General features: G+C 41.8%; 2 protein-coding genes, 1 non-coding gene and 2 pseudogenes across 7 annotated transcripts; 3 read left to right on the plus strand and 2 right to left on the minus strand.

The window, feature by feature from the left end:
- Window positions 1-4,467: 4,467 nt before the first annotated feature.
- On the plus strand, window positions 4,468-23,796 carry LOC101010291 (annotated as a pseudogene).
- A 1,843-nt stretch (window positions 23,797-25,639) lies between these two features.
- Window positions 25,640-25,743, plus strand: LOC116272470. The gene has a single exon (XR_004181151.1). It is a non-coding gene; the product is annotated as a small nucleolar RNA U13 (small nucleolar RNA).
- Window positions 25,744-33,153: 7,410 nt separating this feature from the next.
- On the plus strand, window positions 33,154-120,192 carry LIN9 (lin-9 DREAM MuvB core complex component). Of its 4 annotated transcripts, none has more exons than XM_009186317.4 (15): window positions 33,154-33,540; window positions 41,381-41,413; window positions 44,755-44,849; window positions 46,641-46,745; window positions 54,940-55,073; window positions 56,275-56,400; window positions 62,803-62,960; window positions 72,639-72,772; window positions 74,341-74,460; window positions 75,037-75,138; window positions 89,020-89,100; window positions 113,071-113,196; window positions 118,545-118,724; window positions 118,875-118,972; window positions 119,461-120,192. In XM_009186317.4, exons 1-15 carry the CDS (start codon window positions 33,462-33,464, stop codon window positions 119,564-119,566), a joined length of 1,677 nt encoding a protein of 558 aa, XP_009184581.3. In that variant the 5' UTR covers window positions 33,154-33,461; the 3' UTR covers window positions 119,567-120,192. The 4 variants fall into 4 exon arrangements, with proteins under 4 accessions (XP_009184581.3, XP_021782304.2, XP_021782308.2 ...); XM_021926618.2 differs by lacking the exon at window positions 33,154-33,540 and adding an exon at window positions 33,927-33,930; XM_021926612.2 differs by lacking the exon at window positions 75,037-75,138 and having other exon boundaries at window positions 33,158-33,540.
- LOC116272577 lies at window positions 38,302-38,411 on the minus strand (annotated as a pseudogene).
- Window positions 120,193-125,780: 5,588 nt separating the features above from the next.
- MIXL1 (Mix paired-like homeobox) lies at window positions 125,781-129,239 on the minus strand. Of its 2 annotated transcripts, none has more exons than XM_003893033.2 (2): window positions 128,783-129,239; window positions 125,781-127,332 (listed from the first exon to the last, which is right to left on the minus strand). In XM_003893033.2, exons 1-2 carry the CDS (start codon window positions 129,173-129,175, stop codon window positions 127,027-127,029), a joined length of 699 nt encoding a protein of 232 aa, XP_003893082.1. In that variant the 5' UTR covers window positions 129,176-129,239; the 3' UTR covers window positions 125,781-127,026. The 2 variants fall into 2 exon arrangements, with proteins under 2 accessions (XP_003893082.1, XP_009184599.1); XM_009186335.1 differs by having other exon boundaries at window positions 125,781-127,356.
- Window positions 129,240-144,179: the final 14,940 nt, after the last annotated feature.

Raw genomic sequence — 144,179 nt, forward strand, 5'->3', positions numbered from 1 at the left:
GAAATTATGCTTTAGAAGTGGAATGAGAATGATACAGGAACAAATTAAGAGGAGGTCCTAAATAACTTTGAGAACTTAAGGACACTGATGGTTAATGGAGATGTAATATGGTTTCCTTAACACAGAGGCCCAGGGGAAGGATTAGAATTATAGAACTACGGTAGTAGGAAAAAGAGCAAGTTCCAGGACTAGGGGTGGGAGTCAGTGAATGCACAGATAGTTACTAAATACCTAGTCTGTGTTTGCTCATGCAGGTGACACAATAAATCTAAGAACACTTGCAACCAAAGTCAAGATTTGCTTTCAAAACAGAAAAAAAAAAAAAAAACCCACAAACAAACAAACAAACAAAAACAACCGGAGAGCACTTATCCTGCAAACAAGATGCATGCAATAAATATTTCTTGAATCAACCAGGGACAGAGGATTTATCTGGGCACAGGAAATGCAACGAGACTTAAAAACAACATGGTGGGTGAATTCTTAATTGTAGATCCCTGGCAGCCGTGGCAGGCCAAATAATTCCTAGTAGTATGCTCGTGAGACATGTGTATTAGTGATGCAGTAGAATTTGATGTGTGACTCATTGTTTTCTATTTCAAAAAATGCAAATTATTCCATTCAAACAGAAAAATGTATGAAAAAGCTCGAGAGTGACTAATACAATCCTTGTATCACTCATTTCAATGTTAGCGACTTTTACATTTTTTAATTAATAAATGGGCACCATGTAGAAGCTTCGCTGAAAGAGAGAGCCTTTGTAAAGCTTGGTGCCCACGTTGTAGAGACAGTGGAGCTGTCACAGCCATGCCATGGTGAGGAACATGAGCCACCTGACTGCTGCTTGCTGGCTGTGTGACCCTGGAAAGCTGTTTCAACTCTTGGTACATTTGTAAAATGGAGATAATAAGGCTGGCCCTCTCAAAAGTCTGTGAAGATAACTGAGAAACATGTAGGTAAAGTGTTAACTAGTGACTAGTGTGTGGTGGGTAGTCTGTAAATGTTAACTACTACTATTATCATCTTCATCCGTCTGGACTGCTATAACAGAATACCATCGACTTGGTAGCTGATAAACAACAGACATTTATTTCTCACAGTTGTGAAGCTGGGAAGACCAAGATCAAGATGCAGCGGGTTCAGTATCCAGTGAGCGCCTGTCTCCTGGTTCACAGACACCACCTTCTTGTTATGTCCTCAAATGGTGGAAGGGGATAGGAGTCTATCTCACATGGCTTAAGTGCATCTCTCTCTCTCTCTCTGGGCTCAAGTGATCTTCCCAGTTCAGCATCCCAAGTAGCTGGGACTACAGGTGCAAACCACCACCCCTGGCTAATTTTTGTAGAGACAAGATCTCACTTTGTTGCCGAGGCTGGTCTCAAACTCCTGGATGCAAGTGATCCTCTTGCCTCAGCCTCCTAAAGTGCTGGGATTACAGGCGTGAGCCATCACACCTGGCTAATCATTTTCCTGGCCCATCATTTTCCTATATCAATGAACAGAGGACCGTTCTGCTTACCTCTAATTTGAAATGCAAGTGTATCTGCCTTGGGTACAGCGAATAATGGATGTGGTCAGTATTTACCCAAGGATGAATGTGACTGCCCAAAAGCAAAATAGAGATCTGATACATTTTAGAAAAGGTGATCTCATAGAAAACAAAGTGGCATTTAATTGAAATGTCTTTCTTGGCCTATTCAGTAATTATGTGTTTAGAAAAGAAAAGTAGTAAAGAGTGATAGAAAGAAAGACCAACACCAACAGGGCATGTTAGTAGATGAAATGTTTAAAAATGTAATTATTGAGGGAGACTTCTGTTTCCAGCCCTGACAGAGTAACAAGTACCATACATGCCCTCCTGCTATAAGGAAACTGGGCAAAATATACGAAACAAATGTTCATACACATACTACAGGCAATTCAAGACTGTGAGAAGGAAAAGAAATGGAATGAGTCCAAAAATGACCTAGGCTGTCTGCCTGGAGATACCTCCCAGACTGCTGTGGTGCAAGAAGAGGGAACCTAAACAGAATATGGTCATTTCACCAAGTTGAAGGACAGAGATTGGCTTCAGGAGGCTAAGGTGGCTGGAATTTGCAAGGCAAAGTAACACAGAGAAAAGAGTCCAGAGAAAGAGCCTAGGAAATCTGCATAACAGTGCCCTGGAATCTTGTGCTAAATATTAAACTGTATCTCTAACAGGAAACTCCGCAAAGCCAAGCAAAAAATCACCATGGGGAAATGTAAGTTGGACAGTTCCCAGAGCCCACACACTACTGGGGTATGTTTGAGTTCCGACTCTGAGTGAAGAGACCTGATTAAACACTCAGGATATGTGGTAAAGATCTGTGAAGTGTTACACCTTAGGAGTAGAACTAAAATAGACCTGGAACAGCAATTCTCAACCAGGGGTGAGTTTACTCCCCAGAGGATATTTTGCTATATCTGGAGACAATTTATATTGTCATGACTGGGAAGATGCTACCATTGTCTAGAAGGTAGAGGCCAGGTGTCTTAGTCCATTTGTGCAGCTATAACAAAACACTGGGTAGTGTATAAATAACGGAAATTTGTTTCTCACAGTTTTGGAGGCCGGGAGGACCTAGATCAAAGCACTGGCAGATTTGGTGTCTGATGAGAGCCAGCTTCCTGGTTTAGAGAATGTGTCCTTGCTGCTTTCTCACATAGTGAAAGGGGACAAGGCAGCTCTCTGGGGCCTCTTTCATAAAGACACCAATCCCAAACACCCCACCTCCTCTGATACTACTAGTCTTAGACTTCAACATATTAATTTAGAAGAGACACAAACATTCAGACCATAGCACCAGGGATGCTGTTAAACATCCTAGAGTGCACAGGAAAGGCCTCCACAACAAAGAAATGTCAACAGTGCCAAGAATTTGTCAATCCAAATGTCAAAAGTTGTGACCTGAGTCTGTGAGTGTGAAGAAAAAAAAAAGACAAATATCAAAACTACCAATGTTGTGGCCAGGCACAGTGGCTCACACCTGTAATCCCAGTGCTTTGGGAGGCCAAGGTGGGCAGAATGCTTGAAGTCAGGGGTTCGAGATCAGCCTGGCCAACAATGGTGAAACCCCATCTCTACTAAAAATACAAAAATTAGCCAGGCGTGGTGGCATGCGCCTGTAATCCCAGCTACTGGGGAGGCTGAGGCAGGAGAATAGAATCACTTGAACCTGGGAGGCAGAGGTTGTGGTGAGTGCACCACTGCACTCCAGCCTGGACGACAGAGCAAGACTCCATCTCAAAAAAAAGAAAAGAAAGACCTTTTCAGATAAATAAAAGCTGTGAGGTCATTTCCAGAGAACTGCATTATAAGAAATATTTTTTTGGCTGGGCACGGTGGCTCATGCATATAATCCTAGCACTTTGGGCTTTTTGTTGTTGTTGTTTTTAAAATATTTTTTATATTAATAGAGATGGGGTTTCGCCATGTTGGCCAGGCTGATCTTGAACTCTGACCTCAAGTGATCTGCCCCCGTTGGCCTTCCAAAGTGTTGGGATTACAGGCATGAGCCACTGCGCCCAGCCAATCCCATCATTTTGGGAGACTGTAGGGAGAGGATTGCCTCAAGCCAGGAGTTCAAGACAAACCTGGGCAACTAGCGAGACACAATCTCTATCAAAAATAGAGAAAAATTAGCTGGGTATGGTGGCACACACCTTTAGTTCCAGCTACTCAGGAGGCTCAAGATAGAGGGACTGCTTGAGCCCAGGAGTTTGGGGTTTCAGTGAGCCATGATTGTGTCACTGCACTCCAGCCTGGGTGACAGATAGAAAAATGAGATCTACACAAATAAATAACCATATGTGGCCGGGCACAGTGGCTCACACCTGTAGTCCCAGAACTTTGGGAGGCCAAAGCGGGTGGATCACAAGGTCAGGAGATCAAGACCATCCTGGCTGACATGGTGAAATCCCGTCTCTACTAAAAATACAAAAAATTAGCCAGGCTTGGTGGCAGGTGCCTATAGTCCCAGCTACTCGGGAGGCTGAGGCAGGAGAATGGCGTGAACCCAGGAGGCGGAGCTTGCAATGAGCCGAGATCATGCCACTGCACTCCAGCCTGGACGACAGAGCGAGACTCCATCTTAAAAAAAAAAAAAGAAATACAGAGATGTAAATACATGGTAAATATAAAATACTTTTTTCATTTTAAAAATTTTCTCTAAAAAGATAACCATTTAAAGCAAATATAAAAATATATTTTAAATTTTCTAATGGAAATGGAAATGAAATGTCTTAAAACAAGAGCACAAAGGTTCCAAAGGGAAAATGTAGTTGAATTATTAAAAGGTTCTTACATGATATGTAAAGTAGCATAACAATATTTAAAGTTACGGGATACACTCCTGAAACAGGAGCCCAAGCATGCATGTGGACGCAGGGTCGTGGGAGATGAACGCGGTGGTGTCGTAGGTGAACTCTCTGCCACTTCTCAGCCTGATGGCGGCGCTCACATTTAGCTGCTTTCACCATCAGCACCGCCTTCAAAGACGGAAGCATCCCGGGTGTGGTGGCAATGACTCGCCGATCAAGCTGAAAAACTTAGATGACTTCAGCGGACCTAGAGAAAGAAGTGATTTGGGATTCGTTACATTCGATGTAACTGCTGATTAACTCAGCTCATTTCCCAGTGGTGGCACCAGTCTCATAGTTAATTGTGAGAATATGTTTTATTGGAATGTTAAGCAGTTGTTTATTTATCAGCAGAATATTCAACAAAAAATAATCTACAATTAGAGACCTAATGGCAATATATTTGCAATAAAATTTGAGACCTGTGATTAAAATTATCATTATGAAGATATGTAATCAAAAGCTGTAAAGATTATTAATAATTTTTGTATTTTCTGAGATTATTTTAAAATCCATCTCAGTACAACTTTTTTTTCTTTTCATAATTTTTTTCTGTTTTTAAGAGATGTATCTCACTGTGTCACCCAGGCTGGGTCAATCACAGCTCACTGCAGCCTCAATCTCCTTGCCTCAGGCATTTTTTTCTTTTTGTTTCAATATATAGCATGAGCTGTTTTAGTAATCTTAGTAAGCCATATATCTGCAATTAATTGTATCTCTGCCTATTGAGAATAATTTCCTTTGCTTTTGTGTTGTATGGGATTTATCAACCTAAGTACTTAAACTAGTCTTCTTAATTGTAAATTACATGCCAGGTGCAGTGGCTCATGCCTGTAATGCCAGCACTTTGGGAGGCTGACGGGGGAGGATCACTTGAGCCCAGAAGTTCAAGGCCAGCCTGGGCAACATAGTGAGACCTTGTCTTTGCTGAGCTAAAGAATCCAGATCCAAAAAAGTGTGTGTGTGTGTGTGTGTGTATGATACATATATAGAGAGAGTAAGATTTTTTTATGTCAAGTCCTAGAACAGGAAAAACTACTATATAGTGGCAAAAAGCAGACCAGTGTTTGCCTAGTACTGGGAGGGGTGGGATTGACTACAAAGGAGTATGAGGGAAATTTTGTTGGTGGTGGAAATGTTATATATCTTCATTATGATGATACATACATAGATGTCAAAGTTCATCAAACCATACGCTAAAAATAGGTACATTTTGTTATATATAATTCTTATCTCAATAATAGTTGATTTTAAAAAGAAACAAATTGTCAAGATGTAATACAGTAAAGATTTGTGCACTTTACTGAATGTATGGTTCCTTTTTTTTTTTTTTTTTGAGATGGAGTCTCACTCTGTCGCCCAGGCTGGAGTGCAGTGGCACGATCTCTGCTCACTGAAAGCTCCACCTCCTGGGTTCACGCCATTCTCCTACCTCAGCCTCCAGAGTAGCTGAGACTACAGGTGCCCGCCACCACGCCCTGCTAATTTTTTGTATTTTTTGTAGAGACGGGGTTTCACCGTGTTAGCCAGGGTGGTCTCGATCTCCTGACCTCGTGATCCGCCCATCTTGGCCTCCCAAAGTTCTGGGACTGCAGGCGTGAGCCACTGCGCCCAGCCTCAATTTTTAAAAATTAGGTTTTTTGTTTGTTTGTTTTTGTTTTTTGTTTTTTTTTTTTGAGACGGAATCTCACTCTGTCACCCAGGCTGGAGTGCAATGGCGGGGTCTCAGCTCACTGCAAACTCTGCTTTCTGGATTCAAGTGATTCTCCTGCCTCAGCCTCCTGAGTAGCTGAAATCATAGGCGCCCACCACTACACCTGGCTAATTTTTGTATTTTTAGTAGAGACCAGGTTTCACCATGTTAGTCAGGCTGGTCTTGAACTGCTGACCTCAGGTGATCCACCCACCTTGGCCTCCCAAAATGCTTGGATTACAGGCATGAGCCACCGCGCCAGGCCTAAAGATTAGTTTTAGTGCAAACTATTTTTAGGTATAAAAAGATTATCCAGCCAGGCACGGTGGCTCACACCTGTAATCCCAGCACTTTGGGAGGACGAGGTGGGCAGATCACAAGATCAAGAGATCGAGACCATCCTGGCCAACATGGTCAAGCCCCATCTCTACTAAAAATACAAAAATTAGCTGGGCGTGGTGGCACACACCTGTAGTCCCAGCTACTTGGGGGACTGAGGGAGGAAAATCGCTTGAACCCGGGAGGCGGAGGGTTGCAGTGAGCCAAGATCGCATCACTGCACTCCAGCCTGGTGACAGAGCAAGACTCTGTCTTTAAAAAAAAAGAATATTGCCATGGCCAGGCAAAGTGGCTCATGTCTGTAATCCTAGCACTTTTGGAGGCCAAGGTGGGTGGATCACCTGAAGTCAGGAGTTCTAAACCAGGCTGGCCAATATGGCAAAACCCTATCTCTACTAAAAATACAAAAATTAGCTGGGCATGGTGATGCCTGCCTGAATTCCCAGCTACTCAGAAGGCTGAGGCAGGAGAATCATTTGAACTCCGAGGCTGAGCTTGTAGTGAGCCAAGATTGTGCCACTGCCCTCCAGCCTGGGCGACAGAACAAAACTTAGTCTCAAAAAAAAAAGAATATGCCTCCCCTGCTAGGTGCATGCCTGTAATCTCGGCTACTCAGGAGGCTGGTGTGGGTGGATCCCTTGAACCTAAGGAGTTTGAGACTAGCCTGGGGAATATAGCAAGATCCTGTCTCTAAAAAACTAACAATAATAATAATAATAAAGACAAACATTCATCCATGATCACACCCTCTAAAGAAGTTAAGCTGTTTTCATTTTTCTACTTTGCTTGCCATCCTCTGCATATATGCATAGTTTAGTTTGATGTCAGCATAGAAATATAGGTTAGTGAGGCCTTGGGTTGCAAATAACCCCAGGGTGAGAGTGCAGCTGGGCTTAAGGAAGGAGAGATGGAACCAGGGCAGAGAGCACTGCTGCAGCTTTTCCCTCTTCGCTCTTGGAGGCTCCTGAGAGCTCACTACCTTTTCTTTGTGCACTGGCCTTTTCTGCTGCTTCTAGCCCTTGGTGAAAAGTATAGCCAAAGGAAAGGACAGGTTTGTGTGTTTTGGTATAGCCACTTGGAAAGTGATTAAATCCACTTTTCTGGATCCATTTCCCAGTCCCTATGGAACAGACTCCTTGATTTAGGTTCCTATCCTTGAATCAGCAAGTATGTCAAGGCATAGGAAAGAGGATCTTTGGTAGGAGTTGCTTGTGAACCATTCTACTGCAGGCCTGAAGGAGACACATTTAAGCCCTGAGGGATGTGTTTGGTTCTTGCTGTCTGACTCAGCCGTAGCTGGAGCTGGAGCAAGGATACTGAGGACAGAACACACATATTTCAATCATGCCTGAAATAAATATTGACAATTTTGATGAACAAAATTTTCCAATTCTGGAAGTCATGTGTATGTGTGTGTGTGTGTGTGTGTGTGTATACCCATATATATATGTGTGTGTGTGTGTGTGTGTGTATATATATGTGTGTGTGTATATATATATACAGAGTCTCACTCTGTTGCTCAGGCTGGAGTGCAGGGGCATGATCTCAGCTCACTGCAACCTCTGCCTCTCAAGTTCAAGCAATTCCTTCCTCAGCCTCCTGAGTAGCTGGGATTACAGGTACATGCCACCACAGCCAGCTAATGTTTGTAATTTTTAGTAGAAATGGGGTTTCACCATGTTGGCCAGGCTGGTTTCGAACTCCTGACATCAAATGATCCACCCGCCTTGGCCTCCCAAAGTGCTGGGATTACAGGCATGAGACACTGTACCCGGCCTAGTGATGTATATTTTGAGTGATTCCAATGACAATACAACTGGACATGGAACCAAAACAAATTGTTTCATTCACCTGAATGAAAACATTGAAAAAGGACTATTGCATTGCACCTTAAGTGACTTTTTTTTTTCATTTTTCTTTTCTTTTTCTTTCTTTTTTTTTTTTTTTTTTTTGAGACAGGGTCTCACTCTGTCACTCAGGCTGGAATCCAGTGTCTCAATCACGGCTCACTGCAGCCTCAGCCTACCTGGGCTCAGGTGATCCTCCTACCTCAGCCTTTGGAGTAGCTGGGACCACAGGTGTGAATTCTATGTAGAGATGGGTTTTTGCCATATTCCCCAGACTGCTCTCAAACTCCTGGGCTCAAGCAATCTTCCCACCTAAGCCTCCCAAAATGCTGGCATTACCACTGTGAACCATCTCACACTGCCAGTGTCATCTTATTAAACACAGAAAATCAGCTACTACTACAGCGAGATCATACACTAAAATGACCTTTCCAGGTTGTTTATCAATACTTGTAGTCATCCATCCAAGAGACCTTGAAAAAATGATGCAATCAGAGTAGAAAGGGCAGCACAGGGGCCTTTAAAAGCTGAATTAGGAATTCCAGTGGAACAAGTTTCCCCAGAAGATGTTAATTATTTAAGATAAATTCACAAGGCTCAATCTGATGATATTTGGGTGAACACAAAATTGATTACATTTTGTGAGGAAGAATGTGAGTTTGGATCCAGATCCTAGTGAGATTAAGAGCTATTGCTATCTCAATGATGAAATTAAAGTAACTACAAGGTTTAAAGTGATTGCACAGACTTTTCTCTTTAAGTGGTGGAATCACTTCATTTAAATCAGTTTGTTGAACATGGGAAAATATTTAGAACATTCAAGTGTGGCTGAATGATTTTACAAATGCTAAAAAAACTTATCTATATTAAATTTAGGGTGATTTTTTAAAAACATCAAACAACAGACCTGACATCCTTTAAATCTTTTTTGAGACAAGGTCTTGCTCTGTCACCCAGGCTAGAGTGCAATGGCACGCCACCATGCCTAGCTAATTGTTTTATTTTTTGTAGAGATGGAGTCTTGCTATGTTGTCCAGGCTGGTCCCAAACTCCTGGGCTCAAGTAATCCTCCCACCTCACCCTCCCAAAGTGCTGAGATTACAGGCATGAGCCACTGCACCCAGTCCCTTTAGATCTTTGATGGTGCATCTTGATCTTCACCATCCTCACCCCAGGATTTAATTCTTTTTTTGAGATGGAGTCTCACTCTGTTGCCCAGGATCTCGGCTCTCTGCAACCTCCACCTCCTGGGTTCAAGTGATTATCCTGCCTCAGCCTCTCGAGTACCTGGGATTACAGGCACATACCACCACACCCAGCTAATTTTTGTATTTTTAGTAGAGACAGGGTTTTACCACATTGGCCAGGCTGGTCTCAAACTCCAGAGCTCAAGTGATCCACCCACCTCAGCCTCTGAAAGTGCTGAGATTACAGGTGTGAGCCACCGTGCCCAGGCTTTTTTTTGAAACGGAGTCTTGCTCTGTCACCCAGGCTGGAGTGCAGTGGTGCAATCTCGACTCACTGCAATCTCTACCTCCCGGGTTCACGCCATTCTGCTGCCTCAGCCTCCCCAGCACCTGGAACTACAGGCGCACGCTGCCACGCCCAGCTAATATTTTTTTAGCTTTAGTAGAGATGGGGTTTCACTGTGTTAGCCAAGATGGTCTCGATCTCCTGACCTTGTGATCTGCCCGCCTCAGCCTCCCAAAGTGCTGGGATTACGGGCGTGAGCCACTGTGCCCAACCAATTTTTTTTTTCTTTTTTTTTTTTTTAATATCTTGTGGGGAAAGCAGGGAGAAGTTTCTAGGACTTTTACCTACCTTTTTAACCTTCCCTCACTATAGTAGCCAAGGACCTAATGAGAGGGGTTATTCCAACTGCCAAGTTCTCCCATCAGGGACTGGGGCAATGACCATCAAGTGTGTCCACAGACCTATTAGACATGCTGTAAGCTACACTGTAGTCAGGATTCTATTTAATACCTGCCTCCAACCTGAATTCCCCAACTCTAAAGACGGTTTATGATGACTTCCAGTGTAGACTATTAATATCAACTTAGACCCTGTTTCTAATGGCCCTTGAAATATCGGGGTATCCCTCTTTCCTCAGTGTGCAGTCACTTAAATAAGTGGTCCCATTGGGGAATGGCTGGGAATTATTACAGTACTAAACATGTGCCATCACCCTTCCTCTTAGGGTCCTGGCCATGTGTTCAATCAGTGAGTTCCAGATCTGAAAGTTGGTGCAGGTCTGAGGACTGGGCAAGGGATAGTGGCTTCTTGGGGTGATTGCTCTTGGCCTCCTGCCCCTCTAGTTTTGCCTTCTTTTAATTATAGATATTGAGTAGCACCCTTGTTGGCCATTTTGCCACTAGAGACACCATGTTCCATGAACCATTCCCATTTCCACATATCCCTGTGGATCAGCGTCCCTTGGCTGTTCGTCCAACCTTGCCAATTTTTACGGTCAATACGGCCCCCTGACTTCTGGTTAAGCATACCACCTGGTCTCTGTTACTCTCAGTGGGTACCCATTACCCAACCTGTGACTGCCTCTCCTATCACCCAGCATACAGAGTAGTCACCCCTGAATTTCTCTTCGATGCTGCTATCCTTCCCATCAGCACATTCCTGCTGGTCTTGGCAAATGATATGTCCTCTGGGCCTCCCGGAGTCACATAATTCTCTTAGTGCGGCTTCTAACCCCATATAATATATCCAGTCCAGTCTGCCCATCTCCCTGAGCCTTTTTTTTTTTTTTTTTTTTGAGACAGAGTCTCGCAGTGTCACCCAGGCTGGAGTGCAGTGGCGTGATTTCAGCTCACTGCAACCTCCACCTCCCAGGTTCAAGCGATTCTCCTGCCTCAGGCTCCTGAGTAGCTGGGATTACAGGCACCCGCCACCATGCCCGGCTAAATTTTGGTATTTTTGGTAGAGACGGAGTTTCGCTAGGTTGGCCAAGCTGGTCTTAAACACCTGACCTCATGATCCGCCTGCTTCAGCCTCCCAAAGTGCTGGGATTACAGGCATGAGGTACCGCCCCCAGCCCTCCCTGAGCCTTTTTATTCCTTCCTCTATCATCTGCCAGAGCAACTAAAGAATTTCCACTTTATTCTTTGTGGGCCATTGCTTTCTCCAGACTTCTCAGTTACACTCCAGCATCCCTTTAATGTCCTTGCCAGGGCATTAAATCCTGTGTCCCAAGAAGAGGTCCTCAAGTCTATGAATTCTCAATCATCCAGTTTTTGTTTTTTGTTTTTTTTGGGTTTTTTTGGTTTTTTTGTTTGTTTGTTTGTTCGTTTTTGAGACAGAGTCTCCCCCTGTCACCCAGGCTGTGTGCAGTTGCATGATCTCGGCTCACTGCAACCTCCCCCTTCCAGGTTCAAGTGATTCTTCTGCCTCAGCCTCAGTTTCCTAAGTAGCTGGGAGCACAGGTGTGCGCCACCATGTCCAGCTGATTTTCGTATTTATTATTAGAGATGGGTTTTACCATGTTGCCCAAGCTGATCTCGAACTCCTGACCTCAGGTGATCTGCCCGCCTCAGCCTCCCAAAGTGTTAGGACTACAGGCATGAGCCACCGCACCCAGCCACTCATCCAGTTTTATATTCTGGTCTTTCTAATTAACAACCCTGAAAATCTAATCCCAGGTATACTGTCCCGGTCCTGCCAATACATGCTAGGTAATTCCTGAAGCTCCACGAGGGTGTGATATCTCTTCTTCCTTATCAAGCCCAACATAGTCTCTGCCAGGTTATGCTATAATAGAATTTAATCCTGCTTATCAGCCTGGAAGCCAAGAGAGGAGGCGGGGGAAGCTCCTGAGGGGGAAATGTATTGTTTTGTCAGATAGAGAACTCCGCAGGTCTTCCTGCATGCAGGGAGATTTTATTTTATTTTATTTTATTTTATTTTATTTATTTTATTTTATTTCATTTATTTTTTGAGACGGAGTCTTGCTCTGTTGCCCAGGCTGGAGTGCAGTGGTGTGATCTCGGCTCCCTGCAAACTCCGCCTCCCGGTTTCACGCCATTCTCCTGCCTCAGCCTCCAGAGTAGCTGGGACTACAGGCGCCTGCCACCACGCCCAGCTAATTTTTTGTATTTTTAGTGGAGACGGGTTTCACCATGTTAGCCAGGATGGTCTTGATCTCCTGACCTTGTGATCCACTCGCCTCGGCCTCCCAAAGTGCTGGGAATACAGGCGTGAGCCACTGCGCATGGCCGGGGAGTGCTATCTTTTAATGGAGAAGGTTGGATACCTCTGTAACCTTTGAGTCTGCAAAGCCAAATCCTTTAGGACACATCCCCAGATGTCTCCTTCCTAAGTGTCAGGTTCCCAAGTTTTCTCAACTAGGGCTCTGAGGTTGTGTAAACAACTTGTCTTGGCTAAGCATTTATTTTTTATTCTTATTTACTTATTTTTTTGAGACGGAGTCTCACTCTGTTGCCCAGGCTGGAGTGCAGTGGTGTGATCTCAGCTCAGTGCAACTTCCGCCTCCCCGGTTTAAGTGATTCTCGTGCCTCAGCCTCCCGAGTAGCTAGGATTACAGGTGCGTGCCACCAGGCCCAGCTAATTTTTGTATTTTTTGTAGAGACTGGGTTTTACCATGTTGGCCAGGCTGGTCTTGAACTCCCGACCTCAAGTGATCTGCCTGCCTTGGTCTCCCAAAGTGCTGGGATTACAGGCATGAGCCACCGTGCCCAGCCTTGGCTGAGCATTTAAATGCCTCTGGAACTCAATGACTTTAACTATTAATGAGAGGGAGCAGGGACCACCCCTTTTTGAGGCCTTCAGGCACCCAAGCATGGAAATAAAGGAAAATCCTGAATTCCTTCAAGGGAAATTCCAGGCTCCTAGCTAGTCCTGAGAAGTAAATAAGCAACTTCATAAGAAGGTAATGGTAGTTTAAAACAGTAGTTAGAATCACAGGATGTTTGGTTCCCCTACAGAAACTAAAGATGACATCTTAACATATGTCTCTGAGTTATTTTTCAGGAACTCAAACCCCTACCAAATGGATCTGCTGGCACGTTAGACCTCAGAGAACAGGGAGCTGAGAACTGAACTCTGCCCACTATCTTTGTTCTCAATTTCTTCCTGAGGGGCCTGGAGGAGGTCACGCCCACAAGCCAGAGCTAACATTCTTTGCTACTGACCCCACATTTTAAAACAAAGCTTCTCTTCCTCAACCAATTTCAGATCAGAAAATCTTGAGTCTATCTGTGACCTGTAAGCCCCCACTTCAAGACATCCCACCCTTTTAGGCCAAACCAGTGTATAATCTCCATGTATTGATTTATGATTTTGCCTGTAACTTCTGCTTTCCTAAAATCTACCTCTACCTTTAAAAATTCTTTTTCAAGCCAGGCACAGTGGCTCACGTCTGTAATTCCAGCACTTTGGGAGGCTGAGGCAGGAGGATTTCTTGAGGCCAGGTGTTCAAGACCAGCCTGGGCAAAATAGCAAGAACCGCCCCCCCCCCCCAGCCCCACCCAAACACACACACCTGCCCCGGATCTCTACAAAAAAATTTAAAAACTAGCCAGGTATGGTGGCACATGCCTATAGCCTTAGCTGAGATGAGCGGATCGCTTGAGACCAGGAGTCTGAGGTTGCAGTGAACTATGATTGCACCACCACACTCCAGCGTGGGTGACAGAGCGAGATCCTGTCTCAAAGAACAAAACAAAACGTCCTTACTTTCAAGTCATCAGGGAGGTCAAGATTTAAGCAAGAGCTGCTTGATTCTCACTTGGCACTCTGCAAACAGACTCCCTCCTTTCTCCTGCTGCAAACCTCAGTGTGGTTGTTTTGGCCTTATTGCACCAGGCAAGTGGACCCCAATTCTGTTCAGTAACATTAAGACCTAGTTTGCTCCTCAGCTGTGTTCACTCTTGGTAAAGGCAATGATGACCTCTTTGTAAGCTACCAATAAGGGCTCTGGCTCTCCATTTAGCTGGTATGTGTTTAACTCTCGCTTTTCATTATTCCTATACAGGGCATTAACAACCAGCCAACTCCACTGTCTTTTAAAGCGGTGTCTTTCCCCTGTCTTTCAATGCCCGAATCATCTCACCAGCAAAGGCGTTCCCCTCCGCTTGGATATTTTGGGACACCTTGAATCAGGCATTATCCGTGCCCCACATTCCACTTGGGATGGGATACTCCTTGCCAGCCAGGTGAGAAATCAGTCAATCCTAAACTGTGTGCTTTTCCAGCCACTCTTGATACCCTGTTCCTGTTCAAGTTTTCTGAGAAGCAGAGGCTAGGACGCAATCAGATGTGCAGAAGATTGATTTATTTATTCGGGGAAATGCTTTTGAGGGATAAAGCAGAGAGACAGCAGGAGTATGCAGGGAGAGCCTCGGAACAGAGTGCAGCTCTGCGAAAATCTTGGCTAGGCCAATGGGGGACTGTGTCCATCATGCTCTGATTACCTTCCATGTTTGCTTGCTGAAAGGACTCACAGGACTCCAACAGTTTCTATACTCATACAGATCAGTTTTGCATTGTTTTGTTTTGTTTTTTGAGACACAGTCTCGCTCTGTCACCCAGGCTGGAGTGCAGTGGCGGATCTTGGCTTACCACAACCTCCACCTCCTTGGTTCAAGCGATTCTCCCACCTCAGCCTCTCGAGTAGCTGGGATTACAGGTGTGCACCACCATGCCCAGCTAATTTTTGTATTTTTATTAGAGACAGGGTTTCACCATGTTGGCTAGGCTGGTCTTGAACTCCAGACTTCACATGATCCACCTACCTCGGCCTCCCAAAGTGCTGGGATTACAGGCGTGAGCCACCCAACCCAGCCCTCACATATCAGTTTTTAACAGGCAAAGGATACAGTATGGTAACAGCAGGCAAAGTTATGCAAAGAAGGGGCTAGAGATCTCAGGCACAGGCTTCTTTGTCCTCCCTCTGCTGACTCCCACTGGATGTGCTACATGCTCAGGTCTTGAACCGTCATGTGTGTATATACCAGGAAGTCCAAAGTTCACTCATGGTGGGATCTCTTAGAGTGAACTGGTCACGTAGGCATGTTTTAGCTCCGTGACCAGCCTTAATATTGAAATCCTCCAGGCTCCATCAAAGAAACAATTATTAAACAATGCTGATAGGCCAGTATGTCCTGTTCCCCAAACAATCCACAGACTGATGGTTACAGAACATCATTTGATATATTCCATAGTGTTGGCCAAGGGTCACCATCAGGCTCCAGGCAGCTCCACAGGTAAGCGTGCAGCCTATTGTGACCAGACCACACAGGAGTCCCCACAACCAAGACAGCCCATTAGAGGAGGCATGGATATGGCCTGGTTTGAGCAGCTCGGCCATGCACAGGTATTGGCTAGGAGCAGCCTGGGGAGAGCATGGTGTTGATATGAATACTGTGGCAGATCTTAGGGGCAGCAGTTGGAGGCTGGAGATCTCAGTGGCTGTAATGGTTAAGGTTAGGTGTCAACTGGACTGGATTAAGGAACACCTAGAGAGATGGTAAAACATTCCTTCTCGGTGTGTCTGTCTGGGTTTCCAAAGCAGACTGGCTTGTGAGTCAGTGAACTAAGAGGGGAAGATCTTCCCTCAGTGTGGCTGGGCACCATCCAGTTGGCTCGGGGCCAAGATAGAACAAAAAAAGGAGAGAAAAGGATTTCCTCTCTCTCCTGGAGCTGGGACATACTCTTCTCCTCCTGTCCTTGGATATCAGGACCCCAGGCTCTCCAGCCTTGAGACTCTAGGGCTTTCATGAGCACCACCTCACCAGGTTCTCAGGCTTTGGGGCTTGGGCTGAGAGAATTACACCATTGGCATCCCTCGTTTTAAGACTTTTTGACTTGGATTGAGCCGCAATATCAGCATCCCAGGGTCTCCAGCTTGCAGATGGCCTGTCATGGGACTTCTCAGCTTCCAGAATCATGTGAGCCAATTCCCTAATAAATCCCTTCTCCTTTGTCTGTATATGTATCTATCTAGGTATCTATCTATCTATCTATCTATCTATCTATCTATCTATCTATCTAATCATCCCCTGTTGGTTCTCTCTCTCTAGAGAACCCTAACAGTGGTGCACCTCCATAGGTATCAAAACGCACTTCAGGAAAGGTTTCAAAAGCCCTCTATATTTGTGAGGCCCCTGTTTATCTCTTGAGTCTTACCTTTTGCCACATCTAATTTTAAACTCTCCAACCATCCTCAACTACGTAAAGTTCCTGGAATAAAAACTATGTTCTTTCTTTGCCCTGGGCCTTTACACATGACTTTCTGCCAATCATAGTACTTTCTTCTTCCACTTCCTCTCTCTAACTTCTACTCAGCCTTCAGGTCTCAGTTCAAAGACTGGAAAACATTTCTTACCTCAACCCCTACCAACCTCTGAATAAGTTTAGGACATCCTACCCACAAATACGGCACTTTGGTATTTGAGAAAACAGCAGAAGCAAGTAGGTCATTCTCATCTTCCTCTTAGCCTTCTCCCTTGAAGCAGGTCATGAGACCTCATTGGAGAGGTCCCTCCCTATACCTAGAGGAAAAGGACATCCTTATGTCTGAACACACAGAGACACAAAGAAAAATTGGAACAAATAGATCTTGCTAAGTGGTCCCCTCACAGTTTATTAACATTAGATCATACTTTTTATCCAATTGTATTTTTCCATGACCATCCACTTCTCCATCAAAATATACACAGATTTACCTGTTTCTTTGGGCTATTTCCTTTTTTTTGAGACGGAGGTTTGCTCTGTCACCTGGGCTGGAGTGCAGTGCCTTCATCTCGAATCCCTGCAAGCTCTGCCTCCTGGGTTCAAGCGATTCTCCTGTCTCAGCCTCCCAAGTAGCTGGGATTACAGGCGCACACCACCATGCCCGGCTAATTTTTGTATTTTTAGTAGAGACTGGGTTTTGCCATCTTGGCCAGGCTAGTCTCAAACTCCTGGCCTCAGGTGATCAGACCACCTCAGCCTCCCAAAGTGCTGGGATAACAGGCGTGAGCCACTGTGCCCAGCCCTGTTTCCTTTTAAAGTCTCCCATGTCACATGAAACTTAAATAAATAAATGTGTATACTTTTCTTGTTTATCTTTTGTTATAGGGGCTTCAGCCACAAACCCAGTGATTATCAAGGAAAAAAATAGTTCTTTTCCTACCCTACACCCCACACTCCACTATGCTCCTACAGTATCTTGACCTCAGCTCTAGGGTAGCTCTTGTCAAACTATTGCAATTGCTTATGGCATGTGTCTCTATCTTCTATTAGCCTGAAAGCTCTGTAAGAGTAAGGCACTATGTCACATTGAATTTTGCAACCTTAGTTCCTACCACATAGTAGGTGCTTAATAAGTATTTGCTGGCCAACTACTGGATAATTGTACCCTATTAAATTTTAAATTGCCTAGAATACTAGGGGTTAGGAAGAGAACGCAGAATTGATGACTATAAACCTCTTTTTTTTTTTTTTTTTTTTTGGAGACAGGGTCTTGCTCTGTTTCCCAGGCTGGACTGCAGTGGTGCAATCATAGCTCACTGCAGCTTCAACCTCCCCAGCCCATCTGATCCTCACACCTCAGCCTCCTGAGTAGCTGGGACTACAGGCGCACACCACCTTGCCCAGGTAATTTTTGTGGAGACAGAGTTTGACTATGTTGCCCAGGCTATTGAACTCTTAATGTTTCCTTGGACACATATGTGTCCTGAAGGGGTAATCTTTCTGGGTTAGAATTCACAAATCTGCACTGTGTTGAGTCATCCAATCTTTCTGGTTTGGGCAGTTCTGATAACAAGGTATTCCTCCTTGGGTAGCCTGGGCTGGTGGGCTCCTCTAGCTTATATTTGCTAATTCATTTAAGAAATTCTGGGCCGGGCGCGGTGGCTCATGCCTGTAATCCCAGCACTTTGGGAGGCCGAGGTGGGTGGATCACGAGGTCAGGAGATCGAGACCATCCTGGCTAACACAGTGAGACCCTGTCTCTACTAAAAACACAAAAAATTACCCGGGCGTGGTGGCGGGCGCCTGTAGTCCCAGCTACTCTGGAGGCTGAGGCAGGAGAATGGCATGAACCTGGGAGGCGGAGCTTGCAGTGAGCCGAGATCGCACCATTTGCACTCCAGCCTAGGCAACAGAGCGAGACTCCGTCTCACAAAAAATAAAAATAAAAAAGAAAGAAATTCTGAACAGGCCAAGTGCCTGTAATCCCATCACTTTGGGAGACAGGGCAGATTGCTTGAGCTCAGGAGTTCTAGACCAGCCTGGACAACATGGCAACACCCTGTCTCTACAAAAAATAGCAGCGTGCCCCTGTAGTAGCATACCCCTGTAGTTGCAGTTATTTGGGAGTCTGAGGTGGGAGGATGTGGCTTGAGTCTGGGAGGCTGAAGTTGCAGGAGCTGTGATTGTGCCACTGCTGTCCAGCCTGAGCAACACAGTGAGATCTCATCTCGAAAAATAAATAAAATTGCCCAGCAGTGTCTCTCTTTGACTTCACATCTTCATTAAGTACCTAGGAATGGGTCTAATACAAAATGACTACTAAAGATTTTAGATTGGGATAAAACCTAAAGTCTGAAAACAAGATTTTCCTTGTAACACCTTTATTGAGTTATACTTCACATACCACAATTCACCTATTTAAAATATACAATTCAATAGTTTTTAGTATATACTATTGTATATAGTTCACACTTAACCCTGGAGGATACATTCCAAGACCCCCATTGGATGCCTGAAACTGATGATAGTACTGAATCCTATATATACTGTTTTTTCTATACCTACATACCTATGATAAAGTTTAATTTGTAAATTAGCTAAGAGATTAACAATAACTAATAATAACATAGAACAGGCTGGGCACAGTGGCTCAGGCATGTAACCCCAGCACTTTGGGAGGCCAAGGCAGGCGGATTGCTTGAGCCTAGGAGTTCAAGACCAGCCTCGGCAACATGGCAAAACCCCAACTCTATAAAATATACAAAAATTGCCGGGTGTGGTGATGCATGCCTGTGGTCCCAGCTACTGTGGAGGCTGAGGTAGGAATATCACCTGAGCCTGGGGCGGTCCAGGCTACAGTAAGCCATGACTACACCCCTGCACTCCAGCCTGGATGACAGAAACCCGGTCTCAAAAAAAATAATAAAACAGAATGGAACAATCACAGCAATATACTGTAACAAATGTATACTGTAATAAAAGTTACTGTATATTGTAACTCTGTCTCTAAATATCTTACACTGTACTCATCTCTTTTCGGACCTCAGTGGTTCAGGGGTAACTGAAACCATGGCAAGAGAAACTCTGGAGAAGTGGGGACTACTGTAGGCACAGAGTTGTGCAATCACCATGGTTGATTTCAGGACGTTGTTTTTTTCTTTTATGAAACGGAGTCTTGCTCTGTTGTCCAGGCTGGAATGCAGTGGCATGATCTCGAACTCACTGAACCTCCACCTCCCGGGTTCAAGTGATTCTCCAGCCTCAGCCTCCCGAGTACCTGGGATTACAGCTGCCCACCACCACCCCTGGTTAATTTTTGTATTTTTAAGAGAGACAGGGTTTCACCGTATTGGTCAGGCTGGTCTTGAACTCCTCTCCCCAGGTGATCTACCCTCCTCAGCCTCCGAGAGTGCTGGGATCACAGGCGTGAGCCACCACACCTGGTCAATTTGAGGACATTTTCATCAACCCAAAATGAAACCCTGTACAGTGGACTGGATATGGTGGCTCTAGCACTTTGGGAGGCTAAGGCAGGAGGATCCTTTGAGGCCAGCGTGTCCAAAGTCGGTTCCTTCTGGTGGGTTTTTGGTCTCACTGACTTCAAAAATGAAGCTGTGGACCTTCGTGGTGAGTATTAAGAGCTCTTGAAGACGTTGTGTCCGGAGTTTGTTCCTTCAGATGTGTCCAAAGTTTCTTCCTTCTGGTGGGTTTGTGGTCTTGCTGACTTCAAGAACGAAGCCGCGGACCTCCGTGGTGAGTGTTACAGCTCTTAAAGGTGGTGTGACCCCAAAGAATAAGCAGCTGCAAGGGTTATTATAAAGAGTTAAACTACAAACCGGAAAGGAACCACAGCAGGTTGCTGCTATTGGCTTGGGTGGCCAGCTTTTATTTCCATATTTGGCCCCGCCCATGTCCTGTTTATTGGTCTATTTTACAGAGTACTGATTGGTCCATTTTACAGAGTGCTGATTGGTCAATTTTTACAGAATATTGATTGGTGCATTTACAATCCTCTAGCTAGACACAGAGTGCTGATTGGTGCATTTACAATCCTCTAGCTGGACAGAAAAGCTCTCCAAGTGCCCACCCGACCCAGAAGCCCAGCTGGCTTCACCTCTCACCAGGAGTTTAAGACCAGCATAAGCAACATGATGAGATCCCTGTCTCTGCAAAAAAAAAAAAAAAAAAAAAAATTTAGCCAGGCTTGGTGGCACACACTGTAGTCCCAGCCACCCCAGAGGCTGAGGCAGGAGGATTGCTTGAGCCCCAAGAGTTCTAGGTTGCAGTGAGCTATGATAAGGCCACTATACTTCAGCCTGGGCAACAGCAAGCAAGACCTTGTCTCTAAAAAAGAAAGAGAGAAAAGAGAAACCCTGTACTCATTAGTAGTCACTCCCCATCCCCCACCCCTGCCCCTATTCCCATCACCCCTAAGCAATCCCTAATCTGCCCTTTCTTTCCATGGATTTGCCTATTCTGGACATTTCACATGAGTGGAATCACACAATATGTGATCTTCTATGGCTGGCTTCTTTCACTTAGCATATGATGTTTTCAAAGTTCATTCATGTTGTAACATTTACCAGTACTTCATTCCTTTTTATGGATGAATAATACTTCATTTTATGACATACCACTTTTTTCTTTTTGTTTAACGTTTATTTTAGGTTCAGGGGCACATGTGCAGGTTGTTATATAGGTAAACTCATGTCATGGGGGTTTGTCATACAGATTATTTCATTACCCAGGTACTAAGCCTATTAGCCAACAGTTATTTTTCTGATCTGCTCCCTCCTCCCACTCTCCACCCTCAAGTGTCTATTGTTCCCCTCTTTTACCACATTTTTCAATGCCTGCTTTTATTACAAAAGTCATACAAGGCCAGGCATGGTGGCTCACGCCTGTGATCCCAGCACTTTGGGAGGCCAAGTTGGGCAGATCACCTGAGGTCAGGAGTTGGAGACCAGCCTGGCCAACATGGCAAAACCCTGTCTCTACCAAAAATACAGAAATTAGCTATTGTGGTGGCAGGTGCCTGTAATCCTAGCTACTCGGGAGGCTGAGGCAGAATGGCTTGAACCTGGGAGGCAGAGGTTGCAGTGAGCCAAGATCGTGCCATTGCAATACAGCCTGGGTGACAAGAGAGAAACTCTGTCTCAAAAAAAAAAGATAATACAAAATATTTCGGGCTTGCATTACCGGCAAAAGTAATAAAAAACATTTTACTGCTCATAATTTTATATAATTTACTACTTATAACTTCTCTGTTATAAATACAGATTCAGAGAAAATTAAAAGCACCCATAGCCCTATCACACAGAGATAACCACCATAAACATTGGATATCTTTTGTTCTGAGCTTTAAATATGCAAATATATTTAGTAATTGAAATCGTACTTGTAATGTTTGTGTAATATGAATTTTTTTCTTATGGTAAAATGCACATAATATTTACCATTTTAGCCATTTTAAAGTGTACAGTTCAGTGGCACTAAGTACATACACATTGTTGTGAAACTATCACCACCATCCACCTCCAGAACTTTTTTATCATCCAAAACTGAAACTCTGTACCCATTAAACAATAACTCCTCACTCCTCTACCCCTCAACCCCTGGCAAGCACCATTCTGCTTTTTCTCTATGAATTTAAGAACTCCAGGTTCCTCACATAAGTGGAATCCTACAGTATTTATCCTTATGTGTTATTTCACTGGCTTATTTGGCTGAGCATAAAGTCTTCAAGATTGATCTATGCTGTAGTACAAGAGGACTTCAAGAAGTTAGTGGAAAAATTGAATTAAGTGATTTTTTTTTTTAAGGCTGGGTGCAGTGACTTACACCTGTAATCCCTGCACTTTGGGAGGCCAAGGTAGGAGGTTCACTTGAGCCCAGGAGTTTGAGACCAGCCTAACCAACATGGTGAAACCCCGTCTCTACTAAAAATACAAAAATTAGCTGGGCGTGGTGACACGTGCCTGTAATTCCAGCTACTCAGGAGGCTAAGGCGGGAGAATCGCTTGAACCCAGGAAGCGGAGGTTGCAGTGAGCCGAAATTGCACCATTGCTCTCCAGCCTGGGCATCACAGCAAGACTCTGTCTCAAAAAATAAATAATTAGCTGGGTGGTGGTACGCATCTGTATTCCCAGCTACTCGGGAGGCTGAAGTGGAAGGATTCCTTGAGCCAGGGAGGTTGAGGCTGCAGTAAGCTACGACTGTACCACTGCAATTCAGCTTAAGCAATAGAGTGAGACCCTGTTTCAAAATATAAAAATAAAAAAATCAAGTTTGATCAGGAGCTGAGAGCATACCCCAGAAAGCCCTGAAAGTAGCCACACCTCTACCACCAGCCTTGGCTGCCCAGGGAGTACTGGCCTCGGCGGCCTCACATCCATGGTCCTCTGGGTAGGGACAAGAAGGTCATAGCAAAGATTTTGGGAAAAGGAAAATGATTCAATGTAAGAAACGCATCTGCCATTTAAAAAGAACCCCAGGAAGTACCTTGGCAGTGTAGGAGCTGGAGAGACTGTGGAGTCTGACGCTGAAGGAGAAAAGGGTGTGGAGGCAGCAGATATCACAGCCCTGGTGGAGTTCCACTGCAAGGCAGTAAATGTGGAGCAGGTCGTAACCATTATAGAAGCTATCCACATCCTGGGGGTCCTCCACACAATTACGAGTGGAATTACCAGAACAGTGAGCATGGGGAAAAGAAGGAAGGATGGGAGAGTGCTCCCAAAGGCCAGGCCCAACAAGACCGGCCCTTCCTCAGGAGAGGGTTCCTGCCCTACTACCTGAAGAGACCCTATGGGCGTGGACCACAGTGTTCCAGCCCTCCAGCGCAGGGAGCGGAGATGGGGGTTGTTGACAGCCAGGGTGCAGGAGCACCAGGTAGACCAATGAGGCAAGATATGTATGTGGCTATAGGCCACAATTCCGCTGGGGCCCTCCTAGCCAAAGACAGCCTTGAGAGGATGGTGATGAAGAGGATTAAAAAAAAAAATCAAGGAGATTAGACCCCAGGTCAGCAGCAATGTCGGTACCCAGATGGAGACCCAGAAAACCCTAAACCACAATATGGCAAAGAGACAAAAGCAGCTGAAAATTTGCCCATGTCCAAGGCTGAGCAGGGTAGGGCTGAGTAAATACCAACTTACCATCTCTACCATCATCCCCTTTAGTCATACAACAAGAAGAAATGAATGGGAAACTGCAGCAATAAGAAATGAACAAAAGATTGGAGCTGAAGACATTGTTTGCTTTTTGCTGCTGACCAGTTACTAGAACTATCTGCATTATCTATGCAGTTTGGGTTTTTTAAATCACTTTTTTCCTAGAGACAACTCTTTTCGGTAATAACAATTGTGGTTTTCTTTTTTTTTTTTTTTTTTTTGAGACGGAGTCTCGCTCTGTCGCCCAGGCTGGAGTGCAGTGGCCAGATCTCAGCTCACTGCAAGCTCCGGCCTCCCCGGTTCCCCGCCATTTCTCCTGCCTCTGCCTCCCCGAGTAGCTGGGACCACAGGGCCGCCACTCGGCCTGCTAATTTTTAGGCTTTTAGTAGAGACGGGTTTCACTGTTAGCCAGGATGGTCTTGATCTCCTGACTCCTGTGGATCTCGGCCTGCCTCGGCCTCCCAAAGTGCTGGGATTTAAAGGCTTGAGCTTCACCGCTACTCGACTTTTTTTTGAGACTTGAGCCCTGCCTTGTCACCCAGGCTGAGTGCAGTGGCCGGATCTCAGCTCACTGCAAGCTCCTCCTCTTGGCTTCACGCCATTCTCCTTGCCTCAGCCTCCCAGTGCTGGGACTACAGGCACCCGCCACTTCCGGCCTGGCTAGTTTTGTATTTTTAGTAGAGACGTGGGGTTTCCCACCGTATTAGCCAGGATGGTCTTGATCTCCCGATTCCATGATCCCACGTCAGCCTCCCAAAGTGCTGGAATTACAGGCTTGAGCCCCCGCTACCGGCCACAAATGTGGTTTTCTAAAAAAAAAAAAAAAAAAAAGTCTGGTTTTTCTCAATATGTCTCTAAAGATTTTTAAATTGTTTCATATCTGGTCAAGATGAGACAAGAACTTCATTTTAAATTTGTAATAAAAGTTTACAACTTGGTGTTTTTTCAAAATAGTCAATGAACTGCAAGCACTTGTCAATAAAGATCTTAAATAATTGTCAAAAAAGTTAAAATAAAAAATATAAACTGTATTTCTCAACATAGACTTCACCAAGTTCAGGACACTTTTGTAAGCAATACCAGCCATTTAGTCCATCCCTAAAGAACTGAGGGTCCTGGGAATGTAACCATGTCAGTGCAGTCTCTTTTACGATATTAACTGAAGAAAAATAGGTGTACTTTTATGGTTTTTTAAAAGATTAGGAAATGAAAAGAAGGCAAAAGGAGGCAAATCAGGACTGTAAGGTAGATGCCTAATGATTTCCTTTTGAAACTCTATTTGTTTGTTTGTTTGTTTGTTTGTTTGTTTTTTGAGGCAGGGCCTCACTCTGTAGTCCAGGCTGGAGTGCAATGGCACAATCACGGCTCACGACAATCTCTACCCCCTGGGCTCAAGCAATTCTCCCACCTCAGCCTTCTGAGCAGCTGGGACTACAGGCATGCGCCACCACGCCTGGCTAATATTTGTATTTTTTATAGAAATGGGGTTTCACCATGTTGCCCAGGCTGGTCTCTAATTCCTGGGCTCAAGCAATTCACCCACCTTGGCCTCCCAAAGTGCTGGACTATAGGCATGAGCCACCGCGTCCAGCCTGTTGAAAGTCTTGCTTGCACAGTTACCCATTTTGATGAGAGGAATGAACAGGAGCATTGTTGTGGCAGAGAAAGACTCCCTAGTGAAGGTTTCCCAGGCATCTTCTGCTACAGCTTTGACTAACTTTCTCAAAACACTCCCATAATAAGCAGATGTTATCATTCTTTGGCCCTCCAGAGAGTTAAAAAGTAAAATGCCTCAAGCATCCCAAAAAACTATTGCCATGACCTTTGCTCTTGACTGGTCCGCTTTTTCTGTGACTGCACCACCTCTTGGTTGCCATTGTTTTGATTGTGCCTTGTCTTCAGGATCCTATTGGTAAAGCCACGCCTCATCTCCTGTTATGATTTTTCAAGGAAGTGCTTCAGGATCCTGACCCCACTTGTTTAAAATTTCCATTGAAAGCTCTGCTCAATCCTTTTGTAGCTGCTGAGCACGATGACTGCGTGTTCATGCTCATTTGTGAGGTGTCCCACCCTTGAACCTTGTTACAACATCGGCACATTACCTGTCTGATATGGAAGGAAAAAAATATGCTCTGTTCTCTGCTCTTGTCTGCAACTGATCTGAATGCAACTGTTTTGGCATCCATCCAATGAAAAGTTTGCTCAACTTTAATTTTTCTGTTAGAATTGTGTAAACTGAGCCAATTGAGGTATCTATGGTGTTGGCTATTGTTTCTGCTGTTAATAATTGGTCTTCCTCAATTAGGGCACAAATAAGGTTAATTTTTTCCTTGAAAATTGATGTGGATGCTCTGTTGCTTCAGGTTTCATCTTCAATATCATCTTGTTCTCTCTTAAAATGAGTTATCTATTTGTAAACTGCTGAATTCTTTGGTGCATCATCCTCAAAAACTTTTTGCAAATCATTGTTAAAAGAAAAACTTCAGCCTAATTAAAGGAGTTTAATTGAGCAATGGACAATTCGTAAATTGGGCAGCCCCTAGAATTACAGCAGATTCAGAGAGACTCCAGGGGTGCCTCATGGTAAGAACAAATTTGTAGGCAAAAAAAGTAAAGTGACATACAGAAATCGGAAGTGAGGTACAGAAACAGCTGGATTGGTTACAGGTTGACATTTGCCTTATTTGAACACAGTTTGAACACTCAGCAGTCTATGAGTGATTGAAGTATGGCTGCTGGGATTGGCCAAGACTCAGCGATTGTTGCAGGCACATACTCCTAAGTTTTTAATCTTGTCTGCCTATTACAGTAGGTTATAGTTAGTCCACAAGGACTCAAATATAGAAGTATGGACTTCTTCTCAGGCCATATTTAGTTTGCTTTAAAAGCATCAATTTCATCATTCTTCCACCCAAGCTTCACTGTAAAGCTTCCATTTGTCCACCATCAAGCTTCACCACTGATGTTTGTTCTTGCTTCAATTTTAGCAGAATTTATGTTGCTCTGAAAGGGACTCTGTTCAAATTGATGTTTCAGACTAGATCCCATTCAGACATGTTATAATAAGTAAGTACAAGTTTATTTTTGTGCAAAAAAATTTTGAAATTCATGCATAGTTTTTCCCCCCTTTTTTTTTTTTTGAGATGGAATCTTGCTCTGTTGCCCAGGCTGGAGTGCAGTGATGCAATCTCAGCTCACTGCAACCTTCACCACCCGGGTTCAAGCAATTTTCCTGCCTCAGCCTCCTGAAAAGCTGGGATTACAGGCGCCTGCCACCATGCCCAGCTAATTTTTGTATTTTTAGTAGAGACGGGGTTTTGCCATTTTGGCCAGGCTGGTCTCGAACTCCCGACCCCAGGTGATCTGCTTGCCTCGGCCTCCCAAAGTGCTGGGATTACAGATATGAGCCACCATGCATGGCCAGTTTTTTCTTTTTTCTTTTTTTTTTTTTTTTTTTTGAGACGGAGTCTCGCTCTGTGGCCCAGGCTGGAATGCAGTGGCCAGATCTCAGCTCACTGCAAGCTCCGCCTCCCAGGTTTACGCCATTCTCCTGCCTCAGCCTCCTGAGTAGCTGGGACTACAGGCGCCCACCACCTCACCAGGCTAGTTTTTTGTATTTTTTTAGTAGAGACGGGGTCTCACCGTGTTAGCCAGGATGGTCTCGATTTCCTGACCTCGTGATCCACCCGTCTCGGCCTCCTAAAGTGCTGGGATTACAGGCTTGAGCCACCGCGCCCGGCCCAGTTTTTTCATAATATGCATTTTCCATGAACTTTCTTAAGACCCCTCATATATGACAGAATTTTCTTCCTTTTTTAGACTAAATAATTTTCCATTGTATTTATATACTACATTTTCTTTTTCCATTCATCCATCAATAAATACTTAAGTTGCTTCCAACTCTTGGCTATTGTGAAATAATACTGCTAAGAACATGGGTGTACAAATACTTGAGTCCTTGCTTTTAATTATTTTGGGTATTTATATTCAGCGTAGAATTGCTGGATCATAATAGTATAGTACTTTTGCATGTGTAAATCTTTGAAGAATCACCGTATTGTTTTCCATAGCAGCTGCACCATTTTACATTCCCAATAGCAGTACACGGTGTTCTGATTTCTTCACATCCTTGCCAACACTTGTTATTATCTGTCTTTTTTATCATAGCTATCTCAGTGGGTGTAAATTGGTATCTCATTGTGGTTTTGATTTGTAGCTCCCCAATAATAATGATCTTGAACGGCCTTTTGTGCGCTTATTGACTTATCTACTGTGGAGAAATGTCTATTCAGATCCTTCGCACATTTTTGAATAGGATTATTTGTCTTTTTATTATCAACTTATCAGAGTTTTAAATGTGTTTAAATGTTTTGAGGCCGGGTGTGGTGGCTCAAGCCTGTAATCCCAGCACTTTGGGAGGCCAAGACGGGCGGATCACGAGGTCAGGAGATCGAGACCAGCCTGGCTAACACGGTGAAACCCTGTCTCTACTAAAAAAAATACAAAAAACTAGCTGGGCGAGGTGGCGGGCGCCTGTAGTCCCAACTACTCGGGAGGCTGAGGCAGGAGGATGGCGTAGACCCGAGAGGCGGAGCTTGCAGTGAGCTGAGATCCGGCCACTGCACTCCAGCCTGGGCGACAGAGTGAGACTCCATCTCAAAAAAAAAAAAAAAAATGTTTTGGATACAAGTGCTTTATCAGATATAAAATTTGCAAATATTTTCTCCCATTCTAAGGGTTGTCTTTTTGCTTTCTTGATAGTGTCCTTTGAAGCACACAAATTTTTAATTTTGATGAGGTCCAATTTATACTTTCTTTGGTTGATTGTGCTTTTGTGTCATAGCTGAGAAACTATTGCTTAATCTAAGGTCATGAAGATTTACACCTATGTTTTCTTTTAGGAATTTTTATAGTTCAGCTTTTACATTTAGGTCTTTGGTTCATTATCAGTTTCACATTTGTATTGTATATGATTTTTTAAAAAGTTTTGTTATAGTTTTCATTAGAGTAGTGTAACATACTAAACTCCACTAAACTTGGATGTTATCCATAGTATCTAGCACATGTAGAGAATTTTATCTTTTATTATCTCAATTTTATGGACATGCATTCTCACATTGTGATCTAGATAGGGCAGCGTAGTTATATTCACTCCCCAAACGGGAAAGACAAAGGCAGAAAGGTTGAACGACTTGTCCAAGATCATGGTGCTCACAAGAGGTAAAGCAAGGCTTAGAACCCATGTCTTCTGCTCTCACTCCTCGTGCCTGTTTCCACTGCTCTGAACATGTTCAGGGAGAGGATTCTGAAGGGAATTACCAGGAGGGCCATTGGGCACATTTTTGAGAATATTTATGTTGTAAAAGAGGGGTTCTCATTAAGGAAAGATACCAACAGTCACTAGAGATCTTGATAGGCACTTAATTTATAATATATCATGTAATCTTCCTAATACCCTTCAAGAAAGGGAGAAGAAAGCTAAAAACTACTACGGAGTATAATTTGTTCAAGAACACACACAAGGGAAGTAGGTGAACAGCAATTTGAACCTAGATCCTGGGGCCATCAGTACTCCTGGTGCAATTGGATGCTGGAAGAGGAAGTGCTGAGTGTGGAGTCCCACCAGCAACATAACTTAAAAATATATATATGTATAGGCTGGAGAGCCTTTTTACCTCATTGTTGGCTGAGATACTCAAGCAAGGCAAGCTGAATTGTCTTTATTTGTTCATTACTAACTCAAATTCCAAAGTTTATCAATAGTATTTATAAAAACATTCACACACATATTATATACACACACACTATTTTTTTTTTTTTTGAGACGGAGTCTCACTCTTTCACCCAGGCTGGAGTGCAGTGGTGTGATCTCAGCTCACTGCAATCTCCACTGCTTGGGTTCAAGCAATTCTCCTGCCTCAGCCTTCCCAGTAGCTTGGATCACAGTCGCAAGCCACTACTCCTGGCTAATTTTGTATTTTTAGTAGAGACGGGGTTTCACCATGTTGGTCAGACTGGTCTCAAACCCCTGATCTCAGGTGCTCAGGTGATCCACCTGCCTCAGTCTCCCAAAGTGGTGGGATTACAGGTGTGAGCCACTGCACCAGGCCCCCGACACACACGTTTTATCTTTAGTCATTGCAACTGTTTTCACAAAAAGAATCCAACCCAATAATTGATAAATAGACCACAGGACTAGAAATGGTCAAACCGGATATTTCTAAAATGTGGCCATGTTTATTTTTCTTACGGTATTTTAAAAATTTTTTAGAATTTTTATGGGTACATAGTAGGTGGATATATTTATGAGATACATGAGATGTTTCTTATGGTGTATTTTTATTTAGGTTTTTCACGACTTGATGACCTTATCCATACCATGGTTTGTTTTTTTAAAAAAGCAAACACCACACACAGTCACATCATTTTAAATGGGAATAAGTGATTGCAGGAAATTTAATACCCGTGTCACATGTTGCTATGGTTTGAATGATAGTTTTCCCTCCCAAATTCAATTGTAACATAATCCCCAATGCAACAGTATTAAGTGGTGTGGCCTCTGGGAGGTGATTAAGTCATGAGGGTTCTGCTTTCGTGAATGGGGTTAATACCCTTATGAAAGGGCTCAAGGTTGATGGAAGTGCTCTCTTGCCTTTCTGTCCCTTCTACCATGTGAGGACACATCATGCATCCCCTCCAGAAGATGGAGCAATGAGGCACCATCTTGGAAACAGAGAGCTGCCATCACCAGACACCAACGTTGGCACTTTGATCTTGGACTTCCCCAGCGTTTGAAACGGTGATAAATAAATTATTGTTGTTGGCTGGGCACGCTGGCTCGTGCCTGTAATCCTAGCTCTTTGGGAGGCTGAGGCGGGTAGATCACTTGAGGTCAGGAGTTCAAGACCAGCCTGGCCAACCTGGTGAAATCCTGTCTCTCTAGTAAGAATACAAAAATTAGCCAGGAGTGGTGGCAGGCAGCTGTAATCCCAGCTACTCTGGAGGCAGAGGCAGGAGAATTGTTTAAACCCAGGAGGCAGAGGTTGCAGTGAGCTGAGATCACACCGTTGTACTCCAGCGTGGGTGACAAAAGCGAAACTCTGTCTCAAAAAAAAAAAAAAAAAAAAAAAAATTTCTCTATAAATTACCCAGTCTCAGATGTTTTGTTATAGCAGCACAAATGGACAAAAACATACGTGTAATCCTCCCATCACAGAGGGAGTCACTGAGGCACCGAAAAGTGGGCTAGATTCCTGCTTCTAGTACTTGCTTGCCATTGTCTTTGGACAAATTACCAGGTTGTTGGGAGAATCAAGTAAGCCAATCCTTGTAACATCTGTCATAAACATTCAATAACGAACCTTATTGAAGAGTTAGGTGTGCCTTGGCTTCGATCACACAGCTAAGTGCTAGGATACAGCTTCAGGCTTTGGATTTATGAGAAGAGTCACTTAGAGTTTTTGTTTAAAAGGCAGATTATCGGGGAAGGGTCTAAAAACATTGATTTAAACAGTAGTTGTGTTGTTGCGTGTACATGAAAACTGCCTCATAATAAAACCAGGTTTGCCTTGGTCTAATGACACCTTGACCATCATGACATTCACACAAGGCTTTTGCTTCTCCCACTCATAACCTCTCATTTTTTTTTTTTTTTCTAGACGGAGTCTCGCTCTGTCGCCCAGGCTGGAGTGCAGTGGCGCAATCTCGGCTCACTGCAAGCTCCCCCTCCCGAGTTCACGCCATTCTCCTGCCTCAGCCTCCCGAGTAGCTGGGACTACAGGCGCCCACTACCACGTCTGGCTAATTTTTTGTGTTTTTAGTAGAGACAGGGTTTCACCGTGTTAGCCAGGATGGTCTCAATCTCCTGACCTCGTGATACGCCCGTCTCGGCCTCCCAAAGTGCTGGAATTACAGGCGTGAGCCACCGCGCCCGGCCTCTCATGTTTAAATTTCTATTCTTTCATTCTTAAAGGGCTGACCTTTTCCTGATCTCCTCTCCAAATTCATAGTGAAGTGCAAGCTGCTGCAGCCCGCCCCCCAGGTGCTGACAACAAGGACCAGTGTTTTAATCTTCTTAGAGAGCAGATCAGAGTGTGTTTAGAAGGCAAAGGAGAGGTTAAGCTAGCTCTGAAGGATTACTTTGTAAAACTGAACTTTCACCCTCCCTGCTCTCCCTCCTACCTTAGCATAGCAGCACCCAGTTACCCAAGGCACAAAGCTGGCATCAGCAATGAGACTTCCTTCTCCTCACACCTAGTGACTCACCCAATCCTTTATTTTCCACGTCTTGAAAGGTGGAATGCATGCTGCCACCTCTCTCTAATACTGCCTATGCTGTGGTGATGGTGGTGGTAGTGGCTAACTGATGGGTGTTAGCAGCTATTATAAGGTCCTTACATCTATCAAATCATTTAGCCCTCAAAACAACTCTGTTACTTGCATTTTACAGATAAGAAACTGAGGCACAGAGAATTCGGTTAGGAAACCAACGTGCCGGAGATTATACAACTAGCAGCCCATCTGGATTCTTCCCATCGAGGCCCTGGGGCTCCAGAGCCCACCCTCTGCACCTCTCTAGCTACCAGTGCAGTCATCTCTCTTCTGTCCTTTGTATGCCCCAAATAAGCTTCTTCCTGACTGGTTCTAGGCTCTCATCTTGTCCCCCACCAATCCATTTCCCATATTTTTGTTCGAAAACACAAATAGAAACATACCCCCATCTTTAGGTAAAACCCGACTTTTCCACTGCTCCAGTGCACTAAGCAAGTTCAACTCCTTAGCCTGGGCGGGCCTCTGTGTCATCTTAGTAAACCGCCTTTTAACTTTGTAGTTCCTGGGATTCACCCATGTTTGCTTAGCGGTCCCATTCCTCCAAACCCATAAATTCCTGGAGAAAAGGACTGGAGCTCAATGACATTTGTTAAATGAATTTTTGAAAAGCAACAGTGCTTTATTACAGATATTGTGAATTTTTTTCCTAGGGCTTCTTTCAATTTCGTTGAATTCTCGTCCAATATCATCGTAACATTTGATCAGGTACTTTATCACCTTGTAGTGTCACTGTTCCTTTCTGTATCCTCTCGAAGCCTCCTGTTTTTCCTTTTCTAATTCTCTTCCAGCCCACTGCACGATCTAGTGTCGAATGGATGAAACAGCTGAGCAGAACAGTTCTTTAGCTGTCGGCCTAAATGACCAACTTCATGACCTCTCAAGGTCTCGCTCCCCCGCTGCACGCAGCTCAGCTTCCAACATTCGGGAAAGGCGTGCCCGGCCGGCGAGGGGCCGCTGGGGCCGAGTCCCGGACGTCGCCACGCGCAGCGGGCTGCTGCGGCCGGCGCTCTCGGGAAAAGCGAGGGGACGGAGGCGCCCGAGCAATGTGGGTTTCGGGAACCGTGAATATTTCACTTTGCGTAGAGCCCCCTCGGGCAATGCGTCCCAGAACAGAGGGCTTCTTTCCCCCTGCCAGGGCTTCCCTCCAGTTCTCCACTCGGAACAAACAGCCTGCAGTTCCCGCAGCTGCAGCGCGGGCCGCGGAACACGCGCCTGGAGCGGGGCCCGGGCGGGACTCTGGAGCTGGTGCTGCTCCCCCAGCGCTCCGGCGCCGGGCCTCGCCGCGCGGCCTCCTTTCTCCCTTCCTCCCGCCCTGCTCGGCCGGAGGCGGCGGCGGAGGGGCGAGGTGCGGCCCCCCTTCGGCGGCACCTCCTCCCCGGGCAGGCGCGGGCGGAGCCCGGCCCGCCTCAGCCAGCCGCGGCGGGAGCAGCGCGGCGCAGCGCCGCGGGCAGCGAGCTCCGCATTCGAACCTCCCTCGCAAAGACAGTCTCCGCCCCACAATGCACCGCGGCGGGCAGCCTTTGAAAAAGCGGCGCGGCTCGTTCAAGATGGCGGAGCTCGACCAGTTGCCTGACGAGAGTGAGTAGCACCTCAAAGCACCCCCGCCTTTTCCCGTCTGCTGCCTGCCCCACTGCTGCACCGGCCGGGACGGACGGCCGTGCCCTCCGCTGGGCAGGTGGGCTGACTGCCAGCCCCACTGTGGTCCCCTAGTCCTCCCACTCCGGTGTTGCCGCCGCGTCGCCGCCTTTGTTATGGTGTCTGTGTGTTGGTTTCTGGGGTTGTGTGAGCGCCAGGGCCGGAAACCGAGAGCCCGGGAGTCCAGCCTGTGCCAGGCGGAGGCGGTGGCTGCTCCCCTGGCCCGACTCCGGCCCCCAGCCGAGGTGGGGGGAAGAGCGGCCCCCGGGCGCGGGGGCTGTCCTCGCAGCCTGCACCACTCGCCCGGCGCCGAGAGACGCCCGCCGGGGTTATGTAACTCGCCTGTCCCGGGGCCGGGGGAGGGCTCGGGCTGGGCACGGTGTGGTCCACGGCCCCTTCTTCTTGCCCCAGCTTCTGATCTTGTCCTGTCACAGCTCCTGCCTCTACGGGCACTTGTGATCTTCACTGTCCTCCCCGCCCCCCCACCGGTGTGTCCACCCCTGGAAGTGTTTCCGTGTCAGAGGGTTGGCCCCTTCCCCTGGGACCACAGGTGGCTGTGGACCTTTCCTGAGATCATCCAGCCCGGATACTCAGTATTCAGGTAGCCCCCGTCCCGCAGAGTTTATTCTATGTGTGTCTTAAGAGCCATGAAGGTACCTTTATGTATGGATGTGACCAACACAGCGTACATGTGCAGTACCCTGCCTGACACCCACCCTAGGGCATTGCCTCACCTATCCGTGTTTACTCACCCTGACGTCTAAGACGTGTATACTCACTTGTGTTGAGTAAGTAAAAGCACCAATTCCATAGTTTAAGGGCAATGGAACTTTTGTAATTTACAGTATTGCATAAATTATATGAAAAGGCAAATATGTTAGTTAATTACAAAAAAGTCCTGAATCCACATTCACTATTCAGTTTATACATATTTGTGAAAGGCTCAATCACTATTGAATCTATCTATGCACAAGGCAAATGGACTTTGAAAAAGAGAACTCAACATACCGATTCCATTTTCTTTGTGAGGTCATGTATTCTTAATAAGTTATAAAGTTAAAATAAAAGTTCAAGTTACCAAGCTGGTGAAAAGTTGTATTAAAAGTGTTGTGTTTTAAATTTGATAGAGAGCAGCACTAAGTACCAAAGGAACTTTGTCCGTGATGGAACTGTTCTCTTTTGTGATGTCCAATAGGGTAGCCAAGCTACTAGCCATACGGGACATTTCAAATGTGGCTAGAGTGATGGAGGAACTGAATTTTGAATTTTATTTATATAGTCACATGTAGCTAGTAGCCACTGTATTGGATAGGGAACAGCTATTGACCAGTCATGAGTTGTATTGTTTATTTGTAGAATACAATTGATTGTGATTTATTTTATTTATTTATTTATTTATTTATTTATTTATTTATTTATTTATTTTGAGATGGAGTTTCACTGTTATTGCCCAGGCTGGGGTGCAATGGCGCTATCTCGGCTCACTGCAACCTCTACCTCCCGGGTTCAAGCGATTCTCCTACCTCAGCCTCCCGAGTAGCTGGGGTTACAGGCATGAGCCACCATGCCCGCCTGATTTTTTTGTATTTTTAGTAGAGACGGGGTTTCTACATGTTGGTCAGGCTGGTCTCGAACTCCTGACCTCAGGTGATCCGCCCGCCTCAGCCTCCTAAAGTGCTGGGGTTACAGGTATGAGCCACCGTGGCTGGCCTTGATTGTGACTTTGAATGCTCCCAAATGAGTGTGGACCTACTAAGCACAGTGTACTTGTCATCCAAAAATGTTTTTCGTCATCCTTGGTATCTTTATCATAAAGATGTCTTATCACCTCTTGCATGTCACAATCACTAGAGCTCCTATTTTGGTTACTGCAGTCATTCTGTTGTAATGAGAGGCGTTTTAAGTGGCTTTCTTACAACTGCCGTTGGGAATATTTGCTTCATATCATCCAACATTTATTGAGAATTTACTGTGGTTCTTTGTAGGGACTTGGGATTTATATTAGGGTTCAAATTCCAGCTCCACTTTCAAATTAATATAACCTAATCATTTATATTACTTTGTGACATCTCTGGTACATTGATGTGTATTTGTGTGTATGTCTTGTTTAACCAGACTTCAGCTTTGTTGAAACCAGGGATTTTCTTTCTTTGTTATACAGTGCCACAAATCAAGTATACATAAATACTTAATTTATATGGAATTAATGCAAAGTAACAGATATTATTAATGAAACTGGAGGAGGGTCTTGAAAAGGAAAAGCGATTTCAATTTGATACTGGAAATAACAGTATGTTTTTTGGCCACATTTAGTCAAGGAGTCTAGCTAATATATTATTCAGTAGTCAATATAACATTATCAATAATCAAAGCTACCATTTATTGAGTATTTACTATGAACCAGATGCCATGCAAAGGATATTATATGTATTTGCTCATTTAATCTTCATTTCAATTGACGTAAGTACTCACATTTTATATGAGGAAACTAAGGCTATCTTCAGCCCAGATCTTTCCTGAGCTCCCTTTCTTGATATCTCTTGCCTATTTCACATTTCTTCTTAGATGCTTCAAAGGCCCCTAGAACTGCACGAGTTTAAAATCCACCTCAGTCTTACCCCATGACAGATACTTGTAGTGATTCGAATGATTCCACTGTGCATTCAGCTGGCAGGGCAGAAACCTAGAGATTTTCTTTGGCACTTCCCTCTCTCTCTTTTCTTTTTTTTTTTCTTTTTTTCCTGAGACAGGGTCTTGCTCTGTCACCTAGGCTGGAGTGCAGTGGTGTGATCTCAACTCACTGCAGCCTTTGCCTCCCGGGTTCTATCAATTCTCCTGCCTCAGCCTCCTGGGTAGCTGAGTTTACAGGCGCCCACCACCACACCTGGCTAATTTTTGTATTATTAGTAGAGGCGGGGTTTCACCATGGCTAGGCTGGTCTCGAACGCCTGACTTCAGGTGATCCGCCCGCCTCAGCCTCCCAAAGTGCTGGGATTACAGGTGTGAGCCACCACGCCCCCGGCCACTTTCCTCTCTTTCACTTCCCCTATTTAAGCCTTTACTAAGTCTGTACATTTTACCTTCTAAATATCTATCAGTTCTACCCATTTCCTACCATCACCATAGCCCAAACTGTCACTATTTCTTCTCTTTACCAATTACCTCAGCCTCTCATTAATTCAGCCCCCTTCCCACAAACACAAAGCGAGTGGGATCCTTTCAAAATGAATATATGACATCCTCCTGTTAGAAACCCTTAGTAGCTGTAAGACCCTTTGTGGTCTGGCTGCTCCCTACCTCTCAGCTTTATGTCGTACCACTTGTCCCCTCATTCTATCCCTTTGGGTTAAATTGGACCTTTTTCATTCCCTATACTCACCAGTCTCCCCTTTTCTCCAGGGTCTTTGCACATGCTGTTCTCTCAACCTGGAATGCTAACCCCTCACACCCCCCTTACTTTCAGTTAACTTGTAATTATCTTTTAGATCCCCTTTTATGCTTCTTCAGAGAGCCATTTCCCATCCTCCCTGACTAAATTATGTCTTCTTTAAATCTGTTTTTTGTTTTTTAAAGAGACAGGGTCTCTGTCTGTTGTGTAGACTTGAGTGCAGAGGCATGATCATGGCTCACTGCAGCCTTGATCTTCTGGGCTCAGGAGATCCTCCGGCATCAGTCTCCCCAGTAGCTGGGACCACAGGCATGTACCACCATGCCCAACAAGGTTTTTGTTTTTGTTTTTCTATTTTTTATGGAGAGGAGGTCTCCCTATGTTGCTCAGACTGGTCTCAAACTCCTGGCCTCAAACTATCCTCCTGCCTTAGCCTTCCAAAGTGCTGGGATTACAGGCTTCAGCCACCGTGCAGGGCCTATCTTCTTTATTTTTTTTTTAAAGATGGAATCTTGCTCTGTCACCCAGGCTGGAGTGCAGCGGTGCAATCTTGGCTCACTGCAACCTCCACCTCCAGAGTTCAAGCGATTCTCCTGCCTCAGCCTCCTGAGTAGCTGTGATTACAGGTGTGTACCACCAAGCCCGGCTAATTTTTGTATTTTTAGTGGAACCTGACTGGTCTCGAACTCTTGACCTCAAGTCATTTGGCCCCCGCAAAGTGCTGGGATTACAGGTGTGAGCCACTGTGCCAGGCCAGGGCCCATTTTCTTTAAATCTTTTTGTATTGCTATGTAACTTCCTAGTGACAGCTATTAACAGTTGCAGTTTTGTATTTGTTTATGTGATTGGTTAGTAGCCCCATCAGAGCAGGTATTGTTTCTGTCTCCCTAATTGCAGTCCCAGTTCCATGCATAACACCTGGCTTACCTCTGACCTTTCATACTATTCTTCCCTATGCAAGCACAGTCACCCCTCCTCCCTTCTTAATACTTAACCTGTTTGTTCTGCCCAGACTCATAGCTTTGATTTCCTCCTCTGTCACAGCTAGTTTTTTAGATGTTACCTCCTCAGAGAAACCATTTGTACTCAAAAGTAAAGTAGTTCGTACTTAGAGTAATTCCCCCCTCCCCACCAATAACACCCTGTTTATTTCCTTTTTCATGAGCTATAATTATTATGTACTTGTTTATTATATATATGTCTTTCTACTAGAGTTTAAGCTTCCTGAGAGCAGAGGCTTTGTTTGTCTTGTTCTTTGGGGTAACCCTAGCCCCTAACAGTGCTTATGGTAGGCATTCAATAAAATGTTTTTTCCACATCAGATGGGTCATGTGCTGACTTTTCACAAAGTTTGAGAGACACATCTCACACATGAGTATGAAAACGAAGAATCTTTAGATTAATGAACACCTTGTTAGAGCAAGATTCTAATTTAATCAGATTCACCTGACTGAAAAATCCATGTTCTTAACCTATTTTTTGATTGCTTAAAATAAGACGGCATTATATCAAAATTAACTGTAATATATTAGTTGTTCTATGCACTTTTACGTGTATTAACTCATTTAATCTTCATTTTACACATGAAGAAACAATAGCACAGAGAGGCAAAGTAACTGGCTTAAGGTAACATGCAAGAAAGTGTCAGGACCAAGATTCAAACATAGCTAGTCTCAACCTAGAACCTGTTTTCTTTTTTTTTTTTTTTTGAGACGGAGTCTCGCTCTGCCGCCCAGGCTGGAGTGCAGTGGCGGGATCTCAGCTCACTGCAAGCTCCGCCTCCCGAGTTTACGCCATTCTCCTGCCTTAGCCTCCCAAGTAGCTGGGACTACAGGCGCCCGCCACGTCGCCCGGCTATTTTTTTTTTTTTTTTTTTGTATTTTTAGTAGAGACGGGGTTTCACCGTGTTAGCCAGGATGGTCTCGATCTCCTGACCTCGTGATCCGCCCGTCTCGGCCTCCCAAAGTGCTGGAATTACAGGCTTGAGCCACCGCGCCCGGCCAGAACCTGTTTTCTTAACCACTATGCTATCCTGCATCTAGAAAAAGGAAAAAAGGGCCGGTTGCGGTGGCTCACGCCTGTAATCCCAGCACTTTGGGAGGCCAAGCTTGGTGGATCACCTGAGGTCAGGAGTCGAGACCAGCCTGGCCAACATGGCGAAACCCTTTCTCTACTAAATATACAAAAATTAGCTGCATATGGTGGCATGCACCTGTAATCCTAGCTACCTGGAAGACTGAGGCAGGGAGAATTGCTTGAACCTGGGAGGTGGAGGTTGCAGTGAGCTGAGATTACGCCACCGCACTCCAACCTGGGTGACAGAGTGAGACTCCATCTCAAAAAAAAAAAAAAAAGGAAAAGGAAAAAAGGTTAAAGGTGATTGGTCAGAATCCCCAGGATACGGTTCCTGCCTTCATGGAGCAGGAATGGATATTCTTATGGCCTATACCCCTTCAGCTCTCTGCTTAAACATCACCTTTCATAGAAGCTAATCATGAACACCTTATATACAAATAGTTTTCCTTCCCCCCCATCCCAACCCTGCATATTCTTCTGCTTTATTTTTTCCAGAGTGCTTATCATGACTCGATAGCTGTTTTTGTTTGTCTCCCATCACTAGAATGTACATTCCATGAGAGCAGAGACTTTGACTGTTTTGCTTGCTGTTATATTCCCATTGCCTAGAGCAGGTAGGGACTGGCATGCCATCAGCACTCTACATATTCAGTGAGTGAATGGTTACTACTTTTTCTCAAATGCACTACATATCTGTTGGTAAACAGATGTGTGTATTATCTACTGTTGCTGCTTTACAGTTGTGTTGCGTTGTTTGAGACTTTTTAGCAAGATTTTGTGTCATTCACCCCCATGACTTTACTGCCTTTTGTCGTTAAGCTTGATTTGCCATATGGAAGCTGTTATGATGTCCTGTTAACTATTCTTCACATCTAGGCAAGAGAGTAGAGTGAAAATAAGTGTCTTTAATGCTGATAGGTGTCTGTTTTACAAGTCTCTTATACTGACCTGTGGAGGAACAAATCAGTTGAAGTTTAGTGATCAGAGATGCAGAGTGTTTAAGGATCTGAGATGAAGTGTTTCATAACTGCCATACTTTATCTGTTGCTTCTCATTTTAAGTCGGTTACCCATTTATAGGAGATGTAAATCACGGCTGCTTTTGTTTAATAGCAAAGAGGATTAATCTGTCCTCTCTGATTTTTGTTCCTAGTTCATGTTCTTTTTTATTTAATCCCCTGAGATCATCCTTAATTATTATTTTTCAGATGACTTGGACTTTGCAATGTATACATCCAGTTCTGAGATTTTTAAATTTAGTGCTTTCTCGCTCTCAAAAAGCTTCTTTCTCTATTGACTTTTCTACTTTCCCTACCCATAGATCCTATCATTCATTCACACCAGAACCTGTGGCCTGATGTTTCTCAAAGTGGGTTACCTGCAACAGAATCCCCTGTTGTTTATTAATAATATAGATTGAGTCTAGATTCTGTGTGTATGAGGAGCTTCCTTGTTATTCTAATTTCTTTTTTATTTTTTTAAGGCGGAGTCTTACTCTGTCTGTCAGGCTGAAGTGCAGTGGTGCGGTCACAGCTCACTGCAGCCTCAACCTCCCAGGCTCCAGCAAGCTTCTCACATCAGCCTCCTGAGTAGCTGAGACTGGAGGCACGTGCCACCATACCCAGTGAATTAAAATTTTTTTTTAGAGACAGGATCTCCCTATGTTGCCCAGGCTGGTCTCAGACTCCTGGCCTCAGGCGATCCTTCCCACCTTGGTCTTCCAAAGCACTGGGATGACAGTTGTTAGCCATCACACCTGGCCTCTAATGTACAGTAGAGTTTGTTTTATCCAGTGGACCCCTCCAACTTTAGCCCCTCTTGGCCGTTCTGTATTCCCTTTTCCAGCTTAAATCTTGAAGTATTGCATATACCTGCATTCTAGACTTTCGCTTGCTATGACAGTCCTTGAATCATTTCCATTGTCTGTTTTTCCCACTCCATTACCACGTCATTCTTTGCCTCAGTAGATGTCAGTTCCCTTTCTCTTTTCTTCCAGCACCACAGCACACCTGGATGAGGATCCAAAATTACCTCTGTCCCCACTCTTGCTCTTTCTTCTCTTTCTTCATTTTCTTCTCCTGGAATGGTCTCCAGTTCTCACAACTTCAGCAAGACTCTCATATGTCTCTCTCTAGTTCTTTCTTTATCTGAGTTCTGGTTTATAGTTTGAATGGTATGCTAGATATTTCTAATTGCACATTTCACCATCTCTTCAAACTCAGTATTACTAAAACTAAATGGATCACTTTTACCCCCAAACCAAAGTCTTTTTCTCTTTGGTTATGAAATAATTACTGATTTGTTTTATTTTTAATTTCAGGTTCTTCAGCAAAAGCCCTTGTCAGTTTAAAAGGTAAGAAGTATCGCATTTTTAGGTATACCATAGCTAAAAGTCTAATTCATTAAATTCATCTGGATATAGTGTTTCCCTTTTCCTTCTAAGTTATGATTCATTGTAGCTTTTCAGTATTGGTTTTCACTGATAACCTTAAATAAATATGCTTTTATAGGAGAATTGATCCTCAGTTGTTAGAAATTGTTTTTAAAAATTTCTAAAATTATTGATTAAAAACTTTTCTAATTAAACATTCCATAAATATTTAGATTAAAAACATTTGTTAAACAACTGTGCTGAGCTATATGTTAGCATAATTGTTTGTTTGTTTGTTTGTTTTTGAGACAGTCTCTCTGTTGCCCAGGCTGGAGTACAATGGTGCAATCTTGGCTCACTGCAACCTCTGCCTCCCAGGTTCAAGTGATTCTCGTGCCTCAGCCCCCTGAGTAGTTGGGATTACAGGCATGTGCCACCATGCCTGGCTAATTTTTATGTTTTTAGTAGAGATGAGATTTCACCATGTTGGCCAGATTGGCCTCAAACTCCTGGCCTCAAGTGATCTGCCCACCTTGGCCTCCCAAAGTGCTGGGATTACAGACGTGAGCCACTGTGCCCAGCAGATTTTTTGTTTATTTATTTTTTGAGACAGGGTCTCGCTCTGTCACACAGGCTAGAGTGCGGTGACGTGACTACAGTTCACTGCAGCCTTGACCTCCTGGGCTCAAGTGATTCTCTTGCCTCAGCCTCCTGTGTAGCTGGGACCACAGGCAAATGCCACCATGCCCAGCTAATTTCTTTATTTTTTGTAGAGAGGAGGCCTCACTTTGTTGCCCAGGCTGGTCTCGAACTCCTGGACTCAAGGGATCCTGCTGCCTCAGTTTTGCAAAGTGCTGGGATTATAGGCATGAGCCACCACATCTGGCCTGTAATAGCTTATTTTTAAGAGTCTTGCTTTCACTGGGCACGGTGGCTCATGCCTGTAGTCCCGGCACTTCGGGAGGCCTCATGAGGCAGGTGGACCACTTGAATTCAGGAGTTCGAAACCAGCCTGGCTAACATAGTGAAACGCCGTCTCTACTAAAAATACAAAATTAGCCAGGAGTGGTGGCAGACACCTGTAATCCCAGCTACTTGAGAAGCTGAGTCAGGAGAATTGCTTGAACCTGGGAGGCGGAGGTTGTCGTAAGCCGAGATTGCGCCATCGCACTCCAGTCTGGGTGACAGAGTGAGACTGTCTCAAATTAAAAAAAAAAAAAATCTTGCTTTCTAAGTAATAATGCCCTGAAATAAAAGAATGATAGTACTTTTCTCATTCTAAGAAAAAGTTTGACATGTTCCTTGGTCTCACTATTTCTTTTGGCAGGTACATTAGACTAACCCTTTTAACACAGTTCCTTTAAAATTTTACCTCTTGATTAAGATTCTAGTAGGTCAATAAATTTGGAACCAAGTTAAATATTCTCAAAGGTTCATTAGTACTTTTAGTTTTTAAAGCTACTGTATTGTTCTTTGGATTGGTGATTTACCAAATTAAATCCTTCTAGCTTGAGGAGACCACTTGTCTTCCAGAACACCCCAATTTCTTTGCCTAGCAGGATCAACTCCATCCCACTTCCGTTCCTATGCGATTCTTAAAAATTATTCCATTATTCTTTTTCTCCTAATATTAAACTCATTTCTCTCTCCCTTTTTTTTTTTTTTTTTTTTTTGAGACTGAGTCTTGCTTTGTTGCCCAGGCTGGAGTGCAGTGGCACGATATCTCAGCTCGGGTCAAGTGAGTCTTGTGCCTCAGCCTCCTAAGTAGCTGGGACTGCAAGCATGCATCACCACACCTGGCTAATTTTTGTATTTTTAGTAGAGATGGGGTTTCGTCATGTTGGCCAGCCTGGTCTTGAACTCCTGACCTCAGGTGATCCTCCCACTTTGGCCTCCCAACGTGCTGGGATTACAGGTGTGAGCCACCATACCCGGCACTCATTCATCTTTATAAAAACATTTATATAAGTATTATGTATTTCTTATGGAAAAAATGAGAAAATGCTGATGAGCCACTAGAAGAAAATAAAAATAACCATCTTGTATATTCATCCTAGTTTTCTATGCCTCTATATAAACATCTTTTTTACAAAAATTAAACTCACCCCTCTTTATTTTCACAATATGTCTAATCATTATAATGTGTGTAATCATAATGTCTATTTGATACAACTTTTTTTCTGGTTATGTACAGCTCTGAAGACATTTCTCTGAATTAAGGAAAACGAAATAACCACGCTGATTTACTTTTTCATTTTTTGTGAGGGGACAGAGACTCGCCGTGTTGCGCATACTGAAGTGCAGTGGTACTGTCTCAGCTTGCTTCGACCCTGGCTTGCTTCGACCTTCGCCTCCCAGGTTCCAGCGATTCTCTGCTTTAGCCTCCTGAATAGCTGGGACTACAGGGGTGCGCCACCATGCCCGGCTAATTTTTGTATTTTTTGTAGAGGTAGGGTTTCACCATGTTGGCCAGGTTGATCTCAAACTCATGGCCTCAAATGATCCACCCGCCTCGGCCTCCCAAAGTCCTGGAATTATAGGCATGAGCCATTGCACCTGGCCTAATTTCCTTTTTATATATCAAGTGATACACATATTAAATCAGAAAACATTTAGAAATATGCTCTAAATACAGTCTGGCGTGGTGGCTCATGCCTGTAATCTCAACACGTCGAGAGGCCGAAGCGGGTGGATCACCTAAAGTCAGGAGTTTGAGACCAGCCTGGCCAACATGGAGAAACCCTGTCTCTACTAAAAATACAAAAATTAGCTAGGTGTTTTGGCACACACCTGTAATCCCACTACTGGGGAGGCTGAGGCAAGAGAACCACTTGAACCCAGGAGGCAGAGGTTGCAGTCAGCCAAGATTGTGCCACTGCACCCCAGCCTGGGCGATGGAGCAAGTACTGTCTCATACACAAAGAAAAAATAAAAAAAGAAATGTGCTCTAAATTCAAGGTTAGAAAGGGCTTTTTCCATTTTTGATTCCCCGGCTTTCAGAATTGTACCAAAATTTATGATATAGTTCTTGGCAAGTTGGAATGGAGAAATTATTAAAAATCCAAAAAGAAAGAAAAAGAAGCACATGTTTCCGTATGGACATTTAATACTTTCAAGATGCATTGCTTTATCAAATTATTTAGAGAGTTTGACAGAAAAATACAGAAGAGCTTTTTCATTTATAATAAATTATTATAGTAAGTATATTTTTTCCATATTGGTAAATATTTTAGATATATGGCTGTTATGAAAAAGGCAGTATTCATGGTATGAAATCCTTTGAACTAAGCCAAAATTTTATTAGTATTAATTATTTATTACAGAGGGAAGCTTATCTAACACATGGAATGAAAAGTACAGTTCTTTACAGAAAACACCTGTTTGGAAAGGCAGGAATACAAGCCCTGCTGTGGAAATGGTAAGGAGTGAGTTTTTCTTACATTTTAGAATAATTATAGCTAAGTTGTCTGTATTATTGTCATGTGTAAATTCTTGCAGCACAGTAAAAAATTTACAAGTTTTTTTCCCAACCTCAAGTGTCATTAAGCACTGTTTGATCTTATTTAGATAAATTAATTTGTACCCAATGATGATCTGGTCATCATTAAGCATTTGTTCAGTAATTGTGTAATAGTTTCTTTAAATAGGAAAAACAAAAAACTACAACTTAAAATTTTATCAGATATGCAAAAAATTTTACATGGCTTCATTCAGTACCTGCAAAAATATGTACGTGTATATATATATATATAAGTGGTAAGGTATTAAAATCTTGTATAGCCAAAAAGAAAAAAAACATTGTGTAACTCAAAGGTAAGTGCATTTAGAGATGGGAAGTAGAGATGAGCATATAATTGACATGACTAACGATTTTAGGAACTCTGTTTCTCTCCTGCCCTGCCAGGTAGCCAGGAGGTTTTAAGGGTCTGTCTTGAAACAATCCTGGAGTTGGGATAGACAGCAGCAGTCGCAATAGCCTGGGCAGCTGGCCACAATGAATGTGAGGGGCTTTCCTCACATGTCAATTCCATCATCTTCATTCCCTTCCTCCTCTGCTTGTGGTCAGGGAAGGGGGGCAGTGTAGAATGGACTTCCTGTCAGGACTATAGAGTATCAAGACTCCGAGTGGGTTTAATTTCTTTTTGTTTTTCTTTTTTTGAGATGAGGTCTCGCTCTGTTGCCCAGGCTGGTCAGGAACTCCCAGGCCTAAGCGATGCTCCCCGCTCAGCCTCCCAAGTAGCTGGGACTACAGGTGTGTGCCACCATGCCCAGCTAATTAAAAAAAAAATTTTTTTTGTAGAGATGGGGTCTCCTTGTGTTGCCCAGGCTGGTTTCCAGCTCCTGGGCTCAAGTGATCCTACTGCCTCGGCCTTCCGAAGTGCTGGGATTATAGGCATGAACCACTGTGCCCAGCCAGAGTGGGTTTAATTTCAAGGGTTTGTAGACCTGAGTGGATGTTGCCCATATGTTGTTAGCCCTCTGCATATGTTTCTCTTCCAAATAGCCATGAGGAGTGGGAGAAGGCTTTGAAAAGGGTGTAGGTCTTATTGCAATATTATTTCTTTTTCTCTCTATTAATGAAACCTCTGAACCTAAGGTGAACTGTAAAATTTTTCCTATTACAGACTCTTAAGTGTATGATGTACTTTTGGTACTTAAACAATTTTTTTAGTTCTATGGGTAATTATCAGATATCTATCATGTGTATCTTGTATTCTTATTTACAAATGAAAATTTGGTTAACGATCTTTGACAGCAGATCTAGTATAATAGTATACACATTTAGGCTTACTCTTCTAGAGTGGTTTAGAATCTTTGGCCCGGCCCAGCCCTATGCAGCAGACATATGTCACACGCCTGATTGGTATTAACCCAAGCACCAACATAATTTGAACTGGAATTTCTGGAACTTATTTTCCTATCACCACTGTCCAAGGCTGCCAGTGTACTAAGGAGACTTGGGGTTCAAGTTTTACTTTATTCATCAGCTAGGTATTTCATTCATAAGCAACTTGCATAAATACATCTTACTGCTTTCTAAATCTGAGGTTATTTATATTTGGCTTTGTGTGCTTTGTGTTGCCCATACTTTATTCTTCCATACTGCTGATAATCCAGAGTTAGCTCAGTTTTCCAAGTATAGAATTGTATTTTGGAACAAAAATGGGAGGGTTCAGCTTTTTCATTAAATGAAACATTTCTATCATAGCCTTTCAGAAATTCAAAACGAAGTCGACTTTTTTCTGATGAAGATGATAGGCAAATAAATACAAGGTCACCTAAAAGAAACCAGAGGGTTGCAATGGTTCCACAGGTATGTGTGTGCTAAAATTTTGTTTCATTGGAAAGGAAGTAAGCAAATGCTCAACCTAATAAAGTTTATATTTCTGTTACATTTTTAGTAACAAGTTCTTTTCTTTAAATTCGTACTGCTACTCTGGTCCTGTTTTAGTTACCTAGAAAACGTTATTTTTTTGATCAACTTTGAAACAGGATAGAAAGCTGATCATTAGTCCTACAAATGCACAATTTTCTTTTAAGCATGGAGATAGTGGACGAATTTGGCAGCATGGAATCAATTTTTAGATTTGCACTGAAATAAGGGGGAAAAAATGTTTTACTTGATCACCAAGACAAGTATGTTGAAGACTTCCTTTATCCAAGAGATGGAGTCTCACTCTGTCGCCCAGGCTGGAGTACAGTGGCGTGATCTCAGCTTACTGCTACCTCTGCCTCCTGGGTTCAAGCGATTCTCCTGCCTCAGCCTCCCGAGTAGCTGGGATTACAGGCTCACACCACCATGCCCAGCTGATTTTTATGTTTTAGTAAAGACGGGGTTTCACCATGTTGGCCAGGCTGGTCTTGAACTCCCGACCTCAACTGATCAGCCCGCCTCAGCCTCCCAAAGTGCTGGGATTACAGTCATGAGCCACTGCACCCTGCCGAGAGGAAAATATTTAGCATGAAATCATATCTCCTTATTTATTTTTGGCATTTAAAAACTCATAGTGGACTGGGCACGGTGGCTCATGACTATAGTCACAGCACTTTGGGAAGCCAAGGTGAGCGCATCACTTGAGGCCAGGAGTTCGAGACCAGCCTGGCCACAATGAGAAAACCCTGTCTCTACTAAACATACAAAAGAACTAGCTGGCATGATGGCACACACCTGTAATCTCAGCTACTTGGGAGGCTGAGGCATGAGAACTGTTTGAACCCAGGAGGCGGAGGTTGCAGTGAGCTGAGATCATGCCACTGCACTCCAACCTGGTTAACAGAGCAAGACTCTGTCTCCAAAAAAAAAAAAATTAGACATGTAAAAATCAAAGGAATTAAAATTGGATAAGGAAATATTAACTTTAAGGGTAATGTAATTTTTGTCTTATCCATTTTATAACTTCTGATATAATCATTCCCTGTTTCTCTTTCATTATTTTCCAAAGTCTTATAAAACAAGATTTTCTAGTGTAATAGATGGTAGAGGTGATAGTCTCAACCAAGAATTTAGCATTAGGTTTCTTTTTGAAACTGAGTTTTGCTCTTCTTGCCCAGGTGGAGTGCAGTGGTGCGATCTCGGCTCACTGCAACCTCTGCCTTCTGGGTTCCTGCCTTAGCCTCCTGAGTAGCTGGGATTACAGGCATGCGCCACCATGCCCGGCTAATTTGGTATTTTTAGTAGAGACAGATTTCTCCATGTTGGTCAGGCTGATCTTGAACTCCCAACCTCAGGTGATCCGCCTGCCTCAGCCTCCTGAAGTGCTGAGATTACAGGCATGAGCCACTGCTCCCAGCCAGGTTTTTTTTTGGGGGGTGGGGGAGGGGACTGCATTGGCATGATCTTGGCTCACTGCAATCTCTGCCTCCCATACTGAAGTGATTCTTGTCCCTTAGCCTCCCGAGTAGCTGGGACTATAGGCACAAACCACCACACCTGGCTAATTTTTGTATTTTCAGTAGAGACAGGCTTTTGTCACGTTGGCCAGGCTGGTCTCGAACTCCTGACCTCAAGTAATCCACTCACCTCAGCCTCCCAAAGTGCTGGGATTACAGGTTTGAGCCACTGCACTCGACCCAAGGATTTAGCATTAAGTAAATTAAAAGCATGACCAGCAATCTACCCTACCAATAAAAACTCTTAAATGCCTTGTGATAATTTTAAACAGGAAAATATGTTCATGTTCTGTAGAATGAACAAAAATGTATCTTGAACTTCAAAAAAAATGCTGTCAAGGCCAAGTGCACATAAGCATCTAATAATTTGATCTTGTAATCCCAGCACTTTGGGAGGCCAAGGCAGGCAGATCACTTGATGTCAAGAGTTTGAGACCAGTCTGGCCAACATGGCAAAATGCCATCTCTACAGTAAATACAAAAATTAGTTGGGCATGGTGGCACACACCTATAATCCCAGCTCCTCACTTGAACCTGGGAGGCAGAGGTTGCAGTGAGCCGAGATCACAGCTGTACACTCCAGCATGGGTGACAGAACAAGAGTCTGTCTCAAAAAATAGATTAACTAAAATAAATTTTAAAATAATAGGAATTTGATCTTGTTGAAACTGAAATGCAATGTGCATTTCTTGGCTAAGTTAGCTGTTGTATACAAGGTTGAATGAACAAGAAATAGTTAAGTAACAATTTTGTTAGCTAGACTTTGGAATAGCTATGTTACTAAGATAATCTAGATGTTTCACAAGCATATAGAAAACTGATCTTTAAGACTGTGACACTGTCCTGTTGCAACTCTATCCACTGCCTTCCTTCCTGAGCACATCACTCTTTCTGGGACTATTTTACAGAGCCCTTTTTAGCAATGGAGAGAATTCTGAGCAATACAGAACAAATATAATGTAGGATAAACGTGATATGAGACTTCTTCAAATATGTGAAAAGTTTTTATATCCTCTGAGTTTTCTCTTTACTAGTTGTAGCATCTTTAGTTCTTTCCATCTTCCTTTACCTGACATGGCTTGTTCCCTTACCCTCCTTAGTCATATCTTCTAAATCTCTTGCATTTTGTCTATATGTTTATTTAAAGAACACCACCCAGAGCTGAAAAATTATGAAAACTAACTTTTACTAATTACTTATGTGTTGAGTCCTGTTTTAAGCACTTCATACATATTACTTTGATTTAATCTTCAACAACAACTATGAAATAGGTTACTGTTATATTATTTCCCATTTTGTAGATAAGAAAACAGACACAGATAAGTATCTTACTCAAGAACTCAAAGCTAGGAAGTAAAGACTGATAACAGTCAGGCAGCCTGTCTCCAGAGTCCTACTTTAAAAAGAAAAAACCCAGCTTTGTTAAGATAGACTTTACATATACAAATCATATATTTAAAGCATACAGTTTGGCTGGTCACAGTGGCTCATTTTGAGAGGCCAAGGTGGGAGGATTGCTTGAGCTCAGGAGTTTGAGACCAGCTTGGGCAACAAAGTGAGACCCTGTCTTTACAAAAAAAATCGAAAAAAAAAATTAGCCAGGCATGGTGGTAGCACACCTGTGGTACCAGCTATTTGGGAGGCCAAAGTGGGAGGATCACTTGAGCCCAGGAGATTGAGGCTGTAGTGAGCTATGTTCAGACCACTGCAGTCCAGCCTGGGCAATAGAACAGAGATCCTGTCTGTTTTAATAATTTATGTTTCTGGTCTGGTGCAGTGGTGCATGCCTGTAGCACTTTGGGAGGCTAAGGCAGGTGGATGGCTTAAGCTCAGGAGTTCCAGATCGGCCTGGGCAACATGGCGAAACCCTGTCTCTACCAAAAATACAAAAATTAGCTGGGTGTGGTGGCATACTCCTGTAGTCCCAGCTACTCAGGAGGCTGAGACAGGAGAATCGCTTGAATATGGGAGGTGGAAGCTACAGTGAGCTAAAATTGCGCCACTGTACTCCAGCCTGGGTGACAGAGTAGGACCCTGTCTCAATCAATCAATAAAAGATTCCCTTTAACAATGTGAATCTATTTTCCCATACCCAACAAGCAGGTCCTTAATATAGTTTTATATTCGATGAGCTACTAATACCCTGTATACCCTATTTAAAAATCTGGGTCAATAATGTAGTAGAAAGAAATAACACTTTTTGTGATAAGACTATAGTAATTTGGTTATTTATGCTAAACATCTCCTCACTTATAAAATTTTTCTTTTTTCTTTTTTTACATTAAAATTTTTTTTTTCGCCGGGCGCGGCGGCTCAAGCCTGTAATCCCAGCACTTTGGGAGGCCGAGACGGGTGGATCACGAGGTCAGGAGATCGAGACCATCCTGGCTAACACGGTGAAACCCCGTCTCTACTAAAAAATACAAAAAAAAAAACAACTAGCCGGGCGAGGTGGCGGGCGCCTGTAGTCCCAGCTACTCGGGAGGCTGAGGCAGGAGAATGGCGTGAACCTGGGAGGCGGAGCTTGCAGTGAGCTGAGATCCGGCCACTGCACTCCAGCCTGGGCGACAGAGCAAGACCCCGTCTCAAAAACAAAAACAAAAACAAAAAACAAGAAAAAACAAAAAAAAAAAATTTTTTTTTTCTCCTGAGAATGGTCACTGAGGGAAAACAAAGAAAAAGAAAAACAAAGTTATTTTTCTAAATGCAGCGTGATATCCTGAATTGGTTTCTAGAACAGAAACAGGACGTTAGTGAAAAAACTGGTAAAATCCAAATAAAGCCTGTAGTTAATAGTATTGCACCAGTTTTGACAAATATACCAAAGTTACTATAAGATATTAATGTTAGGGAAAGCTAGGTGAAGGGCATATGGGAATATGCACTATCTTTGCAACTTGCCTGTAAATCTACAACTTTTCCAAAATACAAAGTTTATAATAAAAATTTTTAAATTTTGACCCTAACTAACCATCCCAATATGTACTTCCCTCATACAGTGATAGCCACTATAATTAGTTTGATTATCCTTTTGAGACCTTTTAAATATACTTTTAATGTATTCATAGAAAATATATAATATTGTTAAATGTATATATATTTTTTCTTTTTCTAAATGTATGTATTCTAAAAATTACATTTGTAATATCATTTTCATGGTATTGTGCCATGTGTCATTCTGTAGTTTTTTTACCGTCTTTTTTTGAGATCTGGCCATGTTGATTGATTGAAATAGATAGATAGAATTCAGTGTTTCATTTCTTTTTACTGTTGAATAGTATCAATTTTATATCATTATTTATAAATTCACCCATTTGGGAGCATTTAAATTGTTTGTAAATTTTTACTTTGACAAATAATGCTGCAGTGAACGTCCTGAGCATGTTTACATAAATTTACACGTTTTTTTCTAGGACAGATGCCTAAAATGTGGAATTGCTGGGTCGTAGAATATGTACATTTAAAGTTTTTAAAGCGTACCAAATACTCTCCAAATAAATTGAATTGGGACGGTATACAGTGACTCACACCTGTAATACCAGCACTTTGGGAGCCCGAGGCGGGTGGATGACCTGAGGTTAGGAGTTCAAGACCAGCCTGGCCAATATGGCGAAACCCCATCTCTACTAAAAATAGAAAAATTAGCCAGGCGTGGTGGCACGTGCCTGTAGTCCCAGCTACTCGGGAGGCTGAGGCATGAGAATAGTTTGAACCTGGGAGGTGAAGGCTGCAGTGAGCTGCGATCGTGTCAGTACACTCCAGCTTAGGTGACAGAGCAAGACACTGTGTTAAAAAAAATTAAAAAATAAAAAGAAATTATACTGGTTATATATATTAGAGTTCCTATTTTCCAAATGCCTCCAACTCAGTACAGAAGCAAGCATCTAGATTTTTGCTACTCTGATATATAGAAATAGCCTATCACTTGTTTTAGTTGGCATTTTATCTAAGAGCAAATTTGAGACACTTTTCATATGTTTAAAAATGATTTCTTTCCTTTTCTGTAAACTGTTTATGCCTTTTCCCCATTTTTCTATTGAATTGTGGGTCATTTTGTTACTAGTTTATAAGAATTTTGTATATATTAAAAATATTGGCCCTTTGGACGTTTATAATGGCTGTAATTTTTTTGAGTTTATAGTTTGTCTTTTGACTCTTTCTGTCGTTTTTGACATATGGGATTTTAAAATATTTTAAGGGTCAAATATAACTTTCTTACCTTTTAATGGCTTCGAGTTTGTCATGCTCAGAAAGACCGTTTCTACACTAAAATTTATAGTTTTAGAATTCTCTCGTATTATTTCATTTTTTTGGTTTAAATCTTCAGTACATCTGGAATTTATTTTGGAATAAAGGATGAAGTAAGACTGCAACCTAGCTTTTTTTTTTCCCCCAGAGGGCTACTTAGTTATCCTAGTAACATTTATTAGGTAATCCATCTTTTAAACATTGATTTAAAATGCTGCCTTCATCAAAGCTAAATTCGCGTAAGTATTTGGGATTACTTCTAGGCTTTCTGTCTCTACGTCTAGCATATCTCTGTATTTGCTAGTATCAAATTATTTTGGCTGGACATGGCAGCTCATACCTGTAATCCTAGCTCTTTGGGAGGCTGAGGCAGGAAGATTGCTTGAGCCCAGAAGTTTGGGACCAACCTGGCAACATAGCGAGAGCCCGTCTCCACAAAAAATACATGAAACTAGCCGGGCAAGGTGGTGGGCGCCTGTAGTCCCAGCTACTCGGGAGGCTGAGGCAGGAGAATGGCTCAAACCCGGGAGGTGGAGCTTGCAGTGAGCTGAGATCCGGCCACTGCACTCCAGCCCGGGCGACAGCGCGAGACTCCGTCTCAAAAAAAAACAAAAAAAACATGAATTAGCCCAATGTGGTGACACATGCCTGCAGTCCCAGCTACTTGGGAGTTTCAGGTGGGAGGATGGCTTGAGCCCAGGAGGTCAAGGCTGTAGTGAGCAATGTTTGCACCACTGCACTTCAGCCTAAGTGACAGAGAGAGACCCTGTCTCAAAAGAACAAACAAAACCAAAAGACACACACACATGCACAAAATTGGTTTAACATGACTTTATACTATGTTTTAATGCCTGTTAAGATATTATCACATATTTTTTTTTAAGATTTTTTTCCTTTTTTTTTTTTTGACACGGAGTCTCACTCTGTCGCCCAGGCTGGAGTGCAGTGGTGTAATCTCTGCTTATTGCAACCTCCGCCTCCCAGGTTCAAGCTGTTCTTCTGCCTCAGCCTCCGGAGTAGCTGGGACTACAGGCACAGCCACCATGCCTGGCTAATTTTTGTATTTTTGGTAGAGATAGGGTTTCACTGTATTGGCCAGGCTGTCTCAAACTCCTGACCTTGTGATTCACCTGCCTTGGCCTCCCAAAGTACTGGGATTACAGGTGTGAGCCACCGCACCTGGCCTAAGATTTTTTCCTAAATATTTTTGTGCATTTATTTTTCCATGTAGACTTTAGAATCAACTTGACTAGGGAAAAAAATGGCCTGTTGGCATTTTGACTGGGGTTGGACTAATATTATAAATTAATTTATGAGAAATGACATATCTATAGGTAACATTGAGACTACCTAAGAACTGATTGTAGTTGCACTTAGTTCTTAGTATTCCACAGACTTTAACATTTTTTTCCATATCAGTCTTGCATGTTTCTTAAGTATGTTTCTACATATTTAATATTTTTTTGTTTATGTCAATTTTTTTCGCTATTATAAACAGGATATAAACTCTTATGACCTGTCCAGTTATTATTTATATATAGAAAAGATAGTGATTTTTTTGAATTGTGGTTTTTGTATATCAACTTTGTATTTACCCATTTCATTAAATTTTCTTACTGTTTTTAATTGTTACAGTGGATTTTCTTGTGTTTTCACCTACAAGAAAATGGTAGTTTTATCTTCTTTCTAAATTTTATTATTCTTACCTGATTGGCCAACTCCTTCAAAACAGTGTTATGAAATAGCAGTCGTAGTTGAAATCTTTGTCATACTAGGTTAGTGGTGGTAGTTGAAATATTTGTCATTCTGATTGTCTTTTAATATTATGATACTGGTTTTTGGGTTGGAGTGGAGAGAAATGTTTTACTAGATTAAAAAAGTATCCATCTAAGCCGGGCGCTGTGGCTCACACCTGTAATCCAGCACTTTGGGAAGCTGAGGCAGGCAGATTACCTGAGATCAGGAGTTCGAGACCAGCCTGGCCAACATGGTGAAATCCGGTCTCTACTAAAAATACAAAAATTAGCTGGGTATGGTGGTGCACGCCTGTAGTCCCAGCTACTCGGGAGACTGAGGCAGAATTGCATGAACCCGGGAGGCAGAGGTGCAGTGAGCCAAGATTATGCCACTGCACTACAGCCTGGGTGACAGAGCAAGACTCTGTCTAAAAAAAAAAAAAACCAGCAATAATCAAAAATAATCAGAGTGTTTAAAACAGCAACAAAAATTCCATGTTGAATATTGGTGAATCTTTTTGAGTACTTAAACATAATTTACCTTTTGCAAATTTATTCAGGGTTATAAATGTTCATTTTTACTTAATGGAGCTATAAATTAATCTCTCTCTCTCTTTTTTTTTTATTGTATAGAAATTTACAGCAACAATGTCAACACCAGATAAGAAAGCTTCACAGAAGATTGGTTTTCGATTACGTAATCTGCTCAAGCTTCCTAAAGCACATAAATGGTGTATATACGAGTGGTTCTATTCAAATATAGATAAGTATGTATCATGGCTTATATTATGAATATTACTTGAATCATAAATTTAAGTTTTTCAAGTGTTTTAAACTACAACATTTTCTATAGGTCTATTTTGATCTTATTTTTCCCTGAATTCATTTTTCTATTCCACATTCCAGTTAGATCTATTCTGTTTGTTATAGTTTTCTTCCCCATTATCCTTGTTGGGGAAGAAAACTATACATTTTTGTGAAGAATTGATTAGAGTATAATTTCTGTGTTATAATTTTTAAAGACTATGGAGTAGAGATACCTTAAAACACCATTATTTGCAATGAATGAGATTCATTTTATAATTGAGATGTTAAGTGTTGGTATAATCATAGAGAAACCATTACTAATGGTAAAAATGGCTTAAGATTTTTAGGAGGGTAGTCTTTCTAGTTTGGATATGGTACTTAAGCACGTTAGGTATACACATATGCTTAAGTATAACATAGTATGAGATTTGACTGAAATACAGTTATTCAACAATGGAATTTACTGAGGAAAAGTTCTTATTTATAATCCTTCCTCATATGCCAGTCATTGCTGCTTGCTCTGCTGGATATTTATGTTTACTTCCCTTCTCTGTTTTCTATACCAGTTGCCTACTATGGAGCTTGTGAATCTCATGAATGTTCATATGTGAGCCCAAGGCATTGATGTATCATTGCCAACACTGGTTCCTGGTTTCCCAGACTCATGAATAGAATTGTTTTATTTTTGTCCATAGGCTTAAGAGAGTTTTCAGGGTGTCTCAGTGTGATCTGAGTTCTTCTGGGATTCCCCCAAGCAAATCTAACCCTCTAGAGTCCTCCAGTGTCCCAAGACTGGTTTAATTCAAGAGAGGACTCCTTGGTGATGGTATTCCTTTGGGACAAAGATACTTTGTAGCTGCCTTGGTTTATCTTCACCTGATATAAGGCCAGGGCCAGGATAGCCTCCCAAAGGATATATCTGTATAAGAGATTGAACAAAAATCAGTGTCTTTTAGAATCACAACACAAATAATATTTCTTGAGCAACTTTTACACATTAGATGTTTCACAAATGCCAAGGATTTAGTTTTAGCACTTTGAGTTTGTGCCAGTTTTTATGTATATGGGGTAGAAATGAAAGTTTAGCATTTTGTGATTTTATGTGTTTTAAGGAAGTAACACATTTTATGTAACCATTAAAATACGATTTCTGTTTTACAGACCGCTTTTTGAAGGTGATAATGACTTCTGTGTATGTCTAAAGGAATCTTTTCCTAATTTGAAAACAAGAAAGTTAACAAGAGTAGAATGGGGAAAAATTAGGCGGCTTATGGGAAAACCACGGAGGTAAAAATAATGTTTTTGTTTTTGTTTAAAATAAAATCAAGCCAGGAGCAGTGCATGTACTTATAATCCCAGTTACTTGGAAGGCTAAGATGGGGTATTTGCTTAAGGCCAGGGGTTCAGGGCTGTAGTATGCTGTGATTACACCTGTGAATAGTCACTACACTCCAGCCTGGGCAACACAGTGAGAACCTTCCTCTAAAAAGAATTAAAAAATAAAATCAATAAATAATAGTTGTTAGTATCATTACTACATTGATTTTTTTTTAATCTTTGAAATGACTAGTACCAAAACATAACTTTTCAGAATAATTGATTATGTATTAAATATATGCTGTTAACCAACTTTAATGTAGGTGCTGTTTATGCTTATGTATCTTATAATTAAATGCACAATTTCATTTTTGTTAGGATCACAGGTTTTGAACATAATTTTTTTGTTTTACATTACCTATGTCCCTCTGTGTTCCAAAAAATACTTAAGAGTGTCCTAAAAAGTATTTAAGGATACTGTAAAGTTCTGTGTACATTTTTGTTATCTTTTGTGAAATCCTTTATCATCTCAGGAGCCTTCCCATAAATGCCTATTTTACTTTATATAAAAATAGAAGACAAATTTATCTAATATGTTAGTTCCTGAGAACTGCTCTTCATGCGAAATGATTTTTTCTTTTCCAGTGTTATCCTGGTAACACATTGGAAAACCCTATATTACTTTTGAGTGAAAATTGGAAATATGTTAGAAGAAGAGTTAGATCATTAGTTCTCACATTATGTCTATCTGCCTGGTAAAAAGTATGTGCAAGACTTTTTCATTTTAAATGGTGGGAAAGTTCAAGGAAGGTCTGTAAATATAAAGTGATTTGGTCAAATAGAAATGGAATTTAGATTTAATGATCTCTTTAGATGGTGATGAAATACAAAGAGAACTTTTAATTAAACTGCCAATTTGTATTAAAAGATGACCTTGATGGTGATGTTTTTAATATTTCTTATAATAACAAAATTAAAGTTTGGTATGTTATTTAGTGTGTTTCATACTCATAATTTATGGCCTTTGGTAATTACAGTAGGCCATTTGGTGGCTTTTTGCTGTCATTTTGTGTGTTTGAGCAAATTGAGTTACACTATTTCTAATTATTGTCCATCAGAGTGAGATATTGGTCACTATTTACTGTTTTGTCATAATTCTGTAGTTTGGGTGTCATAATATTTCTCTTGTTAATTTATCTTCTATTCTCTTACCATAACATTATTTAATCTTGTAGTCCTTTAATTCATCAAGGTTAATTAATAGTTGAAGTCTTTTCTCAATAAAATATATAGTTTTTCTTTCTTTGAGGAAAGCTAGGTATAATACAAATTATTGATACAGTAAACCTTAAAATATCTTAATTTGAAAAATCAATTGGTGAAACTCCATCCAGTTGGAAGGCAAAAAGGAAGAAACAAAGAGAGATAAACCACCAGGAAGGAACTTAAGAGGAAATGTGCAAGATACATATGAACAAATGTTAAGACATACAGGATCTTGGAAAAGAAGACTCAGCATCCTAAATTAGTCTATAAGTTAAAATCAGTCCCAATAAAAATATTAACAGGCCTTTTTTGTTTTTGTTGAGACGGAGTCTCGCTCTGTCACCCAGGCTGGAGTGCAGTGGCATGATCTCGGCTCACTGCAACCTCTGCCTTCTGGGTTCAAGTGATTCTCCTGCCTCAGCCTCCTGAGTAGCTGGGATTATAGGTGCTCACCACCACACCCAGCTAATTTTTGTGTTTTTAGTAGAGACAAGGTTTTGCCATGTTGGCCAGGCTGGTTTTGAACTCCTGAACTCAGGTGATCCACCCACCTCAGCCTCCCAAAGTGTTAGGATTACAGGTGTGAGCCACTATGCCTGGCCTCTTTTTTTTCTCTTTTTTTTTTTTTTTTTTTTTAAGTTAGATGAGTTAATTCTAAAATTCACATTTAAGAGGGGAGAAATCAAGCAGGAAAATTCTGAAAAAGCAAAGTAAGAGAGACTCCATTTTAAAGAGCATTTTAAAATAGATTATAAAGTGATCATAATTAAAGCAGAGTAGTAGTGGTGCATAAATAGAAAAAGAATGAAAAAGAAGAAAATCTAGATACAGTCACAGATGTCTATGGGAATTTAGTATAATAGTTGCAATGGTTACCTCTCAAGTACATGGTGAAGAAGAGGATGGATTGTTGGTTTAATGGAAATCGAGACTACTGTTTAGTAGTCTATAGAAAAAAACAAGTTGTTCTCAGGCCTTACAATATTTGAAAAGGATTGAAGATTTAAATTTTTTTTTAAATGAAAGAATAAAACCACAAGAGGAAAACATAGGAGAGTTTTACTTAATCCTGAATTGGAAAAGGCTTTTCTCTCTCTCCCTTTTTTTTTTTTTGATATGGGAATCTTGCTCTGTCACCCAGGCTGGTGTACAGTTGTGCAATCTTGGCTCACTGCAACCTGCGCCTCCTAAGCTCCTACCTCAGCCTCCTGAGTAGAGTAGCTGGGACTACAGGCACCCGCCACCGTGCCTGGCTAACTTTTGCATTTTTGGTAGAGACGGGGTTTCGCCATGTCGCTCAGGCTGGTCTCAAACATCAGACCTCAGGCAATCCGCCTGCCCCGGCCTCCCAAAGTGCTGGGATTATGGGTATGAGCCACCATGCCTGGCCTGAAAAAGCAGGCTTCAAACCTAGGAGCCATGAAAGAAAACATTAGTAAATTTGACTATACAAAAATAAGAACATTTTACATGGCCAAAAACAAAAGCCCATAAATAGTTGAAAGATAGTGACAGAAATATCCATCACATCTTATTACAGAGAGCTAATTCCCTACTATATAAAGAACTCCTATCAATAAGAAAATGTCAGGTAACCAATAATAAAAATGATTATAAATAGATGATTCAGGCTGAGTGTGGTGGCTCACACCTGTAATCCCAGTACTTTGGGAGGCTGAGGCAAGGAGGACTGCTTGAGCTCAGGAACTCAAGACCAGGCTGGGCACCATGGTGAGACCCCAACTCCACCAAAAAAAAAAGAAATTCAAAAATTACCCGGGCATGGTGGCATTCACCTGTAGTCTGAGCTACTTGGGAGGCTGAGCAGGGAGGATTGCTTGAGCTCTGGATGTTGAGGTTGCAGTGAGCCGTGATCATGCCACTGCACTCCAGCCGGGGCAGCAGAGCAAGACCCTGCCTCAAAAATAAGTAAATAAAATAAAAATAAAATTAGCCTGTTGGGTGACACTTGACTGTGGTCTTAGCTGCTCACTAGGCCAAGGTGGGAGGATCACTTGAACCCAGGACTTTGAGACTACAGTAAGTTATTATTGCCCCATTGCACTCCAGCCTGGGCAATAAAGGGAAACACTGACTGTTTAAAAAAACAACAGCAACAGATAATTCATAGGAAAGGAAAAAGAAATGGCTCTTGTAAATATGAAAAAAATTCCATTTTACTCATAATGGGAAATGCAAAATCAAAGTTTGCTGAGATACAGTTTTTGTTTTGTTTTGTTTTGCTTTGTTTTTTTGAGACAGAGTCTCACTCTGTTGTCCAGGCTGGAGTGCAGTAGCATGATCTTGGCTCACTGCAACCTCTGCCTCCCAGGTTCAAGCAATTCTCCTGCCTCAGCCTCCTGAGTAGCTGGGATTACAGGCACCCGCCACCACGCCTGGCTAATTTTTGTATTTTTAGTAGAGACAACGGTTTCACCCTGTTGGCCAGGTTGGTCTTGAACTCCTGACCTCAGGTGATCCGCACACCTCAGCCTCCCAAAGTGCTGGGATCACAGGCGTGAGCCACGGCACCCAGCCAAGATACTGCTTGTAACTATCAGATGGACAGAGTTCATAAAGGTTTTAATGTGTTGGGTTAGTAATGGCATGGTTAGTCATACGTATTACTAGTGAGAGATTAATTTTATATAATCTCTCTGGAGGACAATTTGGTAATATCTATAAAATTTACAAATTTCCATTCCCTTGACATAGCACTTAGAATGTGTAACACAGAACTACTTGCACACAGATGAAATTACATGTACAAAGGTATTTATTGCAGTATTGTTTGTAGTAGCAAAAGATTGGTAACAGCCTAAAAGTCCATAAATGGGGGAATGATTATAGTATGGTACTCCATATAATAGAAAACTGTGAAACCATTTAACGTAAAACAAAAACAGAAGACCGTTTCTATGTACTAATATGGAAACATTGCTATGCTGTGTCAAGAAAGCAAAATACACAACAGTGCATATTGTGGCTATTTGAGAAAAATAGAGGAACATATGCATTTTTTTATTGTATATGTCTAAGGTGTCAACGAAGGATCTATAAGAAAAGTATAATGGCTGGGCACCGGTGGCTAACACCTGTAATCCCAGCACTTTGGGAGGCCAAGGCAGGCGAATCATGAGGTCAGGAGTTCAAGAGCGGCCTGGCCAATATGATGAAACCTCATCTCTACTAAAAATACAAAAATTAGCTGGGTATGGTGGTGTGTACCTGTAGTCCCAGCTACTCAAGAAGCTGAGGCAGGAGAATTGCTTGAGCCCAGGTGGTGGAGGTTGCAGTGAGCTGAGATCACACCACTGCGCTCCAGCCTGGGCAAAGAGCGAGACTCCGTCTCCAAAAAAAAAAAAAAAAATTGTCAACTATAGGGAAATAGTATGGGTCCTGGGTTCTAATGTCAAGAAGAGTTTTTTGGTATATTTTTAAAATTGATATATAATAGTTATACATATTTTGGCAGTACATGTATACAATATGTAATGATCAAATCAAGGTAATTGGGATATCCATTACCTCAAACATTTTTCTTTGTGTTGGGAACATTATAATTTTTCTCTTCTAACTATGTGGAAATAGTCAACAAAAAACAAAGTAAAAGAAAAATAAAAACAAGAAATAATCAATTATTAACTATAATTTTCCTACTATACTGTCAAATACTAGAACTTATTCCTTCTATCTCACTGTATTTTTTTTTTATATCTGAGTCTCAGCTTCCTGTTGCTGTGGCTAGAGTACAGTGGCATGATTTTGGCTCACCGCAACCTCCATCTTCTGAGTTCAAGCCATTCTCCTGCCTCACCCTGAGTAGCTGAGGACAGGCACACACCTGCCACGCCCCAGCTAATTTGTTTTTGCAGAAATGGTTTCTACCCATATTGGCCAGGATGGTCTCAATCTCCTGACCTCATGATCCGCCCACCTCGGCTTCCCAAAGTGCTGGGATTACAGTTGTGAGCCACCGCACCAGGCCACAAGTCTGTTTTTATGATGCTACTTAGCTTACTAGTAACCTATTATCCTTTGCTTTATCTTCTCATATTCTTCCCATATATACAGCTTGAATCAATATTCAGCAAGTTCAGAAATCATACAAAAAGTCATATTATCAGCTAAGATCTATGTGTATTCCAGTCCTTATTCATCATTGCTTACAACAATTTACTTTATACATTGCTTGTCTTTATATCCTTTTTTCTCATCGTGTTTGTTTAGTTTTTGAGACAACTTAAATGACAATAGAGCTCATAATGTACCTTTGAAAGTGAAAGCCATAACATGGCATGAACATGATGTTTAAATACTTTGCTTCATCCTGGGATTTGAAAATGGAAGCAAGATAGGCTCTAGAAATAAAAGGGAATTCAGCATTTATACTTTTAAGGCAGAAAGCATGATTAAAAGTTTACATAGTAGCAGGTCTCATCTGTAACTCCTGCATTGGTGTGTTTACTGGGTCACAGAGAAAATGTCATGTTCTTTTGGGTAGAATATTGAAATTGAACTTGGTCCCTATGAGATCTAGATTCCAGGCACAACTTCGTCACAGGATGGTGAAAAAATTATTTTGCTTTGTAGGAAGGAATAACCTGCTTTATGTTTTGTTTTTTGAGACCCAGGCTGGAGTGCAGTGCCGCAATCTCAGCTCACTGCAACCTCTGCCTCCGGGTTCAAGCAATTGTCCTGCCTCAGCCCCTTGAGTAGCTGGGATTACAGGCGCATGCCACCACGTCTGGCTAATTTTTGTACTTTAGTAGAGACGGGGTTTCACCATGTTGGCCAGGCTGGTCTCAAACTCCTTACCTCAGTTGATCTGCCCACCTCGGCCTCCCAAAGTGCTGGGATTACAGGTGTGAGCCACTGCATCCAGCTGATTTTAAGTTTTTAATCCCAGCACTTGAGCCAAGGAGGTGGAGCCCAGAATCGCTTGAGCCGGAGGTGGAGGTTGCAGTGAGCCAAGATCTTGCCACTGCACTCCAGCCTGGGTGACAGCCAGACCCTATCTCAAAAAAAAAGAAGAAAAAAAAAAAAGATTTTAAGTTTTTATATGGGGTAGTTATCAGTTTGTATGTTTTTTATAATTTATTCTAGATGTTCTTCTGCATTTTTTGAGGAAGAGAGATCAGCATTAAAACAGAAACGGCAGAAAATAAGGCTCTTACAACAAAGGAAAGTTGCAGATGTTTCACAATTCAAAGATCTCCCAGATGAAATTCCTTTGCCTCTGGTTATTGGAACGAAAGTTACAGGTAAATGAAAACAAGCTAATTACTCTTTTGACTTGTAATTTTTAATCAAGGTAATCTTTTTTGTTTCTTTGGTTCTTATTTCATTTTTAATTACCAAGAAATATTTACAATAGACATCGTTAACCCTCACCCTATCCCTATCCCTCACCTCTCTCTGAGCCTGATTGATGCTCAGGGATGGAGTAGGAGTTCTGTAGTACACATCACTTGGTCTTTTTTTTCCTTAGTGACTTTGATTTTTCACTAGGATATGTTTACACGTACACATGGGACAAAATTCTGAAGGTGTAAGTAACCCAGATAATCTCCATTTGAGAAATGGCTTTTAAATTTAGAAAGCTTAAACTATAGCTCTGTGCAGTTTACAATAGAAGTTATTCTTTCTTCATGCATGAAATCTATTTTTTAAAATAATTGGGAAAAAGTGTATTGGTTCAAAGTAACATCTACTACAATGTAAACTAAAGCCAACTGCCACAAAGATGAAATTTAATAATCTATTGGAGTAAGTATAGCTATGTATTATTTTAAAGTTTGTTTTTGTTTTTTTTTTCTTTTTGAGACCGAGTCTCCCTCTGTCACCTAGGCTGGAGTGCAGTGGCGTGATCTTGGCTCACTGTGGCCTCGACCTCCCGGGCTCAAGCAATCCTCCTGCCTCAGTCTCCCAAAGTGCTGGGATTACAGGCATGAATCACCACACCTGGCCATAAATTTTTTAAATTTTAAATTATTCTATATTTTCCTTCTACATTATTTGTTTTCCTTTCCTAACAAGCCTTGTCTGGTTAGTTCACAAACACCATTGTTCTCCTGGACTTTGGGTCTAGAAGTAGTCCATTTCTAATGATCAAATAAAACTGAATTATTCACTAGTCTGCTCAACATTTTTAGGGGTGTAAATTTTGTCCATTTTATAGATGTGATTCTGTGTACTCATAATATGGAGAGAAAGTGCAAAATCTCAGGTTTAAGTTAATCCTTAATTACTTGGTGAAGGCAAATTACAATATATGTAATACAAGAAATAAGGTATTAAGTGGATAGAATAGGCTAGTAATTGTACTGAGTAATTGTAAGTGGACTTCAACCATTGAAAAATGGTCGGAGTAATTCGAGAATAGTTTTTGGAGGGAAGGGAACCTGGAGTTACATATTTATGTCATTTTTCCTGACTATAAAAGTGGTACATGTTTCTATTATATTGTAAAAATGATTAAGAGGAAATGTAGAAAATAGAGAAGAGACCAAATTATGCATATGAAATCCTAACACAGTTTATCTAGGAGAGACTAGATTTGGTAATAAATGAGTGTATATTGACAACTTACTGTGTAATCAACAGATTATAGATGATATGATCCCTGTCTTAAAACTAGTCAGGAAATAGAGGTGGAAATGGGATGAGATGGGTAGACAGCATATTTGAAAAGTATATTAGTTCTAAAAACTCCATATAAATAACTACAGCAATAAAGTCTAGTATAAGTACTAATGCTGACATACTGATTTATGCCAGAGAAATGCTGACGTGAGTCGAATGACTCTCAGACTTATTAGGAAATCCTTAAAAATTCATTGTTTCAGAATTTTAAGGACTGGTGATATTATTTGACAAGACTGAAAATCTTAGATAGTGTTTTTATGTAAGTACTCTTGTTACAGTGGTGAATAGGTTAGACAGGCTGTAGCAAAATGTGAGAAAACTACTAGAGCTGTTTTGTGTGTTGTGTTTTTTATTTTTGTTTTTGTTTTTTGAGACAAAGTCTTGCTCTGTTGCCCAGGCTGGAGTGCAATGGTGCGATCTTGGCCTACTACAACCTCCGCCTCCAGGGTTCAAGCAATTCTCCTGCCTCAGCTTCCTGAGTAACTGGGATTACAGGCATCCACCACCACGCCTGGCTAATTTTTGTAATTTTTTTAGTGGAGATGAGATTTCACCAAGTTGGCCAGGCTGGTTGGTCTCAAACTCCCAACCTCAAGTGATCTTCTGTCCGCCTTGGCCTCCCAAAGTGTTAGGATTACAGGCATGAGCCACTGCACCCAGCCTAGAGCTTTTTTTTCTTTTTCTTCCTTTTTTTTCTTTTCTTTTCTTTTTTTTTTTTTTTTTTTTTGAGACAGAGTCTTGCTCTGTCGCCGGGCTAGAGAGCAGTGGCTCAATCTCGGTTCATTGCAACCTCCGCCTCCCACGTTCAAGTGACTCTCCTGCCTCAGCCTCCCGAGTAACTGGGACTGCAGGCACACGGCACCATGCCCAACATATTTTGTATTTTCGCCCGACGTATTTTGTATTTTTAGTAGAGACGGGGTTTCACCATGTTGGCCAGGCTGGTCTCGAACTCCTGACCTCGTAATCCACCCACCTTGGCCTCCCAAAGTGCTGGGATTACAGGTGTGAGCCACCGCCCCTGGCCTAGCCTAGGGCTTTTTTAAAGCAATGTTTTACATTTTCTCTTTGGGCTAGTGCAGAGGTCAGTAAACTTATGGCCTGTCGGCCAAATCTAGGCTGCCACCCATTTATGTATAGTTTGTGAGCCTAGAATACTTTTTTTATTTGTAAATGGTTGAAAAAAATCAAAAGAATAATGATATGTTGTGACTTATGGAAATTGTATCAAGTTCACAGGGCCTCCTTAAGGAGTAAACATGCTCTAAATAAGTTCATAACTGAAACAGACCAACCCACACAAAAAGCAAGTGTGACAGGATCAAAAGGATCTGCCAATAATTTTTTTTGCCTACAAGAAAAAAATTCAATACCCTATGCAGCATACAATAAAAAATTGCTATACTTGTGGGGAAAAAAAAGACAATTCCATAGTCAATAAAAATGCCATCAATAGAGATAGACTCTGAGATGACTCAGATGTTGGGATTAGCAGACAATGACTTCAAAATAGCTATCATAAGACATGTTCATGAACTTAAATGTAAATATAAATATAATGAACACAGGAAATCTGAGTGAATAAATGGACATTTTTCAGATAAAGAAAATGAATTTAGAACTGAAAAGTATAATATTTGAAAAGAAAAACTTCTGAATGAGCTTAAAAGCAAATTGGAAACAGTAAAAGAATGGGTTGGTGAACTTGAGAATGTATCAGTAGAAATTATCCAAGTATGAAAACAGGTAGGAAAAAAATGAAAAAAAAAAAAAAAAATAGACTCTCAGATCCCCCTGAGACAGTATTAAGCAAGATAACATATGTGTAATTGTGGTCCCCATAAAGACAGAGAAGCATTGGCACATAAAAAATATTAGACAAAACAAAAGCTGAAATTTTTCCAGAAGTATAGATCTAAGGTACTCTGAACCCCAAGCAGGATACCCACGTATACACAAAACCCATCATTAGACACAACACAGAAAATCTTCAGAGAAACTCTTAAAAGTAGTCACAGAAAAACAGCATATTATGTAAGAGGAGCACTGATATGGATGGCAGCCAACTTCATATCAGAAAAAATGCTAGGAGTAATGCCAAAAAAGTTCTTCAGACTGAAAGGAACTTTTTTTACATTACATGATATCGTATATAAACTAGAATCTACAGAAAGGACCATAGAACACCAGAAATGAATAAATATATGAATAAAATGAAATTATTGTATTGCCAAGTTCTTAAATTTTATGTATGAACACACAGTATTAATTTAGTAGAAAGTAAAGGCCAGGCGTAGTGGCTCACGCCTGTAATCCCAGCATTTTGGGAGGCCAAGGCAAGTGGATCACTTGTCTCTACTAAAAATACAAAAATTAGCTGGGAATAGTGATGCACGCCTGTAATCCTAGCTACTCAGGAGGCTGAGGCATGAGAATCACTTGAACCCAGGAGGCGGAGGTTGCAGTGAACTGAGATTGCACCACTGCACTCCAGCCTGGGTGACAGAGTGAGACTCTGTCTCAGAAAAAAAAAAAAGAAAGTAATGTTGAGAGTGAGCATTATAGTTCCTAGCCCATTGTGGCTGAAAAACTTTAGTATGCATCAGAATCGAATCACCTGAAGGGTTTGATAAAACATATTGCTGGGCTCTACCTCTGAGTTTCTGATTCAGAAGGTCTGGGATAGGGCCTGGGAATTTGCGTGTCTGACAAGTTTCAAAGTAATGCTGCAGGTTTGGGAACTGCCTTTTTTTAAAAAACAAAAACAAAAACAAAAACAAAACAAATGCAGAGAAGTATAGCTAAAAAGTCAAAAGAGAATTTGATTTTTTAAATACTGAATTTGGCCAGGTGCAGTGGCTCATGCCTATAATTCCAGCACTTTGGGAGGCCGAGGCAAGCCAATCACTTGAGCCCAGGAGTTTGAGGCCAGCCTGGCAACATGGTGAAACCCTGTCTCTACAAAAAATACAAAAATTGGTCAGGTGTGGTGATGTACTTCTGTAGTTCCAGTTCCTTGGAAGGCTGAGGTGGGAGAATTACCTGAGTCTCAACTGCAGGGAGAAGTGATTATACCACAGCACTCTCGCCTGGACAGAGTGAGACCTTGTCTCAAAAAAAAAAAAAATTATCTGATTTTTAAAAAAGATGGCAGGAAAGAAGGGACAAGGAACAACAACAAAAAACCCAAATGGGATAAATAGAAAATAGCAAGGTGGTAGACTTAAGTCTAGCTATCCTATTGTTATATTAAATGCCAGTGAACTATAAACACTTCTGCCAAGCACACTGGCTCACACCTGTAATCCCAGTACTTTGGGGAGGCCAAGGCAGGAGGATCACTTAAGCCCAGGAGTTTGGGACTAGCCTTGGCTACATAGTGTGTTGCGGTGATAAGACCCAACACCAGGTCGTGGGGACGATGAAGTCCGGCTGAATCAAAGGTTTGAGAAAAAAGACAGTTTGAGAAAGAAAGTGGGACCAGGGGCCGATCGCAATTGTGGAGGCTGTGAAGGCCCCAAGCTCTGGGAGCCCTTGCTGTTTATTGGTAATCCAACAAAGAAACAGGTGGTGAGAATGTGGGGGTCAAAAAGGCAGGCACATGATCTACAGCTGTGACGGCTTAGCATTTATATAGAACATGTTCTGCTACTTGAGATAACAAGAATACAATCTAGGAGCCTAGGAGGGTTAGAAGAAAGCCAGCAAGTCTAGACACATTCTAGGGGACATTATGTCAGACATGCAAGCCCTGCCTCAGCTTTTTTCCTAACACTTAGCTTTTTCCCAACATAGTGAGACCCTGTCTCTACAAAAATTAAAAAAAAGGTCAAGCATGGTAGTGGGCACCTGTAGTCCCAGCTACTCAGGAGGCTGAGATGAGAGGATCACTTGAGCACAGGAGTTCTAGGCTACAGTGAGCTATGATCATGCCACTGCACTCCAGTTTGGGTAATAGAGCTAGACTTTGTCTCTTTAGGAAAAAAAAAAAAAGAAAACCACTTCAATTAAAAAGTAAGGATTGACCAGGCATGGTGGCTCACGCCTGTAATCCCAGCACTTTGGGAGGCCAAGGCAGGCAGATCACTTGAGGTCAGGAGTTTGAGACCAGCCTGGCCAACATGGTAAAACCCCGTCTACACTAAAAATACAAAACTAGCTGGGTGTGGTGGCGTACGCCTGTAATCCCAGCTACTCAGGAGGCTGAAGCAGGAGAATCACTTGAACCTGGGAGGCAGAAGTTGCAGCAAGCCAAGATCACACCCATTGCACTCTGCACTCTTGCCTGGGCAACAGTGAGACTCTGTCTCAAAGAAAAAAAAAGTAAAGATTATGAGACTGGATTTTAAAAAAAGTAAGACTCATCTATATGCTGTCTTCAAGAGTTATACTTAAAATATAAAATCATAGACAGGTTGAAAGCAAAAAGATGAAAAAGATATGCAGTGCAAATAGTAACTGGAAGAAAGCTAAAGTGGCTATTTTAACATTAGAGAAAAATAGGTATCAAGACAGTATTGTCAGAGAGAAGTACTTCATAATGATAAAAATGGCCCATTCATCAGAAAGATATACCAATCCTAATATTATGTATGTATATACTATATACCTAACAATAGAGCTTCAAAATACATGAAAGCAATAGTTGAGATAACTAAAGAAAGAAATAGACAAATCCACAATGTAGTTGTGTTAACACCTCACTTCGAATAATTAATAGGTAGAAGAAGCCAAAACATGTATGTACACATATAGAGGATCTCAACAACACTATCAATTATCTTGATCTAAATAATATTTTTAGAATACTACACTCAACAACTGCAGAATATATATGCAAATAACTTGTTTATCAACATATACCATATACTGGCCCATTAAAAAATGTCAATAAATTTTGAAAGATTGAAATCATATAGAGAATTTCTCTGACCACAACAGAATTTAATTAAGCATATTCCTTCTTTAGAAAATATTTTAGTAAACAAAGAGTAGTAGATTATTCCTCAAAAACGAGCAAAAAGAATAAAAAAGTCACTCTATTAGGGATTTTGCTGTAGGAACAAAGAATCTGGCAGGTAAAAAGTGACTGGACTTTGTGATTGTCATATACAGAGTTAGAAGCACAAGAGTTTGACAGATGCACTGGGTATTCAAAGTAATGGAAAATTTGAATAGTAGAGAAGTTTGGAAAAATGTCTAGACATGATACTTTAGCTACAGTATATAGGAAGTTGTTTGAGACGTGATACTTAAGCCACAGTTGTTCACCCCTGGAGAAATGAGAGTGTTAAAAAAGATATTAAAATCATTGATTTGTTAAGAAATTATAAGAATCTGAACTGTCCTGAAAGTAATCTTCATAAAATGAACAATAATTCCAGGTTATCTGGGATTTTCTGTAGGTTATCTAAAGGAGTAAATGGAAAATAAATAAAAATTTTATTTATCAAATAAATTTTTCAAAAAATAGAAATGAATAGGAAAAAAGTGCATACATACACAAACTTTTTTTTTGTTTTTTGTTTTTTGTTTGTTTTTTGTTTTTGAGAGTCTTGCTCTGTCTTCCAGGCTGGGGTGCAGTGGTATGGTATGACCTTGGCTCACTGCAATCTCTACCTCGTGGGCTCAAGCATTCCTCCCACCTCAGCCTCCAGGGACTACAGGCACATGCCACCACATCTGGCTAATGTTTTTGTAGAGATGGGGTTTTACCATGTTGCACAGGCTAGTCTTGAACTCCTGAGCTCCAGTGATCCACCTACTTGGGCCTCCCAAAGTGCTGGGATTACAGGCATGAGCCACTGCGCCCAGCTTCCTTTAATTCTTTGAATATATTTATAACAGCTGCTTTTTAAGTCTTTGCTAAATATATTATCTCTATCAATTTATTACTGTACTTTTCTTGATTAAGAGCCATACTTTCCTACTTCTTTACATGTCTAGTAATTTTTGGTGGAAAACTTGATATTTCAGATAATATATTATAGCAACTATGTATTCTGATTTTTTGGAGAGTTGGATTTGCTTTAATAACTTGGCTATGCAAATACTGATGTCTTGCTTCATGTTTTTATTCTTATATTTATTATTAAACTTGGTTTCCAAAGAGTTGTGCCTGTGTCTGCATATAATTTAGTGGTCAGGGCTGGGTGCGGTGGCTCATGCCTGTAATCCCAACACTTTGGGAGTCTGAGGCGAGTGGATCACCTGATGTCAGGAGTTTGTGACCAGCCTAGCCAGCATAGTGAAACCCTGTCTCTGCTAGAAATACAAAAAAAAAAAAAAAATTAGCCGAGTGTGGTGGCGGGCACTTGTAATCCCAGCTACTCAGGAGGCTGAGGCAGGAGAATCGCTTGAACCCAGGAGGCGGAGGTTGCAGTGAGCTGAGATCATGCCACTGCATTCCATCCTGGGCAACAGAACGAGACTCCCATCTCAAAATAATAATAATAACTTAATGGTCACCTAATGATTTGAACAGAGGTTATGCTCAAACATCTTGATTGGGAAAAGCCTCACATTGATTTATATGTGAGTTGGAGAACGTATATACAAAGTTGCTGCTAGTTTTCAAGTCATCTTTAGCTTTGACTTTTTGCCAGACTATTAGATCTTCCCCATCCATTTGCGTAGTAACCCAGTTAGCCAGGGATGGTAGAGAGAGCTTATTTCCACCCTTTTATAGCTCTCTAGTTTCCAGGACCTCCCTGTTAAATTTCTGACTGTCTTTCATGACCAACCAAAATTCTGGCTGGTTTTTGTGACCAACCCTGAACTAATAAAACCATTCTCATCAACCACGTTGATGGTAGTAGTGGGTATGTGAATAACCTCATACAAAAAGGCCACTGAGTCCCCCGCCCTAACTTGAAGCTCTAGCACTTTTTCAACAATAAACATTTCTTATTTTCTACATTTGATCCATTTCCAGTACCCTGGAATGGTTTTTGACAATCTCATGACAATCTCATTCGTACTTGTTTTCTGTGGAGAGGAATTACCAGCCTCTTCATGCCACCATAACTAGTAGTCCTTTTCTATGTTTATATTTGTTTATTCAGCTTCATTATTCACATCTTCTGTATCCATGTTTACTTTTCCCTTAAAGGATCTGTCAGAAACTGAGAGGGATTTTCATCCTCTACAGTTGTGTTTTTATCAATTGATCCTTTTATTTTAAACAGTTTTGCATTGTGTATTTCTGTGTTCTATTAAAATGTTGTGTATTATACTATTTGGTTAGTCTAAAATATATTAGTTTGCCCAGTTTAAAGCCATCGATGCTGCTGTTCTTAAATTTTTTACTCATGTTGGATGTTTGTTTGGATTTCTCTGATGTTATTTTAGGCTGGACTTAAATAATAGTGACAGAGTTCATCTGTGTCATCAGTTCCAAGACTACTAGTTTTAGTGATTCACTAGAAAGACTCAGAGTACTCAGTACATGTACTCATGGGTAACATTTGTTACAGTGAAGGATACAAAACAAAATTGGCAAAAGAGTAAGGTGCCTGGGGCAAAGTCCAGAGGAAACCATGGGCAAGTTTTCAAAAGTCCTCTCCCAATAGAGTCATGCAAGACTTTTTAAATTCCCCCAGAGACAAGTTGTCACAACGCTTATAAGTGTTGTCTACCAGGGAAGCTCATTAGACTCAGTGACCAGAGTTTCTACTGGGGGCTGAGTATGTAGGCAACTTTTGCCTAGTACATACTAAAATTCCAGTCTTCTAGAGGGAAAGCAGGTATCCAGCATTAACCACATCGTCTGCACAATCTAGACACAGTAAACCACCATTATTAATTAGGGAACAGTGGGAACACTTCTGAAATCAAAGTTCCCAGATACCAGACAAAGGCCAACCTTGCAAGGAGGTGTTCCTAAGTATAGCAGTCTCAGGCCTGCTGTATTAAATTCTTTAATTCTTTTCTACACAAAATCTTTGTCTTTTTTTTTTAAATTGAACTACTCCTGGTGCTTCACTCATGAGTTTAATGACCAAAGTTCTTTTATTGTTTTTTTTGCAGTTAAATTATTTAAAATATTTTTCTCTTAATTTGGGAGTAATATAATTTTATTCATATGTGAAATTAGGGATCATCATATATAGTTTTGGTTTTTGTTTCAAAAAATCTTTGCTGTTTCTCTAAGCCAAAAATAAAGTGCATGCTTGTTTTGAAACTCTAATAGACAAAATACTGTACTATGATTTAAATTTCATGCTTGGAACAGTTTTATATTTGACTCTTCTTTGTATCTCCCACACATCATAATGCCTTTGTTCTTTTCTCAGCACGATTACGTGGTGTTCATGATGGTTTGTTCACTGGACAAATAGATGCTGTGGATACTCTTAATGCTACTTATAGAGTAACTTTTGATAGGACAGGGCTTGGAACCCATACCATCCCTGACTATGAAGTTCTCGTAAGTAGTATTTCATAATACATTTGTGTTTTATGCCTGTTAAATGTGTTATATAGAGTTTTCTTAGAAATCGTGTTTTATGATAGAATCAAGACTTTAGCTCACAGAGGAAGAGATCCTTAGGGGCCCCCAGCCCTATCTGCTAGACCCCTGGTTCGGAACTATACTTAAGTCTTCCATTTTCCAGGAACTAGAATTTCTCTGTTGGACCTTAACGACACGGCACTTTAGTATAACCAAACTGATGAGTCCTGACTAAATAACCTTGGAGAAGAAGCTACATAACATTTTCATTGCAGCTGTTAGGTTAAAGTATAGTCCTTTTGCAAAATTATTTTTAAAGTATGAAGTAACATTTGTACTTATTTGTTCTCCTGTTTTATTTTCAGAGGTATGCAGGATGGGTGTTAATTACCTTCGCTTTTGCATGATGAAACTCAGACATAAGTACAGTTGCGTAGTTTATTCAAGGCTCTAGATCTGGTTTACTATTAGGCTGAGACTAGAATCGAGATCTTTTTTTTTTTTTGAGACGGAGTCTTGCTCTGTCGCCCAGGCTGGAGCTCAGTGGCGTGAACTCGGCTCGCTGCAACCTCTGCCTAGAATGTATTTTTATATATGTATGTCTGTCTTTGTAAATATATTTCCTAAAAGATATATATATGTATATATATATCCTTAGTGCAGAAATACAATATTGCTTGATATCTCTCCACAATAGGAGAGAAAGAAAGTTGGAACTAAATGTAGAACAGAGTACACTACTCAAGTTTTTACATTAAAGGATTAAATCTTTAAACTCTCCTTTCAAAAAAAGTAAATTGGCTGGGCACGGTGGCTCATGCCTATAATCCCAGCACTTTGGCAGGCCGAGGTGGGTGGATCACCTGAGGTCAGGAGTTCGAGACCAGCCTGGCTAACATGGTGAAACCCCATTTCTACTAAAAATACAAAAAGTTAGCCAGGCGTGGTGGTGTGCGCCTGTAATCCCAGCTACTTGGGAGGCTGAGGCAGAAGAATTGCTTGAACCCAGGAGGTGGAGGTTGCAGTGAGCCCAAATCGCGCCATTGTACTCCAATTTGGTCAACAAGAGTGAAGCTTGGTCTCAAAAAAAAAGTAAATTGCTTCTCTGTTTAATTAATTTAACTGTTTTTATGAGGTCACCCAAATATTTCTCCCTGGCTAAATAAGAATTGATTTTTAATTATTGTAGGATATATTCAGAAAGTCTAAATGCAGATAACCAAAGGTGGCCATAGAAAACTTTAATAATAATCTTTGATTCTCTGAACTATTTTGACCCCCCCCCTTTTTTTTAATTTCTTTTTGTCTTCTGGAGGTTCATCCTTTTGGCAGCAAAGTAGTGTTTTCATACTCTGTTTTAAGTTCTAGCCTTTGATCTGTATAGACTAATATGCTACTCTATAAATAATTAAATATATAAGTAATAAATTCTATATGAATCATAGAATATGCGCGAATATATATCTCAAGCTGAAATACAATAATTATAAAGCTTAAATGATGGTAAATTTCTTTAAGTTTTGTGGATTAATCTGTTTTCTCAGAGTAATGAGCCTCATGAGACAATGCCAATTGCTGCCTTTGGACAAAAACAGCGGCCTTCTCGATTTTTTATGACCCCACCACGGTTACATTATACTCCTCCTCTCCAGTCACCAATTATGGTAAGTATATTTTAGAAATATTATCAATAATTTAATTGATTATTACGAAGGTGAACTATATTCTTAAGAAATACACATCTATTACAACTTCAAAAGATACGCACACTGTTTTGAATTGAAAATATTAAATAACATAAATAGTTGCTTCACCTCCAGAAATATTTTCCTTTTTATTGGATTTTAATATAATATTAATTATAACAGAATTTTCTGTTTTTCTAAAAGTAAGATACTTCCTGGCTGGGCGCAGTGGCTCACGCCTGTAATCCCAGCACTTTGGGAGGCCGAGGCAGGCAGATCATGAGGTCAGGAGTTTGAGACCAGCTGACCAACATGGTGAAATGCTATCTCTGCTAAAAATACAAAAATTAGCTGGGTATGGTGGTGCGCACCTGTAATCCCAGCTGCTTGGGAGGCTGAGGCAGGAGAATCACTTGAACCTAGGAGTCGGAGGTTGCAGTGAGCTGAGATCACATTTGGCAACAGAGCGAGACTCTGTTTAAAAATAAAAAATAAAAAAATAAGTTTCTTCCTCTGAATAGTCAATGATTAAATAATTCCCTTTTATTCTCACAGGATAATGATCCTTTATTGGGACAGTCGCCATGGAGAAGTAAAATTTCTGGCTCTGACACTGAAACATTAGGTGGTTTTCCAGTAGAATTTCTTATCCAAGTGGTAAGAATTGTTCTGAGTATCTTGGCTCTTTGTTTAAAAACTCAATGTATTTTATGTTATTAAGGTTGAAAATTTTTCTAGGGCCGTGTAGGTTTATCACCGTGTAGGTTTTAAGAGGTACTATTTCCAACAAAGCCTAAAAATAAAAGTTATAAAAAAAAGAAAAGACTTAACAGATCTTTTTCTTGAGCTTTGTCTTGTGTCTGAGTTCTTATTATTCTGCTATTTTAAGAGCTCAAACATTCTTGCATATGTTCTGTGAAATTCTGAATGTTTGGCTGTTAATAACTTGGGTAACTATGAAGGCTTTTATTTAGTAACCTCAGCATATTCTGCTATCATTAGTCAGTTCAACAGTTATGATGTCCTGGCTAGCTTATATGGTTAGAACAAATTTTATTTCTTTTCAGAGACTAGAAACAGGTATTCACTTGCTAAGTACTTAGTGATTAGACACTGAGAAATCTAAGCCTAAACTGAAATAAGTGTAAGTATTATATTGGAAAATTTTCCTTATAGCTGAACTCTTAAAAATGTAATGAGTTTGAAAATTAGATTAAATAAATTTTTTAGTTTGAATCATAGTCTAATAATGTATTGTTTCATTTCCTTTTTGGAAAATGAAAACTATTTTGGCTTGGGATAGATAGGATCTTTATTTTCATTTATTTATTTAGAGACTGAGTCTCGCTCTGTTGCCCAGGCTGGAGTGCAGTGGGTCGATCTCGGCTCACTGCAACCTCCACCTTCCGGATTCAAGCTTTTCTCCTGCTTCAGCCTCCTGAGTAGCTGGGATTACAGGCATGCACCACTACGCCCAGCTAATTTTTTTTGTAATTTTAATAGAGATGGGGTTTCACTGGGCTGACCAGGCTGGTCTCCAACTCCTAACTTCACCTTGGCCTCCCAAAGTGCTGGGATTACAGGCGTGAGCCACCACACCCGGCCGATACCATCTTTATAAATAAAAATGTTTATAACATAATCTGTGAAAATATTCACAGTGTTCTTTTGCAGTTGATGTTATTTTGAGGAAAAGTCTTGTCAGTTGTGTGTCTGTGTATAGCATTCTGTGTTCCTCAATCACATTTTTTATTTAATATTTATTTATTTATTTATTTATTTATTTATTTATTTATTTATGTTATTTGAGACAGAGTCTCACTTTGTCATCCAGGCTGGAGTGCAGTGGCACGATCTCAGCTCACTGTAGCCTCTACCTCCCGGGTTCCAGTGATTCCACCTCAGCCTCCCAAGTAGCTGGGATTACAGGCGCATGCCACCACACCCAGCTAATTTTTTGTATTTTTGGTAGAGACGGGGATTCACCATGTTGGCCAGACTGGTCTCAAACTCCTGACCTCAAGTGATCTGCCCTCGGCCTCCCAAAGTGCTGGGATTACAGGCATGAGCCACTGCGCCTGGCCTATTTATTTTTTTGAGAAAAAGTATCACTCTGTTGTCCAGGCTGGAGTATAATGGTGCCATTATGGCTCACTGCAGCCTTAACCTCCCAATCTCAGGCAGTGCTCCCACCTCAGTCTCCCAAGTAGCTGAGACTATAGGCATGTACCACCACTCCCAGCTAATATATTTTTTATTGGTTTTATAGAGATGGAGTCTCACTGTGTTACCTAGGCTGGTCTCGAACTCCTGGGCTCAAATGATCCTCCCACCTTGGCCTTCCAAAGTGCTAAGATTACAGACTTGAGTCACCATGCCCAGCCAATGATATATTGTTAGTTATCCTTGCAGTATAAAATTTCTCACACCTTTGGCTTCTTGAGGCAGATGAATATTTTTATATGAAAGACTGAAAATGTGATAAGAGCAAAGACTTATTCTTTTCACAAAGAAGACACTTGTTTTTAATTCTTTCTTTTAAATAGTAGAAGTAAAAACAAAGCTAATATGTTATATTTGAACAGGTGTTGTGTGTGTGAGTTTGAGAGAGATCCATAAGCAAAGGGAGCCAGAAGCTAAGTACTACTACGCTATGTCTACATAGTGATATTTTTATCGATCCTTGTTATATTTGATTTTTGATTCAGTACACTTTTTTCTTTAGAGAGGTTTTAGGTTCATAGCAAAATTGAGAAGAAGATACAGATATTTCCCATATACTTCCTGACCCCACACCTGTGTAGTCTCCCCCTATTATCTCCCACCAGAGTGGTATATTTGTTACAGTCATTACCTTCATTAACACATCATTTCACCTAAAGACCATAGTTCACATTAATGTGTTTAAGGGTGTGGAACGTTTTAAGAGTTTTGACAAATGTATAATATCATGTATCTACCATTATGTATCATATAGAGTAGTTTCGCTGCCCTAAAAATCTTCTGTGTTTCACCTTTTTATCCCTTCCCCTGAGCCCCTGGAAATCACTGATCTTTTTACTGTTTTCATAGTTTTGTCTTTTGCAGACTGTCATATATTTGAAGTCATACAGTATATAACCTTTTTATGTTGGTTTCTTTCACTTACTAGTATACATTTAAGTTTCTTTCATGTCTTTTCATGGCTTGATAGCTCATTTCTTTTTAGCATTGGATAATATTACATTGTTGGGATGTACCACAGTTTATTTACTCATTGACAAACTGAAAGGCATCTTGGTTGCTTTCGAATTTTGGCAATTACGAATAAAGGTGCCATAAACATCTGTGTGCAGGTTTTTGTGTAGCCATAAGTTTTCAGCTCCTTTGGGTAAATACCAAGGAGTATAATTGCTGGATCATATGGTAAGAGTATGCTTAGTTATATAAGAAACTGACAAGCTGTGTTCTAAAGTGGCTGTACCATTTTGCATTCCATCAGCAGTGAATGGGATTTCCTGTTGCACTACATCCTCATCAGCATTTGGTATTGTCAGTGTTCTGGATTTTGGCAATTCTAATAGGTTTGTTGTGGTATCTTATTATTTAAATTTGCATTTCCCTGATGACATATACATTTCCTCATTGAGCATCTTTTCATATGCTTATCTGCCATCTGTATATCTTCTTTGGTGAGGTGTCTGTTAAGATCCTTGGCTCATTTTTTAATCCAATTGTTTGTTTTCGTATTGTTGGGTTTTAAGAGTTCTTTGTATATTTTGGAAAGCAGTTCCTTATCAGATGTATATTTTACAAATATTTTCTCCCAGTCTGTGGTTTGTCTTTTCATTCTCTTTACATCTTTAACCAAACAGAAGTCTTTAATTTTAATGAAGTTCAGCTCATCATTTCATTCTTTCATGGATCATGCCTTTGGTGTCATATTTAAAGTGTTGTCGTAAAACCAAAGTCATCTAGATTTTTTTTCCTGTGTTACTTTCTAGGAGTTTTATAGTTTTGGATTTTACATCTATGTTTGTGATTCTCTCTGTGAAAGGTGTAAAGTTTTTCTCTAGATTCTTTTTTTGTTTTGTTTTGTATGTGAGTGTCCAGTTGTTGCAGCACCATTCATTGAAAAGACTGACTTTTCTCCACTGTTGCCCATTTGTTGAAGATAATTGATTATGTGGATTTATTTCTGGGCTCTCTATTCTGTTCCATTGATCTATTTTATTTTATTCTTTGCCACTACCACGCTGTCTTGGTTACTATAGCTTTATAGTATGTTTCAAAGTTGAATAGCATCAGCCATTCAACTTTGTTCTTCTACTTCAATATTGTGTTGGCTATAGTAGGTCTTTTGCCTTTCAATATAGACTTTAGAATCATTTTGTCAATATCCATAAAACAACTTGCCAGGATTTTGACTTGTATCGCATTGAATTTATAGATCAAGTTGAGAAGAACTAGTATCTTGACAGTGTTGTGTCTTCTTATCCATGAACATGAAATATCTCTTATTTAGTTCTTTGATTTCTTTCATCAGAGTTTTGCTCATATAGATCTTGTACATATTTGTTAGATTTATACTTAAGTATTTCATTTTGGGAGTATTAAGGTAAATGATACTGTGCTATATTTTTAATTTCACATCATACTTGTTTATTGTTGGTATATGACAAAGCAGTTGACTTTTGTATGTTAACTTTGTATCCTGCAACTTTGCTGTAGTCACTTATTAGTTCCAGGGATTTTTTTTTTTTTTTTTTTTGTCAGTTCTTTCAGATTGTCTACATAGGCAGTCGTGTCACCCGCCTAAAACAGACATTTTTTTTTTTTATTCCCAATTCTACCTTTTATTCCTCTTTCATGTCTTATTGCATTAGCTAGGACTTCCAGTATGATGTTGAAAAGAGTGATAAGAGAGGACATCGTTGCCTTATTCCTGATCTTAGTGGGAAAACTTCTAGTTTCTCACCATTAAATATGATATTTGACATGGGGTTTTTTTGTAGATTTTTTTTGGTTTATCAGGTTGGGAAAGTTGTCTATTCCTAGTTTACTGAGAGTTTTTATCATGAATGAGTGTTGAATTTTGTCAAATACTTTGCCTCTATCAATCTGATCATATGATTTTTCTTCTTTAGCCTACCGATGTGATGGATTATATTAATTAATTTTCTTTTTTTTTTTCCTTTTTTTTTTTTTTTAGATGGAGTCTTGCCCTGTTGTCCAGGCTGGAATGCAGTGGCACAATTTCGGCTCACTGCAACCTCCACCTCCCAGGTTCAAGCATTCTCCTGCCTCGGCCTCCTGGGTAGCTGGGACTACAGGCACATGCCACCATGCCTGGATAACTTTTTAGTAGAGACAGGGTTTCACTGTGTTGGCCAGGCTGGTCTTGAACTCCTGACCTCAAATCATCTACCCACCTCAGCCTCCCAAAATGCTGGGATTACAGGCGTGAGCCACCACGCCTGACTTATATTAATTAATTTTCAAATGTTGAATCAGCCTTGCATACTTCAGATAAATCTCACTTGGGGCCAGGTGCGGTGGCTCACACCTGTAGTCCCAGCACTTTGGGAGGCCAAGGCAGGTGGATCACGAGGTCAGGAGATCGAGACCATCCTGGCTAACATGGTGAAATCCCGTCTCTACTAAAAATACAAAAAAATTAGCTGGGTGTGGTGGTGCGGGCACCTGTGGTCCCAGTTACTTGGGAGGCTGAGATGGGAGACTGGCGTGAACCCAGGAGGCAGAGCTTGCAGTGAGCCGAGTTCACGCCACTGCACTCCAGCCTGGGCGACAGAGCAAGACTCTGTCTCAAAAAAAAAAAAAAAAAAAAAGTCTCACTTGGCTCTGATCTTAAATCCTTGTATACATCATTGGATTCAATTTGCTAATATTTTATTGAGGATTTTTGCTTCTGTGTTTATGAGAGATACTGATCTATAGTTTTTTTCTTTTCATGTTTGGACAGGGGATCTATGTTGCCCAGGCTGGGCTAAGACTCCCGGGTTTAAGTGATTCTCCCACTTTAGCCTCCCAGTAGCTAGGACTATGAGTACATTCCATTATGCGTGGCTTGTTGTTGTCTTTCACAGTGTCTTTGTCAGATTTTGGTATTAAGGTAATGCTGACCTTGGAGAATGAGTTAGGAAGTATTTTCTCTGCTTCTATCCTCTAAAACATTACAGAGGTTGGGTATAATTTCTTCCTCAAATGTTTAGTAGAATTCCTCAGTGAACCCATCTGGGCCTAGTGCTTTCTGTTTTGGAAGGTTATTAATTATTGACTCAATTTATTTAATAGATATAAACCTATTCAGAGCCTTCCACTTTTTTCTTGTGCGAGTTTTAGAAATTTCAAGGAGTTTGTTCATTTTTTTTTTTAGGTTATAAAATATATATATATATATATATATATATATGGGCATATAGTTGTTTATAGTATTCTTTTATTATCTTTTTAAAGTCCATAGGATCTGTAATGAGGCCCCTTTTTCATTTCTGAAATTAATAATTTGTGTCCTCTCTCTTTTTTCTTAGCCTAGCTAGAGGCTTATCAATATCATTGATCTTTTTAAAGAACCAACTTTTGGTTTTGTTGATTTTTTTTCTCTTAATTTCCTATTTTTAATTATTGATTTCTGCTCTAATTTATAATATTCTGCTTACTTTGTATTTAATTTGCTTTTTTTTTTTTTTTAAGTTTCCTAAGGTGGAAGCTTAAATTACTGATTTTAGATCTTCTTTACTAATAAATGCATTCGATACTACAAATTTCCCACTAAGTGCTGCTTTGACTGCATCACACAAATTTTGACAATTTGTCTCTTTATTTTTATCTAGTTCAGAATATTTTTCCATTTCTTCTTTTAGATTGCTTTTTTGACTCATGTATTATTTAGACATATCTTCAGATTTTACAGCTTGCTTTGTTATTGATTTCTGGTAGAAGTTCATTGTGGTGTAAGAGCATACATTGTATGATTTCTATTCTTTTAATTTTGTTAAGGTATGTTTCATGGCCCAGAATGAGATCTTCATGAATTTTCTGTACAACCCTGAGTAGAAAGTATATTCTGCGGTTGTTGGATGAAGTAGTCTATAGATACCAATTATATCCAGTTAATTGATGATATTGTTGAGTTTATGTCCTTGCTGATTTTCTGCCCATTGGATCTGTTCATTTCTGATAGGGGGGTATCCAAATCTCCAACTGGTGGATTGATCTATTTGTCAGTAGTTAATGTATTTTGCCTCATGTTTTGATGTTCTGTTATTAGGCACATAAATATTAAGTATTGTTGGCCGGGTGCAGTGGCTCACGCTTGTAATCCCAGCCCTTTGGGAAGCTTAGGCGGGCAGATCGCTTGAGGTCAGGAGTTCGAGACCAGCCTGGCCAACATGGTGAAACCCCATCTTTACTAAAAATACAAAATTAACCAGGTGTAGTGGCAGATACCTGTAATCCCAGCTACTCGGGAGACTGAGACAGAATTGCTTGAACCTGGGAGGCAGAGGTTGCAGTGAGCTGATGTTGCACCACTGCACTCCGGCCTGGGTGACAGAGCAAGAATCTGTCTCAAAAAAAAAAAAAAAAAACAGAAAAAATATTATGTCTTCTTGGAACATTGACCCCTTTTTCATTATGTAATGCCCCTTTTTATTCCTGATGCCTTTTCTTGCTCTGGAGTCTACTTTGTCTGAAATTAATATAACTGCTCCTCCTTTCTTTTGATTAGTGTTAGCATGGCATATTCTTTATCCATTTACTTTTTTTTTTTTTTTTTTTTGAGACGAAGTCTTGCTCTGTCGCCCAGGCAACCTCTGCCTCCTAGGTTCAAGCGAGTCTCATGCCTCAACCTCCCGAGTAGCTAGGATTACGTGTCCACCACACCTGGCTAATATTTGTATTTTTAGTAGAGACAGGTTTTTTTCACCATCTTGGCCAGGCTGGTCCAGAACTTCTGACCATGAGAAATGTGCCTGCCTCAGCCTCCCAAAGTGCTGGGATTACAGGTGTCAGCCACTGAGCCTAGCCCTGTTTTTTTGTTTGTTTGTTTGTTTGTTGTTTTTGAGAACAGGGTCTCCTTCTGTAGCCTAGGCTGGAGTGCAGTGGCTCACTACAGCCTCAACCTCCTGGGCTTAAGAAATCCTCCCACCTCAGCCTCCCAAGTAGCTGGGACTACAGGCATAAGCCACCACACCTGCTAATTTTTGTATTTTTTGTATGGACATGGGGTGTCAGTGTACCCTAGGCTGGTCTTGAACTCCTTGGCTCGAGCAATGGGACCCACCTCGGCCTCCCAAAGTACTGGGATTATAGGGGTGAGCCACCACACCTGGCCTTCATCCATTTACTTTTAATCTATCTGTGTCTTTATGTTTAAAGTAGATTTCAAAGTGATTATTGATATAATTGGATTATCATACAGTAATATCTGTCATATTTATTACTATTTTCTATTCGTTGCTCATATTCTTTATTTCTATTTTTATATTCCACTCTTTTTTTTTTTGTCTTTTATGGTTTAATTTATGTAATTCCTTTTTTTTCTGCTTTTTTAGCATATAGGTTATACTTTTTTCTTTTAACTTTCTTTAATGATTGCTCTAGAGTTTACATTATAAACTTTTACAACTAATCCACATCCACTTTCAAATAACACTGTACAGCTTCATGGGTAGTATTAGTACCTAATAATAACAAAATAATCCTAATTAATCCCTCCTTTCCTTTGTATCATTGCTGTCATTATTTTATTTATACCTAAGCATGCATAAGCATATATACACATAATCATATATAATCAAATATGCTGTTGCTGTTATTATTTTGAGCAAATTGTTATCTGTTGGAACAATTAGGAATAAGGAAAATAAAAGTTTGTATTTTACCTTCAATGTATTCTTTCTTTGATACACTTCCTTTATTTATATATGAATTTCTGACATGTATCATTTTCTTTTTCTCTAAAGAACATCATTTAACATTTCTGGCCGGGCATGGTGGTTCACGCCTGTTGTCCTAGCACTTTGGGAGGCTGAGGTGGGTAGATCACTTGAGGTCAGGAGTTCAAGACCAGCCTGGCCAACATGGTGAAACCCCATCTCTGCTAAAAATACAAAAATTAGCCGGGCATGGTGGCGCTTATAGTCCCAGCTGCTTGGGAGGCTGAGGCATGAGAATCGCTTGGACCTGGGAGGTGGAGGTTTTAGGGAGCCAAGATCACTCCATTGCACTCCAGCCTGAGCAAGAGAGCAAGATTCCATCTCAAAAAAAAAAAAAAAGAAAAAAAAAACATTTCTTACAAGGCAGTCCTACTAGTGACAGATTTTCTCAAGTTTCTTTCTCTGAGAAAGTCTTTATTTTTCTTTCACTTAAAAAATTTTTGTTTTATTGGCCGGGCATGGTGGCTAACGCCTGTAATCCGAGCACTTTGGGAGGTTGAGGCAGGTGAATCATGAGGTCAGGAGATCGAGACCATCCTGGCTAACACGGTGAAGCCCCGTCTCTACTAAAATTACAAAAAATAAGCTGGGCATGGTGGCAGGCGCCTGTAGTCCCAGCTACTCGGGAGGCTGAGGCAGGAGAATGTCGTGAACCTGGGAGGTAGGGCTTGCAATGAGCCAAGATTGTGCCACTGCACTCCCACCTGGGCAACAGAGCAAGACTCCGTCTCAAAAAAATAAAAAAATAAAAAAATTATTTTATTTTATTTATTATTGTAGAGATGAGGTCTAGCTGTGTTTCTCAGGCTGCTCCAGAACTCCTGGGCTTAAGCAGTCCTCCCTCTTGGCCTTCCAAAGTGCTGAGATTATAGGCGTGAGCTATGATGCCCAGTCCTGTTTTACTTTTGAATGATAATTTCATAGGGTGCAGGGGTTTAGATTGCCAGTTTTTTTTTCTCAACACAAGACATTTCACTCCAGTCTCCTCTTGCTTGCCTGGTTTCTAAGAAGTCAGATGAAATTCTTATCTTTGCTCCTCTATCGGCAAAGTGTTTTCTTTCAGGGTTTTTTTTTTCCTTTTTTTTAGTATGTAGAGATGGGGTTTTGCCATGTTGCCCAGACTGGTCTCGAACTGCTGGGCTCAAGCAATCTGCCCGCCTCAGCCTCCCAAAGTGCTGGGATTACAGGTGTGAGCCACCATAGCTGAACCAGAATTTTTCTTCGTCTTGGATTTTCTGTGGTTTGAATATGATAGGTGTAAATCTAGAGGTTTTTGTGGCATTTTCTCTGCTTGGTATACTCTGAGCTTCTTAGATCTTTGGTTTGGTATTTGACATTAAATTAGGGAAACTCTCATTCATTATATTTCAGATAGTTCTTCCTTTTTTTCTCTCTTTCCTCTCCTTCTTGTATTTCCATTAATGCATAAAGTTACACCTTTTGTAGCTGTCCCACAATCCTTGGACATTCTGTGCTGACTTTTTCAGTCTTTGTTCTCTTTGTTTTTTAGTTTTGGAAGTTCCTATTAATATATCCTCTTCTGAGATAACTGTTGTGGAAGGAAAAAAAAAGAAAAATAAATAATATATCCTCAAGCTCAAGAAATTTTCATCTCTCTGCTTGCATTGCCCATCTGTTCTTGCATGCTATTTTATCCATTAGAGGCCTTAGCTTATTACTCATAGTTCTTTAAAATTTCAACATCCCTGCCATATCTAAGGCTGGTTTTTATGCTTGCTTTGTCTCTTCAACTATGTTTTTTGCCTCTTTTCGCACCTTGTAATTTTTTCTTAATTGCCAAACAAGATGTACTATGTAAAAGGAACTGTGTCAGCCTGAGCTTCTAGACTGTGAACTTCACAAATGCACCTCAGTTTTTCCTCCTGTTAGGTGGTACGGGGTGGCTAGAGTGGGCTGGGATTGGGTTTTTCTCTTGCCCCAGGTCAGCTAGCCTCTGATAAAACCCTAGCATGTTAGCTTCTGGTTAAATACTTTTTCCTGAGGTCAGGCCTTGCTAAGAAGAACAGAATGCTCCATTTTAATTCAAAATTGTTAGTTTTCTCTTCCCCTTGCAGGAAACAAGAGGGTGTACTTCTGCAGTATTCACTAAGAAACAGATTAAGCCCCTGGAAGTAAAACTCACAAAAGTATGCTTTTCAAAAAACCCTCATAACTGGGTCCCATTGAGTAAATGCTTAATGGTCAGACTTGCCCGCACCTACCACATAAATTACAGTTCCGTTTTTCCTACCCCAGCACTGGTTCCTAGAGGTTTTTGCTCACATGTTTCTGCTCCAGTAAATTGTGATTCTACATATTTGCCTTTCATTCTTTCTAATTTTGTGGACAGTTTGCCTTGGCGCTCAATTCTCTTAGAGATCTAAGAAGTGTCGTTGATTTTTTAAGTATGTTCAGTTTTTTACCTGGTGTTAGGATGGAGTAGCATCTTCCAAGCTTCTTATATCCCAGACTGTAAACTGAAAGTCTATGTATTTGATTTTAGTACTTAATTTAAAATGTATAATCTATATGTAAAGCCTAGTTAAAACACTACTTCCACTATTATTTTAAGATATTTAAGAGGTAAAAATAAAAATTATTTTATGTCCTTACCTTTTATAGTATGTGAGGTTTTATAAAACTCAGTTTTGCTCTTAAGTGTTGAAGTTGATATTTTCATTTTTTGCTGTTCCAAATATATTTTTTCTTATGACAAAAGACACGTTAAAAATGTTTCGCTGCCAGGCACAGTGGCTCACACCTGCAATCCCAGCACTTTGGGCGGCCAAGCTGGAAGGATTGGGAGTCTAGGAGTTCAAGACAGGCCTGGGCAACATAGACAAGGATTGAGTCTAGGAGTTGACAACAAGCCTGGGCAACATAGTGAGACCCCCATCTCTGTAAAAAATACAAAAATTAGCCAGGTGTGGTGGCATGCCCCTGTAGTCCCAGCTACTCGGGAGTCTGAGGTGGGAAGATCACTTGAGCCCAGGAGGTTGAGGCTGCAGTGAGCCATGATCACACTACTGCACTCAGCCTGGATAGCTATAAGCTACCACGCCCGACCTTATTCTTTCTTTCTTTTTTTTTTTTTTTTTTTTCTTTTTTGAGACAGAGTCTTGCTCTGTTGCCCAGGCTAGAACGCAGCAGTCATGTGATCTCGGCTTCACCTCCCAGGTTCAAGCAACCCTCATGCCTCAGGCTCCCGAGTATCTGGGACTACAGGCTCGAGCCACCACGCCTGGCTAATTTTTGTATTTTTAGTAGAGATGAGGTTTTACCATCTTGGCCAGGCTGGTCTTGAACTCCTGACCTGAGGTGATCCATCAGCCTCAGCCTCCCAAAGTGCTGGGATTACATACAGGCATAAGCCACCATGCCTGGCCAAAAAAGGGTTATCTCTTAGAAATAAATAATAAGGGCTGGGCATGGTGGCTCATGCCTGTAATCCCAGCACTTTGGGAGGCCAAGGCAGGTGGATCACCTGAGGTCAGGAGTTTGAGACCAATCTGGCCAACATGGTGAAACCCCATTACAGGCGGATTTCTTTTTTTTAAGAAACATAACTACACTATCTATTACATCTATAAAAACTTAAATGTCAATATCAAATATCCAGTTGGTATTCAGATTTTTCAGTTGTTTTTTAAATGTTGAGTGCCTTTTTTCTCCATTCAGCTTATTGAAGAAACTGGATCCATACAGTCTCCCATAGTCTCAATTTTTCTGACTAAATCCTTGTGGGATTATTTAACTTGTTCTTTGTATTTTATGTAAGTTGAAAATTATGTCTAGAGGTTTGATTGGATTTAGGTTTTTTGATTGGCTGTTTGTTTTCATGTGACTACTTTTACAGGTGGTTTTGTGTTCTTTTGATAGGAGGCATTTATTTATTTATTTATTTATTTATTTATTTATTAATTATGAGATGGGGTCTTGCTCTGTTGCCCAGGCTGGAGTCCAGTGGCATGATTTCAGCTCACTGCATCCTCCACCTCCCAGGCTCAAGAAGTTTTCCCACCTCAGCCTCCTGAGTAACTGGGACTACAGATGCAAACCACTAAACCCGGCTAATTTTGTTTATTTTTTGTGGAGATAAGATCTCAAACTCCTGGACTCACGATCCCAGCTACTTGGGAAGCTGAGGCTGGTCACAAACTCTTGGGCTCAAGTGGTCTTCCCGCCTTGGCCTCCCAATGTACTGGGATTACAGGTGTGAGCCACTGTATCTCTGACCTATTTATTTTTTTAACATTAGCTGCCATTGATTATCAATGCTTAGATCCATTCATTCAATAAGATTTCAAAATGGCTCTCACTCTGTCATTTATTCTTCCTAAGTATCATTGTAAACTCATGGATTTTAACATTTGGCTTTAGTTTGTTACTGTTATTATTCTTACTGGTCTACAAATTTCCCTATTTTGGACCAGTGAAAAAGCTTGTTCAAATTGACTCCTTAGTCCTTTTGACACGTCCTCATTACAATCGATTTTTAAAAAAATATTTGCTTGTCAGTTTAATCAGATATATAAAATACAGTGCTGGCCGGGCGCAGTGGCTCACGCCTGTAATCCCAGCACTTTGGGAGGCTGAGACGGGCGGATCATGAGGTCAGGAGATCGAGACCATCCTGGCTAACACGGTGAAACCCCGTCTCTACTAAAAAATACAAAAAACTAGCCGGGCGAGGTGGCAGGCGCCTATATAGTCCCAGCTACTCGGGAGGCTGAGGCAGGAGAATGGCATGAACCTGGGAGGCGGAGCTTGCAGTGAGCTGAGATCCGGCCACTGCACTCCAGCCTGGGTGACAGAGCGAGACTCTGTCTCAAAAAAAAAAAAAAAAAAATACAGTGCTATGAGGCTGAGTGTGGTGACTCATGTCTGTAATCCCAGCACTTTGGGAAGCCAAGGTGGGCAGATCACTGGAGGTCAGGAGTTCGAGACCAGCCTGGCCAACATGGTGAAACCCCATCTCTACTAAAAATACAAAAATGGCCGGGTGCCCTGGTTCACACCTGTAATCCCAGCACTTTGAGAGGCCAAGGTGAGTGGATCATCTGAGGTCAGGAGTTCAAGACCAGCCTGGCCAACATGGCAAAACCTTGTCTCTATTAAAAATACAAAAATTCGTCAGGCATGTTGGTGGGTGTCTGTAATCCCAGCTACTCGGGAGGCTGAGGCAGGAGAATTGCTTGAGCCTGGGAGGCGGAGGTTGCAGTGAGCTGAGATCGCGCCATTGCACTCCAGCCTGGGCAATAGAGCAAGAGTCCATCTCAAAAAAAAAATACAAAAATTAGCCAGGTGTGGTTGTGTGTGCCTGTAATCCCTGCTGCTCGGGAGGCTGAGGCGAGAATTGCTTGAACTGGGAGGCAGAGGTTGCAGTGAGCCAAGACTGTGCCACTGCACTCCAGCCTGGGTTACAGAGTGAGACTCTATCTCAGAAAAAAAAAATGCTATGCTATATATATATGTATGTATGTATGTGTTGAAACACTAAAACCTATTGCTACAATATCTTACTAAAAAATTGGAAATTTAATGTCTAACCAATATACCTAAATGCCTCTGTTTATTCTAAAATATTCTTTTTTTGCAGACCCGATTATCAAAAATTCTCATGATTAAAAAGGAACATATCAAGAAATTAAGGGAAATGAACACAGACGCAGAAAAACTGGTAAGAATTTGTTTCTCTTTTTTTTCCTTCATTTGCTTGTCTAATTTTAAAATGGTGAGACCATCTATATCTATTGATTTAAAAATATCTGTGGGAGGAAACATTCAGATAAATATTATTTTTAAATCCTCATTTGCATGAGGTTGTTCACACCTGTAGTCCACCTTCTTGGGAGGCTGAAGCAAAGGGATTGCTTGAGTCTAGAGTCAGAGACTGCAGTGAGCTATGATTCTACCCCTGCACTCTAGCCTGGGTGATAACAAGACCCTATCTCAGTAAATGAATGAATACAGGAATAAATACATACATACATACATACATACATAAAAAAGTAAATATTCATTGCTATCACTATCTCTTGTTATACTGAACATATGCTAAGTAAACTGGCAATGCATTGCCCCAGACCTCATTATGCCATTGACTGTACAGTCGAATAGGATTAATGAGTATATTAGGTTCTTTGAACAGTTTACATGAGTCTGGAATTGCTCAGACAGATACCTATGACCAAGGAAGTTGTAATGACAGGTTATAAAAAATGTTTCAGAATAAGTAAGTCAGGAAATATCTGTGTTGTCATCTTTAGGTTATCTTGACAACATTTATATCCTAATAATCTAATGAGTTCAAAAAATGAGAGCCAATTTTATTTATAAGATAATTACCAGAAGTCTTTTTTTTTTTCTGAGATGGAGTTTTGCTCTTGTCTCCCAGGCTGGAGTACAGTGGCACAATCTCGGCTCACTGCAGCCTCCACCACCTGGGTTCAAGTGATTCTCCTGCCTCAGCCTCCCAAGTAGCTAGGATTACAGGCACACACCATCACAACCAGCTAATTTTTGTATTTTTAGTAGAGACAAGGTTTTGCCATGTTGGCCAGGCTGGTCTCGAACTCCTGACCTCAGGTGGTCCACCCACCTCGGCCTCCCAAGTGCTGGGATTACAGGTGTGAGCCACAGCGCCCAGCCAGCCACAGCACCCGGCCCAGAGTTTTTTTAAAAAGCTGTTTATGTAGACACTATTCACTAGGAAAGTCTTTGAATTGTAGTGAAATTCACATCTTGCTTAAGGGTATGTAGGATGGCAAATAGGTTTTATCTCATGTACCATTTCCAGTTTATTGAAAATGACTGTATAGAAGTCTGAAAGGGAGGGCTCAGTGACTGTGCTCAGGGGGCAAAGTGCTGTGACTAATTATCAGTGTCTGTTGTAAGTGCAAGAATGGGAGTAGTAGCACTGGGAATCTCTGGAATGAAATGTTGTAAGGGTATAGGTGTGGATACAGTTAGGTATCTACAGCTGCAAAAGTAGATACCTAAGTGAATAAGGAACAGTTCTCTTTTAGGATTATAGAATTTTTTTATTTGAAAAGTACTGAATTTTTAAGACCACAAATGTCGGGTGATTTCAGCGTAAGATCATCTGCTCTCTTTAGCAGTACAGATATTAAAACTTGGGCTTATTTCCGAGTTTAACTCGTTTAAGCATAATATGAAATTAGTATTCTCAGATACACAAGACATCCAGAAGTGAAAAAGATTAGCTATAGCGTATTGCCATTACATATCTTAAACATAGAAATGTATGTGCATGCTTCTTTACTACTGGACTCATTCTTATCTTGGTTTCCATCAGTTCTACTTCTGCCCTTTATATTCTATGCCTTTTCAGTGCTCCTCCACCCCACTTCTATTTTTCTCTGGTCGCTTTATCATCTTTTCTATGTTTATGTATAAATTAAGTATTTCCCTTTAATATCACTAGTTAGGACTGTTTTCTTCCAAGTTCCATGCTTTAAAGCACTGGTCTTGCCTTTGCCCAGTTAATCTTATCTACTTTCAAATAGAGACCTATTTCGGGTTGTTTTGCAAACCAAGAAGATGCAGCCTTCAGTGTAAAATGAATTTGTATTCACAGAGACCGTTTTGATGTTGGCTTGACTTCTTAGCATATGAGAACTCTGTAGAAGTAATCTAATTGGCTTGATATGTTTTATTATTTGTTTTATTTATGTAAAAATAGTTTCCATATAAAAATTCAAATATTATGAAATGATTTAATCAAACTGTAGTTCTTTATAATGCCTTCTCCATAAATAGTATTAAGTTAGCATATGTTATAAATATGTTTGTTTATGTGTTTACCATATGGATTTCTTTTTCTGTGCATATACTAAAAATTATTTTCATGCAGAATGGAATTAAATTATGATATATATGACTGTATTGTGCCATAGTTTAAACAACTTCCTATTAACAGATATTTGAGTTATTTCCATCACTTTATTAATATAGTGTGAATATTTTTGTGCATTTGTTTGTGTCTATCTGTAGGATAAATTTTAGAAAGTAAAATGAAAGATTTAATGAAACTTAGTTTAAGAGGTAGGCTGAACATATTTTTTTCATATCCTTTATAATTGCACATAGAATATGAAGTACAAAAAGAAGTAAACAAAAAAAATGAAGCAGTCTGCTTAACAATGTCTATGAGATTTCAAAATTTTTTCTGGCATGTTTTTAGATGAAACAGAAACCATGGCTACAAGAGGCCCTAGATCCAGAGTTGGCAAATATGATGAAGTGCAGAAGTGAGATTAGTATTTTAAAAGGCAATTAATTCAAGGTCTTTCTCCTTGTTCCCCTTCATCTCAGTGACAGAACTCAAACGTGGCATTTACTCAAGTTAAAAGGAGAGAAAGAAGCACTTCTCTAAATAATTTGAATGTACTATTTGGGGAAAGTTAAGGTTTTTTTCTGCTTTTGGTAAGGGTAGACTAGGTAATTTGGATTAACCTTCCTGCTGTGAATAGCTGTTTCCTCTGGAATAAAATATTAAAATAACCTGCTTGAAGACACTGGAGCATTAACAAGGCATTGAGGAGGCCGGGTCCAGTGGCTCATACCTGTAATCCCAGCACTTTGGGAAGCCGAGGCAAGTGGATCACTTGAGGTCACGAGTTCAAGACAAGCCTGGCCAACACGACAAAACCCTGTCTCTACTGAAAATAAAAAAATTAGCTGGGTGTGATAGCATGCATCCCCAGCTACTTGGGAGGCTGAGGCAGGAGAGTCGCTTGAACCCAGGAAGCAGAGGTTGCACTGAGTCAAGACCGTGCCACTGTACTCCAGCCTGGGCAGCAGGCCAAGACTCTGTCTCAAAAAAAAAAAAAGAAAGAGAAAGAAAGAAAGGAAGGAAGGAAGGAAGGAAGGAAGGAAGGAAGGAGGGAAGGAGGAAGGAAGGAAGGAAGGAAGGAAACAACAAGGCATTAAGGAATTATAGGATCTGGGAAAAGAAGGAAAGAAGTAAGGGGGAACCTGATGTTCAGGGTTGCTTTTTCCTTGGGGGCTTCTGCAAGTTCCAGAAAAGGTAGCTGAGAAGCTAAGTGGCATTCTTGAAAGGCTTATAGGGGTTGGAGGCCAAAATTAGAGTCCAGAGACCCACCGAGGGTTGGGCGAAGTTGGCAAACTTTTAAGTCCTCTTTGGAGGAATATAGCATTTTTATAGGCCTCAAATTATTTCTATAAATTTGTATATGTAGTATCTAACACTCTATTTAAATTCAAGACACAATAGGAGACACAGTAATCCTAAGGAAAAAAGAAAATAAACTGTAGACAATAGGCAGACTCCAGACAATGGAGTTTTTAGAAATATATTTTAAATGCTTAATTTGTTAAAAGAGATGAGACAAAATTGAGAATTTTAGAAGAGAACTGGAAACAACAATAAAAAAGACCAAATGAAAACTATAAACTCTAGCAATCAGAATTAACCCAGTTGGTGGATACAACCACAGCAGATTAGAAACAACTAAAGAGAGAGCTAATAATTTAAAATAGATCAGAAGAAAATATCTCGAATGAAACATGAAAATAAAAATGAGTGGAAAATATAGAAGAGAAGAGACGATAAATAGGGGATACAGTGAGGAAGGTCTAATGTGTAATGAAATAGCAGAAGGAAAAAGAAAGAATGGAACAAAAGCAGTATTTTAAAAGATAATGACTAAAGGCATTATAAAACTGTCAAAAAACAACAAACCACAGATAGATTCCTATCAACCCCAATGAGATAAATAAAAAGATAGTGACTTTTAGACACATTATCTTTTTTTTTTTTTTTTTTGGAGACAGAGCCTCACTCTGTCGCCCAGGCTGCAGTGCAGTGGCGCGATCTCGGCTCACTACAAGCTCCGCTTCCTGGGTTCACACCATTCTCCTGCCTCAGCCTCCCGAGTAGCTGGGACTACAGGCACCCGTCACCTCCCCCGGCTAATTTTTTGTTTGTTTTTTGTTTTGTTTTGTTTTGTTTTGTTTTAGTAGAAACGGGGTTTCACCGTATTGGCCAGGATGGTCTCAATCTCCTGACCTCATGATCCGCCCTCCTCAGCTCCCAAAGTGCTGGGATTACAGGTGTGAGCCACCACACCCGGCCTAGACACATTATCTTTTTTTTTTTTTTTTTGAGACAGAGTCTGGCTCTGTGGCCCAGGCTGGAGTGCAGTGGCCGGATCTCAGCTCACTGCAAGCTCCGCCTCCCGGGTTCACGCCATTCTCCTGCCTCAGCCTCCCGAGTAGCTGGGACTACAGGCGCCCGCCACCTCGCCCGGCTAGTTTTTTTGTATTTTTTTAGTAGAGACGGGGTCTCACCTTGTTATCCAGGATGGTCTCGATCTCCTGACCTCGTGATCCACCCGTCTCGGCCTCCCAAAGTGCTGGGATTACAGGCTTGAGCCACCGCGTCCAGCCTAGACACATTATCTTAAAACTGCTGAAACTAAACACAAAGTGAAAAAATGTTAGAGTACCCAGGGCAGGATGGGAGTGAGAAGTATGTACAAACGAGCAACCAACAATTTGTCTGAGAGCTCCCATCTCCACAAAAACAACAGGAGACAGAAGATAATGGAATGACATCTTCACAGGGCTGAAACGAAATAACTGCCAACCTAAATTTCCATAACCAGTGAAAATGCCTTCAAGGATAAAGTTAATACAAGGACAGTTGTAGACAAATTTATGGACTTTCTTACCAGAATATCTACATTAAAGGAAATACTAAAGTTTTTGTTTAAATAGAAGAAAAAACTTGAAGTTTGTAAAAGAAACATGAAGATTCAGGGAATGAAGAAACAAAAAGGGTAAATATGTGGATTAATCTAAGTGACACATTAAATAATTCTTGTGGCACTTAAAGTATAGAGAGAATTAAAATACACTATAATTGCCTGTTGGTCAGGGTAGGGGTGTATATACATATAGGCCTAGATAAATCAAAGATGGATGACATTTTAATCTCTAAGGAACCTATTAAAAGAATAGTAAAAGATGAATATCAAGCTAGTTAGGGGGAAGTAGATGGGAAATGGAACAATAAAAATGTTTAATTGGGGCTGGGTATAATGGTTCATGCCATTGGATTGCTTGAGGCCAGGAGTTTGAGACTAGCCTGGCCAACATGGCCAAACCCTGTTTCTACTAAAAATACAAAAATTAGCCGGGCATGGTGGCACATGCCTGTAATCCCAGCTATGCAGGAGGCTGAGGCAAGAGAATCACTTTAACCCAGGAAGCAGAGGTTGCCACTGCACTCCATGCCACTGCACTCCAGCCTGGGCAACAGAGCAAGACTGTCTCAAAAAAAAAAAAAAAAAAAATATTTTTTAGAAAAATTAGCCAGGCATGGTATAGTCCCAGCTACTCAGGAGACTGATGGAGGAGGATTGCTTCAGCCCAGAAGTTTGAGGCTGTGGTGAGCTAGAATGATATCACTGAACTCCATTCTGGGTGACAGAATGCGACCCTGTTTCTTGAAAAAAAAAAAAAAAAAAAGTATGCGACTGGCAGAACTAAGAAACTTTAACAGAACACTGTATTGGTGAGGATGTGGACAAGTAGGCATTCTTACACATAAATTAGTACATTTTTTATGAAGGGTGTACAGGGTCTCAGAAAATGATACCCCGAAATGAAGGCCTCGGGAGCAGCTCTCTCTGACCTTTTTTTGCCCACCTATCTTTGATCTCTCATTTTCTTCTGAGGCTAACTGTAGAAACCAGAATCCCTCTTCCCCAAAGCAGGTCATAGAAACAAGAACTCCTTTTCCCAGAAGCCAGCCTTATATAAAATCTGAGAATATTACTCCAGCTTGCCCGTCACCTTTGTGTGTAAAAATTGGTCATAAAGAAATTATTTGATCTACTTTGACTATAGGTCATAAGACCCCCATTCCAGACAGGATTCTGCCTCATACCCATAGGAAGGATTGCTGCAGAGAGAGGCCAAGAGAAATCTAGACAGGCCTTACTTGGATTTCCCTACTTTGTTAGCATTAGATCATACCCTGTTTGTCCAATCATATTTCTTTTTTTGTTCTTTTCTTTTCTTTTTTTGGAGACAGAGTCTTGCTCTGTTGCCTAGGCTGGAGTGCAGTGGTGCAACCTCAGCTCACTGCAGCCTCCAACTCCTGGGCTCAAGCAATTCTTGTGCCTTAGCCTCCTGTGTCCAATCATATTTCCATACCACTGTCCATATGCTTTGTGAACCTAAGCACAAAAATTGACAGTGTATTTTGTATTTTTCATTCTGAAGACTCTGGCGTCACATAAAGTTATAACCAAATAAATGTGTATGCCTTTTTTCCTATTAGTCTCTCTTTTGTCAGTGATTTTCAGTGAGCCTTCAGAAGGTGAAGGGGAAGTCCCTCTGGCCCCTACAGGTGCTTCGGCAATATCTGTCAAGATTTAAAATGCTCAAGTCTTTTGATTTAGCAGTAGCACTCCTGGAAACTTCCACACATATGTTTGCCTTTGTCCAAAATGACTACACGTTCATTGCAGCATGTTTGCAAGATCTGAAGGTTAAAAACAATCTGAATGTTCATCGAGAAGGAGCTAATTTGGGAGATTAAGGTAGGAAGATTGCCTGAGGCCAGGAGTTCAAGACCAGCCTGGGCAACATAGTGAGACCCTGTCTCTACAAAAATGTTTAGGAAATTAGCCAAGCACGGTTGCGGATGCTTGTAGTCTCAGCTACTCAGGAGACCGAAGCAGGAGGATTGCTTGAGCCCAGGAGTTTGAGGTTGCAGTGAGCTGTGATCGTACCACCGTACTCTAGCTTGGGCAATAGAGCAATATCCTATCTCTAAAAATAATAATAATAATAGTTTTTTGGCTTGGCACGGTGGCTTATGCGTGTAATCCTGGCACTTTGGGAGGCTGAGGTGGGTGGATCACGAGGTCAGGCCAACATGGTGAAACCCCATCTCTACTAAAAATACAAAAATTAGCCAGGCGTGGTGGCGTGCACCTGTAATCCCAGCTACCCAGAAGGCTGAGGCAGGAGAATTGCTTGAATCCGGGAGGCAGAGGTTGCAGTAAGCTGTGATCATGCCACTGCACTTCAGCTTGGGTGACAGAGCAAGACTCCATCTCAAAAAAAAAAAAAAGGTTTTAAAATAAATTTTAAAAATAAAACATAATAAGGAACTGGTTACATGTGTAATATATTTATATAGTGTAACACCCTGTAACAGGGAAGCTCACTTGAACAAACCTGAAGATTTCAAGTGAGAAGATGAAAGTGCTGAGCATGTTTATGATACATTCCCATTCATTTGGAAAAGGAAGGGTGGATTCAGGAGGAAATATGTGCCTTTTTTGTTGTGTGTAAATAGACTATCTCTGGAAAGATGCTTAAGAAACTGGTAACACTGATTACTTCTTTTTTTTTTTTTTTTTTTTTTTAATACTGATTACTTCTAAAGAGAAGAGAATAAGTAAGTGGCATTAGGGGGAGACCTAATTTTTGAATTTTAAACCATGCAAATGTATTTTCTGTTCCAAAAAAAATTAAAATTATCTTCAAGAGAAGATTAAGAAGAAAAGGTTGAGCTCTCTCAGAACATACTATTGAAAGCCAGAGATGGAAAATCTGAGAGAAAAATTAAGAAACAGAGAGTACCAATTCCATTGTCCAACATTCAGCCAATAGGGTACCCACAAATGGAGCAGAGAAAATAGAGGGGAGGGGAGTTATCAAAACAACGATAGAAGAAAATTTCCCAAAGCTAAAGAAGAAAGTGACCTAACTCACTGTTTACTCTTAATGTTGACTCAGTAGCTTTCCTTCATTGATCCTAGTTTTACTTTCTGAAACAGTTTTAATAAGTCTGCTACATCTTCTATGTGGTAACTATTAAGATATTTGGAGAATATGATGGGAGGCTTCAAGATGACTGACTATAGGCATTTTTGTACTCAACTCCTCCACTAAGAAGCAAAATAGTAAGTAGATAATCACACTTCAAATAGATCATCCAAAAGAGAATACTGGAATTCAGCAGAAAAGTGACAGGAAATATTTAAAGCAAGGAAGAAGAAAGTGAGACAGCCTGCTAGGCTGGGATCAGATGAGAGCCAAGAGAGACTCCCCAATACAGGGAAAGTGTAAACAAGAGATCCTCAGAAGTCCTCATTCCCACTGTCAGCTCCTGCAATCCTAGCCACAGGAGAGCCCTTGACTCTCATGGGTCCTGAAACTAACACACAGAGCTTTCGGGATCTTGTGCAACAGCACTGCTCCAGAGAGGAAGCTTGCACTGCATCTCACATGCTCCCTAAGACCTAAGCAGCTACAACAAGGTGCCATTTTAGAGCCCAGCCCCAACAGACTGTGCACTATCCCAGAACCTAGTGGCACCACAGCTGAGATGCAAGAGAAGAATGGCTGCTACCCCTAGGGTTTACGTGCATTTGACCATGGGCTACTGCACCAGGGACTGAAGCACCAGGGACTGAAGCACCAGGGACTGGCTACGGCAGCAGGGGCTGAAGTACAAGCGGCATGCGTGTTCTGCACCCACTGGCCTAGGCTGCCCACCATTGAAGGCAATGCCTCCCTCCCCAGTGTGGCAGGGCAGCTCCCCACCCAAGCATTCCACTGGTGGCCTGGGGGATTGCCCCACCCCTGCCTGCCACTGGTTGCACCTGCCCTTACCATCAGGGAGCCTGAGAACAAGACTGCTCAGCCCAGCTTCGGTCCCCCTGCCCCTTGTGCCAGAGTACACAGTCCAACAGCCAGGCTGTTGCCCAGCCCAGTATACCACCACTTGTACCTGAACACTCCTCCCAGGGGCCTGAGTTTGGGCCTACCCCCCAGCCACTACCACCACAGCTGGCACCTACCTGCACATGCCACCTGCACACCTGGAGACTGGCCCACCCAGCCCATCACAGCCACTGCCAACACCAGTATTACTGGGTCCTTGGGGACCTAGAAGGTCATCTTGCCACTGTCATTGTCATTGTTCATGTGACACTGGCTGCCTCAGGGCCCAAAATTCTGCCCACCCACCCAGCCTACTGCTGCCACTACCCTACCAGCATCCAGTAAGCCACCTGGAACCACAAGAATTGGCGTGCCTGGACCTCTTAACATCAGTGCCAGCATACACCACCTTGGAATCCAAGGACAGGCATGCTTAGCCCACCACTGCCACCATTGGGGCCCAAAGACCGACCTACGTGGCATCCCAGTCCTCTGCAAAACTTCACCAGAGCATCCACAAATAACTCTACCCTGAACTACTGAGGAAGCCATAGATACCATTAATGCTGTTTACAGTCAAAGAAATAGACTACACTGCTGCATGCATCCAAAATCAAGCCAAAGTATCCCACCCAACCAATACCATAGATACATATTCAGGAAAAAGTCCTCCCCTACAAAAGCAATTTCAGCCAGGTGCAGTGACTCATGCCTGTAATCCCAACAGTTTGGGAGGCCAAGGCAGGAGGATTGCCTGAGACCAAGAGTTTAATAGCAGCCTAAGTAACACAGTGACACCCCATCTCTATAAAAATGATTTTTTTTTTCTTTTGAGCCAGAGTTTCACTCTTGTTGCCTAGGCTGGAGTGCAATGGTGCAATCTTGGCTCACTGCAATGTCCGCCTCCCGGGTTCAAGCGATTCTCCTGCCTCAGCCTCCCAAGTAGCTGGGGTTACAGGCATGCACCACCATGCCTGGCTAATTTTGTATTTTTTTAGTGGAGACAGGGTTTCTCCATGTTGGTGAGGCAGGTCCTAAACTCCCAACTTCAGGCAATTAGCCCACCTCAGCCTCCCAAAGTGCTGGGATTACAGTTGTAAGCCACCGCACCTGGCCCATAAAAATGATTTTTTAAAAAATTAGCTGGCGGGGCGCGGTGTCTCAAGCCTGTAATCCCAGCACTTTGGGAGGCCGAGATGGGCGGATCACGAGTCAGGAGATCAAGACCATCCTGGCTAACACGGTGAAACCCCGTCTCTACTAAAAAAAATTACAAAACATTAGCCGGGCATGGTGGTGGGTGCCTGTAGTCCCAGCTACTCTGGAGGCTGAGGCAGGAGAATGGCGTGAACCTGGGAGGCGGAGCTTGCAGTGAGCCGAGATCGCACCACTGCACTCCAGCCTGGGTGACAGAGCAAGACTCCTTCTCAAAAAAACCATTAGCCAAGCATGGTGGTTCATGCCTATAGTCCTAGCTACTTGGGAGGCTGAGGTGGGAGGATCACTCAAGCCCAAGAGTTTGGGCTGCAGTGAGCTGTAATTGTGCCCCTGCACTCCAGCCTGGGTGATAGAGGAAGATTTCAACTCTAAAAGAAGGAAAAAAAAGAAAACAAATTCAAAAAACTTGGAAGAAGCAACTGTTATACCCAGATGCACAGATATCAACTTAAGGACAAGAAATATTTAAAAACAAGGAAATATGACACCTCCAAAGGAACACAATAATTCTCCAGCAACAGATTCCAATCAAAAAGACATTCTTGAAATCCTGGAAAAAAATCAAATTACTGATTCTAAAGAAGCTCAGTGAGAGAGAAGAGAATTCTGAAAAACAATACAAAGGAACTAGAAAAGCAGTTCAGGATGTGAATGATAAATTCACCATAAAGATATACTTTTTAAGAACCAAACAAACAAATTCTGGAACTGAAGTATTCATTAAATGAAATACAAAATGTATTAGAAAGCTTCGCCGGGCGTGGTGGCTCACGCCTGTAATCCCAGCACTTTGGGAGGCCGAGGTGGGTAGATCATGAGGTCAAAAAATTGAGACCATCCTGGTCAATGTGGTGAAACCCCATCTCTACTTAGAAAATACAAAAATTAGCTGGGCATGGTGGCATGAGTCTGTAGTTCCAGCTGCTCAGGAGGCTGAGGCAGGAGAATCACTTGAACCCGGGAGGCAGAGGTTGCAGTGAGCAGAGATTGCACCACTGCACTTCAGCCTGGTGACAGAGCGAAACTCCATCTCAAAAAAAAAGAAGAAAGAACGCTTCAACAATAGACTAGATCCAGCAGAAGAAAGAATCTTGGAACTTGAAGACAAGTCTTTCGAAATAACCTATTCAGGCTAACGGAAAAAAAAACCAAAAAGGTGAACAAAACCTTCATGACATATGGGACACCATAACGTGACCAAATATTCAAATTATTAGGGTCCCAGAGGGTGAAGAGAGAACAAGAGGATTAGGAAACCTATTTAATGAAATAATAGAGGAAAACGTCCCAAGTCTAGCAATAGATTTACACATCCAGATACAGAAAGCTCTGAGATCCCCAAATAGATACAATCAAAAAGGACTTCTTCACATCACGTTATAGTCACACTGTCTAAAGTCAAAGACGAGGGAATTCCAAAAATAGCAAGATAAAAGCATCTAGTTACCTGTAAAGAATCCCCATCAGACTAAGAGTAGATCACTCAGCAGAAACCTTACAGGCCTGGAGAGAATGGGATAATATATCTAGAGTGCTGAAAGAAACTAATGCTTCTTAAATGAAGAAGTAAAGGCTTTCCCAAACAAGCAAAAGCTGAGGGAATTCATCTCCACTAGACTGACCATACAAGAAATGCTCAAGAGCATCCTAAACCTGAAAGTGTTTACCATCATGAAAACACATGGAAGTATAAAACACTGGTAAAGCAAGCACACAGGACTCAAATGGTACCACTACAGAAAACAACCAGACCAAAATGACAAACATTAAGAGAAGAAATAAAGAATATATAGAACAACCAGCAAATAACAATATGATAGGAACAAAAACACCCAAATCAATAACCTGAAATGTAAATGGATTAAATTCTCTCCTTGTATAGACTGGCTGAATGTATTCAAAACAAATATGACCCAAGTATATGCTGCTTATAAGAAATGCACTTTGTGGTGGCTCACGCCTGTAATCCCAGCACTTTGGGAGACCGAGGCGGGTGGATCACGAGGTCAGGAGATCAAGACCATCCTGGCTAACACAGTGAAATCCCGTCTCTACTAAAAATACAAAAAATTAGCTGAGTGTGGCAGTGTGCGCCTGTAGTCCCAGCTACTGGGGAGGCTGAGGCAGGAGAATAGCATGAATCCGGGAGGCAGAGCTTGCAGTGAGCCGAGATCACACCACTGCACTCCAGCCTGGGCGACAGAGCGAGATTCCATCTCAAAAAAAAAAAAAGAAATGCACTTTATCTGTATAGACACATATAGATTGAAAGTAAAGGAATGAAAAAAGATATTCCATGTAAATGGAAATCAGAAGTGGCTACACTTTATACCAGATAAAACAAACTTTAAGTCAGTAAGTTTTTTTTAAATACAAGGTCATTATATAATGTAGTGATAAAGGAATCAATCCAGCCAGAGTATATAGCAATTCTAAATATATGTGCACCCAACATTGTAGCACCCAGATTCATGGAGCACATATTACTAGATCTAAAGAGAGAGCTATTTCATGATGGGGAAAGAGAAAATAATAATAATAATAATAATAATAATAATAATAATAATAATAAACTCCAATGCAATAATAGTGAGAAACTTCAACACCCCACTCAGCATTAAACAGATCATCTAGACAGAAAATTAATGAGAAATACTGGATTTTGGCCAGGCGCAGTGGCTCACGCCTGTAATCCCAGCACTTTGGGAGGCCAAGGCGGGTGGATCACGAGGTCAGGAGTTCAAGACCAGGCTGGCCAATATGGTGAAACCCCGTCTCTACTAAAAATACCAAAAAAAAAAAAATTAGCTGGGCGTGGTGACGCATGCCTGTAGTCCCACCTGCTCGGAAGGCTGAGGCAGAAGAATCACTTGAATCCAGGAGACAGAGATTGCAGGGAGCCGAGATTGCACCACTGCACTCCAGCCTGGGTGACAGAGCAAGACTCTTGTCTCAGAAATATATATATGTATATATTGAATTTAAACAACTTTAGACCATATGGATCTAACAGTCATTTACAGAACATTTTATCCAACAACTACAGAATGTACATTCTTATCAGCACATGGAATATTCTCCAGGATAGACCCTATGTTAAGGCACAAAACAAGTCTCAACAAATTTTTTAAAAATCAAAATCATATCCAGTATCTTCTGAGACCACAATAGAATAAAACTAGAAAACAATACTGAGAGGAACTTTGGAAACTATACAAATACATGGAAGTTAAGCAACATGCTCCTGGACAACCATTAAGTCATGAAGAAATTATGATGGAAAATTTTTTAAAAATCTTAAAATGGTAATACAACATACCAATACCTGTGGAATAAAACAAAATCAATACTCAGAGGGAAGTTTATAGCAATAAATGCCTATATCCAAAAAGTCAAAATTTCCAGTAGACAATCCAATAATGCACCTCAGGGAACCAGAAAAGCAAGAACAAGCCAAACCCAGAATTACCAGAGGGAAAAACATAACAAAGATCAGAGCAGAACTAAACAAAATAGAGACTAAACAAAATAAAACAGAGGATCAATGAAAAGTTGGTTCTTTGAAAAAATAAACAAAATGTATAAACTGCTAGCTATACTAGCCAAGAAAAGAACTAAAATCAGAAATGAAAAAAAGACATTACAACCGGTACCACTGAAAGACCGAATATCATCAGAGACTGTTATGAATAACTATATGCTAACAAACTGGAAAACCTAGAGAGAGTGGATGAAGTCCTGGACACAAACAGCCTATCAAGATTAAATCAGAAGGAAACAGAAAACCTGAACAGACCATTAACAATTTGTGAGATTGAGGCAGTAATAAAAATAGCCCCCCAACAAAGAAAAGCCCAGGACCACATGAATACAGGCCAAATTCTACCAGATATGTAAAAAACTAATACCAGTCATCCTTAAGCTATTCCAAAATATTGAAGAGGAGAGAATTCTCCCCAACTCATTCTGCAAGGCCAGCATTACCCTGATACCAATCCAGATACGGACACAACTAAAAAAACTAGTCCAATGTCACTCATGAACATAGACACAAAAATCCTTAATAAAACACTAGCAAACTGAATTCAACATATCATAACAAAGATAGTACACCATTATCAAGAGGGATCTATACTAGGGATCCAAGGATGATTTAACATAAGTAAATCAATAAACATGTACATCACATCAACAGAATGAAGGACAACAACCACATGATTATCCCAATAGATGCAGAAAAAGCATTTGATAAAATCCAACATTCCTTTGTGATTAAAAAAAAAAAAAAAGCAACTGTCAGCAAACTAGGCATAGAAGGAACACACCCCAAAATAATAAAAGCCATAGATAACAAACCCACAGCTAACATACCGAATGGGGAAAAGTTGAAAGCCTTTCCTCTAAGAACTGGAACCTGCTTTGACCACTCTTATTCAACAAAGTAATGGAAGTCATAGCCAGAGCAATCAGGCAAGGGAAAGAAAGAAAAGCCATCGAAATTGGAAAAGAGGAAGTCAAATTGTCCCTCTTTGCAGATGACGTGATCTTACATTTAGTAAAACCATAAGACTGCACCAAAAAACTCTTAGAGCTGATAAGCAAATTCAGTAAAGTTGCTGGATACAAAAATCAACATACAAAAATCAGTAGCATTTCTACACACCAGTAATGAAGTAGCCAAAAAATCAAGAAGGCAATTTCATTTACAGTAGCTACAAAGAAATTTTTTTTTTTTTTTTTTGAGACGGAGTTTCGCTTTTGTTGCCCAGGCTGCTGGAGTGCAGTGGCGTGATCTCGGCTCACTGCAACCTCCGTCTCCTGGGTTCAAGCGATTCTCCTGCCTCAGCCTCCCGAGTAGCTGGGATTACAGGTATGCGCCACCATGCCTGGCTAATTTTTGTATTTTTAGTAGAGATGGGGTTTCTCCATGTTGGTCAGGCAGGTCTCAAACTCCTGACCTCAGGTGATCCACCCACCTCAGCCTCCCAAAGTGCTAGGATTACAGGTGTGAGGCACCACCCCTGGCCAGAAAATTAAATACCTGGGAATCAATTTAACCAAGGAGGTGAAAGATCTCTACAAGGAAACGCACTGATGAAATAAATTGAAGAGGACACAAACAAATGGAAAGACATCTCATGGTCACGGATTAGAAGAATTAATATCATTAAAATGACCATAACACAAATAAATGGAAAGACATCTCATGCTCATGGATTGGAAGACTATCGTTAAAATGACCATAGTGCCCAAAGCAATATACAGATTCCATTAAATCCCTATCAAAATACCAATGTTATTTTTACAGAAATAGAAAAAACAATCCTAAAATTCATTTTGAAACAAAAAAGAGCCAGAATAGCCAAATCAATTCTGAGCAAAAAGAACAAATCTGGAAACATCACACTATCTGACTTCAAATTATATTACAAAGTTATAGTAACCAAAACAGCATGATACTGGTATGAAAATAGACACATAGACCAACAGAAGAGAGTAGAGAACATAGAAATACATCTACTTATGTTTAGCCAACTGATTTTTGACAGAGGTGCCAAGAACATACATGTGCTGAGGAAGATACCCTCTTCAATAAATGGTGCTGGGAAAATCAGAAATCCATATGAAGAAGAATGAAACTGGATCCCTATCTCATATGCAAAACTCAAGAGGGATTAAAGGCTTAAACAAAAAATCTGAAGCTACAACCATAATAGAATAGAACATAAGGAAAACCCTTCAGGACATTGGTTCAGGCAAAGATTTTAAGACTAAGACCTCAAAAGCACTGTCAACTAAAACAAAAATAGACAAATGGTCCTATTTTAAACTTAAAAATCTGCACATTAAAGAAAACAACAGAGTGAAGAGACAGCCAGTTGAATGGGAGAAAGTATAAACTATTCATGCAACAAGGGACTGATATCCAGAATATACAAGTAAAATAACAATAAAAGTAATAGTAAATCCATTAAAAAGTGAGCAAGGACACGAATAGACAGTTCTCAAAAGAAGACATACAGATGGCCAACAAGTGTGTGAAAAAATGCTCAACATCACTCATCATCAGGAAAATGCAAATCAAAGCCACAATGAGATATCATCTTACCCCAGTTAGGATGGCTGTTATTAAAAAGGCAAAAAATAACTGATGCTGGCAAGGATGTGGAGAAAAGGGACCTCTTACATACTGTTGGTGGGAATACAAATTAGTACAATCACTATGTACAACATATGGAGATTTCTCAACTAAGAACCACCATACGATCCAGCAGTCCCAGTACTGGGTGTCTATCCAAAGGAAAAGAAAATCAGTATATCAAAGGGATGCCTGTATTCACATGTTTATAATAGCACTATTTACAATAGCAAAGAAGTGCAGTCAGCCTAAGTGTCCATCAATGGATAAATGGATCAAGAAATAGAATACTATTCCGCCATAAGAAATAATGAAATCCTGTCATTTGCAGCAACCTGGATGAAACTGGAGATCGTTATTTTAAGTGCAATAACCCAGGCAAAGAAAAACAAATACCTCATATTCTTACTCATGTGAGAACTAAAAAAAAACTTGAAGTCATGGAGATGGAGAGTAGAGTGATAGAAACCAGAAGGTATGAGGAGGAAATGAAGAGAGGTTGTTGAATAGTTTCAAACAGAATAAGTAAGTTCTAATGTTTGATAGCAGACTAGAGTGACTATAGTTAGCAAAAATGTATATTTCAAAATAGGATTTTAAATATTTTAGTCACATAGAGATAATGGTATTACCTTGAGTATTTACATACATAGATTGTGTAATGATCAAGTCAGAGTATTTTGGGTAATACTCTCCCTCCCACCCTCTGTTATCTATCATTCTACTCTCTATCTCCATGAATTCATGTTTTTTTAGCTCCCACATGAGTAAGAATATGAGGTATTTGTCTTTCAGATTGGGATTATCTTTTCAAATGGGAATTGGGGGTTACCGACGACATAGGGTAACATAAATCATAACTAAGCATTTGATCAAGCCTCTTCTTGGGGATACATGTATACTTTTGCAGACTCAACTAGTTAATCAAAATTATTAAATACTCAGTATCTCCTACAGAGAATTTTTTTTGAGAGTATTAGAGTCTCTACATCTTTTGTGTTCAATATTGTAATGAATCACTTAAAAATGTACAAAGGGTTTTCATATACAGTATACATAAAAATGTACAAAATAGCTGGGCATGGTGGCTCATGCCTGTAATCCCAGCACTTTGGGAGGCTGAAGTGGGCAGATCACTTGAGGTTAGGAGTTGGAGACCAGCCTGGCCAACATGGTGAAACCCTGTCTCTACTAAAAATACAAAAAGTAACCAGGCGTGTTGGCACACGCCTATAATCCTAGCTACTCGGGAGACTGAAGCAGAAGAATCACTTGAACCCAGGAGGTGGAGGTTACAGTGAGCTGAGATCACGCCACTGCACTCCAACCTGAGTGACAGAGTGAGATTCCATCTCAAAAAAAAAAAAGGTAGAGTTGAGAGATAGCTAACATGTTACAAAATAGAGTGATGTGACTAATGGACCATGAAGAAACTCTAAAACAAAACGGATATATGGATATATAATCCCCTTCAAAATTATCATCTGGTTATATCTCCAACTTTATTGTTAGTAGTATTAAGGTACATTGCAAGCTCCCTTGTTTCTCAAGGTAATACCCAAATACTCTTGACTTGATCATTACACAATCTGTGCATGTAAAACAAAAGAAAAAAGTAAATTATTTGAAGACAACCTACATTTCTACCATCTTCTATTCTTATTCAGACTAAATATTACTAGTCTTCCCATCAGATTTGTAAATATTCCAAATAAAGCATTAGCGAATGGGTGAAGAAGTGAGCACATTTATACACTCTAGGTGGGAATATAAGTTAATTGAAGTCTTTTTGGAAGGCAGCTTGGCCATAATGATGGGCCAGAAATTTTACTTTTAGAGTACCATTCTGAAGATGTGCATACAAGGATGTTCATCACAGCATTGTTTGTAATAGCAAAAAAATTGTAAATGCTTAAACGAACATCTGTAGAGGACTAGTCAAATAAATCCATACCCTTGATCTTGAACTGCTAAATCTAGTATTTTCCATCTTGTCCCCTATAAGCTTATATGTTTACAGACTGCCTTCAACATGAACCTGTAAGCCACACAAGAAAATCTTTCATTACTTTGTGATCATACCTGGTTTTTTTATCAGAATGTATTAGTTATTTCTAATGGTTCAAATGCCTCACCTTATTCATGCAGGCCTAATTGAATGTCATATTTTTGACTTGTTTTTATTTTATTTATGTATTTACTTTTTGAGACGGAGTCTCACTTTGTCACCCAGGCTGGAGTGGAGAGGCACGATCTCGGCTCACTGCAACCTCTGCCTCCCAGGTTCAAGCGATTCTCCTGCCTCAGTCTCCCGAGTAGCTGGGATTACAGGCATGCGCCACTATGCCCGGCTAGTTTTTTGTATTTTTGGTAGAGACGGGGTTTCACCATGTTGGCCAGGCTGTTACTTTAACTCCTGGCCTCAAGTGATCCACCTGCCTCGGCCTCCAAAAGTTATTTTTAGGCCAGGCACGGTGGCTTATGCTTGTAATCCCAGCACTTTGGGAGGCTGAGGTGGGTGGATCACTTGAGGCCAGGAGTTCGAGATCAGCCTGGCCAACATGGTAAAACTCCGCCTCTAGTAAAAATACAAAAATTATTCTGGCGCAGTAGCCCGCACCTGTAACCCCAGCTACTCAGGAGGCTGAGGCAGGAGAATCACTTGAACCTTGGAGGTGGAGGTTGCAGTAAGCCAAAATTGTGCCATTGCACCCCAGCCTGGGCGACACAGCAAGACTCCATCTCAAAAAATAATAATAATAATTTTAATTGTGTGTGTGTATGTATAAAATGAATGTACTTTTCTTAAAAATTTTCCATTCTTATTGAGTTTGATGTATGTTTTTCTTTCTTTGTATTTATTTTCTATGTATAAATACCTAAACAATATATACTTTTGGGTTTTTTTGAGGAGGGGACCTTTTTTTTTTTGAGATGGAGTCTCGCTCTGTTGCTTAGGCTGGAGAGCAGTCGTGTAATCTTGGCTTACTGCAACCTCCATCTTCTGGGTTCAAGCGATTCTCCTGCCTCAGCCTCCCAAGTAGCTGGGATTACAGGCACGCACCACCACGCCCAGCTAATTTTGTGTATTTTTAGTAGAGATAGGGTTTCACCATGTTGGCCAGGCTGGTCTCAAACTCCTGACCTCAAGTGATCTGCCCGCCTTGGCCTCCCAAAGTGCAGGGATTACAGGCCTGAGCCACCACGCCTGGCCAAGGGCAGACATTTTTAAATAAATTTTATACTATGTAACATTCTGCTTTTCACTCTATAGTATCAGTAAATATAGATCACTCTCTTCAATCCTAGTGTTAGAAGATCTTTAAATTGTTAGCAGTCTGATAGGTGAAATATAAATGTCATTGTTTTATTTTGTATTTCTAAGGCTACTAGTGGAATTAAGCATCTTTTTGTGTGTTAATTGGCTATTAATGTTAACAAAATTATTTGTTTCTCATGTTACTATAGTACAGAAAATTTAAATTTTGATGTAGCCAAATACAGTTGACCTTCAAACAACGTGGAGGTTAGGGATGCAACCCCCGCCAGCAGTCAAAAATCCACATACAGCTTTTGACTCCCCCAAAACTTAACTACTAATAGCCTACTGTTGACCAGGAACTTTACTGATAACCTAAATAGTAGATGAGCACCTATCTTATATATGCATTATATACTGTATCCTTACATGAAGTAAGCTAGAGAAAAGGAAATGTTATTGAGAAAATCATAAGGTAAAGACAACATATTCACTATTCATTAAGTGGGAATAGATCATAAAGGTTTTCATCCTTGTCATCTTCACGTTGAGTAGGCTGAAGAGGAGGAGGAAGTGGAGGGGTTGGTTTTGCTGTCTCAGGGGTGGCAGAGGCAGAAGAGGTAGAGGAGATGGAAGGGAAGGCAGGAGAAGTAGGCACACCAGTGTAACTTTTGAAAAAGTGCATGTATACGATCTGGTGGGCCGTTACAAAAATTAATTTTTAAAAAATCTGCATGTAAGTAATGTAAGTGGACCTGCACCATTCAAACCTGTGTTATCTGAGGGTCAGCTGTATATCAGCCTGTTCCTTTTCCTGGTTTTGGTTTTTGTAACTTGTTTAAAATAGCTTCTCTCCCTCTTATTCATAAACATATTCTCCTGTCTTCTCATGATACTTGTATAGTTTCTTTTAATATTTAGACCTTCAGTACATCCTAAAATTTTGTGAATGATTTGAGTGTAAAGACCTAACTTTTTTCCTCAAATATATAATTGTCCCAGTTTATTAATAGTTCCTTTCCCACTGATTTGAAAGGCCAGCTTTATTATATATGAAATTTCCAAACATTAATATACATATATTCATACACAAGCATGTGTGCCAGGCGTACATATACATATATGTTGGAATTTAGTATAAAGACTGGCCACCATTCTCTCCCATTGGTGTATTTGTCTCCCATGTCAATACCACACTGTTTGATAACTACCAGTACAAGTACCTCCATTTGTCTTTCTCTTTCAAAATTGGTTTGGTCATTCTTGTACATTTATTCTTCTATATTAACCCTTCATTATTTAGATGTTTAAGAAGATAAGGGAAATTGTTTCCATCATTGGGGGATATTCAAAAAGATAAAGACTTTGAGAACAGCTTCAAAAACAGGGGCTCAAAAATATTTTTAGAAGTTGGAGGTATAACCAGATGATAATTTTGACGGGAAGTATATATCTGTTTAGTTTTGGAGTTTTTTTTTTATGGTTCATCAGTTACATCACTCCATTTTGTAATGCATTAGCCATCTCCCAGTTTTGTACATTTTGATGTAATGCTGTATATGTAAACCCTTTGTACATCTTTTTTTTTTTTTTTTTTTTTTTTTTTTTTTGAGACGGAGTCTCGCTCTGTTGCCCGGGCTGGAGTGCAGTGGCCGGATCTCAGCTCACTGCAAGCTCCGCCTCCTGGGTTCACGCCATTCTCCTGCCTCAGCCTCCCGAGCAGCTGGGAATACAGGCGCCCGCCACCTTGCCCGGCTAGTTTTTTGTATTTTTTAGTGGAGACGGGGTTTCACCGTATTAGCCAGGATGGTCTCGATCTCCTGACCTTGTGATCCGCCTGTCTCGGCCTCCCAAAGTGCTGGGATTACAGGCTTGAGCCACCGCGCCCGGCCCCTTTGTACATCTTTAATTCATTAAAATGTTGAACACGAAAGATGAAGATAGAGACTTGACACCCTCAATTTCGCTCTAAGAGATACAGAGCTTTTAATGATTTTGATTTTGATTAACTAGTTCTGAGTCTGCAAAAGTATACACTTATCCCCGAGAAGAGGCTTGATCAAATACTTAGTTATAATTTACATTACACTATGTCCTCAGTAACCCCCAATTCCCAACAAGGAAATGAAATTAAATTCAGCATGTCCTGCATTATCCCTGCCTTCTTATAGAAAATCTTTCAGATGATCCAATGGTTTTAACTTCACAAAAACTGAGGTTTACGAAGAGGAAGCAATTCAGGAAGCACCAATGGTAAACTAAAAGTAGGATGTCCTGGATATGATTCCAGGCCTATGTGGAACTTATCCCTTCCCTACTCCCACTGTGGCATTCCCTCCCCTCTTTCTCTTTTACTGCTTCAGATCCATAGTAGCAGAGAAATTCTAACTGATGCAAACTGGCTTCAGATCCCACAAGGTTACCAATTACTGGCTGTGGTACATGGGCCTCATATGTAAAAGGGAGACAATAAGCAATAATATCTTTCTCATAGGGTTATTGTGAGGATTCAATGAAATCCTTTAAAAACACTTAGAACATTAGCCAGGCATAGTGGCACATGCGTGTAGTCCAAGCTACTTGGGAGGCTGAGACAGGAGGATCCCTTGAGTCCAGGAGTTTGAGGCTGCACTGCAGTCCTGCCTGGGCAACAGAGTGAGACCCTGTCTCTAAACAACAAAACAAGCCAGGCGCAGTGGCTCACGCCTGTAATCCCAGCACTTAGGGAGGCCAAGGCAGGTGGATCACTTGAGGTCAGAGTTTGAGACCAGCCTGGCCAACATGGTGAAACCCCATCTCCACTAAAAATACAAAAATTAGCCAGGTGTGGTGGCTGGTGCCTGTAGTCCCACCTACTCGAGAGGATGAGGCAGAAGGATTGCTTGAGCTCAGGAGGCAGAGGTTGTAGTGAGCAGAGATCACATCATTACACTCCAGCCTAGGTGATGGGAGTGAAACCCTGTCTCAGAAAAAAAAAAAAAAAAAAACTTAGAACAAGCTGGGTGTGGTGGCACATGCCTATAGTCGCAGCTACTTGGGAGGCTGAGGCAGGAGGATTGCTTCAGGCCAGGAGTTCGAGTCTAGCCTGGGCAACATAGCAAGACGCCATCCCCAAAACAACAACAAAACCACACTTAGTGCATGGCACATTAGTCAGCTCTATTTAGTATATCTGTTGTTGTCATCATTAAGTAATCAACACATCATTAATAGTGTGTGCTGTTAAGTCATTTAACTTTTCTAGTCCTCAGTTTTCTCCGCTGTAAAATGGTATGGCTTAACTAGATGATCTCTGAGGTTTCTGTTAGCTCAGTCTATAATTCTGTGATTTGGAATCTATGTAAAGTAGTTCCTCCCTAGGTCTAGGAAAGTTTTCTTTCCCTACCTATACTTATTAAAAGGAGCAATTTTGCTTCCTTAGTACATGACAATGTGCTTTTTCAGAAATCCTCTGAAAAAAGAAATGTGGTTAAATTTTCCTTGACTAGAGAGGTTTCATTGCCAGCATTTTTAGCAGGAATGAAATGGAGAGTATAATTTATTGGAAGTACTGTGAAGAGAGGGAAGGAAATGGCGTCGAAGTCCATTAACTTTGGTTAATGGATAATTTGATAATGCTCCTTGGTAAGGAGCATATATGGAATGATGACACAATAAAAAGTTAATATTCATTGAGCATTTTCTATGTGGGAGGCATTGTGCTAGCATGTATTACCTCATTTAATCTTTGCAACAACCTCACTAGATAGATATTCTTATAATCCCCATTTTGCAGTTGAGGAACATGAGGCACAGAGAGATTAAGGAAATTCCTTAACATCACACAGCTAGATGGTGATAGAGGTGGAATTTGAACATATATAATCTGATTCTAACACCCATGCTCTTAAACCATTATGCTATACTGAATTGATTCCAGGTACGGCATCAATTGGTTTAAATAACTAGAATGCTTCAAATGAGGACATACGATTTAACAACTAACGATCCTATGAAAAAGTTGAAAGATGAATATAACGAACATCGCATACATGTTTATCAATTAACATTTTGCTCCGTTTAATTTATCTCTATAGAAGATCTCCTTTTCAAAAAAGCAAATGGCAGACATCATGGTGCTCCAATGAACAAGGACAGTCTCCTAAATAACAATACCATTATCACAGACAAGAACTATAACAATTAGAACAAATTTAATAACCTTTAGTTTGCTTTTTAGATAAGTCAAATCTTTTAGATCATTGAAATTGCATTGCTAAAAAACAAACTCTTACCACGATCTGATTTTTCTCTCTTCTCAGAAATCATATTCCATGCCCATCAGCATTGAATTTCAGCGGAGATATGCAACAATTGTTCTAGAGCTTGAACAGCTGAACAAGGACCTAAACAAAGTTTTGCATAAAGTTCAACAGTATTGCTATGAGGTAAGTGATATGTATAGATTTCCCTCCATATTTTTATTTATTTATTTATTTATTTTATTTTATTTTATTTATTTATTTAATTTTTTTTTTTTTGAGACGGAGTCTGGCTCTGTCGCCCAGGCTGGAGTGCAGTGGCCGGATCTCAGCTTGCTCACTGCAAGCTCCGCCTCCCGGGTTCACGCCATTCTCCTGCCTCAGCCTCCTGAGTAGCTGGGACTACAGGCGCCCACCACCTCGCCCGGCTAGTTTTTTGTATTTTTTTAGTAGAGACGGGGTTTCACCGTGTTAGCTAGGATGGTCTCGATCTCCCGACCTCGTGATCCGCCCGTCTCGGCCTCCCAAAGTGCTGGGATTACAGGCTTGAGCCACCGCGCCCGGCCTCCATATTGTTATTTAAAGCTTAATCCTTTTACCTTCACACTTTAGAAAATCCATACCAAGCCAATATCTTCATAAAGTCCTTTAGCAAAACTGTATTATATGAAGTTTCTTACTCCTCCCAGCATCAGTGTTGAAGAGTGCTTTATACATAGAAAGCTGTCAATTTTGAGTTTTTTGGTTCAAGATACAAATAAGGCCCTCCAAAAAACTTTGGAAAAATCCAGAAAACTAATTATTCTTAATTCCACTACCCCAGAGACCAAATTTTGTTGTTGTTTCTTTTTCTTTCTTTCTTTTTTTTTTTTTTTTTTTTTTTTTTGAGACAGGGTCTTGCTCTGTTGACCAGGCTGGAGTACAGTGGTACAGTCTTGCAATCTTGGTGAACTACAGCCTCAACTTCCCCAGGCTCAAGCTATCCCCCAACCTCAGCCTCCTGAGTAGCTGGAACCACAGGTGCACAACATGCCCAGTTTATTTTTGTAGAGATGAAGTCTTGCTATGTTGCCCAGGCTGGTCTCAAACTCGTGGGCTCAAGCGATCCTCCTACCTTGGCCTTCCAAAGTACTGAGATATAGGCATGAGCCACTGTGCCCAGCCCCAAAGAGCAAATTTTGGTCTATTTCTCCTTAGTCTTTTTTGGTGTTTTGTTTTGTTTTGTTTTAAACAATACATGCTTTTTCTCATAAAGTTCTGATCATGCTGGCTATACAATTTTGTTGCCTTCTCTTTTAAACCTTAAATTAGCATTAGAACTATGAATTCTTGAATTTCAAATACATAGATAACAGGGTTATTTGTGAATTTTCATTCACATGTGATTATATGAGAGTGGTTCAACAATTGAGTTTCCTACTACAGAGTAAGAATTAAAATGATTCAGGTGAGTTTAAAATGCTCCTGCATTTGCATACTTTGAGGTTGTGTGTTTCCAGGAAAGCCATCTCTTTGTGATATCAGATTCTTTTTTCGTTTGTTTGTTTTGAGACGGAGTCTTACTCTCTTGCCCAGGCTGGAGTGCAATGGCACAATCTCAGCTCACTGGAACCTCTGCCTCCCAGGTTCAAGTGATTCTCCTGCCTCAGCCTCCTGAGTAGCTGGGACTACAGCTGTGCACCACCATGGCTAATTTGTTTGTATTTTTAGTGGAGATGGGGTTTTACCATATTATAGGCCAGGCTGGTCTCAAACTCCTGACCTTAAGTGATCCGCCCTCCTCGGCCTCCCAAAGTGCTGGGATTACAGACGTGAACCACCATGCCCAGCCGTGATATCAGATTTTTTTTTTTTTTTTTGAGACAGAGGTTCACCCTTGTTGCCCAGGCTGGAGTGCAGTGGCACAGTCTTGGCCCACTGCAACCTCCGCCTCCCGGGTTCAAATGATTCTCCTGCCTCAGCCTCCCAAGTAGCTGGGATTACAGGCATACGTTACCATACCCAGCTAATTGTATATTTTTAGTAGAGACGGGGTTTCTCCATGTTGGTGAGGCTGGTCTCAAACTCCCGACCTCAGGTGATCTGCCTGCTTCAGCCTCCCAAAGTGCTAGGATTATAAGCGTGAGCCACTGCGCCCAGCAGTATCAGATTTTTAAACAGTTGGCTTATTTTCCTAATAGTTGTCAGTCATCCACATAACAATATGCATTGTATTAGTAAATAGATTTTCTCCCCTAGACTAGCAGCTATTCACAAGACATGCAGACTATGCAGTCCAGGATGACACATAACAAAGCCGATGGTACATGCAGAAATGGGTTGCTCATCAATCTTTTTGTAGTACCCAAGGCCATTTGTGATAGGCTCCTTTCCTAATGAAGTAAAGTGATGTAATCCTCTCAAAACTCTTAAGGAACTACAATATAGAAGTTATAGTAATAAAGAACATATCAGAGAGTACACCATGACTAAGCAATTCTACTTCTCAATATATACCAAAAAGATACATCAACATGTATTTACCAAAATACATATACTAGAATATTCATAGCATCACTGTTCATTATAGCCAGAAATCACAAACTACCCAAATACCCATCAGTACTACAATTGAATGATAAACATGGTATAATTACACAATGGAAATGCTACCCAGCAGTGAGAATGAAAGAACTCAACTACAACTCAGCGCCATGGATGGATCTCACAAATACAATGTTGAACAAATAAAGTCAGACACAAGAGAATATATAATGTATGATTACATTTTTATAAAACTGAAAAGCTAACCTCTGATGCTAGAAGTCAAGATGGTGGTTCCTGAGGGAGGTGGTACTGGAAGATGGCATTATCAGGGGGTCTGGGGCATTGGTAGTATTCTGGTTCCTAATCTAGTTGCTGACTTCTCATTTTTGAGAATGTTTGATTTGTGAAAACTCATTAGCCTGTACACTTCATGATTTGTGTACTTTTATGTATTTATGTGTGCTTCAATTTAAATTTTACAAAAGTATTAGAGGATACAGTTATTCATTGAAGCAGTATTGGTAATTATAAAATGTTAGAAATAAACATAAATGCCCACACATAGGAAACTATTTATGGTACATCCACACAATTGAATATTATGCTGCTGTAAGAGAGGAAGCTCTCTACTTTACTGATATGGAGTGATTTCCAGGATGTGTTATTAGATGCAAAAAGCAAATACAAAAATACACATACATATTCCAAAGTATATTACCTTTGGAGTAGGAAATAAGTGGAAATACTATATATATGTATCAGCTTAATTTTTCAAAAGGAAACACAGAAAGGATATATTAGAAACTAATTTGGGAATGGGGTAGGAGTTGATGAGTAAGAAGGAATGACATTTTTTTGAGTGTTCGTTTCCCCAACAAATACAAGTAAACTCTAAAGTGTAGTACAAACAGAAATAAATGAACCTAACAGTATTTCAAAGGAGTGACATTAACTTACTGTTACTGAAGGGGATAAAAACTGATTCAGATAGCTTGAACATAGCATAGGTTGAGCATCCCAAGTCTGAAATGCTTCAAAGTCCAAAATTTTTTGAGTGCCAAAGTGAAACTCAAAGGAAATGCTCACTGGAGCATTTCGGATTTTGGAGTTTTGTATTTGGGATACTCAACCAGTAAGTATAATACAAATATTCTAAAATTTTAAAAAATCCTAAATCCAAAACACTCTCCCTTTTTTTTTTTTTTCTTTTTTTTGAGATGGATTTTCGCTCTTGTCCACCAGGCTGGAGTGCAATGGCGCAATCTCGGTTCACTGCAACCTCCGCCTTCCAGGTTCAAGCGATTCTCCTGCCTCAGCCTCCCCAGTAGCTGTTATTATAGGCACGTGCCACCATGCCCAGCTAATTTTTATATTTTTAGTAGAGACGGGGTTTCACCGTGTTGGCCAGGCCGGTCTTGAACTCCTAACCTTAGGTGATCCACCCACCTTGGCCTCCCAAAGTACTGGGATTACAGGCATGAGCCACCACGCCCAGCAGCAGTTCTGAAACTCTTACTGTGTACTCTAGGACAGCAAAGAAGCAAGTAAGTATATTGAACTTGGGAGGCAGAGGTTGCAGTGAGCTGAGATCGCACCACTGCACTCTAGCCTGGGCAACAGAGTGAGACTGTCTCAAAAAAAAAAAAAAATTGAGGATAATGGAAGCCAGGTTTCTCACTGTTGAAGAAGGCAGTTATGAAGAGGGAGAAGACTAGAGTGAACCCTGTGGCATTAGATGGGAATAGGGGGAATCAGTATGAATTCATGGTTTATTTTATCTTTATGATACAAGTATAAGTGAGTGTATATGTCTGCTGAGAGGGCCAAAAGCAATACACCCTAATAGCAAAGAACACACCTAGACCCAGATCTTGGTCTCAACTCTGTTCTCCAATTTTAAAAAGCAGGACTCCTTGAAAAAGAGACTGATTCCAGACCTGGGGCAGAGAAAGAAGATGAGCCTGGCCCACCTTATCATGCCAAGGAAGTAAAATGTGCCCCCAAATTATGGGGACGTGTCAAAAAGAGCCAGCTTGACAGGGTTCCCACTGGCCAAATCTGGGACAATTTGAGCTTCAGAATAAATAGATATAGTAAGAGATTATAACCCATAGAATAAAAGTCATATCAGTATGGGTTCATACTAATTCATTTTTTAAGGGAAACTACTTTGTAGTAAAATGCCAGCTAATAAATACAGAAGCAGTGTTAAGGGTGAGAAAAACACCATTTTGCAACCATCATAGTAATAATTGATATAGACAAGAATCATCAACAGATGCTAAAATTGGTAGGTAGAAGTTTGATGACAAATAGGATGTTTACATAGCCTCAAAGTATCTCTTCACAACTACTTAGTACTTACAAAAAGGAAATCCTTTACTGTAGGGAAATCTGGCAGACACTTACCAATTGATCAAAGAGAACATCACCAGTAATGGGACAGGTCAACATCACGTGCCTTCTAATAAAGATACCAGAGAACCCAGCACCATGTTTGTAGTATTTCTGCCCAAAAATGCGTAACTTCAGTCTAATCATAAGGAAACAGACAAACCCACATTGGGGGATATTACACAAAATAATTGGCTCGTACTCTTCAAAAATACCAAGGAAATACAAACTGGATTGATTAGAGGTAATGAGGCACAATGTTTGCAACTTATTCTTAAATTACTAATGGGAAGAATTATACATTCACAGAGATCAAATGGCAGATCAAATGTAGTAAAACATAAACAGTGAATCTGAGTAAATGTTATCAAGAGTTCTTTGTTTTATTCTTTTAACTTTTTTTAGAAGTTTGAAATTATATCAAAATTAAAAGTTACAAAAAATAGAAAATAAATCCGAAACTGTTAAAGAAAAAAACTTGTAAGGTAAAAGTACCATTTTAGTTTAAATGCTAGTTTTATAAAAATTAAAATCTGAAAAGAGGGCAGAAACACATACAGAAATAATCATGGCTTCTTGAACATGCATCTCATGCTTCAATCATCTGTATTCAGCTTGCTCCAGACCAGGGGCTCCAGCCTGCAGATCAGCCAACAGATATGAGACGCAGGTGTGAGGAAGAAGCACAGGAAATTGTTCGGCATGCAAATTCCTCAACAGGACAGCCCTGTGTGGAAAATGAAAATCTGACAGACTTAATTTCCAGGCTTACAGCTATTTTGTTACAAATTAAGGTAAGTCTTAGAGAAAATATTTTCTTAATTTGACACAAAGCAACCCATGCTGACTTGTTGCTAAGAAATTAATTAATTGATTCTATCAGGTATTTTATGACTGTATTTGAACTATAATTCAATTAAATTTTGAAACTTTTTTCCCTTTAGTGTCTAGCAGAAGGAGGAGACCTGAATTCCTTTGAATTCAAATCACTTACAGACTCATTAAATGATATCAAGAGTACAATAGATGCTTCTAATATCAGGTAATTTGTTAGGTACACTCTAATCATTTTAATGTGAAGTTCATAGTGATTTTCTGTCCAGGTTTTAAGAATTATGCATATTTGTGAAGTACTCATATATTATTATCCATTAAATATATTTTTAAGAGCTTTTCACTTATATCCAGCCTATTGACAGAATAGAAATTTCACATGGATTTTGTATATAAAGAAATCAAGAGATGTATTTAGGTTTGGGGTTAGCATGGAGGTTCAGCTTAGAAGTAGAGCTTCCCCAGTCAGTGAGAGGCTCATCTTCTCCTTCCAGCCCCACATGGCTCCTTTGCTTCTTTAGAGCATGTTTGTTCAACTACTACTGAAGTAGAATTATGGCTAATGTATTATAGGAGATTTATTCCTTCCCTAAGATTTATCATAGCTGTTTCCTAACTAAAATTCAGCTCTTCCTTTTTTAAAAATTATTTCTTAATTTTTTGAAATAAAGTAGTTAACCATGTTTCTTTCTTTAGTTGCTTTCAGAATAATGTAGAAATCCATGTTGCACATATTCAGAGTGGCCTGAGCCAGATGGGAAACTTACATGCCTTTGCAGCAAATAACACCAACAGAGACTGAGTAAAGATTTCATTATTCCAACTGCACGGGACATTGTTTTTGAGAAGTTCTTTTCCTTTATATAGGCTTCCAACACCAAATAACCTAACTGCTGGAAAACAAGGGAAATTTAAATCTCCAAATAAGGCATTTTAATAGACTGTACTGCTTCTTAAACCAGCATTGCTGACCAGCATTATATTTATTTTTCTTTTATTATTCTGATGCAGTAGCATTGCTTATGTTACATATGTTTATATTCACAAATATTTTTAAACTGAAATATCTGAACATAATATAATTTCGTGGAAGAATACATTGACCATTTTTTTTAATGTGCATGAATTCACCGCAACACATGCAGACAACTGCTGCAATGGAGAGTATGAAGAAACCTGGTCTTTTTGTTCATGTCGGTGGCAGTGTGGAAATTCCATCCAGAAAATTACAACTCCACTTGATTTAGTTGATCACCATCTCAGTCTTCAAAAGATAACATCATGAGGTGTGGGAAGTCCTAGTTTTAAGGAAGCCACTGAAATATAGATGGGAAATGTGGACTATACAAGTATATGTTATATATACTTGCAATGTGACATGGTTCTATAGATCATTTTATAATAATAAGTATTTTAATTTATCATAACTGGCCGGGCGCGGTGGCTCAAGCCTGTAATCCCAGCACTTTGGGAGGCCGAGGCGGGCAGATCACGAGGTCAGGAGATCGAGACCATCCTGGCTAACATGGTGAAACCCCGTCTCTACTAAAAATACAAAAAACTAGCCGGGCGTGGTGGCGGGCGCCTGTAGTCCCAGCTACTCGGAGGCTGAGGCAGGAGAATGGCCTGAACCTGGGAGGCGGAGCTTGCAGTGAGCCGAGATTGCGCCACTGCACTCCAGCCTGGGTGACACAGCGCGAGACTCCGTCTCAAAAAAAAAAAAAAAAAAAAAAAAAAAAATTTATCATAACTTATATAAAAGAAACCTTTGCTGTTTGTTGAAAGAAAATGAAGGAACAGGAAGAAAGGTGCAAAATGCTAAATTTCTGCAAATGGATTTGGCATGTCTTCCCGTCAGTTCAGGTCAAAAGTGCATTGTTATGAGATTTATTTAAAAAAAAAAAAAAAAAAAGACTGATAACACACTATTTTCATATTTTTTTTTTGTTTATTTGCACAACTTTTAAACCAGATTACTGGTTAAAATCCAACAGTACACAATTTATAAAGTAAAAAGATTTTATAAAGAAAACAAATATAATAACCAGTGCTGTGAAATGCAGAAGAAAGGCTTGTTTGGGTTGTTTTTCTTTTTTAGGAAAACCTTGCCTAAAATGTTAATCTTGTAAAAAGTATGTATTTGGAATTTTCTTCGTTTTAATATAGAATATTATAAAGTCAAAATATAATAAATTTTTTTCAAATTTGGAGTTTAAGATATAGCTGTAGAGGTGGTTTTAATTCCTTTAGATGTCTCATAAAATGAGACTTTTTATATGTTAATGTATAATAAACAAGATTATTTTCCATTTGGAATTTTTGTATAGTTTAAAAAGGCTTCTGTATTCTTTGTTGGTATTGTGCCACTGCAAAACTTTAGTGCAGAGTTTATATTTAGCTAAACTGTTACGTTAATTAAGAAATGCATAAATCTTCTATTCTTAATATTTGTAATTCTAAATAAATTGATCTATGAAAATTATTTTCTATATTTTCATTTAATTCAAGTCGATATGCATACCTTCTGTTTAAAAAGTTTTGAAGAATTTGTAATTTCCATTAAGTTATATTTTTAGGGGAAACAGTACAAATTACCGAGCCTCTCTGAAGTATCATACCATCCAATGGTATGGATTTTATTTATTACCATACCATCCAGTGATATGGATTTTATTTATTGCCATACCATCCAGTGGTATGGTATTAAGCAGGTAAGTTATTTGGCCTGGTATAGACCTAGTGAAAGGTTGATTGCAATATATTCTGCCTAGAATTGGGTAAGTATTTTGTGCATTTTTTCTTTTACATTCTTTTTTTTTTTTTTTCCTCTGTCACCCAGGCTAGAGTGCAGTGGTGCAATCTCAGCTCATTGCAACCACCAGCTCCCGGGTTCAAGGGATTCTCCCGCCTCAGCCTTCTGAGTAGCTGGGATTACAGGCATGCGCTGCCATGCCTAGCTAATTTTTGTATTTTTAGTAGAAACAGAGTTTCACCGTATTGGTCAGGCTGGTCTCGGACTCCCGACTTCAAGTGCTCCACCCGCCTCAGCCTCCCAAAGTGCTGGGATTACAGGCATGAGCCACCACACCCGGCCTCTCTTATATTTCTTAAGGCTTACTTGTCACACTTAAATAGTACCTCATTTTACACATATTTAATTGAGCACTGTTTGTCTTTCAGTGCCTTCATGTGTTGACAGCAGGGACTGTGCTGAAGAATACAGTTGAATTTTATTTCTGCTTAGGGAGGAAGAAATCTGTATTTCAGAGTAGTCATGTTGGGTCAGCCATACATTGATTTGAATGATATGCCACTGCCTAACACACTTCTGGAGCTCTAAAGAAAGCTATCAAAGCCAGATTGAGCAAATATGCAAGCACATACATGGCTTTTTTTTTATATAGATTTGGTTCTGAGTTACTTTAAGCTAGTTCCAAAAGCACATTCACTCGTAACCACTGAGAATCTACAAAAAGATTTGCCCATTAGCATTTTTGAATCCATGCACCTCTCTCCATCGTCATTACCACCACTACTTGCAGCCCAGCTGCCATCATCAGTGACCTGGAACACTGCAGTTGTCTTCTAACATCTCACAGCATCTACTCAGCCCTGTTCAAATGCAGCCAGAGGGATCATCTTAAAATGCGGAATTAATCATGTTATCCCTCTGTCTATAAATGTTTTTAAAATCTTCATTTGGCTTTCAGGACAAATTCAAAACTCTTTTACAAGACCTATAAAGTCATGCATGATCTGCCTCCCTCCCCAACTTCTTTATCTGCTCACTACTTCACAGGGTCTTGGCACATGCAGTACCTATGTTCCCTCTCCTTTCCTTGGTAACTCTTGATCATTTTCTAGATCTCACCTTCAGCATCACTTGTTCAAGGAAGATTTCCTTGACCACAACACATCTCCTATTATAATGTCTCCAGATCATATCTCTCTCCTTCCAGCACTTGTCACATTTGCAATTTAATATTAATATTTCCTGGAGGTCTTTTGTCTCCCTACTGGCCTCTGCTCCATGAGGGGAGGGACTGTTTCTGTTTTTGTTCACCATTTATTTCCAGGTCCTGGTAAAGTGCCTGTTCATGGGCAACAAATAAATATTTGTGTAATGAGTGGGCAAATGAGAGTTTAAAAAAGGTCTAAGCATCATTAATATCATCAGAATAAGAGTGAGGTCTTCCGTGATGATTTCTTTGAAAGATGAGACAGTAATGACTGGCATGTAGAAATTCTGACTTGGGGATTGCTTTTAAACCTATCACATTACTTTATCATCAGTATCATTAGTCCTGACTAACAAGACCAGTGCAATATAGGAGTATGGTGGTAGACTAATGGGTGGGCTGAGTTTGAGTCCTGGCCATGCCATTTATAAGCTGTACAGTTGTGAACCACTACTTAGATTCAGTTTCTTGATCTTTAAAGTAGGAAGATTAGTCCCTGTCTTACATGGTAGGTGTGAGAATAAAATAGATAATGTCTGTAACACATTTAACAGTTAGGGACTCTTAGAAAGTTTGAGAGAGCTGCAGGCTACTTCGTAGAGGATCCCACAATTTAAAATGTGACAACAGGATTTACATATTTGTAGATTTTTACAGTTGTTCACTGGGGAAACAACATAAGACAATATAAAAGCAATAATACAATAATTACAAGATTTTTTCATAAGTGCGATTCTTAGTGGACCATAATTTAAAGTGTTATATGTCTTTCAGTTTTGTGAATGTATTTGTAGTATGTCATTTGGCCATGTCACAAGTTTAAATGTGATTGTGAGACCTCCTGAGCACCTCCAGGATGGGCCCTGAGCATAATGTTAATAGCTAATGTTTATCAGCTCATTTTTGGTTTCAAACAGTTTTCAAAGAATTGAGAAGTACACTTTGCTGCTAAGGCCTCAACTATGTTCTCTTGGCTGCTTTTTGTTGGGGGGATGGCAGGGACAAGGTCTCACTCTGTCACTCAGGCCAAGTGCAGTGGCACGCTCATAGGTCACTACAGCCTTGAACTCCTGAAGTCAAGCAGTCCTCCCACATCAGCCTCTCGAGTAGCTGGGACCACAGGCACATGCCACCATGCCTGACTTTTTTTTTTGAGACAGAGTCTCACTCTGTCACCTGGGCTGAAGTGCAGTGACCCAATCTCGGCTCACTGCAGCCTCTGCCTCCTGGGTTCAAGCAGTTCTCCTGCCTCAGTCTCCCGAGTAGCTGGGACTACAGGCTCCTGCCACCACGCCCGGCTCATTTTTGTATTTTTAGTAGAGACAAGGTTTCACCATGTTGGCCAGGCTAGTCTTGAACTCCTGACCTCAAGTGATCTGCCCACCTCGGCCTCCCAAAGTCCTGGGATTACAGTGTGAGTCACTGTGCCTGGCTTTTTTTTTTTTTTTGAGACAGGGTCTTGCTATGTTGTCCAGACTGGTCTCAAACTCCTGGGGTCAGACAGCCTCCCACTTCAGCCTCCCAAAGTGCTGGAATTACAGGCATGAGCTACTGTGCTCAACTTCCTGGTTGGTTGCTTGCTTGCTTTTTTCCTAAACTTATAAGTGCTTGGAAACTCTTGGTTGGTTTTTGTTATTTTTGTTGTTGTTTTTGTTTTTTTGAGATGGATTCTTGCTTTGTTGCCCAGGCTGGAGTGCAGTGGCGCGATCTTGGCTCACTGCAACCTCCACCTCTAGGTTCAAGCAGTTCTCCTGTCTCAGCCTCCCGAGTAGTTGGGATTACAGGCATGTGCCACCACGCCTACCTAATTTTTGTATGTGGTGGTGTTTTTTGACACAGTCTTGCTCTGTCGCCCAGCTCTTGGTTGTTTTAAATGGTGGATTTGCTACCCTGAAAAGTACAGGCCAGGCACGGTGGCTCACACCTAATTCCAGCACTTTGGGAGGCCGAGGCAGGCGGATCACCTGAGGTCAGGAGTTCAAGACCAGCCTGTCCAACATGGTGAAACTCTGTCTCTACTAAAAATACAAAATGTAGCTGGGCGTGGTGACGGGTGCCTGTAATCCCAGCCACTCGGGAGGCTGAGGCAGGGAGAATTGCTTGAACCCAGGAGGCGGAGGTTGCAGTGAGCCGAGATTATGCCACTACACTCCAGCCTGGGTGACAGAGCAAAACTCCATCTCAGAAAAAGAAAAGTACAAACCACTTGAATAACATCTCTGAAAATTAGGGCATCTGGCATATATAATCTCGGGCTCTTCTAGTAACCATCAAGACATGATGTCCTGGCCCTCGCTAGCTATAGCATCCCATGAGCCTACTTCAAAGCACAGTTGACAAAGAAACCTCACCTATGGGTTACCTCATAACACAGACCATTTCCTTTGACTCTAAAGGAGTTCGAAAACTCTCAAAATATCAAAATATTTTATTTGATCTTAGACTGACTTAGAAATGGTTATTTACATACATTTAGAATTATAAATTGCAAAGAGAAATCTCCCAAAACCAAATACTCATAAAATATTATTAAATATTCAAGCAAAAATATGTTTTTGTTTTTGTTTTTTTGAGATGGAGTCTCGCTCTGTTGCCCAGGCTGGAGTGCAGTGGCGTGATCTCGGCTCACTGCAAGCTCCGCCTCCCGGGTTCACGCCATTCTCCTGCCTCAGCCTCCCAGTAGCTGGGACTACAGGCACCCGCCACCACACCCGGCTAGTTTTTTGTATTTTTATAAGAGACAGGGTTTCACCATGCTAGCCAGGATGGTCTCGATCTCCTGACCTCGTGATCCACCTGCCTCGGCCTCCCAAAGTGCTGGGATTACAGGCGTGAGCCACTGCGCCCAGCCTGCAAAAATATGTTTTTAACCAAATTAAATTTCTCAGCTCAGTGGCCTGGTGATATAATATCGATTACTGGCTAAAAACTACATTTGCAGAAACTTTTAGAAATGTCTTTCTTGGCCACATAGTATGTACTGAGCAATTGTGGAGTGAAGCACTGTACTAAGAGTTATCTAAAAGAATTCATTTAAATGGAAATTACATTGAAACATTTGTGAAAGACATTTAATAATCCACAAAAGTTGCATAGGAAATACAGTAACAAGTGCTAAGGGTAACATTGGAGTGATCGAAGTAACAGGTGCCAAATCAGGATTAGAGAAAATTTCAGACTTCAGAAAGCGGGCGGGGAGTCCTCGAGTGTTTTGAAAGTGAAAGGTATGAATTTGGTTCAAAACTGAAAGGAGTGACCTTAAGACCAAAATGTATGCTGTGGAAAGTTGACCTTCAGATTTGCGTAGCTGTCCTGCAGGCTAAGGGTATCAGTTATCTGGGAGGATAACTGAAAGCTTTTTATAATGTGGTAGCAACTGGAGGTTACCACAGAACCATAGAGTAATTTTTTTTTTTTTTTTTTTTGAGAGTCTCCCTCTGTCTCCCAGGCTGGAGTGCAGTGGCGTGCACGATCTTAGATCACTGCAACCTCCACCTCCCAGGCTCAAGTGATTCTCCTGCCTCAGCCTCCTGAGTAGCTGGGACTACAGGCTCCCGCCACCGTGCCCAGCTAATTTTTGTATTTTTAGTAGAGATGGGGTTTCGCCATATTGGCCAGGCTGGTCTTGAACTCCTGACTTCAGGTGATCTACCCACTCAGCCTCCCAAAGTGCTGAGATTACAGGAGTGAGACACCATGCCTGGCCCACAGAGGGTAATTTTTTTTAAGTAGTTGAGAAGCTAGAGGCAGTGGGGGGGGGGCTGTCAAAATAATCTGCATGCAGAGTCAGTGGAGCTGTGGTTGAACGCGAAGATAACAGGCCCAATTTTAAAAAGTAATAAACCTAGGATGAGGGTTGAAGAGATGGGGGGTAGAGTGAGTTTAAGATTATAAGCCTTGGAGGGACCAGGAGAAAATGGCAGCTATCAAGCACAAGGGGAAACTGAGTCAAGCTGAGGCATTCTTGTGAAGAAAATAATGAGTTCTGAACAACCAGTCCAAAAACAAAGAACAGGCCTGGCAAGAAGGCACAGGGATGCAGACCAAGTGGAATGTGCAGGCTTGGAAAGAACACAGGTAAAAATGAATGCCGGAACTCTGGGGTGGGAGTGTGGGCTTAAAATTACTTCATTGACAGAGTCGCGGGGTATTTTCAAATGTGAGAGGTGCTGTCAAAACCATCATCAAGGTTAACAAGCACATGTCCTTAGCATGGAAGTCAGAAAGGACAGTATGCTGATGTGTCTCTCCCAGGCTATCAGTCATGACTCCTCAGAGCTTATCCTGAATTCTCCCAGAATCCTCAAAAGTTACCAAAGGCAGAAAAGATGTGTTCCTCCCATGAGTCCAGTTTTGAACCAATGTCTTCAGAGAGAGGGGAACAGGTTTCAAAATTCTGACCTTGGGAGCTAGAGTCAGAGATGCCCCCTCCAACCCCGTTTGGATCGGGCAGGCAGTTCACGTCCACCTCAAGAGGCAGCTGGGGCTTCAGACATTTCGCTTCAGTTCCAGGAGCAGAGTGGTTGAGGATAACCTCCGGCCTAGCCAAAGGTTGGAAGGATTTCCCACTCTGACGCCGGGACTTGGCACGTCTGTTCTGGAACCATACCTGGAAGAGGGGAGAAAATAAAAGCTGCTTTTGGTTGGAGTTTTTTATGCTAACATTATGTTCACAGTTCATACTAGTAAGTTCCAGTTTAACATCCCCTGGCTTCCTCTCCAGAGTCTTGTCTTCATAAAGCACTTGGGTTGACGGTTAGAAGTTCAGAGCACCTGGCTTTCCTTGCCTCCCCATTCCCAGATGCAAATATTGGAATAATGCCTAGTTCTATCTGTTCTTTAGTTAGAGAAATTTTCATGAAAAATGGAGTCACAAAAATGGAAGCCCTTAGAATTCTTAGAAGAAAACTGCATTAAATTATGAAGAAAACGGTTTTTGAAGGTCTATACTCCCTTGTCAGACTAATCAAGGAGGTATTTTGCTCATGCCAGCTGTTGAGACTGACAGCTGTATGACCGCCAGCGGTGCAAAGAAAACAAGTCCACTCTCCCGGTGTTTAAATGAGGGCTGCTACTTAAAACCGCGCTTGGACACCGACCAAGGGGCTACAGACAGACAAAAAGGCAGGCTTCTCCCTACCAACTCTAAGATTTTGATCTAGATTACTTTAGATAATAAACACTGCCCGGGCGCGGTGGCTCACGCCTGTAATCCCAGCACTTTGAGAGGCTAAAGCGGGTGGATCACCTGAGGTCAGGAATTCGAAACCAGCCTGACCAACATGGTGAAACCCCGTCTCTACTAAAAATACAAAAATTAGCTGGGCGTGATGGCTGGCGCCTGTAATCTCAGCTACTCGCAAAGCTGAGGCAAGAGAATCGCTTGAGCCCGGGAGGCTGAGGTTGCAGTGAGCCAAGATCGCGCCATTGCACTCCAACCTGGGCGACCTGGGCAACAAGAGCGAAACTCCGTCTCAAATAATTAATAAATAAAAATAAACACACCTTGGACTGGATTTTTCAAACTGACAACAAGTTCCAGGTGCTTCTCGCTTTACCTCAATTCGCTACATCCTTTCAAATCTAATCCCAAAACGTAACACTTGCCAAGAAAGTAGCATAGGGGGTAACTTTGCAAGCCAGCCCTCCCCGCTCTCAGCTACCATTCTCACACTCAAAGCCAGAGGAAAACCCCAACTGCCCCTCATCTGTGTCTTCTTCCTGGATAAGGAAAAAGTATAAAACTTCTTATCTTCCTGCTGGGAATTATTTTTTGGCCATTTCAAGGGACCGGCTAATCTCCTAGGAGCCCTTGTTATATTTAATAATGAGAGTTAGAAATCGTTCAGTGCAGGCCTGAATTATTTCACATAAGCCCCACAATCACCCTGTGCAGCAGGTGCCGATGTCACGCCCTATTTCAGTCTAGGACACAGAGCCTCAGGGGAAGCACCTTGCCTGCAACGTCCCGGGGTGTGGCCTCAGGAGCCCAGAGTCCAGACCTCGACGCCGCAGCGCCTCCGCTCCAGGGCGCACCTGCGAACGCGGCGGGCCCTCACCTGGATCCTCGACTCGGGGAGCAGGGTGAGCGCGGCCAGGCGCTCGCGCAGGTGGATGTCGGGGTACCGGGTCCGGCGGAAGACGAGCTCCAGCAGCTGCAGCTGCTCTGCGCTGAAAGACGTGCGCTTGCGGCGCTGCGACGCGGACTGGGCGGCCGCGCCTTTGGGGGGCGCAGGCGAGCCCAGGCTGGCGGGGGGCGGCGGGGCCGGCCCGGGATCCCGGCCGAGGAAGCTAGCGAAGGGCGCTGGGCCGGGACCCGCGGGTGGTGCGGGGAGCAGGGCTGCGGCAGGACTCGGGGGCGGTAGGAGCGCCCCGCCGGGGTGGGGAGCCCGGTACGCTGGGAACGCGGCGCCCTCGGCGAACTGGAGCTCACTGGACTCGGCTGCGGCCATCGCTCAGGAGCCCAGCGCGCCGCCCGGAGGGGCGCGGGCTCCACTTATACCCTCCCGGGCCGGGGGCGGGGAAGGCGGCGCGGCGCGGCGCGATCAAAGGTGGGCGCGGGGAGGCCCGTGTCTCCTCGGGGTGCGAGCCCGCCCCGGCCCCGCCAGACGCCGGGGATAATCGCTTCCGCCGGCCGCGGGATGCAGGAGGGAGGCGTGAACTTGGGTCCCGGCCCCCTCCGTGTCCTTCCCCGCCCACCCGCCCCGCCGGCGCAATCCACATTCCCGAAGACGGTTTGCCCGGGAGGGCAGCCCGGAGGGGCCCGGGTGCGCGGACCGCAGGCGACAGAACTCTCTTCTCCGGGTCAGATCCCAGCTAAGAACAGCGGAAGGGCCTTGCTTGGCCTGTGCCTTACATGGCCCGGGCCTTGTACCTTGCCCTGGTCCCGTCTGTTCTCATCAAAGCTATTTATTTACCACCCCTGCTATGTGCTAGACCCTGTACCAGGTTGGTCAAACAGTCCGGCCCCTGTCTTCTGCAAGCCTCCCTAACACATCCTGAATCCAAGCGGGGAGGGGGGTGAAGATAAACGGATCCAGGGGGCAGTACATTCCTCCTGATTAAATGGGTGGGGGGAGTAGGGGGGTTTGGCCGGAATGAACATGGGCCCACCGATAAAGATACCCTAGGTAGGACGGGGCTGGCAACGTGCCCCATTAGCAGAGGAGATGAGCAGTTTGGCCTTTCTGGAGCTACTCAACAATGCACAAGACCCATCTATTGGATGGGAGGAGATGAAAGCCACCTCATGAAGTTTCCACGCGCTCTGAATCGTTATTCTTTCCTCTGCCCCTTGGGGCTCTGAAAGCTCCCATTTTCTCTACTTTGTGCTATGGTTATGGTTTCTCTGTTTCCCCTGCTAGATTATAAAGTCTTAGCAAGCAGGAACCCACGTCTCCCTTTCTGAGTTTATCAAGTGTCTACTCTGTACACCTATTCTGCGTGAGGCGCGGTGCTAGGCCCTTAGTGAATGTCTGTCGAATTGGATGTCACCGAGTTCCCCTTACTGAAAGAGAAACCCATGATCCACTATGGGAACTGCCCCACCACAGGGCAAGAACTCAAGAGAGGAGCATAGAGGCCCAGGTCTTCTTGCTCCCAGCACCTCAGCGCCGATTTCACCGGGATTCACTCACTGTGGCGGACTCAAAGGGAGATCTTTCTTGGGAGGATCTTTCAGGGCACAATCCCCGTCCTGTCTGCATTCTGGAAGGTCAATAGACAGTCTCAGAAGATCTTGGATCTTTCTATCCTGCGTGGACATTCCACGTGGCAAAGCAGAAAGTATTCTTGGAGCTGCTGCAGAGAAGAATTTTGGGCTTGATTCTCTCCTGGCTGGGGTAAGGGGTGGGGTTGGCAGGGACTGTGTCCTGTGCAGCCCCTGAGGCCCTTCTGGGCAGCTGATAACGCTTACCGTCTGCTCTTCCATCTTCCTTCCACCCCTTCTCCTTTCTTTCCCCTTCTTTTCTTTCTCTTTTATTCCTTTGCCAGTTCATTGAGGTTTTCATGCTGGGAACACGAGTTCAGGAATATTTCTCTATGCTCATTCATTCACTATTTCAAAAAAAAATGTGTGAAGTGTCACTGTGCCAGGCCAGGCTTTGTGTGTGTTATTCCTATTCCAACTTCACAGATCAGGAGATATGCCACAATCTACACAGAGGCCCAAATAACTATAGAGCCTGTGTGCCAAGCTGACCTCGAGGCATGACTCCCATGGTTACATGGAGCTCCTCTGTCTCCCTCGGGAGGACGATGAAGCCTGGCCCCACTCCAGTCTCGGGGGTTGTCATCTTTCAGGCACATTGGGCCCCTCAGGTTCCTATTTGCAGGCTGCAGTGATGGATGCATTACTGCATGTAGCTACAGGGACCAGGAGGCCAGCCCCAGGAGGACACTGGAGGTTTGCTGGCTGCTGGCCGCCAGCTGAAGCTTAAGAGCCAGAGATGGCTTGAGCAGCCCAGAAACTCTGCCCAGGAGCTAGGTGTCATAGGAATTCTCCAGCCCACCGTGTGGAAATCCACTACCTTCCCCTGGGTCCTCCGTCCAGGCCTCGGTCCTCTGCCGCCATCTGCTCACTTGTGAGGGGACCCAGAGCCTGCCTGTTTTGTCATAGCCAGGAACATGGACCTGCGGAGACAAATAAAGTGCCTGCTCATCACAGAAGCAGGCAGTAGTTTAGTGAAGCATAAACATACAGGTAAAGCAATCTAAACTCGTGAGAAGAAATCCCAGCATTCAGGCCAGGCTCAGTGGTTTGCACCTGTAATCCCAGCACTTTGGGAAGCCAACGTGGCCGAATCACCTGAGGTCAGGAGTTTGAGACCAGCCTAGTCAACATGGTGAAAACCTGTCTCTACAAAAAAATACAAAAATTAGCCAGACATTGTGGCACACACGTATAATCCCAACTACTTGGGAGGCTGAGGCAGGAGGATCACTTGAACCTGGGAGGCAAAGGTTGCAGTGAGCCGAGACTTGTGCCACGGCACTCCATCCTGGGCAATGGAACAAGACTCTGTCTCAAAAGAAAAAAAAAGAAAAAAGAAATTCCAGCTTTCACTTTGTGGTTTGACAATCCTCCAAACTGACTAAACAGGCATTATTTTCTTATGAATGTTTTCCTGGGAGTTTGTGTTAGATCATAATCTTGTATAAGTGAAATAAGATTTCAGCCTCTCCCATTCTCTCTTCCTTTTGCTCTAAATGAAGTTCTTATGGAATATGCTTATATATGTCTAAAAAACAACCTCCACAAGGATACAGTGGAAAGTCAGGGTTGGAATCAGTTAAAAGATGATACTACAAGTTTCTTTTTCTTTTTTTTTTTTTTTTTTTTTGAGATGGAGTCTTGCTCTGTCACCCAGGCTGGAGTGCAGTGGCACAATCTCAGCTCACTGCAAGCTCTGCCTCCGGGGTTCACGCCGTTCTCCTGCCTCAGCCTCCCGAGTAGCTGGGACTACAGGTGCCCACCACCACGCCTATCTAATTTTTTGTATTTTTTACTACAGACAGGGTTTCACCACGTTAGCCAGGATGGTCTCGATCTCCTGACCTGATACTACAAGTTTCTTTAACATTACCATTTGACTTAAACCTCATGTATTAATAGTTATTTCTAACTAAATGAACAAATAACTCACTTGGTTTTCTAACCATACAATGAAACTCTTCTGTAGAAGTTTTCTGACTCTCTGTGGGATGTGGTATTGACTTAGCATGTGTCACATATCTTGCATAAAGTCATACTGGACAAGGGTTGGAAAGGGAGACTTTTATACCCTTCAGGACTGCTTTATTATGTTTTAATCATTTGCATGTATTATTGCTATAAGTACATTTTTTAACCCTAGTTTTTGATGACTAAATGTAAAGTGGTATTCTGGTCTGGAGCCTGGAAAAGAAAAAAGACACTAGCAGGAAAATTAGTAAAATCTGAATTAAAAAAAAAAAAAAGTAATTCTACAGAACCAAAGCAGAGGATGCAGTGTAACACATCTGGAAAGAGAAATTACTTTTCAGCCAGTGCACCGTGGCTCACGCCTACTATAATCCCAGCACTCTGGGAGGCCGAGGCGGGCGGATCACCTGAGGTCAGGAGTTCCAGACCAGCCTGGCCAACATGGTGAAACCCTGTCTCTACTAAAAATACAAAATTAGCTGGGCGTGGTGGTGCATGCCTGTAATCCCAGCTACTCGGGAGGCTGAGGCTGGAGAATCACTTGAACCCAGGTGGTGGAGGTTGCAGTGAGCCAAGATCATGCCATTGCACTCCAGCCTGGGCAACAAGAGTGAAACTCCGTCTCAAAAAAAAAGAGTTTGTTCCCCAGCATCTCCAAAACAGCCAACATCCGTTGGCCAGGTGCAGTGGCTCACACCTGTAATCCCAGCACTTTGAGAGGCCGAGGCGGGCAGATCACGAGGTCAGGAGATAGAGACTATCCTGGCTAACACAGTGAAACCCCATCGCTACAAAAATACAAAAAAAAAAAAAAAATAGCCAGGTGTGGTGGCGGGCGCCTACAGTCCCAGCTACTCGGGAGGCTGAGGCAGGAGAATGGCATGAACCCGGGAGGCGGAGCTTGCAGTGAGCCGAGATCATGCCACTGCACTCCAGCCTGGGTGACAGAATGAGACTCCGTCTCAAAAAAAAATTAGCCGGGCGTGGTGGCACATGCCTGTAATCTCAGCTACTCAGGAGGCTGAGGCAGGAGAATCGCTTGAACCCGGAAAGTAGAGGTTGCAGTGAGCCAAGATCACGCCACTGCGCTCCAGCCTGGGTGACAGAGTGAGACTCCATCTCAAAAAAAAAAAAAAAGAAAGAAAGAAAAAGAAAAAAGAAATTACTTCTCTATACAAGTGGATTTCCCGTTTCACTTGGGATTTTCATTGACTAGGGTTGGAAAGATAGAAGCCATATTGGGTCTCTGTAAAAGCACTGCTATGTATTATACATTCACTTGAAATTAAAATGATTTGCTACTTCTCTTTTCTTTGGCAGACACTTATAAACGCATAAGTGGTTTTCACTATATCCAAGTTCTAGATTCCTGACTCAGTTACCCTGCTGCAGGCATACAATGGATATGTATGTCATATATCCATTTACTAATTCTTCTATATTCATTTTTTCAATAGGAAAATGGGAATAGCCCTATCCTTGGCAATATAATTTTTAAAATAATTATTGCAAGTTTTTTCCCAAAACAGATACCCTGTGATATATAAAGCTCCATAAAGTGCTTTTTTCTACAGAAGCACATCAGTTGACCAGCTTCAGCATAGCAAACTGAAGTTCAGGGTTAGCTGAACACAGCAATCACTGAGATTAGGATCTGGATTCCTCCCTCTCCAGCACCTGGGCGAGCTCACCACTTGATTTGCTGAGAGATTTTGGGCATTATTTACATTGAGTCTGTCAGTAATTTGAAACAGACACAAGGGAAAGCAAGGTGAAATAGAAGACAATCCTCAAAGATGCTTCCTGTATAATGGGGGAAGACCAGTAAATACAAGAGGCAGTAGGGCGAAAAAACCATGATTATCTGGATCCAAGGCTGGCTCTACAGCAGCCCAGGCTGGGCAGGATGGGGCCACTCAGGGTCACTGTCCCGTTCTGCATCCTCAGCATTTCCCACCAAGGTTCCTGTCACTGAATCACCCAAATATCACAGAGGCCTGTCTTTCCTCCCCAAGTGCTAAATACTCTCTTCCCCGGCCTCTCTTTGTTGTTCAAGTCAGGCCCTCCACTGCCTAAGACCGGGCACGAGAGCCTGCGTATTCATTAAAGGGAAAACCAGGAAAAGGCAGCCGAGGGGAGTCAACAGCTCTGCTTCCACCTTGAGATCCGCAGTGCTGTTAGCCCCTTTGATCCTGGCCTCACTTTGATATCCTCTCCTCTGGCTGCCCAGGCCTCCGCAGTTCCTGAAGTTTATTTCAGAACCAGTGGTTACAACAGACTGAAAGACAACACCCCCCAAAAGGTATTAATGTGCGAGGAAAGTGATTAAATCCCCTCATTAAGAAGCCTTTTTTGTTGCTGTTTATTTGGCACCATATACATTAAAAAACCAAGCACACAATAGATGCTGAACCCAACGTGTTTTTTAAAATAGTGATTCCTTTCCTTCCTTCCACTATTTCTGTCCGAAGCCTCTTCTCACACAGAGGAGTCTTTTGCAACCCCAATCCACACAGTTAACCAATAAAGTTAAAATAACATTTCAACCTCAGAGAACAGAATCCAGAAGTTTTCCAAACTTATGTCTGCATACTTGAAATGAAGAACTGAAACAACTAGCAGAATATTCTCAAACCTGACATTTGACTGATATTCCTTTCTTCAGTGTATGCACTGAGCACTTGAAATGGGGCTACTGTGATTGAAGAACTGAATTTTTCATTTCATTTTAGCAGATTTGAATTTACCCCTAGGTGGCTAATAACACCCATATCTACCAGCACAGCTCTAAACCATCATCCAGCAAATCACCCTTTTCAGATAACTTTTAAATTTTATTTTATTTACTTTTTTTGAGACAGGGTCTTGCTCTGTCACCCAGGCTGGAGTGCAGTGGCACTATCTCGGCTCACTGCAACCTCTGCCTCCCAGGTTCAAGCAATTCTCCTGCCTCAGCCTCCCAAGTAGCTGAGATTACAGGCATGTGCTACCCCGCCCAGCTAATTTTTGTATTTTTAGTAGAGATGGGGTTTCACCATGTTGGCCAGGCTGGTCTTGAACTCCTGACCTCAGGTTATCCGCCCATCTCAGCCTCCCAAAGTGCTGGGATTATAGGTGTGAGCCACCGCACTAAGCCTGTTACTTCATTTTATACCCGACAGACTCCTATAGGTTTGGCAAAAAGTGTGTTAAATATTATTGTAATTAGTCGGGCATGGTGGTGCACACCTATAGTCCCAGCTACTCAGGAGGCTGAGGTGGGAAGATTGCTTGAGCCCAGGAGGAGTTTGAAGCTGCAGTGAGCTATAATTACACCACTGCACTCCAGCCTGGACGCCAGAGCAAGACCCTGTCTTTAAAAAACAAAAACACGTTACTGTAGCATTCATAAATTATATTTCTTCAGAAGTGACAATTTGAGGTCACTTGCTGGTTAAAGAATTATGATACTACTAAGGAATAATAATACAAGTTTCTTTAACATTGTCATTTGACTTAAACTTCATTTAATTCTTTTCTAACCATACAGTGAAACTCTGCTATCGTTCACTGACTCTGCGGGATGTGACATGATATTGAATTCGTGTGTATCACATATCTTGCATGAAGTCATACTGGACAAGGACAAGTAAAGAGAGAGGTATTAGGAGAACATAGAACCTGCCAATATTTGTCTTTTCTGCTCCCAAATAATTTATTTTTTAAAATTTTTATTTATTTTTTTTTTTGAGACAGAGTTTTGCTCTTATAGCCCAGACTCAAGTACAATGGCACAATTTCGGCCCACTGCAACCTCTACCTCCCAGGTTCAGGCAATTCTCCTGCCTCAGCCTCCCTAGTAGCTGGAATTACAGGTGCGCACCACCATGCCCAGCTACTTTTTTGTATTTTTAGTAGAGACGGGGTTTTGCCATGTTGGCCAGGCTGGTCTCAAACACCTGACCTCAGGTGATCTGCCCGCCTTGGCCTCCCAATGGCTGGGATTACAGGCGTGAGCCACTGCACCCTGCCCCAAATAATTTATTAAAGTGTTAGCAGACACCCAGAGTAACCTAAGATCAATTCTGGACTCTGTCCCATCCTGCAGGCATTGAGTGTGTATTTCCCAAACACTGTCTCTTTGGATTGCCTATAATCGCTGGAAGACATCCTGCAGGTAAAATGCAGGATGTTATCTAATCAAACACAGATTCTTGGTGGATCTGGGATATAATAAGATACTTTCAAATAGATCCTCATTCATTTCAGTGTGCACTAGGAAGATGTGGTTTGAAATCTACAATTCCACTCTCTCAGGCAATTGGGCATTTAGCCTTCATAGTAACCTGAACTTTCTGTACTCATTTAGATGGAAGAGGAAATAACTTTGACCTCTTCTTTTACATTGAACTCACGTGCTGCAAGCACCAACTCGTGTCAGGCCAGGCCCAGAGTTGCAGTACTTAAGGATCTCTTCTGTTTAGCAGCCTGGCTGCTTGGGTGAGTGGCTGGCCGGCACTGAGGAAGCCCATTTGGCTCAGCCAACTCACCCCTCTTGGGGATCTCCCTTAGACCCACACTCAGCTCATTCCCATACATTGCCCAAAATCTGCATTCACTTTGGGTTTATCACTTGTACAAATAGTGCCAAAGAGAGCCGTGTTTATAACGTGGTTGCCTATTGTGCGATCATTGACAGCCATTAGCACTCAGACTCTGGTCTCTCCATACCATTTCCCACTAAAAGGAAAAAACATTCCAGTGAGAAATGGCTCATTCTAGGCCTGGGACAAAAAAATATACAAGCCTGGGCCAGGTGCAGTGGCTCACGCCTGTAATCCCAGCACTTTGGGAGGCCAAGGCGGGCTGATCACTTGAGGTCAGGAGTTCAAGACCAGCCTGGCCAACATAGCAAAATCTCATCCCTACCAAAAATACAAAAATTAGCTGGGCATGGTGGTGCGCACCTATAGTCCCAGCTACTTAGGAGGCTGAGGCAGGAGAATCGCTTGAACCCGGGAGGCAGTGGTTACAGTGAGCCCGGATCGCACCACTACACTCCAACCTGGGTGTCAGAGCAAGACTCTGCCTCAAAAAACAAACAACAACAACAACAAAAACACCACAGGCCTGGAATAGTCATAGTGGAAAACAAGAAAACTGTAACATTAATCTACTGAGGTAGCAAATACCCTCAATAAATAATTTGAAGAGGCTCCCACTGGCCAAACATAGGACAGTGTGAGCATCAATAAGAAAAATAATAGCAGTAGACTGAAACACATTAAATGTGTTAAAATCCATTATTTCGTGATGATCCTGGGGGAAAAAAACTGATCCCCTTGGAAGGTTCTAGGGAACAAACGCTTAATTCTGCAAACTGGTAAGCCAAGAGAAGGAGGCAAGCATTTGTCCTGCCTTTTCTGTATTACTGCAACTCAAGGTAAACAGACTGCTGATGAAGAAAAGTTCCTCCTTATGTAAATATTCTGCTAGTAAATGAAGAAGAGATGCTACAGTTAGAATAACCCCATTTTGCAACCTCTGATGAAATAATGGGCCTAAGCAATGACCTTCGTGGCCACTGATAACTACTTCCCTGTAGAAATACACACTACTACCTATGAATCATTTTTGTCAAAATATAAAACCAGAATCGAATCCAGCATTGGAACTCACTACCCATTCAAAAGAACTGCAGGGAACAAGAACTCCGCCCACATCACTACAGGAAGACAATCAACAAAAACCAGACTGCTGCAGGGTCTACAGGATAAACAGCCAGCTGCTTCATCAGATAATCAAACGATTGCAAAAGAGAGAGGCAGAAAAAGAAATAACCTATAGATTCAAAGAGACCTAAAAGACATATGAACCAAATGCAATGATTGGATCCTGATTGAAGCAAACTACCTGTAAATATTTATTTCTAGGAAAAGTTGGGACATTTAAGCATTAGATATGAGATAATGGAATTGTGGTTAATTTTCTTTTAGTTTATATGGTGATTTTAAAAGCCTCTTCGTCTTTTAGAGATATATGCAGAAATTTTGGCAGATGAAATAATAAAATGTCTGGGATTTGCTTCAAAATAATCTAGTTTGAGGCTAACGGAAGGAGAGGAAAACAGAGAAGAATCAAGGTTGGCGGCTGGAAACTGGTAACAGTTGAAGCTAGGTCATGAGGATTCATTCTACGACTCTCTCTACTTTTGTGTATATTTGGGATTTTCCAGAATAAAAAGCTATTTAAAAAAATGCGTCTTTGAGAGAAGTAGAAGATAGTGAGCATGAGAACAAAAGTACCATTTTGGGAAGGCAAGGTCTTCTGGTCTGAGGTGGCTCTCGCTTTGTGAACCCAGAGGAGACCTGACAGCCCCAGTCCCTCCCTGGGGAGCGAGGGGCTGGAGAAGTACAGTGCCGGATGTGAGCATGACTTTTCCTCTGGGGAATCTGCCCCAGGGCAGGCTGCACAAGCCACAGCCACCAAGCCCTAGTTCCTACACCCACCACAGAACACCTGGCTGTGCTCAGTGTCTGGGAGATAGGGGGTTGGTGGAGAGGTAAGGACAGGTTTGAGTGTGGGGAGGAGGCTTTCTGGATGAAGGGGGCCAGGGCCAAGCCTGAAAGAGGCAGGGTTTAGGTAGGTCGTGAGAAGGACCCTGGGAGCAGAGGTGTGAACAAAAGTGCAAATGCAGAATGTGCCAGGTCTGTGGAGAGCCAGCACAGCAGGCAGGCTGGGGCCCAGGCTTGGAAGACTGCACTCTACCCCCAGCACAGGCATGAGGCTGCAGGGCATGGACCCTGAGGACCAGCGGCCCCAGAGGAAGATCTGGGACACACAGACAAGGAAAATCAAGGGGGACGCTTTTCCTTCCACAAACAACCCTTTACCTGGGAGGGCCATTTCTTCTCCCCTGTTGTCCTGTGCAAGTTTCTGGGGGCTTTGGGTTGAGTTCTCGATGTCTCCAGGAATTTTCTCTTATCTGTTAAATTTACTCCAAATGAGGCGCTAGAGGCTGTATCAGCACAGGTGGCAAGATGGCCGCACAGTCGATCAGCTTAAAACTGTTCATTTAGAAGTCTGGGAGAAGGGACTCCCCTAACCACAGCTCCTAACAGTGACCCTCAGTGAGGCATCAGAAACGCACTCACCATCGGGCCACACAGAGGGTGCATCCTTTCTGGTAGCTCTAGCAGGGATGGGGTGCGCAGGCCCAGGCCTCACCTTGGGGAAGCAGCTGCGGGTAGGGGGCCCACTCTGGAAGGCCACTCCCACCTCCTGCACACTCGGTCCTGGATTCCTGGGCTGGAAGCACAGACTGGGGCAAGCAGGTACTTGTCTGGGCAGTACTGAGCCCAGGAGCCCAGCCTGGGAAATTTCCAGTTGGGTGGACCACTCTCGGTCCACTGCAGCAGAAGAACCTGCTTTAAATTTTCCACATTGCCTCCCGCAGGCCTAACGGAGGATTTGCCAGGCGCTGCCCAGCCTGGAAGTCCCTGAGTGGCTCTCAGAGGCACCAAAGACAGGCCTTTTATGTATGATTTCATAGATGTGGCCTTTCCTCCCTGTACTCCATGGGGTGGAGGATGACCCAGGCGGAGGGAACGGGCTCAGGAGGCACCAGGTTGTTGGAATCAGAACAAGGTGGACCAAATCCAGGGCCTAGCCATCTGGCCCTGCTTTAGGCCATCCTTCTTCACCTTGCAAACCCCACTCTCCACTCCCTGCTCCTTCTCTAGCCTAAGACGTTTCCTCCTCCTGCTGCAAGTCCCACCCACCTTGCTGCACGGCTGGTTCAAGTCCTCCTTCCCTTGGAAACCAAAAGTTTCTCTGCCCGGAGCTGTCCACATCACAGTTTCTCTGTTAGTTATGTGCTGCTCTCTATCAGCTTATGCTAGTCCTATTTTTTGTAAAGTTTTCTCTTTTTTTTTTTTTTTTTTTTGGAGACGGAGTCTCTCTCTGTCACCCAGGCTGGAGTGCAGTGACAAGATCTCAGCTCACTGCAAGCTCCGCCTCCCGGATTCATGCCATTCTCCTGCCTCAGCCTCCCGAGTAACTGGGACTACAGGCGCGTGCCACCACGCCTGGCTAATTTTTTGTATTTTTAGTAGAGACGGGGTTTCACTGTGATCTCGATTGTCTGACCTCGTGATCCATCCGCCTCAGCCTCCCAAAGTGCTGGGATTACAGGCGTGAGCCACCACGCCCGGCCAGAGTTTTCTCTTATTATAAAAGTATTATGCTAGACCAGGCTTGGTGGCTCACACCTGTGATCCCACACTTTGGGAGGCTGAGGCAGGAGGATCGCTTGAGCCTAGGAGTTCAAGACCAGCCTGGGTAACAAAGGGAGACCCTGTCTCTACAAAGAACAAAGTATTCTATGCTTACTACAGAGAAATCGAACATAAACCATAAAAAAAAACCATAAATAAATCTATCTTGGGGCAGCCACTATCAACCCTTTCAAATAAAGCCTTCTCTCTGTGTGTGTATACACACACATATATGTAAATTTCATGTATAGTTTTTATGTAAACTAATCCTGTTCCCCTAGGCAGAATATCATTTCTTTGAGGGCACAAATATTTGGTAATACTGTGTCTGCTGTATGCCTAGGATGTTACAAAATCTGTAATAGGCTCTCAATACATATTTGATCAATTAATTGAAATAAACTTTTGCAGTCACAATTCAAAATCTGTGTGTATGCACATCTGTAGGGGAAAGTGAATTAAATGGGTGTGAAAGGAGCTTTCTCACTTATGCACTTTTAAAGTATTTGTATTTTTTTTTCAGCAATCATGTCTTAAACTTTTGTGATCATCTGTATGTTGTAGGTTCGAGAGGACTCAGGATGCCCCAGGGAAATCTCCCAAAAGCTCCAGGTCCCAGAAGACCCTGCCTTGCCCAGGGCCAGGCCTGCTCAGTCTGGGGGTGGGAGAGGAACATAATTACATTTACTCCAGGAGGGCCTTGAGAGAGATCTGTCTTGAGCGAGGAACTTTGGGACAGCCTTTGTTTAGACTCAAAGATGTTTCCAAAGCCGTTAAGTCAGAAGATCAGGAACGTGAGCAGGCCTCTGCTTCCTAGAAAGAGAACGAGGCGTGGTGGAGAGCATGGTGTGAGGACAAGCTTGCATCTCTTACTTGGGCCTCCATGAGGCACCCTAAGTCTGAGGGGTGAAGGGGTTGAGCCAGCCAGGGCCTGGGGGAGGAAGGGCTGGTGGAGGCTGTTGGGCGAGCATCCATCTCAGACCCTAAAAGTAATCTCCCTGGTTTAGCTCCACAGCTTGTCCTCACAGCAGGCGTGCATTCAGGCCTAATACTAAACTGTGGCTGTGTGTCATTCCACAGCCAGGATCCAGACAGGGCACCCCCTCACACACAGCTCCGTCCAATGACTCCCCCTTCCACCCACACGGCCATCAAAGTTCCTGACCTGAGCTACGTAGATGGCTTGAGGTCTGTCCCACGTGGAAATGTGGGTGAAGACACACTAAAAGAGCCCAGACCCCAAGACCAGGTCAAGGTCTTCTGCAGGGCACCGTCAGCCCTCCCGTGTGTACTCTTCATCTCCGTGGTCCGGGATTCCCTGTGTGATGGGCTGTCATCCCTGGGAGACTGTCGGAAGCCAGGTCTGACTTGTTCACCACACTTCCAACCCCAGCCCAGAATGTGGTACTGCATAAAGCCCAATGAACACTTCAGAAATGAATAAATATGCAGGGGTGAGGGTGCCTCTGTTGCTGGCCTCCTGTATGAGCTCTGACAGGTCCTGCCCTCACTGGGTCAAGACTCTAACGCTACAAATGGTACAGGTTCTTGAATTTGTTTTTGTCCTATTTTTAATTTTATTATTATTATTACTATTTGAGATGGAGTCTTGCTCTGTTGCCCAGGCTGGAGTGCATTGGTGTGATCATAGCTCACTGCAGCCTCCAACTCCTGGGGTCAAGCTATCCTCACACCTCAGCCTCCCAAGTAGCTAGGACTATAGGTGGTGCCTATAGTCCTAGGATAGGACTATAGGTAGTGCCACCATGCCTGGTTAATTTTGAATTTTTTTTTTTAATAGAGATGAGATCTCACTATATTGCCCAGGCTTACCTCCAACTCCTGGCCTCAGGCAATCCTCCCAAAGTGCTGGGATGACAAGTGTGAGCCACTGCACCTGGCATATTTACATTTTTTAAGCTGTATAGCCCTACCTATACAAGTCACAGCCAACATGTGCATAGTAATGAACACATTACAAACCACTGCTCGTGGAGTATCTTGGTGATTCTTCCTACACTAATGTTGGTGCTGATATTATTGATACTGCAGATTTCATGAGGTGGAGACACTCACTTTAGCTCGGTCGACAGCCCCTCCCGCCATCCGTGGCCTCCACCTGGCCAGGCCCCTGGCAGGCACTCACACTGCCAGTCTGTCACATCTCACCACACTGCTCTGCAAAGGCAGTGTTTTCTCAGGTGTGCTCATCTTGGACCCCATCTGGTCTGTGAGCTCCTGGTGGGCAGGACTCCATGTTAATGCCAGACTCAGTGACCAGCTAAATGGTGGTCGCTCATGTACTGGCTGTAGGAAAAGCTGGAACCCCAACTCCCACTCTGAGGGTGCAGAGGTAAGGAACCCATTCAAGATGCTGAGATACAAGAGGATAAGGACAAGGACAAGGGACAGTGTCCACCCAAGAGCAACTGTCTGGTTCACTATCTCTTTCTGGAAGACTCAGTAGGGGTTCTTTCAGCCCCTACAGGTTTCTGTCAACTAATTTATCTCAAAAAGGAACCAGAGGGCTGAGCTGAAGATTTGCAGCTTTACAACCTGGAGCAACTGTCAGCTTCTCCCAGAGCCTCAGTTTTGCCAGCAGTGAAATGGGGAAGTGGTCCTTGCCTACTGCCTTCTTCCTTGGGGTTCTTTGATAGTTGAAACTTTTCACAGCACTTTCAAAGGCTCAGATGAAAGGCAGCCATGGGATGAAAGGGTCTTGGGGCCATATTAAGTTTCTCCTGGGTTTTTGAAGCCTTGGAGGAGCGGCAAGAGGAAGTGGTCAGCTGACAGGTAGTTGTGAAGCCCCCCAGAGGGTGATGCCGGTGCGGAATTAGCATGTCAATCAGTCACACCGAGGGCGCGAGGGGGATGGGATGCGGGAGGAGAGCCTTATCAGGAATGAGAATCTGTCATTTCCCTAAGGAGGGGACTTGTGGCAACATGCTGAGGAAACTGAGCCCAAGGGTTGGAGGCCCACAAGGCCGCCTTGGTAACTTCAGGTAAGGCCTTTCCTCTCTGAGCCTCAGTCTCCAGATGTGTCAAAGGAGGAGATGGGGTGGTTCCCAAACTTGGCTGCATATCAGAATCTCCTGGGGACATTTAAAAAATTCGGACACTGGGCTGCACCCCAGATGGAAGAAATCTGGGTCTCTGGGGGATGGGACCCCGATATTAGGAGTTTTTAAAGCTCCCTGGATGATTCCAATATGCGGCCTGATTCGAAGACTGGAATAGAGGATTTCTAGAATTCTGTGACTCCATAATCATAACTCACTTTCCTACCACATGAGCAGGCTCTGGGAGCTTTGGTAGGGGATCTGGAAATTTAACTGCTCTGTCTGAGTCTTTGGAGCACCCTATGTGTACAGTACTCAAGTATTAACTTATTTTCAACCATTTCTCAATTGTACATCAGAAGGTAAAATATGGCAGAACTGAAATCCATCTGTAATCTTTCCAGTACTCTTTTTGGTCAGGTTTTATTCTCCCCATTGGCCTTTTTTTTTTTTTTTTTTT

This window comes from Papio anubis, chromosome 1 (genome assembly GCF_008728515.1).
Source record: "Papio anubis isolate 15944 chromosome 1, Panubis1.0, whole genome shotgun sequence".
Classification (NCBI taxonomy): Eukaryota; Metazoa; Chordata; class Mammalia; order Primates; family Cercopithecidae; genus Papio; species Papio anubis.

Coding starts and splice junctions, on each gene's coding strand:
- LIN9 (XM_009186317.4), top strand. CDS start 33,462: ATGCACCGCGGCGGGCAGCCTTTGAAAAAGCGGCGCGGCTCGTTCAAG. Junction 44,850..46,640: donor CAAGCCCTGCTGTGGAAATG/GTAAGGAGTGAG, acceptor TTTCTATCATAG/CCTTTCAGAAATTCAAAACG. Junction 113,197..118,544: donor TTCAACAGTATTGCTATGAG/GTAAGTGATATG, acceptor ATCTGTATTCAG/CTTGCTCCAGACCAGGGGCT.
- MIXL1 (XM_009186335.1), bottom strand. CDS start 129,175: ATGGCCGCAGCCGAGTCCAGTGAGCTCCAGTTCGCCGAGGGCGCCGCG. Junction 127,357..128,782: donor TCCCCGAGTCGAGGATCCAG/GTGAGGGCCCGC, acceptor AACCAAAAGCAG/CTTTTATTTTCTCCCCTCTT.